Here is a 123,734-nt window from a genome sequence, read left to right on the forward strand (position 1 = left end):
CCATTTGGGGCAAGTCAGCTTGAGCATGTCCCAAATTATACATCATTATGAGACTCTTTTTACATTAAAAGAATCAAAAAGCTATTTGGTGAACAGAAGACTTAAACTTTCTAAATATCCACATGATTCATATTATATAGCCCCTATGGCACTAAGTAGCTCAACTGGACAATCTTGACTTCCAGTAGAAACATCCAAAGATCATATGCCTATCTCTAACAAGACTGTTGAGAAATTACTTTCATGCTTTCCATAATCTCTCATTTTAAGCTGCACAAATGAAACCAATATATTCTGCCTAGGTGAAATTATAAGATAGAAGCATCATTGGTCTTAAAGTAGCATACTATAGTAAGATGCACTACACTGAACATGAAAATCAAATAAACTCTGTGTGTGTGTAAATTTGGCTACAACTGTGAGTTTTTGGTCATTTTAAATAAAATAGGTTTAATTTATAATGGATGTTAAAATAGCTTTTTGTGGGGCAGAGCCAAGATGGTGGAATAGTGAGGGCATGCACAAATAGTCCGGGAAAAGATAGTTTAATAAAAGTGGAGTTACTGTAGTCTCAGGGAAAGGCTTGGGAAAAAAAAAATTGCAGAGGAAACTCTTCTGGATCTAGTGGATGTGACATGGAGGACCTATGGGGAGAGCAAGGACACCCATGGCTCGGAAGCCTAGCCGTGGAGTCTGCGCACCAGCGGTGGAAGGGGAGGTGAGACAAAAAACTTGGTAGCCCAAGACATTGGTGGGGAAAGGCAGAAAGAGCCTAGAGGAAATGAGGCTTGAAGCCCTGCTAGGGAAAGTTCACCAGGCTGACGGGAGGAGAGAAAAAAATGAATAAATAAGGGGAACTGGCATGGACGCGAGCCTCTCTCTCCACTCACCTTACAAAGCTGAGCAAGACAAAGAGCAGGCGCCATTTCGGACACACATAAAGCAGCACCCACCATCAGCCAAGCAGAAAAACTTTGACTCTGGTGGAGAGAAATAACAGGAGGTTAGGACCAAGTGAAGGTGTGGAGCTAATGAACTGAGACTGTGAAAATCTGAGGGTGGGCGAGAGAACTCACAGAGTACACAAACTCAGTAACCTTGGCAACCCAGTGGGAGACTGCAGAGAAATTTGAGACCACATTGAGGGCTGCATAGGCCCTTTGTGTGGTCCTTGGGGTAGAGCAGACGAATACCCACAGGGGCCAGATTTCATACATCTACTACCCTCCATTCCACTCAGCGATATGGAATTACTTCCCTTCTGAGTCAAAGACAGAGAGAGAGAGAGAGAGAGAGAGAGAGAATAACCTGGGTTAGTCACCTTTGGCACACCCTTAACCTTGAAGAACCAAACAGAACTCTTTGGCCACACCCATCACAGCCTCTAAGGATCCATCAAAAGCAGATAGTCCACTTAATCTAGAGTCATAGTATAATGAGAAAAACCACCACAGTGAAGAAAGCAAAGAATATCTCCACAATGCCAAGCAACAACCGTAGAAACCAAGGAAACAAGAACAAGGAAGACACTATGACACCCCCAAATGAACAAGACACTCCAATTCAGGATTATGAAGATGATGATAGAAGAAATGCAAGAAGCAGATCTCAAAAAATTGATAAGAACATTAAGAAGTTCTCAAAAACAAATTATTGAACTACAGAAATCCTTACTGGACAGGATAGAAAATCTCTCTTGCAAAAATGAAATATTAAGGAGGAATCAAAATGAAATGAAGCAATTAGCAGAACATGAAACTGTGACAGTGAAGAGAAATCATAATGAAATGAACAATTCAATAGATCAAATGACAAATGCACTTGAGAGCCTTAAAAATAGAATTAGTGAAGCAGAAGAGAGAATATTGGACTTAGAAGACAGAGAACAGGAAAGCAGACAGTGAAACCAAAGAAAAGAAGAGGAAATTAGAAATCTAAAAAATATTGTTGGGAATCTATAGGATACTATTAAAAAACACAACATTTGGGTTCTAGGAGTTCCTGAAAGCATGGAGAGGGAGAAAGGATTAGATGGCCTTTTTAGTGAGATACTAGCAGAAAACTTCCCGGGTTTGGAGGACAGAGACATCCTAGTACAGGAAGCTCATAGAACCTCTAATAAACATGACCAAAAGAGATCCTCACCACGACCCATTGTAATTAAACTCACCACAGTGAAACATAAAGAAAAGATTCTATAATGTGCAAGAGAGAAACCTCAGATTACTCACAGAGGATCTCCAATTAGACTCACAGAAGACTTCTCATCAGAAACCCTACAGGCTAGGAGGGAATGTTAAGATATAGCCCAGGTACTAAGAGAGAAAAACTGCCAGCCCAGAATATTATATCCTGCAAAGCTCTCATTTGTGAATGAAGGTGAAATAAAGACCTTCCATAGAAAACAGAAATTGAAAGAACTTGTCGCCACTCGTTCAGCCCTGCAAAAAATGCTTAAAGATGTGCTACACACAGAAACACAGAAACATGGTCATCAATATGAAAGAAGATAAAGGAAGAAAACATACCAGTAAAAGATATAGGAAGCTCAAAGCATATACTAGAAAATATCTTTGGGAAAATGGCAGGGCAAAGTTACTATTTATCAATAGTCATATTTAACATTAATGGACTCAACTCTCCAGTTAAAAGGCACAGACTGGCTGAATGGATTAAGAAATAAAACCCATTTGCTGCCTACAAGAAACACATCTTTCCAACAAAGATGCATGCCAACTGAAAGTGAAAGGTTGGAAAAAGATATTCCATGCCAACAGAAACCAAAATAAAGCAGGTGTAGCCATATAAATATCAGACAAAATAAACATTAACACAAAAACTGTTAAGAGAGACAAAGAGGGGCACTATATAATGATTAAGGGATCAATTCAACAGGAAGATGTAACTATTACAAATGTATATGCACCTAATTACAGAGTACGGTTTATTTAAAAGATATGTTAAGGCACTTAAAAGGGATGTGGGGAACTACAGGCTGGCCATCTATGGGAACTTCCTCACTCTTGCTGGCACACGGCCTATGTGGCAACCATATTGGACATAACAGTTCGGGAAGTGCTAACCACATTGAATGACCGTTGCAGCACAAGCATTCCAAAATAACCTGTTGAGATAGCACAAGTGAGCTGCCCCAGTGACTACATGCCCTGCTACTTGATTGGACTTGAATGGCATGTTCTTCACGTGAACTAAGTACTGATTGGACCAGCGGAGCGTGGACAGTGGCTGGGCATGAACTGTTACTGGGGATGGAGAGGCTCAGGGGATATATACCATGAGGACTGCTGTGGGGGGCGGCTTCTTCTTCTGCTTTTCTAGCTTTCTCCTTTCACTGCTGTAACCCTGCTTTTACAATAAAGAAGTCTATAAGACAGATCAACCGGCGAGTCTCGTCGTTCTTCCGCGGGCGGTGGAGTGACAGGTGGTGCCGTGACTCAGATCGCTGGAGTCGCCGGGAAAGGTAAGGTTATTTTACCATAAGAGCATGCATACACTGGAGTCTAGGTGGTGTAAGACCTAGGACTAGACCGCGGTGCCGTCCTAGAGACGGGAGATTAAAAAGGTAACTTGAAGCCATGGGAAATACTCAGTCAACAACTAGGTTGCGTTTACTATTGAGCCGCTTGTTAAAGACTACGGGGACACCCATCAAAGCGGCCACTGTTTGTGCATTCACCAGAGCAGTTGCAAGGGTTTCACCCTGGTTTGTGGAAAAGGGTAATCTCGATGAGGACCAGTGGAAGCGGGTAGGGAGACAGTTACGCACCGCTGGGAAGCCGGCAGAAATGCTTCGCCTGTGGCAGCTCATCGAGCAGGCGCTCAATGACCCCTCAGAAAGAATAGGAGCCTTGCTAGATGAGGGTACTGAAATCTTAGAGAACTTACTGAGGGAGTCACTTTCTGGAAGTCAGGTAGGGAATCAGGAAGAGCTGGAGGGCTCACAAGATGCAGACGGAGGGAGGCCACCGCCAACTGTGCCTCCCTGTGGGGAGGAGCCAAGTACACAGAGAATGGCCAATCTATCCCTTGCAGATCGGCCCGGGTGGTGGCCGCTCACTCTGTCTAAAGGGGAATCCTTTGGGAGCCCTCCCGACGACCCAACTCTGGGAGATGGAAGTCAGGAACCCCGGTCACTGCTAAGGAGTAAAGGGCATAACACTCCAGACTGGACAAAATTCCACCAGCCAGGACAGGTGTTTCCTGTGATCTTGGATGCACAGGGCAACAGGGGATGGTCTCCTCTGGATCATAAATTGCTAAAAGAATTGCAACAGGCCATGCAGTTATATGGCCCACACGCTAATTTCACAAAGGCAGTGCTGGAAAATATAGGGACGCAGGGATTAATCCCAGATGACTGGAGAAATCTATCAAAGGCTGTGCTAGGCAGTGGGGATTTCCTGTTTTATGGCAGCCTACAGAGAACTAGCCATAGAACAAGCTAAATACAATGCCCAAAATGGTCAACCTGCATGGACTGAGGATATGCATACCAGTCAGGGTGCCTTTAATGACGAAAACAGGCAGCCAAGGTGCCCCAACAAGGTGCTGATGCAAGTCAGGGAGCTAGCCCGTAGGGCCTGGAAAGTTACTCCAAAAAAGGGGGAAATCAGGCACAGTCTATCAAAAATTGTACAGGGACCCAGTGAACCCTACGCAGACTTTGTGAACAGGTTCATGGAGGCGGCAGGAAATATTTTTGAGACAGTGGATGAAGCTATGCCTCTGGTCCGCAGGCTAGCCTATGAACAAGCCAATAAGACTTGTTGAGAAGCCCTGAGACAGTGGCAGCACAAGGACATCCCCACATTCCTAAAAATTTGTAGAGATGTTATGGATGATGTTGCCTCGGGGTCGCACGCAGCTGTAGTCATGGCAAAGATGCTGCAGAGCGATATGTCAGGACATAAATGTTTGAAATGCGGGAAGGAAGGACATCTCAAAAGGGAGTGTAAGGACCCCAAACCCCCAGGCCATCAGCCAGGGCTGTGTCCTCTCTGTGGAAAAGGCAATCATTGGGCCAATGAGTGTTATTCTAAACAGGATAAGGCTGGCAACCCCCTTGTCCAGACATCAGTGCGGGGGGTAGCAGGACAGTGGCAGCCAAGAACAAAAAATGGAAATCGGGCCCCAGCACCCAGGGGCCCACAAACTCAATGGGTGCAGGCATCACAGACAGCCCTAGGAAGGGGACAAGCTCAAGGGACAGCCCAAACATTCGGTGTATAGAGTTACGAGCCACCGACTATACAGTGCTAACACCACAGATGGGGGTTCAAGCAGTCAGCGTAGAGTCCCAGGACTCTCTATTAGAATGGGAAGGTATTGGAATCACCATAGGAAAAGCCACAAATGCCCTTAAGGGTTTAATGGTAGTGACAGGAATTATTCAATTACCCTGTAAAAAGCTCAAGGTCTTACTTCATTCTACCAAGGGGATTACACAGTTATTGCCATCACAGCCGGTAGCCCAACTAATAATTATGACACCTGCAATTGATAAATGGGGCATTCAGGGCAGAAATTTTGCAGCCCTGTCCTTGTCACTCAGCAACCACCCCATATGGACCATCACCATAAAGGGAAAAGCCATCCGTGGCTTATTAGACACGGGTGCTGATGTGTCTGTTATCTCTGAGCAGGACTGGTCTAAGTCATGGCCCCTACAGGAGGGGGACAATACATTGGTGGGTCTAGGCACCACATGTGCCCCTCCCAGGAGTGCCCAGGTTTTGGACTGGCAGGACCAAGAAGGCAATAGAGGCAAGGTGCAACCATATGTGTGCACCATTCCTATTACTCTATGGGGTAGGGACATACTAGAACAATTACAAGTTCAATTAACTAATGATCCTACTGCGGCCCATTCCCTGGGGTTGGAAGATGATGAAAAGAATGGGCTATTCATGCGGAGGATTGGGAATAGAAGGACAAGGGAGGATGGAGCCCATCTCCCCAAGGCCCAATGAGGGAAGGCAGGGTCTGGGTTTTTCGTAGGGGTCACTGAGAGGCAGCCCCTGCCACTTACTTGGCTAGATAATAAGCCAGTGTGGATAACACAGTGGCCCCTTTCTTGAGAAAAATTGGCTGCCATACATAAATTAGTCCAACAACAATTGGAGGCAGGTCACCTTCAACCCTCCATCTCCCCCTGGAATACACCTATTTTTGTTATAAAGAAAAAATCAGGCAAGTACCGATTATTGCATGATCTCAGAGCTATTAATCAACAGATGCAACCTATGGGAGCTTTACAGCCAGGGCTCCCTGTTCCAACCATGATTCCTAAGCATTGGCCTATTATTGTAGTAGATCTTAAAGATTGTTTCTTTAGCATTCCTTTGCATGAAAATGATACCCAAAGATTTGCATTTACAGTTCCTTCAATAAACCATGCAGAGCCCAACAAAAGGTATGAATGGAAAGTTCTCCCCCAAGGCATGACTAATAGCCCCACCTTGTGTCAGCTGTATGTACCATGGGCTGTAGAACCTGTTCGCCAACTGTACCCTCAAATATATCTTTTGCATTATATGGATGATCTATTGTTAGCAGCCGCTGTTGAGGAACAACTGCAGGCAGCATTTACCATGCTGAGCAAGTGTTTACAGGCAGCAGAATTACAAATAGCACCAGAAAAGGTTCAATAGGACATGGTAATTCAATATTTGGGACTTAAGCTAACGCCAATAAATTTGGAGTCTACCATTGCAACTACAGGACTAAAAACCTTAAACGATTTTCAAAAATTATGTGGAAATCTAAAATGGATATGACCCTATTGTAAATTGACTACTGAGGAAATGCTTCCACTGTTCAAAATTTTGGAAGGGGATTCACAGCTCACTTCACCATGAGAGCTGACTCCAGAAGCAACTGCAGTCTTGCATGAAGTCGAGACTCGCTTAAAAAACACCCAAATGCAAAGATGTGACCCTTCCGAACCTTTAGAAATCCTGGTGTTTATGGAACAGTTATATCCCTTTGCAGTAATTTGGCAAGGAGATCCTCTATTGTTTGTGTATCCACATGCACATTTACCTCGAATCTTATATACCCATGGCCAGGCCGTGGCAGATTTGATATTAACCGCAGTGAAAAGAACAGTTGAAATTTCTGGAAAGCTTCCAATACGTTGTGTTACGCCATTTAGCAAGGAGGCTGTTGAGGCCTGGACAAGAGAAAATTGGGCATGGGTTTATATTGTTTTAATATTACACATAACTGTAGATAATCATTACCCAAATCACCCCTTTGTTTCCTTTTGTACTTATATTCCAATCAGACAGATTCAAAAGGTGCATAAACAAACTATAGAGGGAGCCCCCACTGTGTTCACTGATGGAGCCAAAGGAGGAACTGGAGTTGCAGTAATTGGCAATCAACGATATTTTGTTTTGGCTGCCTCTCCCTCTCCCCAACATGCAGAATTAGCCATTATTGCTTTGGTTTTAACAAAGAAACAAGGTCCACTAAATATACTTTCAGATAGTGCTTATGTAGTAAATGTAGTAAAATTGCTTGACCAGGCATGCAATGTTTCCAAATTATCCACTGTTTATCCCTATTTAGAAAAACTTCAAACTTTGCTAACACTGTGAAATTACCCCATTTTTATAGACCATATTCGAGCTCATTCAAATTTACCTGGGTCACTTAGTCGGGGCAATGCTTTGGCCGATCATTATTCACGTTTTTTGCTTGTCTGTACAAGTGTTGAACAGGCCAAACAATATCATTCCAATTGGCATGTAAATAGTACCACTTTAAGCATGAAGTACCATATTCCCTGCAAAGAGGCAGAAAATATTGTTAAGGCTTGTGAAAAATGCGTAGTTAATATAGTTCCCAAAATACCCGCTGGGGCCAACCCACGTGGCCTTAAACCCTGTCACATCTGGCAGATGGATGTCACACACATTCCCTCTTTTGGCCGTCAGAGCTGCGTTACAGTGGACACGTACTCGGACGTGGTTATGGCCACGGCCCTTCACAAGGAAGGCACTCAACAAGTTATTCAACATTGCCTACAGTCTTTTGCAGCTTGGGGTGTCCCCCAAATTTTAAAAACTGACAATGGGCCAGCATACACTTCGGCTCAGTTTGCCACCTTTGTAAAAGAATTTGGCATCATCCACATTACGGGCATACCTTATAACCCTCAAGGTCAAGCTATTATAGAACGCACCCACTTGTATTTGAAAAATTTTATTAATAAACAAAAAGGGGGAATAGGGGAATATGCAGTGTCCAATAAGGATGCTTTGGCCTTAGCCCTTTATACTATAAATTTTTTAAACAAAAAGAAAAATGGAAAGATGCCTGCAGAACTGCATGACTCTTTAAATGACAAGGGGCAGACACAATGGATCATGTGGAAGGATTTACAGGATAACAAATGGAAAGGCCCATTCCCTCTGTTACAGAGGGTATGAGGTGTTGCTTGTTTTTTTCCACAGGGAGCTACACAACCCATTTGGACCCCAGAGAGACGAATCCGACTCCTAGCAGGAAACCACAATGAACACCACACAACAGAGGACACCGAAAACAGCCATACGCAACAACCCCTGGGAGAAACAGCGAAGGAGGCCCAAGACCCAGTTATAGCAGAGACCGAGTGAAGACTACGAAAAGATTGTTACTTGTGCTTTTGTTAGTTTTGTTTTTGGCTTGTGTTAGTGGCTTATTGGGAGTATTGATTGATTACTCATTGTTGATAATTGTGATTTATAAAAATAGGACTAGTCATGCTGTTTAGAATTTTTTGCATTATAACATTTAGCAGTGTTGTAAAATGCCAGGAGGAGGGTACGTATTGGGGTCTGCTTCGCACGTTACCATGGCCTTTACCTGTAAGCAATACTTTCAAGTTGCTTCCTGTATTTTTTGCTAACAATGAGTCCGTGTTGCAATTCGGGGTACCCAACTTAACTAAATTTTCTTCAAAGATGGAACAGCTGAATTTAACCATTTCCCTTGATGGATCCCTTTGCTTTCAAGTTACAAGGGGTATTGATGAGGAAAATTGTACTACACCCTGTATCGTTTTAACCAATCAAACCCTGACAGAGTTGCTTTGGCCGTCAGGACCAAACAGTACCTTTGTGGCCTACTCATCTGGCTCCATTCTGACTCGCAGGTCCTGGACTGCTCGCACTCCCCTGATCCGCACGTTGCCACAGTGCAGACCAAGAATAGAAAGCTCGCGGCCCAAATTCACATCCTATCAGAGTGGTTATAATCATCATTGGTTAGCAGAAGGATTTTTTTTTTTTTTTGACAGGCAGAGTGGACAGTGAGAGAGAGAGACAGAGAGGTCTTCCTTTGCCGTTGGTTCACCCTCCAATGGTCGCCGCGGCCGGCGCGCTGCGGCCGGCGCACCGCGCTGATCTGATGGCAGGAGCCAGGAGCCAGGTGCTTTTCCTGGTTTCCCATGGGGTGCAGGGCCCAAGCACTTGGGCCATCCTCCACTGTACTCCCTGGCCACAGCAGAGAGCTGGCCTGGAAGAGGGGCAACCGGGACAGAATTCGGCGCCCCGACCGGGACTAGAACCCGGTGTGCCGGCGCCGCTAGGCAGAGGATTAGCCTAGTGAGCCACGGCGCCGGCCAGCAGGATTTTTTACAACCCACGAGATGGGCTATCAGGGCTGGTGGCATAATTTCTATACCGGCACCTATTCTTATCTTTCCTCTCCTCATTCTAATGCTACCACATATAAAAGCTTGTACCACAAGGGTAGTGTATGGGACCCTTTTGTTGTCTGCAATAGTGCAGGTGCATGTTTTGATGCTACACCGCTGCTGTTTTTAAGATATTTCTCTTGGTCCAATGGCACCTGGGGATACAATAACGGTCGGACCTTTAAGCCCATGAATCTCAGCCACTCCCATGTATCCCCTAATTACACGGCGGAAACGTGTGTTGAGCCCCCTTTTCTGTGGTATGTTTGTTTTTCCACCAATAACAACTCTTGCTCCTCCGGCAATATCACTCAGTGCTGGAATGGCAATGGTGTTGGCGTGGTCATACGAGTCCCCACCTGGTTTCCCGTTCCAGTCAGAGTTAGCCCCAAGGATTTTGCTGCAATGTTACGCTCCCGACGAGATTTTGGAATCACAGCAGCATTGGTAACCACCAGCACTGCGGCGGTGGTGGCTAGCGCTGCTGCAGTCACCCTTGCTGTAACACAAGTCAGGTCTGTTAGCCAGTTAAACAATATAACAGGACAAGCTGCACAGGCGCTAATGGCTCAAGAAGCCGTGGATCAAAGCCTTAGAACAGGACTTTTATTGGTAAATCAGAGGGTAATGAGTTACAAGAAGAATTCAATCCTGTTGATTTCTTCTCTGATTTTAATTATTTCCTTTCTCCTTCTTGAACCATGAAACATAGAAAACCTAAATAGACCCATCACTGAGACAGAAATTGAACAGTAATAAAGGCCCTCCAACAAAGAAAAGCCCAGGACCAGATGGATTCACTGCTGAATTCTATCAGACATTAAAAGAAGAATTAACTCAGTTTCTTCTCAAACTATTCAGACCAATCAAAAAAGGTGGAATCCTCCCAAATTCTTTCTATGAAGCCAGCATCACTTTAATCCATAAGCCAGAGAAAGATGCAGCATTGAAAGAAAATTACAGACCAATATCCCTGATGAATATAGATGCAAAAATCCTCAATAAAATTCTCGCCAATAGAATACAACAACACATCAGAAAAATCAGCCACCCAGACCAAGCGGGATTTATCTCTGATATGCAGGGAAGGTTCAATGTTCGCAAATCAATCAATGTGATACACCACATTAAACTGCAGAAGAAAAACCATATGATTATCTCAATAGATGCAGAGAAAGCATTCGATAAAATTCAACACCTTTTCATGATGAAAACTCTAAGCAAACTGGATATAGAAGAAACATTCCTTAATACAATCAAAGCAATTTATGAAAAACCCACAGCCAACATCCTATTGAATGGGGAAAAGTTGGAAGCATTTCCACTGAGATCTGGTAACAGACAGGGATGCCCACTCTCACCACTGCTCTTCAACATAGTTCTGGAAGTTTTAGCCAGACCTATTAGGCAAGAAAAAGAAATTAAAGGGATACAAATTGGGAAGGAAGAACTCAAACTATCCCTCTTTGCAGATGATATGATTCTTTATTTAGGGGATCCAAAGAACTCCACTAAGAGACTATTGGAACTCATAGAAGATTTTGGCAAAGTAGCAGGGTATAAAATCAATGCACAAAAATCAACAGCCTTTGTACACTCAGGCAATAAAAAAGAATTGCTAAGATCAATCCCATTCACAACAGCTACAAAAACAATCAAATACCTTGGAATAAACTTAACCAAGGACATTAAGGATCTCTACGATGAAAATTACAAAACCTTAAAGAAAGAAATAGAAGAGGATACCAAAAAATGGAAAAATTTTCCATGTTCATGGATTGGAAGAATCAATATCATCAAAATGTCCATTCTCCCAAAAGCAATTTATAGATTCAATGCAATCCCAATCAAGATACCAAAGACATTCTTCTCAGATCTGGAAAAAATGATGCTGAAATTCATATGGAGATGTAGGAGACCTCAAATAGCTAAAGCAATCTTGTACAACAAAAACAAAGCTGGAGGCATCACAATACCAGATTTCAGGACATACTACAGGGCAGTTGTAATCAAAACAGCATGGTACTGGTACAGAAACAGATGGATAGACCAATGGAACAAAATTAAAACACCAGAAATCAACCCAAACATCTACAGCCAACTTATATTTGATCAAGGATCTAAAACCAATCCCTGGAGCAAGGACAATCTATTCAATAAATGGTGCTGGGAAAATTGGATTTCCACGTGCAGAATCATGAAGCAAGACCCCTACTTTACACCTTACACAAAAATCCACTCAACGTGGATTAAAGACCTAAATCTATGACCCAACACCATCAAATTATTAGAGAACATTGGAGAAACCCTTCAAGATATTGGCACTGGCAAAGGCTTCTTGGAAAAGACCCCAGAGACACAAACAATCAAAGCCAAAATTAACTATTGGGATTGCATCAAATTGAGAAGTTTATGTACTGCAAAAGAAACAGTCAGGAAAGTGAACAGGCAACTGACAGAATGGGAAAAATATTTACAAACTATGCTACAGATAAAGCGTTGATAACCAGAATCTACAAAGAAATCAAGAAACTCCACAACATCAAAACAAACAACCCACTTAAGAGATGGGCCAAGGACCTCAATAGACATTTTTCAAAAGAGGAAATCCAAATGGCAAACAGACACATGAAAAAAATGTTCAAGATCACTAGCAATCAGGGAAATGCAAATCAAAATCACAATGAGGTTTCACCTCACCCCGGTTAGAATGGCTCACATACAGAAATCTACCAACAACAGATGCTGGAGAGGATGTGGGGAAAAAGGGACACTAACCCACTGTTGGTGGGAATGCAAACTGGTTAAGCCACTATGGAAGTCAGTCTGGAGATTCCTCAGAAACCTGAATATAACCCTACCATTCAACCCAGCCATCCCACTCCTTGGAATTCACCCAAAGGAAATTAAATTGGCAAACGAAAAAGCTGTCTGCACATTAATGTTTATTGCAGCTCAATTCACAATAGCTAAGACCTGGAACCAACCCAAATGCCCATCAACAGTAGACTGGATATACTATACAGTAGACTGTATAGTATAGAATACTATACCGCAGTAAGAAACAACGAAATGCAGTCATTTGCAACAAAATGGAGGAATCTGGAAAACATCATGCTGAGTGAAATAAGCCAGTCCCAATGGAGCAAATATCATAGGTTCTCCCTGATTGGTGACAACTAACTGAGCACCAAAAAGGAAACCTGTTGAAGTGAAATGGACACTATGAGAAACAGTGACTTGATCGGTCCTTGCCTGACTGTTGATGTACAATTTAATACTTTATCCCTTTTAGTATTTTTGGTTGTTCTACTTAATACTATTGGTTGAATTCTGTAATTAATACACAGTTATTCTTAAGTGTTGAAACTTAACTGAAAATTGAACCCTGTTAAAAATAAGAGTGAGAATAAGAGATGGAGGAGATGTACAATTTGGGACATGCTGAATCAGACTTTCCCTAAATGGTGGAGTTAGAAATGTGCCAGGGGATTCCAGTTCAATCTCATCAAGGTGGCATATACCAATGCCATCTCACTAGTCCAAGTGATCAATTTCTGTTCACAATTGAGCATAATGATAGGACTACAAGTCAAAGGGATCACATAAACAAGACTAGTGTCTGCAAATACTAACCGATAGAATAAAAAAAAAAAAGTGAGAGAACGATCCAACATGGGAAGCAAGATACACAGCAGACTCATAGAATGGCGGATGTCCTAAACAGCACTCTGGCCTCAGAATCAACCCTTAAGGCATTCGGTTCCAGCTGAAAAGCCCATGAGAGTATTTCAGGCATGGAAAGCCAAGACACTCTGGCAAAAAAAAAAAAAAAAAAAAGAAACCCTAAATGAAAGATCTCTGTGAGTGAGATCCCAGTGGAAAGAACGGGTCATCAAAGAAGGAGGTACCTTTCTCTGAAGGGAGGAGAGAACTTCCACTTTGACTACGACCTTGTCTAAATAAGATCAGAGTCGGAAAACTCAAAAGGCTTCCATAGCCTTGGCAACTCATGACAAGAGCCTAGGGTGATTACTGACACCATAAACAAGAGTGTCAATTTGTTAAGTCAACAACAGGAGTCACTGTGCACTTACTCCTCATGTAGGATCTCTGTCCTTAATGTGCTGTACATTGTGATTTAATGCTATAACTAGTACTCAAACAGTATTTTTCACTTTGTGTTTCTGTGTGGGTGCAAACTCTTGAAATCTTTACTTAATATATACTAAATTGATCTTCTGTATATAATGGCAATTGAAAATGAATCTTGATGTGAATGGAAAGGGAGAGTTAGTGGGAGAGGGGAGGGTTGTGGGTGGGGGAAATTATGGGGGGAGAAGCCATTGTAATCTATAAGCTGTACTTTGGGGAATTTATATTCATTAAATTAAAGTTTAAAAAAATCAAGAGTGCGACTAGGAGGAGGAGGAGGAAGAAGGGCGGGAGCATGGGTGGGAGGGACATAGATTGGGAAGCATCACTGTGTTCCTGAATCTGTTTATATGAAAAACATGAAATTTATATACCTTAAATAGAAATTTTAAAAAGAAAAAAATTGGTTTTTTGTTTTAATGACATAATTTGTCTGTTTAGTGTTTGCAAATTCTAATGATTTATGTTTTCTCTTAGAAACATGACCACAGAAGTGTTAATAGGAAGCATTTATGCACAATATGAATCATTTCCTTATTTCTTTAATATTAGCTGATTTGCAAAATCAAATGTGCAATGTAATCTCATTTAGAGCAGAAATGTTTATATTCTTTATTGCTAAGCACTCTCTCAGTTTTAGTAAAGCTTGAGAGTAATATGTTCTAGTGAATGAAAAAACATAATTAATAATTATATTATTATTAATAATAATATATTATATTAATAATATAATATATTATTATTATAATTATTATTAATTATTATTATAATTATTATATTATAATTATTATAATTATTATTAATATATTATTATATATAATATAATATATTATTATATTAATAATAATTAATATAATTAATAATTATATTAATATATTAATAATATATTAATAATAATATTAATAATAATATCATGCAATTCTGAAAAGTGGGAGAAGCCTTGACTGGATAATAGAAGCTTTGATGGTAATTACTAAGGTTTCATCTGAATGAACTGAATTACAAAATTGTCAACTGTATTTTTCTTTTTTTACTTTTTTTTTTTTTTGACAGGCAGAGTGGACAGTGAGAGAGAGAGACAGAGAGAAAGGTCTTCCTTTGCCGTTGGTTCACCCTCCAATGGCCGCCGCGGCTGGCGTGCTGCGGCCGGCGCACCGCACTGATCCGATGGCAGGAGCCAGGAGCCAGGTGCTTTTCCTGGTCTCCCATGGGGTGCAGGGCCCAAGGACCTGGGCCATCCTCCACTGTACTCCCTGGCCACAGCAGAGAGCTGGCCTGGAAGAGGGGCAACAGGGACAGAATCCGGCGCCCCAACCGGGACTAGAACCCGGTGTGCCGGCGCTGCTAGGCAGAGGATTAGCCTAGTGAGCCGCGGCGCCGGCCCTTTTATTTAGTAAATATAAATTTCCTGGCTTGCGCCATGGCTCACCTGCAGAACCGGCACACCGGGTTCTAATCCCAGGCGGGGTGCCAGATTCTGTCCCAGTTGTTCCTCTTCCAGTCCAACTCTCTGCTGTGGCCCGGGAGTGCAGTAGAGGATGGCCCAATCCTTGGGGGCCCTGCACCCGCATGTGAGACCAGGAGAAGCACCTGGCTCCTGGCTTCAGACTGGCGTGGTGCACCAGTCACAGTGGCCACTGGAGGGTGAACCAATGATAAAGGAAGACCTTTCTGTCTCTCTCACTGTCCACTCTGTCAAAAAATAAATAAAATTTTCCAAAGTACAGATTATGGATTATAATGGCTTTTCCCCCCATAACTTCCCTCCCACCAGAAACCCTCCCATCTCCCACTCCCTCTCCCATTCCATTCGCATCAAGATTCATTTTCAATTACCTTTGTATACAGAAGAAACTATTTTATTACATGCATATAATAAACAATTTTCAGTACCACCACAATTCTTTACTTGAAAAACTCCATAGTGATATCACCTGATATCTCCTAGCTCACTTATTTGTTGTATTCCTTTTTTTAACTTTTATTTAATATAAATTGCCAAAGTACAGCTTTTGGATTACAGTGACTTTTTCTCCCCCATAACTTCCCTCCCATCCTCAACCCTCCCATCTCCTGAGATGCAATGACTTTGAACAGCCCTGTCTTGACTGTAGAGAAAGTTTCTTTATTCACTTTTCTTTGACTTTTCTGTTTTATCATACAAATTGGCGAACTCTTGACTTACTATAGACTTAATCTTCTTTGTATAAAGTTAATTGAAAATAGATCTTAGGATAAATAAAACTGATAATAGAGAGGAAGAAGAGGGGTGGGAGTGGGGGTGGGAGGTTAGACATGGTGGGAAGATTCTCTGTATTCTTAAAATTGTACTTGATAAATACACGAAGTTTCTATTCATTCAATAAGAGGTTAAAAAAAGAAAATGACTAAGTAAATGTTGCTTATAGCTATAGATATCCTGAGAATGAGAGAAGCATAACATGCAATTTCAATGATGTTTTTAAATGAAAAAGCTGACAGCATGACACTCTAGTCCAGAGTCACTCTGGGCTCAATTTACCACAAGAAGCTGAGGAGATGTGCAGAATCAAGATGTTGCAGGCCTGCCTGGGAGACTGCTTTCTTGCAGAAAGAAGAAAAACATTAAACATCAGAATCTCATACAGAGTTCAAAAGTTCCTGCGGGGTTGAAACAATGCCTGAGTGAGCCTTCCACATCTGAAAATCATTTCCAATATGTTAGAATACAGTGTTCTAAAAAGAGAATGTGGCATTTCCAAAGACAAGGAGGTTGAAGGGGCTTCTCTAGGAAAATATTGGTTTAGGACCAGAAATGCAACCCTTATTCAGAGTAGAGGACAGGAATGAAGTCTTCCCATTTATGGAGAAATATATATAGTTTGGACACTATCAATATCTGGATAATTTTCAAGTAGGCAGAGACCAAAACAAAAACTGAAACAAAAAGCAGGGTAAGAAAATGAGGCTCATGAGGTCCCCATTGGAATTCCCTTCATTTCCCAGAAAGACATACACATCAACTTTACAGCTCAAAGTTCACTATTACCCCACTCTGTTCTCAAGGAAATCATTTACACTTGCAGAGGACTGACTACATTAGCTTGGACCTGGCAAGAAATGACACCTGTGAAAAGACCAATGCCTGCATCTGAAAAAAACCCACACACAGTTGTCAGATTTTAAGTTTGTAAGGTGAGACCTGACAGGATTCTAATCAGAAAGGAGGGAATGGATCAGGAGAGGCTGAGATAGTCAAGCCTGACCTCATATACAAAAACAAGAATTAAAAGAAGGTGCTTTATTAAAGCAAAAATGATCATCATTGAGCAAAGGAAAGGGAGAGACAGAGCATCATGGAGAGAAAATGACCAGTAATAAAAAGGAAGAACACGTGAATCACCATGAGATGTGGACTATTATCAAGTATAAGAGAATTTCAATTTCTTAGCTGCCCATCAAAAGTATCAGAAAAGGGTCTCAAATTTAATTACGAGCCATGGTGTGTTGGTTATTTCTGGCTCCCTGGAAGGGAGTGAGACTTTCCTTATTTTGTAGTACCTCAGTATGGTCTGAGAAGTACCTAGATCAGAATCAGGTGGATCTTGTTAAGCTCCAGGTAGGCACAGGAGTCTGCACTTACACAGCTCCCAAGGTATTTCTTCCAAGTACAAAGTCTTAAAACTTTGCTTGTTGGGAGCAAGTATGCTTGAGCAGGAGGTAGAGCAATAACTTACCAATGCATACCAAAGGAGAGCTCTCAAGGAAACAGAGATTTTATCACTGATGTACTTCCAAATGGGTCTTCCAAATGACAAGAACACTGCAATAAGAATTCATCATATCTGGTACTGGACCTGCAGGCATATCAGATTTCTTAGGAAGCTCAGATTCTAGAATCTTTTACCTACCTGGCGATATAGAGGATCAAGATCATCATCAGTGAACCAGAGAAAGGAATATAGTGATAGGAAGATCTATGATGAGTCTTATCACAAGTGAGCTACCCCCACCGCATCCTCATTGGGTCTGGGATGTTTCTGTCGGGAGGGAGGCTCCCTGGGCCCAAAGGCACGTCGCCCAGTATCCCCTAGACCTGCCGCTGTGGGGAGGCCTGCAGCAGCTCCAGACGAGCCTGGTATTTGTCCTCACTGAGAGGCGGCTCTGGGGCTGCCTGAGGACCCACCTCACAGCCGGCTGCAGCTACCCCGGGAAGACCTGGGCAGGGGAGGGTGAGGCGTCTGCCTGTGGCGCGGGTGCCCAGCACCACATCTGACCCTGGGGCCCGGGGTTGGCCCCGCTGCCAGGGACCCAGAGCCGGCCTGGGCTGCTGGCAGGCAGGTCGCAGGTGCGGGCCCTGCGGGGTCTCCAGAGGGCAGCAGCAGGAAGAAGAGGGCCCACATTGCCCCTGGGCATCCCGCACCTTCCTTGGTGTGGGGACCACCACGGGGCCTGCGTAGGGGAGAGCCCCACCGCTCCCCTGGGCCATGGCGCCCCAGGGACCGGAAGGCTCAGAGGGGGAGCCCAGGGCTGCCACCCAGGCATGGCCTGGCTGGGCGTGACGCCCCCGGGCATGGCTGCCAGGCTCCCGCGACCAACAGGGGGCCTGCAGGGACGGGGGGTGGGGTGGGGGGGTGGGAGTGGGGATGGCGGGCCCGGGGTGCGGGAGGGGCCGGCGGTAACACCCCGCTGCAGCTGCAGGGGCCGCAGCCTGGAACAGGAGCAGCCCTGGGGCCTCGTTCAAGGCAAGGCAAGGCTCCGCCTGAGCTTCGGCTCTACTGCTGCGGGTGGCAGGCCCTGCGGTTCTGGAACCACACCTGGATTCGGCCCTCGGGGAGGCCCGTGCGTCTGGCCAGCTCTTCCCTGGTCACCATGCCGGGGAAGCGATTCCGCTCGAAGGCCCGCAGGAGGATCTCGGCTGTGGCCCCGAAATGGGCGTGCGCTGGCGCCGGTCGCCCGGTCCCACCAGCTCTCCTGCCGCAGGGGGCCCAAGTCCAGCACGCCTTCGCTGCTTCCTCTCATTTTGAAACCACACCTGCACCCGGCCCAGCTCTTCTCTTAGCCCGACGCCAGGATAAGGGTTGCCGTCAAAGGAAGCGCGCAGCAGGTCCCTCTAACCCGCGGTCAACACGGTCCCGGGTCGTCGAGGTTCTCGGGAGGAGGATGCTTTGTCTATGCCACGCAGGCCATCCATGCTGGCAGGCACGCTGCTGAGTGCTGGCCTGGCTGGCCGCCCCGCCCCTTACATACCGGCGCTCGGCCCACCCCCTCATGAATATCCATCAGCCGCTCGGCGCTCCCACTCACTTCTTCCCCACAGCCTGGGTAGGGGGTGGGGAGATCCTTGGATGGCGCCCCCAAGGCCACCAACCTGCCCAGCTGCACGTCACGGTCAGGCAACAGGTCCCTTCCATCGTCGGGACCGCTGACCCTGCTGGGAGAGGGGTAGGCCCTCGGGCCTGGTCTGTTCTCCCCTCTCCCCCGTCCTTTCGTCCTCTCCCATTCCACCTGTGGTTCAGGCTGGCCGCGGGATGCCTCCCTGGCTCGCTGTCTTCAGGATCTTTGGGCGGCTGCAGAGCTGGTGTGGGGGCGGGGGCGCGTAGAGGCATGGCGTTGGGCTGGGTTGGGGTCAGCTGTGGGTGGGGCGCTGTGGGAGAGAATCCAGAGCCCAGGTACAGCAACTGCCTCCTTGATTAGCGGGCATGATGAGCGGGAGAGTAGCCATCCTGTCCTGGAGGAGGCTTTTGGTGTGGGATGGGGAGGTGGGGGGAGGTGAGACGCAGGAGCCAGTGGTGGCTCCTGTGTTGGTTCCCGAGGGACGGGACGCTTCTCCTCTATCTCAGACAAGCCTTGTGGCCGGGCCTCGGTCAGGGTAGGGAATGAGGTCCCAGGTCCACCTTCTGGTGGAAGGCTGGAGATGAGCGCTGGGGATTCCCTGCTGTGAGCCAGGCCAGGACGCCACCCCTGCGGCCAGCTTCAGAGCTCTGCAGGGGGCCACCAAGTGGCGCCAAGAGACAATGCCCCAGCCTGCCCAGAAGCTGCCCTGGCCCAGGACTGGGACAGGAAAAGGGTTGAGGGCAATGTGGAGATCCCTCTCTGCGTCTTTGGGTGTGTGCTCGTGTGTGTGTGTGTGTGTGTGTGTGTGTGACAGAGAAACAGAGACAGAGAGAGGTGTTTGTGAGAGACAGAGAGAGAGAGGGACAGAGGTCACAGGGAGAGAGAGAGAGAGAGAGAGGTGTGGGAAAGAGAGTTGTTTGTGTGGCAGAAAGAGAGACAAAACAGAGAGGGTGACGGAAAGAAAGAGAGCAAGAGAGAAGGAGGGAGAGAGAGAGAACCCAAACCCAAGCAAACAGCCACCCTTCACCTCCCACCCCGCGACGGGTTTCCCCGGCTTCCATCCCAGGGGCTTCCTGGGCCCAGGAAGGTATGTCTTGCCACAGGCATTCCAGGATTGGTGGTAGTGTGCTTGTGCGCCTACCGGGCCCCGGACCTGGAGTGTGGCAGCGTCTGGTTGTGTCCTCTCCTCCAGGCTCAGAACGCCCTCTCCTGCCTCATGCACCCCCCCCCCCCGCCACCGTCACTGGGTCTGGGCCATTTCTGTCGGGAGGGAGGCTCCCTGGGCCCAAAGGCACGTCGCCCAGCATCCCCTAGACCTCCCACCCTGGGGAGGCCTGCAGCAGCTCCAGACGAGCCTGGTATTTGTCCTCACTGAGAGGCGGCTCTGGGGCTGCCTGAGGGCCCACCTCACAGCTTTCAAGAGGGCCAATGGCTTGGGCCATGTTGAGAAACTCTGGGCTTGGCTGGCGCTGTGGCTCACTAGGCTAATCCTCCGCCTTGCGGCGCCGGCACACCGGGTTCTAGTCCCGGTCGGGGCGCCGAATTCTGTCCCGGTTGCCCCTCTTCCAGGCCAGCCCTCTGCTGTGGCCAGGGAGTGCAGTGGAGGATGGCCCAGGTGCTTGGGCCCTGCACCCCATGGGAGACCAGGAAAAGCACCTGGCTCCTGGCTCCTGCCATCGGATCAGCGCGGTGCGCCGGCCGTGGCGGCCATTGGAGGGAGAAACTCTGGGTTGGACACCAGCTCATCCAGCAGGTTGTGGGCCTTCACCTGGGGCCCAGGCTGAGAGCCCGGCTGTCTGCTGTCCTGGGAAGACCTGGGCTGGGGCAGGTGAGGTGTTCTCCTGCAGTGCAGGTGCCCAACACCATGTCAGGCTCCACGAACAAATGGCCCACCAGGGCTGGGGGGCCCACGAGGTGTGAGATTGTCCAGAGGCAATACACCTTGCAGCTTCAGGGGCTTGACCTGCCGCCCCATGGTGACCTTGTGGCATGAGAGCCTGGTATTAGTCCTCACTGAGGAGAGGCCCTGGACTGCCTTTGGGCCTGCCTCACAGCCTTACAGATCACCAAGGGCTGGGCCATGTCAAGAATCTCTGGCTCTGCGGGTGACCGCTGGGTTGCACCAAGGGGCAATGCCCCATCCTGCCCAGAAGCTACACAGACCCAGGACTGGTTCAGGAAAAGTCTTGAAGGCAATGTGGAGATCCCTGTTTGAGTGTGCATCTTTTTGTGTGTGCTTGTGTGTGTTTGTGTGTGAGAGAGATAAAGAGAGACAGAGATGGAGGGGGCTTGAGAGAGGTGTTTGTGAGAGACAGAATACAGAGAAAGAGAGAAAGAAAGAAGAAAGTGAAGACACACAACACCTAAACAAAGATAACCTAGATGGAGTTAGAATCAGTAATAAAGACCATCCCAACAAAGGAAACCCCACCTTCACTGCTGAATTTTCCCAGACATTTAAAGAACTAATTCCAAATCTTCTCAATCTATTCAAAATAATTTGAAAGAAGGAAGTCTCCCAAACTCCTTCTTTGAAGTCTGCACATCTATTTAATACCAAATGCAGTCTGCATCTATTTAATACCAACTCCTGGAAAAGATGAAACAGAGAAAGAGAACTATAGACCAATATCCCTTGAAACATAAAAGCAAAAATCCTAAACAAAATATTAACCAATAGAGGGGTTGGTGCAGTGGTGCCGTAGGTTAATCCTCCGCGTGCAATGCCAGCATCCCATATGGGCCCCAGTTCTAATCCTGGCTGCTCCTCTTCTTTCTAGATATCTGCTGTGGCTTGAGAAAGCCACAGAAGATGGCCTAAGTGCTTGGCCCCATGCACCCACATGGGAGACTGGGAAGAAGCACCTGGCTCAGATGCTGGCTTCAGATCAACACAGTTCTGGCTGTTGTGGCGATTTGGGGAGTGAACCAATGGAAAGAAGACCTTTCTCTCTGCCTCTCCCTCTGTTTGTAACTCTACCTCTCAAATAAATAAATAAAAACTTATAAAAAGATTTAGAGCTGTTGAATTTTTAAAAAATATATTAACCAATCAAATCTAAAAACACAACAGAAAAATCATTCACCCTGACCAAGTGGGATTTATCCCCAGATACAGAGATGGTTCAACATTCACAAATCAGTGTGATACATCACATTAAAAGATAGAAGCACAAAAACCATATGATTATCTCAATAGATGCAGAGAAAACATTTGAATAATTCAACACTCATGATGAAAATTTTGAGCAAATTGTAAATAAAAGGAACATTTCTCAATATAATCAAGGCTATTTATCACCATCCCATGGCCAGTGTCCTATTGAATGGGGGAAAGTTAGAAGCATTCCCATTGAAATCTGGAACCAGACAAGGATGCCCATTCTCACCATTGCTATTTAATATAGTTCTAGAAGTTTTAGCCACAGCCATTAGGCAAGAAAAGAATGAAAGGGATACAAATCAGAAAGGAGGAAAGTGAAATTATCCCTATTTGAAGATGGCATGATCCAATATAGAGGATCCAAAAGACTCTACTAAGAGACTATTGGAACTCATAGGAGAGTTTGGTAAAGTAGCAGGATATAAAATAACACACATCAACAGCCTTTGTATACATAGACAATACCATAACTGAGAAAGAACTTCTAAAATGAATCTCATTCACAATAGCAACAAAAATTCAAGTTACCTTGAAATAAATTTATCGGCCGGCGCCGCAGCTCACTAGGCTAATCCTCTGCCTTGCGGCACCAGCACACCGGGTTCTAGTCCCGGTCGGGGCGCCAGATTCTGTCCCGGTTGCCCCTCTTCCAGGCCAGCTCTCTGCTGTGGCCAGGGAATGCAGTGGAGGATGGCCCAAGTGCTTGGGCCCTGCACCCCATGGGAGACCAGGACAAGTACCTGGCTCCTGCCATCAGATCAGCGTGGTGCGCCAGCTGCGGCGGACATTGGAGGGTGATCCAATGGCAAAGGAAGACCTTTCTCTCTGTCTCTCTCTCTCACTGTCCACTCTTCCTGTCAAAAAAAAAAAAAGAAAGAAAGAAATTTATCCAAGGCTGTCAAAAATCTCTATGATGAAAATTGCACATTAAATAAAGAACTAGAAGAAGAAACAAAAAATGGAAAAATCTTCCATGTTCATGGACTGGAAGAATCAATATCATCAAAATGTCCATACTACTGAAAGCAAATTAGACTTTCAATGTAATGCCAATCAAAATACCATGGACATTCTTCTAAGATATAGAAAAATGATGCTGAAATTCATATAGAAACACAGGAGACCCTGAATAGCTAAAGAAATATACAACAAAAAAAGCTGGAGCATCACAATACCAGATTTCAAGATATACTACAGGACAGCTATGATCAAAACAGCCTGGTACTGGTACCAAAACAGTGGAACAGAATATAAATGTGAGAAATCAGCCCACACATCTTATTTTTAACAAAGGTGCTAAAACCAAACCCTGGAACAAGGGCTGTCTCTTCAACAAATGATGTTGATTTCCACATGCAAAAGTATGACCCAAGACCTACATCTTACGTCTTTCACTAAAATCCACTCAAAATGGACTAAAGACTGAAATCTATGACCTGACACCATCAAACTATTAGATAACATTGGGGAAATTCTACAAGACATCAGCACATTGGCCGGCGCTGTGGCTCACTTGGCTAATCCTCCATGTGCAGCACCGGCACCCCGGGTTTTAGTCCTGGTTGGGGCACCGGGTACTAGTCCTGGTTGCTCCTCTTTCAGTCCAGCTCTCTGCTGTGGCCCATGAAGGTAGCGAAGGATGACCCAAGTGCTTGGGTCCCTGCACCTGCATGGGAGACCAGGAGAAGGCAGCCAGCTCCTGGCTTCAGATTGGCACAGCACCGGCCATGGCGGCCATTAAGTGAGTGAACCAACAGAAGGAAGACCTTTCTCTCTGTCTCTCTATAGCTCTCTCTTTGTCTCTCTCTCTCTCACTGTCTAACCTGTCAAAAAACAAACCAAGAAAAAAAAGACATCAGCACATAAAAAAGAGTTTTGGAAAAGACCCCAGAGGCACAGGCAATCAAAGCAAAAAACTGACAAATGAGATTATATCAAATCCAGAAGCTTCTGTACTGCAAAAGAAACAATCAGCAAAGTGAAGAGGCAACTGTCTGAATTGGAGAAACTATTTGCAACTATACCTCTGATAATCAATAACCAGAATATATAAAGAGAGAAAAAACTCAACAACAACAAAACAAACAATCCAGTTAAAAAATAGGCAAAGGACTTAAACAGATATTTTTCAAAAGAGGAAATCCAAGCAGCCAACAGACACATGAAAAAATACTCTGGATCACTAGCTGTTAGAAAAATGCAAATCAAAATACAATCAGGTTTTACCTCACCCCAGCTTAGAATGGCTTTCATACAGAAATCAACAAATAAATGCTGGAGAGGATGTGGAGGAAAAGGTACTCTAATCCACTGTTGATGGGAATGTAAACTGGTAAAGCCACTATGGAAGACAGTATGGAGATGACTCAGAAATCCGAATGTAGACTTACCATATGACCCAGCCATTCCACTCCTGTGAATCTACCAAATGGAAATGAAAACAGCATATGAAAGTCCTATCTGTACCTCTATGATTATCTTTGTTCAATTCACAAAAGCAAAGAAATCAAATCAATCCAAATGCCCAAAAACTGAAGCCTGGATAAAGAAATTATGTCCTCTCAACAAGAAAAAGCTCGGGACCAAATGGCTTCACTGATGAATTCTACCAAACATTTAAAAAACTGACTCCAATTCTTCCCAAGCTATTTAAAACAATTGAAAGGGGTGGAATCCTCCCAAATTTCTTCTATGAAGCCAGCATCACCTTACTTCCTAAATCTGAAAAAGATGCGACAAAGAAAACTATTGACCAACTTCCTGATGTACGAAGATGCAAAAATCCTCAACAAAATTCTGGCCAATTGAATTCAATGATGCATCAGGAAGATAATTCACCCAGACCAAGTGGGATTTATCCCTGGTAGGCAGGGATGGTTCAACATTCACAAATGAATCAATGTGATACATCAGATTAACAAATCAAAAAAAATATATATGATTATCTCAAGAGCAGCAGAAAAAGCATTTGATAAAATACAACACCTTTTCATGATGAAAACTCTAAGCAAATTTGATCTAGAAGGAACATTCCTCAACATAAAGAAGGCAAGTTATGACAAACCCATGGCCAGCATCCTATTGAATGGAAGCGCTCCCACTGAGATCTGAAATGAGATGAGGATGCTTACTCTCTGCAATGCTATTCAATATAGTCCTGGAAGTTTTAGCCAGATCCATCAGGCAAGAAAAATAAATCAAAGGGATTTAGGTCGGTAAGGATGAAGTCACACTATCTTTATTTGCTGATGATATGATTTTATATATATATATATATATATATATATATATGTATATATATATGTTTGAGTTCCAGTAGTCTAGTGGAATCTTTTGGTTCCTAGACTACTGGAACTCAAAAAAGTTTTGTAAAATAGCAGGATATAAAATCAACACACAAAAAAACAATAGCCTTTGTATACACAGACAATGCCATGGCTGAGAAAGAACTTCTGAGATCAATCCCATTCAAAATAGCAACAAAAAATTAAATAACTTGGAATAAATTTAACCAAGGAGGTCAAAGATATCTATGATGAGAATTACAAAACTCTAAAGAAAGAAATAGAAGACATAAAAAATGCAGTTTTTTCCCCCTAACTCTTCCCTGAAACTACAGTATCTCCACTTTTATTAAACTATCTTTTCCTGGACTATCAGTGTGCTCCCTCCCTATTCCACCATCTTGGAGGACTCCTGCCCCCTGTATTCTAATAGTCCTTCCTGGTAGCTCAAGGAAGTTTTGCCAGGATCTCTGTAAAAAAGATGAAACAAATTGTATTTCAGGAGAAAAGTGCTTTGTGTAGTGTCACATGATTTGTATATACCCAGCACCTTAACTTCTGTCTAATGTTCTCTATCTTGCCGCACTTAATTAAAAAACATTTATTTTTTCAGATCCATTTCAGAAATTGTCACCAGTTCAAATAGTACTGCTTTAGAAAACTTTCATGAGCATGTCTTCCCTTTTGCTACTAATGCTATGTTTGGAGTGTATGACTTCAAAAAGCATATCATGAGGCTGGTGCTGTGGCACAGCAGGTTAATGCCCTGGCCTGAAATGCCCACATCTCATATTGGCATGGGTTCAAGACTCGGCTGCTCCACTTCCGATCCAGCTTTCTGCTATGACCTGGGAAAGCAGTAGAAGATGGCTCAAGTCCTTGGATCCCTGCACCCATGTGGGAGACCTGGAAGAAGCTCCTGGGTCCTGGCTTTGGTTGGTGCAGCTCCAGCCATTGCAGCCATTTGCAGAGTAAGCCATCGGATGGAAGATCTCTCTCTCTCTCTCTCTTTCTCTCTCTCTCTCTCTGAGTAAATTTGACTTTCACATAAATAAATACATCTTTAAAAAAAAAAAACAAAAAGCATATCATAAAAATTTTCCCCCTTTCAGTAATTTCTTCTTGAACAATATGCAGTATACATGCAGCTACAGAAAATTACTGTGAACCTTTATCCTGCCTTCTGAGATAGTAAAATGATATTAAATTAGATTTCATATGATAATAAGCTTCTTAAAATATAAACCAAAAGAACACAATGGCCATATATAAGCCAAAATGTGAAGAACAACCTTATGGTCTCCAGATAATTTATTTTTATGAATCCCAGGACTTTTTTTTTTAGCATCAGCAGCTTTTCTAAGATCTAATTGATAGGCAAAGATTGTGTTTATAGGAGCTTTTTTCTAAGTTTTTAAAAAATTTATTTGAAAATATTGTATATAGAGGAGAGACCCAGAGAGATCTTCCTTCTGCTTGTTCACATCACAGATGGCTGCATTGAGCAGAGCCAGGAAAGATTGAGGCCAGGAACCAAGATCTTCATCTGGATCTCCCACATTGGTAGCATTTGCCCAAGTATTTAGATCATCTTCCGTTGCTTTTCTCAGGCCATCAGCAGGAAGCTAGATCAAAAGCAGAACAGCCAGAACATGAACCAGTGCTCATATGAGGTGCTTGTATTGCAGACGGCAGGTTTACTTGCTATGTGACAATGCTGGCCCTTTTTTATGGGAACTTCTAAATGAAACTTTGAAGTTGTATGCATTGTAGTTTGCATGTAATTCAACTTTCTGCCATACTTACTGATATATATCAGCATTTGATGTAGGACAAATCAGAAAACACAATGGCTTAACAAATAGCCATTTGATTTGCAGTTCTGACTCTGTGTTGTGGGCTGTGCTCAGCTGAGCAGTTCCTATGATCAGTCCAGGAGCAGAAATGAGAGTTCATTCATTTGGGGAACTGATTGAGGCTTCACTTAAGTGTCTGGGGTTTGTGGTGAATCTTAGCTACATATTATCTCTTTTTTTTCTTTTTTTGACAGGCAGAGTTAGTGAGAGAGAGAGACAGAGAGAAATGTCTTCCTTCCATTGGTTCACCCCCCAAATGGCCACTATGGCCAGCATGCTGTGCTGATCCAAAGCTAGGAGACAGGCACTTCCTCCTGGTCTCCCATGTGGGTGCAGGACCCAAGCACTTGGGCCATCCTCCACTGCCTTCCCAGGCCACAGCCGAGAGTTGGACTGGAATAGGAGCAACTGGGTCAGAACCGGCACCCCAACTGGGACTAGCACCTGGAGTACCAGTGCCGCGGGCAGAGGATTAGCCTAGTGAGCCACGGCACCAGCCTACATACTATCTCTTCAACAGGCAGGCCCCAGGGTTTTTCAGAAGATAACTGTCAGAAAAAGAAAATCTGAGAAGGCAAATACTTTACAAATTGTCTATTTCTGGGGCTGGTTCTGTGACATAGCAGGTAAAGACACTGCCTGCAGTGCCAGCATCCCATATGGGTGTCAGTTCGTGACTCGGCTACTCCACTTCTGATCCAGCTCTTTGCTACAGCCTGGGAAAATAGTAGAAGATGGCCCAAGTCCTTTGGCCCCTGCTCCCTTGTGGGAGACCTGAAAGAAGCTCCTGGTTCATATCTTTGGATCTACACAGCTCCAGCCATTGCAGCCATCTGGAGAGTGAACCTGCAGTTCGAAGACCTCTCTTTCTCCCTCCTTCTCTCCCTCCCTCCGCCCCCCCCCTCTTCTCTGCCTCTCCTTCTCTCTTTGTGTAACTCTTTCATATAAATAAATATTTTAACAAATTGTCTATTTCTATCACATTTCCTGGTATCTCATGGGGTAAATCAAGTGAAATGGTGAAATTCAGGGTCTTTTTTAAAAAGATTTATTTATTTATCTGAAAGAGTTACACACAGAGAGAGGGAGAGGCAGAGAGAGAGAGAGCTCTCCCATCTGCTGGTTCACTCCCCAGTTGGCTGCAATGGCCAGAGTTGTGCCAATCCAAAGCCAGGATCCAGGAGCTTTTTCTGGGTCTCCCACATGGGTACAGGGGCCCAAGGACTTGGGCCATCTTCTACTGCTTTCCCAGGCCACAGCAGAAAGTTGGATCAGAAGTGGAGTAGCTGGGAATCAAACCAGTGCCTATATGGGATGCCAGTCTGCAGGTGGCAGTTTTACCTGCTAGGCCACAGTGCCAGCCCCAATCCAGGGTTTTGTGAAAGGATGAATACAGGGAAAGGTGCTACTTGGAATCATTACTGGTAAAGTGCACTGCATTAAATAAACATTATGTGTATTTGTTAACTTTCTTTAGTAAAGCTTTAATAACAACATAATGTTTATCTCTGATAACATCATTGATTTGAACACTCAACATTTCTTTTTACTTTTACATTATTATTTTACAAAATTTGTAGATAATGCTTTCATTAAACCAATGATAACTTCTGTTTAATCTCTGCTACTTAATATAGGTGGGTGCATTTTTCCAAGTATTTCTATTTTTACAGGTTTATTCCTCCACAGTGAAGCTGATGTTTTCTTGGTTAATGTATTTATTATTCTTTATTCATCCTATTATATCCTTTTTTCCCACTTTTCAGTGCAGAAGGAAACCAGAGGGTTTTTTTTAAGATTTCATTTATTTATTGAAAGAGTTGCAGAGAGAGAAAGTCTTCTATCTGCTGGCTCACCCTCCAAATTATTGCAAAGGCTGGAGCTCAGCCAATCCAAAGCCAAGACCCAAGAGCTTCTGGGTCTCCCACGCAGGTGCAGTGGCCCAAGGACTTGGACCATGTTCCACTGCTTTCTCAGGACATAGCAGAAAGCTAGATTGTATGTTGAGCAGGCAGGACTCGAACCAGAACCCATATGGAATGCTGGCACTGAAGGCAGAAACTTTACCCATTATGCCACAGTGTTGGCCTCTAGAGTTTTCTTTGAACTCCTGCCATTCACCTTCTCTCCCAGGTATGATTCTGGGTCCTCCACATGTTTCTAAGAGGAAAGAAAATTAATATATCACCTGTAAGTGTTTTTTTTAATTATTCCCCAGCTTGTCAGTACTCTTTTTAGGTGTTTAATGCTAGTTTATTTATTTATTTTTTTAGATTTTTTTAATTTATTTGAAAGTCAGAGTTACAGAGAGGCAGAAGGAGAGAGAGAGAGTCTTCCATCTACTGGTTCACTCCTCAGTTTGCCACAATGGCCAGAGTTACACTGATACAAAGCTAGAAGTGAAGAGCTTCTTCTGGGTCTCCCACATGGGTTCAGGGGCCCAAGGACTTAGGCCATCTTCTACTGAATTCCCAGGCCATAGCAGAGAGCTGGATTGGAAGTGAAGCCACTGGGACTTGAACTGGCACCAATATGGGATGCCAGCACTGAAGGCAGTGTCTTTACCTGCTATGCCACAGTGCCAGTCCCAGTATACTAGTTAGTTAAAATGGAAAATATGGGGCCGACTCTGTGGCTCAGTGGGTTAATGCCCTGGTCTAAAGCATCGGCATCCCATATGGGCACCAGTTTGAGACCCAGCTGCTCCACTTCTGCTCCAGATCTCTACTATGGCCTGGGAAAGCAGTGGAAGATGGCCCAGGTCCTTGGGCCCCTGAAACCATGTGGGAGACCCAGAAGAAGCTCCTGGTTCCTGGCTTCAGATTGGTGCAGTTCCAGCCATTGCAGCCAACTGGGGAGTGAACCAGCAGATGGAAGACCTCTCTCTCTCTGCCTCTCCTCTCTCTGTGTAACTCTGACTTTCAAATAAATAAATAAATATTTAAAAATTTTAAAATAGAAAAATAAACATAAAATTTGTTATCACAGAATATACAGAAATGAATTATGAATTTGGCATGATTATGAAACATTATTGTCATCTATAATAATGCAGTTTGGTCTCTTGTCTTTCTGTTGCTATAGCAAAATATATATTTGTTACATGAATTGAGTTGAAACTAAGCACAATATGCTACATTTTTGGGGTCATGTCTGAAACAGTCTACACATAGGTGATGTACTGAGCAGTGTTTTAGTGCTACATATGAAGTAAACACTTAGCATTCTGCAAGAGGAAGAGTTACCTAGTGCTAGAACACAAATCAGTTAAGTTTGTTTTCAAATTGTTACAGTAATGGAGTTCTTAATACCTTTGAGAAGCTGAATTGGATTCTGGAATAGGATAAGGAATGTGTGGAGAAAAGAATCTACTGGAGGCTCATTTATTTTTGAAGATCATTTATTTGAAAGGTGGACTTGCAGAGATTGGGAGAGACAGGGAAACAAAAGGCGATATCTTCTATCTACCGTTTCATTCCCCAAATGCCCACAATGGCTGGGACTGGGCCAGGCCAAAGCCAGGAGCCTGGGACTCCATGGGTCTCCCACATTGGTGGAAGGGTCCAAATACTCAGGCCATTTTCACTGCTCTTTCAATCAGATTAGCAGGGAACTAGATTGGAAGTGGAGCAGCAAGGACTCAAGTCCTCTGTTTACATGGGATGCCAGCATTGATGGTGGAGGCTTAGCCTGCTGGATCACAATTCTGGTGACTATTGCAGGTTCTGAAACAAATCTCTAAGCATTTTTCTCAGTGGGTCACAAATGCAGATTGTAGTGCAGACATTCCCAGGTTCTCTTTTTGGGCAAATAATTCCATTGCTTTCACTTTAACTATGTATAATGTTATTTCAAATGTTTATCATTTGAATGTTTTGGGCAAGTATTTCCATTGCTTTCACTTTAATTAGGTATAATGTTATTTAAATTGTTTATCAGTAGAATAATCATAGCCATGGGCAAAAGCTAAATTGTATTCTTTGCCTTACCTTACTTAAAAATATTTATTAGCTTGATAGAGAAAGAAGTTGATGGACTGAGAGATAGAGAGCTTTGACACATTAATTCACTTCCTAGATAACCATACCAAACAGAGGTGGGGCAGAACTGAAGCCAGGATTGAGGAATGGAATCTAGGCCTCCTTCATTGGTGACATCACCATTGCTTCCCCAGGTTTGCATTATCTGGGAGCTAGAAACTAGAGCTGGCATTGGAAATCATAGACACTCTGAGGTGGCATCATAAACAACACTACACTAAATGTCTGCCCTGTCTTTTAATATATTTTTTCTCTGACATATTGGAAATGATATGCATGGTGTTTCCCTGGAAATTGTTTTCTGTTCATTCCCATCATAGTTTCACTGATGGTTTCTTGCCTTTTTTTTTTCTCAATGCTTCTACATACTTCTCCTTAACATTGCCCCTCTTTTAGCCTGCTGTGCAATTCCCCTTGACAGATGTGGCCTTTGTGATTTGAACCTCCTGTTTCCCTCCAACTTGGGCATTTCTCACAGCCTGTAGGTCATGGGTTTGACTCTGTTGAATGCTCTGTGTGGCTTTCTGAACACTCAACAAGTCTAATGTGAAACCATATCCTTCCTTTTTTCCTTCATATCCCTACACAACTGTCAGTGTTTGTTTTGTGACAGAGTTAATATGTTGACTGGAAGTGTATTATTATAGGTGATGACAGCATTTGAAGACCTGGCTGTGTACTTTATGTGGGAGGAATGGCAAAACATGAACAATGCTCAGAAAATCCTGTACAGAGATGTGATGCTGGAGACCTACAGCAACGTGTTCTCCTTGGGTGAGTGACACCCATCACATGCCCAGTGATAACATTTTCTTGCTTTTTGACAAATAATGGAAGATTTTATAATGTTTAATATTGGGCAGGATTAGAATTTGAGTCCATGAATAATCTGAATATCTACCATCTAATGAAAGATTCAAATTGGAACATTTGTTGCATAGCTCCTGAACCAAGCTGTAGTCCTTTAAATAACCCAAGATAGTGATTTCACAAAGTCTTACTTTGTTTCCATTAATAGGGCACTGCATTACCAAACCTGACTTGATCTTCAAGTTGGAGCGAGGAGCAGAGACATGGATGGTGGACGAATGCTTGAATCAGAGCCTTCCAGGTCAGTCTGCACATAACAGACAGGGAGGCCAAGGCAGAGTGTGCAGATGTTGACTGGTGTTCTTTCCATGAATTTTTCTCAAGCCTTACTCCTGATGACAGCTGGTTTTGTGCATCAGACACAGGCATTTAGAGATACCAGTATCTTTCTAACTTTTGTTCTTAGTAAAGATGTTCTTTGATTTAAAAAAATCCAATCATTTTCTGATGTTACAAAGGCTTTTATCTAGGTTTGATACATTCCCCCAATTCTAACTTGTCCTTCTCCACACTTTCATACCTTTTCCTTCATGCACTTATTAGTTCCTTCAGTGCTTATTAATTAGGCAACATACAGAAACTTATTTTTTTAATCTTAATGTTTCTGTTTTTTGTTTGTTTGTTTGTTTGTTTGTTTTTTTGACAGGCAGAGTGGACAGTGAGAGAGAGAGACAGAGAGAAAGGTCTTCCTTTACTGTTGGTTCACCCTCCAATGGCCACCATGGCCAGTGCGCTGTGGCTGGCACACTGCGCTAATCTGAAGCCAAGAGCCAGGTATTTCTCCTGGTCTCCCATGCAGGTGCATGGCCCAAGGACCTGGGCCATCCTCCACTGCACTCCCAGGCCACAGCAGAGAGCTGGCCTGGAAGAGGGGCAACCGGGACAGAATCCGTCGCCCCAACCGGGACTAGAACCAGGTAGGTGCCACAGGCAGACAATTAGCCTATTGAGCCATGGCACCAGCCTGTTTCTGGTTGTTGTTGTTGGTTTTTTTTTGTTTGTTTGTTTGTTTTTGCAGGCAGGGTGGACAGTGAGAACGAGAGAGAGAGAGAGAGAGAGAGGTCTTCCTTTTGCCATTGGTTCACCCTCCAATGGCCGCTGCAGCCAGTGTGCTGTGGCCTGCGCACCATGCTGATCAGATGGCAGGAGCCAGGTGCTTCTCCTGGTCTCCCATGGGGTGCAGGGCCCAAGCACTTGGGCCATCCTCCACTGCACTCCCTGGCCACAACAGAGAGATGGCCTGGAAGAGGGGCAACTGGGACAGAATCCGGAGCCCTGGCCGGGACTAGAACCTGGTGTGCTGGTGCTGCAAGGTGGAGGATTAGCCTAGTGAGCCACGGCACTGGCCCTGTTTCAGTTTTTTTAAAGATTTATTTATTTGAAAGTCAGAGAGAGAGAAGAAGGAGAGGCAGAGAGAGAAAGAGAGAGAGGTCTTCCGTCCACTGGTTCACTTCCCAATCGGCTGTCATGGCTGGAGCTGTACTGATCTGAAGCTAGGAGCCAGGAGCTTCTTCCAGGTCTCCCACATGGGTAAAGGGGTCCAAGGACTTGGGCCATCTTCTACTGCTTTCCCAGGCCATAGTACAGAGCTGGGTCAGAAGTGGAGCAGCTAGGACTTAAACTGGTGCCCAACTGATGTTGGCAACTGCAGGTGGTGGCTTTACCTGCTATGCCACAACACCAGTCCCTGGAAACTTATTTCTAACTCATTGCTCAGATTGAGTTCCTACTCATGATTTTGCCCAGGCATAGAACTTGCTCAGGACTGAATCAATAAATGTGAACTCTCTCTTTCTTAGTCTCTTTCTTTTTTTTCCTCTGTGCCTCTCAAGTAAATAAGAAAATTATAGTCTGTTGGAAACATTTGAGGAGTGAGCCTAGAGTTGGCAAACCTCTGTTTCAGTCTGTCTCTATCTCTCATTCTGTCTCTCTGACTCTCAAGTAAGTAAATAAGTAAATGCTAAAAGATGGTCATGTGGCCAGCGTTGTGGCACAGTGAATTAACACCCTAGCCTGAAGCACCAGCATCCCATATGGGCACCAGTTCGAGACCCAGTTGCTCCACTTCCGATCCAGCTCTTAGCAATGGCCTGGGAAAGCAGTAGAAGATGATCCAAGTCCTTGGACCCCTGTACCCACATGGGAAGCCCAGAAGAAGCTCTTGGCTCCTGGCTTCGGATTGGTGCAGTTCCAGCCGTTGAAGCCGATTGGGGAGTGAACCATTGGATGGAAGACCTCTCTCTCTGCCTCTCCTCTCTCTGTGTAACTCTGACTTTCAATAAATAAATAAATCTTTAAAAATAAAATATGGTCATGAGTAAGCCTCTGTGCTGTGACATCAGAAATTATGAAGCTAGGAATGACACTGTGGTGCAGTGTGTTAAAGCTCCAGCCTGCAGCACTAGCATTGCATATGGGTGCCAGTTCAAGTCCCAGCTGGTCCTCTTCTAATCCAGCTTTCTGCTAATACACCTGAGACAGGAGCAGAAGTTGGCCCAAGTCCTTGGCCCCCTGTACCCATGTGGGAGACAAGAAAGACACTCCTGGCTCCTAACTTCATCTTGGCCCAGTATTGGTTGTTGTGCCCATATGGGGAGTGAACCAGCAGATGGAAGACTTCTCTCTGTCTCTATCTCTCTCTATAATTCTAGCTTTCAAATAAATAAAGTAAATCTTTGAAAAAAATCATAAACTAATCATGAACTTATATAAAACATGAAAATAAGTGATCCTAGACTCACCAAGAAAGTAATGAGATTTTGAGACCCAAAGTCAAGTAGCCTCATGGGTTTATGTTGAGTGGCTCAGATTTCTTGAAGGGTGGAGTTTGAAGTATGATTTCTCTCTTATTTTTCAACATCACTGAAAAATAAGCAAATAAAAAGATAAGAAAAGCATAGGAAATGAAGCTTTTAGTGAAAATAGGAGGCAACTGATCAAAAGCCTCCAGAAATTCAAATTATCACACACGAATGCTTCTAGAAAGAATTTAGAGGAGGTAACCAGCACTGATGATTTCAGAATGAGTTAGAAAACACTTTTCAAAGAAGATGAGCACATCCCGGTTTGCAGAAACAAATTCTTCAAACTGATTGGGAGTGTTTAACTAAAGTCGTATATTGGGAATTTTCCATACCTGTTGTACTTCTGAGAAGCTGAAGGTGTTGGGTGTCCTTAGGAATTTGGGGAAGCTGTCATAGAGTAGAGACAAAGTAGTTTTTCATTTGAAAAATCCCACAAATGATGTTTACCTAGGAAGAATGAACATGAGACAATCATAGATTCAAATCCTACTCCTTAAATGTTGTACTGCTTAAAGTACAGGCACATTTCACTCTTCTCCACCTGCAAGTAAATGATCAGTGAAACTTTTTCATGTTTATGGTTGAGATATCAGAGAAGCAAAAAACACACAATTTTTCTAAAAATAAACTGGAGAAAAAGCACAGGGAAAAAATGGTTGCTAGGTAGTGGGTGAATATTTTTATTAAACATTTGTCCATTCTTCAAAATATTTTATAGTTATTTCATCTTTGTGAAAGGCAGAGTGATAGTGAGAGAAGAGAGAGAGAGAAAGAGGTCCTCTATTAACTCACTTCCCAGATGCCTGCAACACTTAGGTCTAACTAGTCTGAAGCCAAAACTTTAGAATCCCTCTAGTCTTCCCTGGTTTCTCACAGGTTCCCAGGCACATGAACCATTATCTGCTTCCTTCCAGTTTACATAGGCAGAGAGCTGTACTGAAGCAGAGTAGCCAGGGCTCAAACTGACACTGTTTTGAGATGCAGGCATCCCACACTTCATAGCACAAATGTCATTCTACCATCCTTGACAAATTCCCGTAGTAAAATGGATCATGATTGAACATTGGGAAACCTCATGGTATATTAATGTATTAAAGAGAAAAACCATATAATGGTCACAAGTAAGTACCTCATACTGATTTTGTGAAAATCTTATACCACTTGGATAACAAGTAACTTCATTCCCTTTACATGAGTATGCCAGGAGAAACAGTTACATGTGATTCAGTGACATGATTGCTTTTTTCTCATTTCACTCAGGAGAGAAACCTCATGAATGTAGTGACTGTGGAAAAGTCTTTAGACAAAAGTCATACCTGATAAACCATCAGCGAATTCACACAGAAAAGAAACTTTATAAATGCCTTCATTGCGGAAAAGGCTTTCTGTGGAAGTCAGTCCTCATAGTACACCAGAGAATTCACACAGGGGAGAGACCCTATGAATGTAATGACTGTGGAAAAGCCTTTGGAAACAAGTCAATCCTCAGGAAACATCAGTGAATTCACACAAGGGAGAACCCTTATAAATGTAATGACTGTGGAAAAGCCTTTGGACAAAAGTCACACCTCATGGTACACCAGAGAATTCACATGGGGAAGAAACCTCATGAATGTAATAACTGGAAAAGCCTTTGGCCATAAGTTAGGTCTCATGATACATCAGCAAAATCACACAGGGCAGAAATCTCATGAATGTAATGACTGTGGAAAAGTCTTTGTATGAAAATCACACCTCATATCACACTGGAGAATTCACACAGGGCAGAAACCCCATGAATGTAATGACTGAGGGAAAGCCTCTGGATAAAAGTCAATCCTTTGCAAACATCAGAATTCACACAGGGAAGAAACCTCATAAATGTAATGGCTTTGTAAAAACCTTTGGACAAAAGACAAACCTCATATCACAGCAGAGAATTCACACAGGGTAGAAAACTCATGATTGTAATAACTGTGGAAATCACTTAGCCATAAGTCAACCTTCATCATGCATCAGAGAATTCACACAGGGCAGAAACCTTATGAATGTAATGACTGGAAAAGCCTTTGGACACAAGTCAAACCTCATAATGCACCAGAGAATGCACACAGTGTTGAACTTCATGAGAGTAATGACTGTGGAAAAACTTGATTTTAAGTTCCAACTCCAAATGCATCAGAGGATTCACACAGGGAAATAACCTTATAAATGTAATGACTGCAGAAAAGCCTTTTTCTATAAGTTATATTCATATCAAAACAGAATTAACACAGGGCAGAAACCTTATAAATCTAATGAGTGTGGAAAAGCCTTTATAAATCATATGTTATAAATCATAGCTCATATCACACCAGAGAATTCACACTGGGGAGAAGTGTCGCTCCCCCTCTTCGTGGAGGAACAACACAGGACCCTGCGCTGTTCTTTCGTCTGCTCGGCCCTCCCCGGGTTTGCTGCTGGTTCTTCCCGGGTTGGCTACCGACCCTTCCACCTCCGTGGAAGGGCAGTTCCCCCTGGCCACATTCCCCACTTCCACAGGGGAGCGGCACACCGCCGGCCGGCTTTCTTGGGGGCTGCACAGGTGTTCCTTCAGCTAGATGTTCCCCTTAGATGTTCCTGGTGCATGCCATCTCTCTCCTCCTTTATAGTCCTCCTCCGCCAATCCTAACTCGGCTGCCCACACGCCGAGTACGCTGCTCTCCTCCAATCAGGAGCAAGTCCTACAGTTTATTGGTTGAACTGGAGGCAGCTGTGCGGAAGCTGTTTACTTCTCTCCCAGCGCCATATTGTGGGAGAGCAGATGCATAGAATAAGTCTTAATTCCAGTAACTTAATCTAGTCCGGATTGCTCCCCACAGATCCCCCTTTCTTTTTATTTTTGGCGTTGATACGCGCCTGTCTTCGGTGTCCTGCGGCACACACTCTGCTCTACTTGCTAGAGTTGCCACAGGTGCTTACAAGTCCTATCAATCAGGCAAACCGAATCCGGGTCCTCTCTTCGCCATGTTGTGAGGAGGTTTTTAGGCGCTGATGCGTGCCTGTGTTCGGTGACCTGCGGCTCACACTCTGGTCGAGCCGCTTGCTGGTGCTTACCGCCTTAATCAGGCAGACCGAATCCAAGCCTCCTAATTGTTGTATTGTGGGGAGGCCTTTCTGATGTTAATTCGTGCCTGTCTTCGGTGACCTGCGGCGCATAAGCTGCTAGCCGCCCGCAGGTGCTCATTGCCTCACTTAATCAGGCAGACCGAATCCAAGCTTTCTCATTGCCATGTTGAGGGGAGGCCTTTCTATTTCTCTATTTCTCTATCTCCGGGCATTCCTATTTCTCCCATTTTACTTCTATCTTCCAGCATTGCTATTTCTCTCCTTTTACTTCTAAACTTCTGTTTCTCTTATCCCCGCGGCCTCCCGGCGCCTCGCCCTGCCGGCGCTTCACGGCTCCGCGCGGCTTCCCAGCGCCTCGCCCCGCCGGCGGGCTCCGCCCCGAGGCTGCTTCTCGGCGCCTCGCTGGCTCTGAGCCGCTTCAACCCGCGCCTCTCTCATCTGCGCGGCTCGGCTTCGCGCGCACACTCCGCGGTCTCCGCGCTAGCCCCGCGTTCCCTATGTACTTGAGCCCCGCACGCTCTGTCTGCGCGCGGCAGCCTCTGCGAGTCACACAGCGTAGCTTGCGTCTCCACCACTAGCATTCAATCCAAGTTCCCCTGGCTAACCTGGCGAATTCAACTTTTCGCCCCTTATTCCCAGGCTAACTTGAGAATCCCAAAGTGGCTTTCATTTCCGCCTCGGCCTGCCCCCCGTGGCTTCAATTTCCCTAACATTTTTCTCTACCCGGTATGTTTCCCCAAGCTTCCCTCCAACAATATTCCTCCCTCATTTCTCCTGGCCTCTCCCCACAGTCCGCATCTGAGTCTGTTTGTTCTAGCTTTCACTTTCGCTTTCGACCTTAGAGATTTCTCTCAGCTTCCCCCCGTAGTCCGTATCCGAGTCTATGCCTAGGCTTTCAATAGCTTCTTCCGGCACCTTTTTCGTCCGGCTTTTCCCTAGGCTGTTTGCTAGTCTCTCTCTCCGAAATTTCCCTAGGCTGTTTGCTAGTCTCTCTCTCCGATATTTTCCCAGTTCTTCCCGTTTCTTCCCTCCTAAGTTTGCTATCCGTCCTAGGTTTCCTATCCGAGTCACGGCACCATTATGTCGCGCCCCCTCTTCATGGAGGAACGACACTAAACCCTGCCTAGGCTTCATATCCGAGTCACGGCACCATTATGTCGCTCCCCCTCTTCGTGGAGGAACGACACAGGACCCTGCGCTGTTCTTTCGTCTGCTCGGCCCTCCCCGGGTTTGCTGCTGGTTCTTCCCGGGTTGGCTACTATCCCTTCCACCTCCGTGGAAGGGCAGTTCCCCCTGGCCACATTCCCCACTTCCGCAGGGGAGCGGCACACCGCCGGCCGGTTCTCTTGGGGGCTGCACAGGTGTTCCTTCAGCTAGATGTTCCCCTTAGATGTTCCTGGTGCATGCCGTCTCTCTCCTCCTTTATAGTCCTCCTCCTCCAATCCTAACTTGGCTGCCCACACGCCGAGTACGCTGCTCTCCTCCAATCAGGAGCAAGTCCTACAGTTTATTGGTTGAACTGGAGGCAGCTGTGCGGAAGCTGTTTACTTCTCTCCCAGCGCCATATTGTTGGAGAGCAGATGCATAGAATAAGTCTTAATTCCAGTAACTTAATCTAGTCCGGATTGCTCCCCACAAGAAGCTTCATGAATGCAATGACTGTAGAAAAGCCCTTGGCAATAAGTCACATCTCAGAATGCATCAGAAAATTCACATGAAGAGAAGCCTTTTGGACATAATGACTTGGAAAGCTTTTTCCCATAATTCAGCCCTCATTGCACATCATCTAATTCATATGGGGAAAACACTTTGGATATAATGTATATGGAAAAGCCTTTATATATAAGTAACACCTCATAAAACATCAGAATTCACATGGGGGAGAAACCTTATGAATGGAATGAGTGTTGGAAAACTCTGCCAAAATCACACAATATAACATCAGAAAATTTATTACATGGTGGAAATCTTGTAATAAATGTGGGAAAGCCTTTTGTCAGAAGGAATACCTCATAACACATGTAGTTCAAACAAGGGAGAGAACTTAAGAATATAGTGAATGTGAAGGACTTTTTCCAAAATCAACATAACCATGTGACAGAGCCTTTTGCTGGAAATTACATCCCATACAATAGGCACTCCCATAAGGAAGAAAGGTTGGGACCAGCGCTGTGGCACAGTAGGTTAAAGCCCTGGCCTGAAATGCTGGCATACCATTTGGGCACCGGTTCTAGTCCTGGTTACTCCTCTTCTGATCCAGCTCTCTGCTATGGCCTGGGAAAGCAGTAGAAGATGGCCCCGCACCCACGTGGGAGACCCAGAAGAAGCTCCTGACTCCTGGCTTTGGATTGCTGCAGCTCCAGCCATTGCATCCATCTGGGGAGTGAACCAGTGGATGGAAGACCTCTTTCTGCTTCTCTGTCTCTCTGTAACTCTGTCTTTCAAATGAATAAAGTAAATTGTTAAAAAATGAAGAAGTTCAGAAATATTATTAGTGTGACAAAAAGTCATTTGTCAGAAATTGATCATTATACATCAGAAAATTCACACAAGGGATTTCTTAGGAGTGTAATGAATGTGGAAGTATATATTCATGGAATTCAGGCTTGCACAAATATGCAAATCAAAAAAGGTGATATCCTTCAAGTGCAATAGACCTCAAAAAACCATAGCCAGAAGTTAAACATCAGGCCAGTGCCATGTAGCAATAGGTTAATTCTCCACCTGCTATGCTGGCATCCCATATGGGTGCCAATTCTAGTCCCAGCTGCCCCTCTTCAATCCAGCTCTCTACTGTGGCCTGGGAAAGCAGTATAAGACAGCCCAAGTGCTTGAGCCTCTGCACCCACATGGAAGACCAAGAAGAAGCACCTGGCTCCTGGCTTCAGATCAGTGCAGCTCTGGCCATTGTGGCCATTTGAGGAGTGAACCAACAGAAGGAAGACCTTTATCTCTGACTCTCTCACTGTCTGTAACTCTACATGTCAAATAAATAAAAATCTTAAAAAAAAAAAAAAAAAAAAACAAGAAATTAAACATCAACTAACACCAGAGAATTCATACAGTAAAATGTCAATTTAATGAATGTGAAAAGTTCTTCTGCCATTAATCAATTCACATGAAGAGACTCAGAAATGAAAAAACATACATGCATAGAAAAGTCATGTACCATATGTCACCTCTCAATGGTTACCTGACAACTCACAGAAAGAAAAAATCCTGTGACTGTATTGTAATGGGAAATACCTTTATTATTAGGCAAACTTCCACAAAACATAGCAAGATTACAGAGAGAAGTCCCTGAAATATAATTTGTCTGGAAGAATTCTTTGGTGGAATCACACCTTAGTGAGTATTGGGCAGTTTTCATGATGAATTGTGACAGAGAGTGGTTAACCATTCTTCAGAAATTTTTCTCTGATAGAACCTGAACTTTTGGTTTCTCATTATTGTGAGTGGGATCAAGTATATGAACTGAACTGTGCTCTCTTGTGTAAATTGTGTTAATAAATATTTAAAAGTTGAGTAACAGCTATTTCAACAGTTATTTGGAATACCATCTTCATCAATTACAAAGTTATTTGTTTTATAGCTGCTTTGTTGGCCACCCAGGATTCTTTCCCCTCATTATTGCAGTGCAAACAAGTGATGTGACCATAAGCATATCAAGTGACACATATTCCAGTCATAATAGTGTACCCTGGCCCTGGATAATAAGTGTTGTGTGCAACACAAGGGAATGAGTTTGTGGTGACCTATATACCCATGAGAAATTTCAACTTATTTGTGTGCACATCTGGATTAGACACCACTACCCAAGGTCTATTTGAAGATGCAAGTAGATGTTGTCACACACATTACCCTCATTCTTTAAAGGGACAACCTCAAACCCTATAAGCTGCAACACTCATCTGAATTTTCCTGTATTACTGAGTGCATCATGCCTTTTTCATTCATGATGCCACTTTTCTATGCTTTTTCATTCTATTCCTAATTGCCTTGAGACAAGAACATGGAATGAAGTCTATCCATGTGGTACCCATTGCAACAGAGAAGCAGGAGCATAAATGTAGTATACTTTTTTAAAAAAGATTTATTTATTTGAAAGTCAGAGTTACACAGAAAGAGCAGAGGCAGAGAGAATCTTCCATCCAATGGTTCACTCCCCAATTGGCCACAATGGCCAGAACTGTGCTGATCCAAAGCCAGGAGCTTCCTCCAGATCTCCCATGTAGGTGCAGGGACCTAAGCACTTGGGCCTTCTACTATTTCTCAGGCCATAGCAGAGAGCTAGATTGGAAATGGAGCAGCTGGGTCTTGAACCGGCACCCATATGGGATGCCGGCACTTCAGGTCAGGGCATTAACCTGCTGTGACACAGTGCTGGCCCCTGTAGTACACTTTTGTATTAATTTAACTTACAATTTTTATAACCTTTTTTTGTTGCATTATTCCCTGCTCCTGCAGGTGACCCTCATTTTTATTGAAAATGTGTGTTTTTATTCCTTCTGATTTACAAAGTCCTTTCTGGATTTATATAAATCTGATTTACATTCAGTTAATTCCTCAGGATACCCTCAGGAGGAACACTTTTCCTAGGTTGCATGGCTATCCCATGATAACAGGGCTACAAATGCTATGATGCATCTAGCTGCAGTAGCTCTTTTATTTCCCATTTAGATAATAGCTGTGCAAGTAATCCATTCCACCTCCATTACTACCCATGAGAAATAGATCTTCATCCCTGTTTAAGTCCTCACAGCTTCTTACATGTGTTCATCAAATTAAATCTTATTATAAACAGATTTAATAGAAAATGAATGATGTAGCTGCTGGTAGTTTCAGTGAGGTTGAATGATTTTCTGGACTGCTGTTTTGTCTGGGTTACCTTTCATATTACTTAGAACTATTTTTTCACAATATCACTTGCCTGAGCACTTTTTCCTAGGCTCCCAGCTAAACAAGTGTATGAAGACTAGATTTACTGTTAATTCTCACTAAGGACAGAGGTCCCACATGGAGAGCACAGATCCTTATGTGGTTCTTGGGACATAGCGAATATTATACCCACTTGATTTAGTACTCAGGCACTGGTCTCCATTGAAGAGAAGAACTCAGCTGAACAGAATATAACTCCCTTCTGATTAAAAAAAGAGAGATTTACCATGCCAAACCTGGGTGCGTCACCTTAGGCATACCCTTTACCCTTGAAAACCGAACAGAGCTCTCCTGCCACACCCACTACAAGCCTCTAGAGATTCACTGAAAGCAGAAAGTCCATTTATCTACAGTCATAATACAATGATAAAAACTGCCAGAAAAAAAAAAATGAGTATCTCCACAAATGCCAAACAAATGCAAGAATCCAAAAAGCAAGAATAAAGAAAACATCATCATGCTCCCAAAAGAACGTGATACTTCAATACTAGATCATGATGATGATGAGATAGAAAAAAATGCAAGCAATAGAACTCAAAAACTTGGTCATAACATTACATAGAAGTAATCAAAAGTAAATGCACAAACTACTGAAATCCATGAAGAACATGAAAGAAAATCTTTCCCATGAAATTAAAATTATCAGGAGGAATCAAGATGAAATGAAGAATTCAACAGAACATGAAACTGAGATATTAAAAAGAAATCAAGCCGGCACCATGGCTCAATAGGCTAATCCTCTGCCTTGCAGTGCCAGCACACTGGGTTCTAGTCCCAGTCAGGGCGCCGGATTCTGTCCCGGTTGCCCCTCTTCCAGGCCAGCTCTCTGCTGTGGCCAGGGTGTGCAGTGGAGGATGGCCCAAGTGCTTGGGCCCTGCACCCACATGGGAGACCAGGAAAAGCACCTGGCTCCTGGATTTGGATCAGTGCAGTGTGCCAGCTGCAGTGCCCTGGCCGCGGCAGCCATTGGAGGGTGAACCAATGGCAAAAGGAAGACCTTTTTCTCTGTCTCTCTCTCTCTCACTGTCCACTCTGCCTGTCAAAAATTTAAAAAAAAAGAAATCAAAATGAAATGAAGAATTCAATAGAACAAATAAAAAATGCAGTGGAGAGCCTTAAAAATAGAATCAGTGAGGCAGAAGAGAGAATATCAGACTTAGTAGACAGAGTACAGGAAAGTATACAGTCAAACCAAACCCAAGAACAGGAGATTGGAAATCTAAAAAAGACTGTTGGGAATCTACAGGATACTATAAAAATAAAACATTCTGGTTCTAGGAGTTCCTGCAGGCATGGCAAGAGAGAAAGGATTAGAAGGCATTTTTAGTGAAATACTAGCAGAAAACTTTCTGGGTTTGGAAAAAGAAAGAGACATCCAAGTACAGGAAGCACACAGAACTTTGAATAGGCATGATCAGAAAACATCCTTGCCATGACACATTGTAATCAAACTGCCACAGTGAAACAAAAAGAGAAGATTCTAAAATGCGCAAGAGAGAAACGCCAGATTACTTTCAGAGGATCTCCAATTAGACTCACAGCAGACTTCTCATCAGAAACCCTGCAGGCTAAGAGAAAATGGCAAAATCTAGCCCAAGTCCTAAGAGAATAAAACTGTCATCCCAGATTATTATACCCTGCAAAGCTCTCATTTGTGAATGAAGGTGAAATAAAGACCTTTCATAACAAACAGAAATTGAAAGAATTTGCCACCACTTGTCCAGACCAGCAAGATTTCTTCTTTTTTATTTTTTTTTCCACTGTGGAGGATTTTATCTTTGTACTATGACTCTATAGATAAGTGGACTTTCTGCTTTCACTGAATCTCTGGAGGCTTGTAGTGGGTGTGGCCAGAGAGCTCTGTTCAGTCTCCAGGGTTAAGGGTGTGCCTCAGGTGACACACCCAAGTTTGGCATGTTAAGTCTTATTTCTCCTTTTTTTAATCACAAGGGAAGTATATTCTGCTCAGTTGGGCTCTTCTCCTCAATGGAGACCAGTGCCTGAGTACTAGCCCCAGCGGGTATAATATTTGTCTGCTCTGTCCAAAGAACCACACAAAGAATCTGTGTGGTCCTCAATATAAGTTCAGATTCTCCAGAAATGTCTCTCATCAGGTAACCAGGAACCCCCAAGCTTGTGGCCTCTCCCACTGAGAGTGCTCAAAGTCCCAGCCACACCGTGAGTCTTCCCACACACCCTCAGTTTTTTATTTTTTCACAGTCTTGCTTCAGAAGTTTCACACAGTCACAAGATCCTGGCTTCCTGTTATTTCTCCCTACCAGCATCAGGAGTCTCCAGTCAGCTGCTTGCCTTGTGCAGACACAAGCTGGCACAGCTGTTATGTATGTCCAAAATGGCTCCTGCTCTATCAGCTTGCATGCCTTTGTGAGGTGATTGGAGAGAGAGAAACATGTCTGTACTGTCCCTTTTTTTCTCTCTCCTCTAGTTTGTCTGGCACACTTTCCCCCAGGGAGATTTAAGCCTCATTCCCTCTAGGTTCCTGCCACATTTTTGCTGGTGGCTCAGGCTATTGTGGTCTTGTCTCACCTCACTTTCCAGTTCTGGTGCATAGGCTCTCAGCTGTTGGAGTCATGAGCTGTGGGCACCACACCCTCCATGTGGGTCCACCATGTCCCTCTCATGTCAGTAGAATTTCCTCTGTCATTTTTTTCCCTAACTCTTCCCTGAGACTACTCTATTTCCACTTTTTTAAAACTATCTTCTCCTGGGCTAGAGCAGTAAGCTCCCTCCCTACTCCACCATCCAATTATTAGCCCATCTCTATATGATTATGACTCTGTTTCTGCCAAATTACTAATTTATACACTGTATAATCAAAATTAAATGTCATTTACTACTGTCACCTGCATGTGTAATGAATAACCCAATTTGTGACATTCCTAACACAGGGAAATGATGGATATCATGGTTTGATTTATAATTGTGTGGTCATCAACTCACTCTAATTGCTGGAAGTTGTCCCAGCAACTGTCATGTGTATAGGATTTGAGTACATTGCAGTGTCAGCACTATCATGATCATCAGCATAGGATACATTCTTAATGTTTCTAGATGGTCCTAGAACTTAAATTATTTTCTCATTGTGGAAATTTTCCAAACTACAAATCTGTATCATACTGTAATTTTTCCAGTTTATTCTTGACTGTTTTTTCACCAAATATTCATCCACCTATTTGTTTTTTAATTATGGCTCACATTAAAATACACATTGTTACTAAGGGCAAGCAAAGTTTTAACTTCCATGTGCATCAGGTTTCTATATTTTGTCTTTCATTTTATTAATTTCATCTGAGTATGTCAATATCCACATGGAAAGCAATCTTAGCACTGCCAAGGTATGAAGCTTCTTTTGGGCACTTATATTTTCATGTCATGAATGCACTAAATAATGTTCAAGTTGTCTTAGCAACCTCCATCTTTATGGCCTATCAAACAATTTTAGAACATTACATTCTTTTACACATTCAAGGACACTTTTTCATAGCTTCTTTATATTTTGAGAATCAAAATTGTCATTCTCTTTAAAATTTCCATGCATTAGATCAAGACAATTTTATCTTGGTTTTAAAATTACTGAATTCAATGGCATAAGCTTTCTTTGATTTAAGACAGCACACATTTTCTGTATTTAAATGTGTTTTTAGGGCTATTTTTATTAATATCTCTTACATCTCCTTGTAAACATTCCTGCTTCTAGTAAATTTACCATTTGTACACACAACTGTCAATATACAACATATACTGAAATGAATACATTTCTCTATTTTTCATGTTGATTCAAATTTATTATTAACACCTCAATAAATAATAACCTAATTTGTGCCAATTCTAGTGCAGAGAAGTTCAGGCTACCATGATTTACTTTAACATTGTAAGGTCATCAAATTCTGGAAGATGTCCAAATTTTATTTTCATAGTACATGAGAACAATTTAGGGCCAGTTCCATCACTCATTAGCAGGAGATTTCATTCTTAGCCTGACAGACATTCATGGAACTTGAAATTAACCTTTAATTATGAAAATTTAAGTTAATTCTTAAATTCACTGGAGTCACTCTTTTGCACAAATATTTTAGTCTAGGCCAATCCTAGCTCTGTGAATCTGTGGTCATGGTGATTTCACTTTTATTGTAAGATCATCATCGCCCCCAACATCCTGTAAGTTGCCCTGGAAACTGTCAGGTACACAGTGTCTCAGGGCCATTTTAGCCAAGGGTAATAATTCTTTCTCCTCAATGTAATATATATATGAATATATGTAACATATATAACATACATATATTTTCTACATAGATAAATTTGCCTCTGTGTGTCTAGATACTAGTATATTTCCTGAAAAATATGTGGGAAAATAGTGGGATCTTAATGTTATTTTTATCCCAGAATTATGTATGTTTATTTAATTTTAGAGGTTGGTAGACTTGGAGACACAGAGAAACAGAGATTATGAGCTACAACTTGGTGGATAACTCTTCATTCTTGTAATGATCAAAAACAGGATTATTACAGAAATCTGAGCTATTCTTTTCTGATGATAAATACATTACAAAAAATTTCAAAATGTTGCTCTCTATTATTTATATTACAAATTATAAATATGTACATTTATATTGTAATGTCATAAATTAAACACACATATATATATTATATATAAACACCTTTAAAATTCTGGTTATTGGTATAAATTTTTTTTTCATTGAATATTAGGTTTCTTTTTTTTTAACTTTTATTTAATGAATATAAATTTCCAAAGTACAATTTATGGATTACAATGGCTTCCCCCACATACCGTCCCTCCCACCCACAACCCTCCCCTTTCCCACTCCCTCTCCCCTTCCATTCACATCAAGATTCATTTTCGATTATCTTAATATACAGAAGATCAGCTTAGTATACATTAAGTAAGGATTTCAACAGTTTGCTCCCACACAGAAACATAAAGTGAAAAATAATAGATGATTTTTTTAAATGATGATGAAATCAGATCAGACCTATTGTCATGTTTAATCCCAGTGAGAGTCAAGTTGGGAGTTGATAATTTCTTTTTTTTTTTTTTTACAGAGGATCAGTTTAGTATGCATTAAGTAAAGATTTCAACAGTTTGCACCCCCATAGAAACACAAAGTGAAATATATTGTTTGAGTACTCGTTATAGCATTAAATCTCAATGCACAGCACATTAAGGACAGAGATCCTACATGAGGAGTAAGTGCACAGTGACTCCTGTTGTTGACTTTACCAATTGACACTCCTGTCTATGGCATCAGTAATCTCCCTATGCTCCAGTCATGAGTTTCCAAGGCTATGGAAGCCCTCTGAGTTCTCCGACTCTTATCTTGTTTAGACAAGGTCATAGTCAAAGTGGAGGTTCTCTCCTCCCTTCAGAGAAAGGTACCTCCTTCTTTGAAGACCTGTTCTTTCCACTGAGATCTCACTCACAGAGATCTTTTGCCAGAGTGTCTTGGCTTTCCATGCCTGAAATACTCTCATGGGCTTTTCAGCCAGATCCAAATGCCTTTAGGGCTGATTCTGAGGCCAGAGTGCTATTTAGGACATCTGCCATTCTATGAGTCTGCTGAGTATCTCACTTCCCATGTTGGATCACTCTCCCCTTTATTTATTCTATCGGTTAGTGTTAGCAGGTACTAGACTTGTTTATGTGCTCCCTTTGACTCGTAGTCCTTTCATTATGATCAATTGTGAACAGAAATTGATCACTTGGACTGGTGAGATGGCATTGGTACATGCCACCTTGATGGGATTAAATTGGAGTCCCCTGGTATGTTTCTAACTCTACCATTTGGGGCAAGTCAGCTTGAGCATGTCCCAAATTATATATCTCTTCCCTCTCTTATTCCTACTCTTATGTTTAACAGGGATCACATTTCAGTTAAATTTCAACACTTAAGAATAACTGTGTATTAATTACAGAATTAAACCAGTCGTATTAAGTAGAACAGACAAAAAAAGTACTAAGAGGGATAATGTATTAAGTTGTTCATTAACAGTCAGGGCTATGCTGATCAAGTCACCGTTTCCCATAGTGTCCATTCCACTTCAACAGATTTCCTTTTTGGTGTTCAGTCAGTTGTCACCGATCAGGGAGAACATATGGTATTTGTCCCTTTGGGACTGGGTTATTTCACTCAGCATGATGTGTTCCAGATTCCTCCATTTTGTTGCAAATGACTGGATTTCGTTGTTTCTTACTGCGGTATAGTATTCTAAAGAGTACATATCCCATAATTTCTTTATCCAGACTACCGTTGATGGGCATTTAGGTTGGATCCAGGTCTTAGCTATCGTGAATTGAGCTGCAATAAACATTAGGCTGCAGACCGCATTTTTGTTTGCCAATTGAAATTCCTTTGGGTAAATTCCAAGGAGTGGGATGGCTGGGTCGAACGGTAGGGTTATCTTCAGGTTTCTGAGGAATCTCCAGACTGACTTCCATAGTGGCTTGACCAGTTTGCATTCCCACCAACAGTGGGTTAGTGTCCCTTTTTCCCCACATCCTCACCAGCATCTGTTGTTGGTAGATTTCTGAATGTGAGCCATTCTAACCGGGATGAGGTGAAACCTCATTGTGGTTTTGATTTGCATTTCCCTGATTGCTAATGACCTTGAACATTTTTTCATGTGCCTGTTGGCCATTTGGATTTCCTCTTTTGAAAAATGTCTATTGAGGTCCTTGGCCCATCTCTTAATTGGGTTGTTGGTTTTGTTTTTGTGGAGTTTCTTGATCTCTTTGTAGATTCTGGTTATTAACCCTTTATCTGTTGCATAGTTTGCAAATATTTTTTCCCATTCTGTCAGTTGTCTCTTCACTCTCCTGTGTCGCTCCCCCTCTTCGTGGAGGAGCAACACAGGACCCTGCGCTGTTCTTTCGTCTGCTCGGCCCTCCCCGGGTTTGCTGCTGGTTCTTCCCGGGTTGGCTACTATCCCTTCCACCTCCGTGGAAGGGCAGTTCCCCCTGGCCGCATTCCCCACTTCCGCAGGGGAGCGGCACACCGCCGGCCGGCTTTCTCGGGGGCTGCACGGGTTCCCTTAGATGTTCCCCATAGATGTTCCCGGTGCATGCCGTCTCTCTCCTCCTTTATAGTCCTCCTCCACCAATCCTAACTCGGCTGCCCACACGCCGAGTACGCTGCTCTCCAATCAGGAGCAAGTCCTACAGTTTATTGGTTGAACTGGAGGCAGCTGTGCGGAAGCTGTTTACTTCTCTCCCAGCACCATATTGTGGGAGAGCAGATGCATAGAATAAGTCTTAATTTCAGTAACTTAGTCCAGTCCGGATTGCTCCCCACAGATCCCCCTTTCTTTTTATTTTTGGCGTTGATACACGCCTGTCTTCGGTGTCCCGCAGCACACACTCTGCTCTACTTGCTAGAGTTGCCACAGGTTCTTACAATCAGGCAAACCGAATCCGGGTCCTCTCTTTGCCATGTTGTGAGGAGGTTTTTAGGCGCTGATGCGTGCCTGTGTTCGGTGACCTGCGGCTCACACTCTGGTCGAGCCGCCTGCTGGCGCTTACCGCCTTAATTAGGCAGACCGAATCCAAGCCTTCTCATTGCCTTTTTGTGGGGAGGCCTTACTGATGTTAATTCGTGCCTGTCTTCGGTGACCTGCGGCGCATAAGCTGCTAGCCGCCCAGGTGCTCATCGCCTCACTAATCGGGCAGACCAAATCCAAGCTCTCACATTGCAGTGTTGTAGGGAGGCCTTTCTATTTCTCTATTTCTCTATCTCCGGGCATTCCTATTTCTCCCATTTTACTTCTATCTTCCAGCATTCCTATTTCTCTCACTTTGCTTCTAAACTTCTATTTCTCTTATCCCTGCAGCTTCCCGCTCTCATTCCATTTCTAAACTTCTGTTTCTCTTATCCCCGCGGCTTCCCGGCTGCGCTCGCCCCGAGGCTGCTTCTCGGCAGCTTTCCGGCGCCTCGCCCTGCCGGCAGCTTCACGGCTCCGCGCGGCTTCGCGGCTCTGCGCGGCTCGGCTTCGCGCGCTCCGCGGTCTCCACGCCCTTCGCGTCTGCACCACGGCCTCGCGCCAGCCCCGTTCCCTATCTATTCACGCCCCGTGCTCTCTGCACGCGGCGGCTTCCGCGAGTAACACAGCGTAGCTTACGTGTCCGCCACTAGCATTCAATCTAAGTTCCCCGGGCTAGCCTGGCGAATTCAACCCAGCATACGTCTCCGCCCCACGGTTTGGCTTCCCGTCCTTTGCTCCCCGGGCTAATCAGACGGATCCCAACCAGGCTCACGTTTCAGCGTCTGGTTTCAACCTTTCGCCCCCTATTCCCGGGCTAACTTGAGAATCCCAAAGTGGCTTTCATGTCCGCCTTGGCCTGCCCCCCGTGGCTTCAATTTCCCTAACATTTTTCTCTACCCGGTATGTTTCCCCAAACTTTCCTCCAACGATATTCCTCCCTCATTTCTCCTGGCCTCTCCCCACAGTTCGCGTCCGAGTCTGTTTGTTCTAGCTTTCACTTTCGCTTTCGACCTTAGAGATTTCTCCCAGCTTCCCCCCGTAGTCCATATCCGAGTCTATGCCTAGGCTTTCAATAGCTTCTTCCGGCACCTTTTTCGTCCGGCTTTTCCCTAGGCTGTTTGCTAGTCTCTCTCTCCGATATTTTCCCTAGGCTGTTTGCTAGTTTCTCTCTCCGATATTTTCCCTAGTTCTTCCCGTTTCTTCCCTCCTAAGTTTTTTATCCGTCCTAGGTTTCCTATCCAAGCTAGGTTTCCTATCCGAGTCACGGCACCATTATGTCGCTCCCCCTCTTCGTGGAGGAGCAACACAGGACCCTGCGCTGTTCTTTCGTCTGCTCGGCCCTCCCCGGGTTTGCTGCTGGTTCTTCCCGGGTTGGCTACTATCCCTTCCACCTCCATGGAAGGGCAGTTCCCCCTGGCCGCATTCCCCACTTCCGCAGGGGAGCGGCACACCGCCGGCCGGCTTTCTCGGGGGCTGCACGGGTTCCCTTAGATGTTCCCCATAGATGTTCCCGGTGCATGCCGTCTCTCTCCTCCTTTATAGTCCTCCTCCGCCAATCCTAACTCGGCTGCCCACACGCCGAGTACGCTGCTCTCCAATCAGGAGCAAGTCCTACAGTTTATTGGTTGAACTGGAGGCAGCTGTGCGGAAGCTGTTTACTTCTCTCCCAGCGCCATATTGTGGGAGAGCAGATGCATAGAATAAGTCTTAATTTCAGTAACTTAGTCCAGTCCGGATTGCTCCCCACACTCCTGACTGTTTCTTTTGCAGTACAGAAACTTCTCAATTTGATGCAATCCCAATAGTTAATTTTGGCTTTGACTGCCTGTGCCTCCTGGGTCTTTTCCAGAAACTCTTTGCCTGTGCCAATATCTTGAAGGGTTTCTCCAATGTTCTCTAGTAACTTGATGGTGTCGTTAGTAGATTTAGGTCTTTAATCTATGTTGAGTGGATTTTTGTGTAAGGTGTAAGGTAGGGGTCTTGCTTCATGATTCTGCATGTGGAAATCCAATTTTCCCAGCACCATTTATTGAATAGACTGTCCTTACTCCAGGGATTAGTTTTAGATCCTTGATCAAATATAAGTTGGCTGTAGATGTTTGGGTTGATTTCTGGTGTTTCAATTATGTTCCATTGGTCTATCCATCTGTTTCTGTACCAGTACCATGCTGTTTTGATTACAACTGCCCTGTAGTATGTCCTGAAATCTGGTATTGTGATGCCTCCAGCTTTGTTTTTGTTGTACAAGATTGCTTTAGCTATTCGAGGTCTCTTGTGCCTCCATATGAATTTCAGCACCAATTTTTCCAGATCTGAGAAGAAGGTCTTCGGTATCTTGATTGGGATTGCATTGAGTTTATAAATTGCTTTTGGGAGAATGGACATTTTGATGATATTGATTCTTCCAATCCATGAGCATGGAAGATTTTTCCATTTCTTGGTATCCTCTTCTATTTCTTTCTTTAAGGTTTTGTAATTTTCATCGTAGAGATCTTCAACGTCCTTAATTAAGTTTATTCCAAGGTATTTGATTGATAGCTATTGTGAATGGGATTGATCTTAGAAGTTCTTCCTCAGCCACGGCATTGCCTGTGTATACAAAGGCTGTTGATTTTTGTGCATTGATTTTATACCCTGCTACTTTGCCAAAATCTTCTATGAGTTCCAATAGTCTCTTAGTAGAGTTCTTTGGGTCCCCTAAATAAAGAATCATATCATCTGCAAAGAGGGATAGTTTGAGTTCTTCCTTCCCAATTTGTATCCCTTTAATTTCTTTTTCTTGCCTAATAGCTCTGGCTAGAACTTCCAGAACTATATTGAATAGCAGTGGTGAGAGTGGACATCCCTGTCTGGTCCCAGATCTCAGTGGAAATGCTTCCAACTTTTCCCCATTCAATAGGATGTTGGCTGTGGGTTTTTCATAGATTGCTTTGATTGTATTGAGGAATGTTCCTTCCAAACCCAGTTTGCTTAGAGTTTTCATCATGAACGGGTTTGTATTTTATCAAATGCTTTCTCAGCATCTATTGAGATAATCATATGGTTTTTCTTCTGCAGTCTGTTAATGTGGTGTATCACATTGATTGTCTTGAGCACATTAAACCATCCCTGCACACCAGGGATAAATCCCACTTGGTCTGGGTGGATGATCTTTCTGATGTGTTGTTGCATTCTATTGGCGAGAATTTTATTGAGGATTTTTGCATCTATGTTCATCAGGGATATTGGTCTATAATTCTCTTTCAGTGCTGCATCTTTTTCCGGCTTAGGAATTAAGGTGATGCTGGCTTCATAGAAAGAATTTGGGAGGATTCCCTCTTCTTCAATTGTTCTGAATAGTTTGAGAAGAATTGGAGTCAGTTCTTCTTTAAATGTCTGGTAGAATTCAGCAGTGAATCCATCTGGTCCTGGGCTTTTCTTTGTTGGGAGGGCCTTTATTACTGTTTCAATTTCTGTCTCAGTTATGGGTCTGTTCAGGTTTTTGATGTCTTCCTGGTTCAATTTAGGTAGGTTGCACGTGTCCAGAAATGTATCCATTTCTGATAGGTTTCCCTGTTTGCTGGCATACAAGTCCTTGTAGTAATTTCTGATGATTCTTTTTATTTCTGTGGTGTCTGTTGTTACGTTTCCTTTTTCATCTCTGATTTTATTGATTTGGGTCTTTTCTCTTCTTTTTTTAGTTAGTTGGGCCAATGGGGTGTCAATTTTGTTTATTTTTTCAAAAAACCAGCTCCTCGTTTGGCTGATTTTTTGTAATGTTTTTCTTGATTCAATCCTGTTGATTTCTTCTCTGATTTGAATGATTTCTCTTCTCCTACTAGATTTGGGTCTGGTTTGCTGTAGGTTTTCTAGATCCTTGAGGTGAATTGAAAGCTCATCTATTTGGTGCCTTTCCAATTTCTTGATGTAGGCACCTATTGATATAAACTTCCCTCTTAACACTGATTTTGCTGCGTCCCATAAGTTTTGGTATGTTGTGCTGTTATCCTCATTTACTTCCAGAAAGTTTTTGATTTCTCTTTTGATTTCTTCTATGACCCATTGTTCATTCAGGAGCATGTTGTTCAATCTCCATGTGTTTGCGTATGCTCTAGGGATTCCTGAGTTGCTAATTTCCAACTTCATTCCTTTATGGTCTGAGAAGCTGCATGGTATGATTCTAATTCTTTTGAATTTGCTGAGACTTGCTTTATGGCCTAGTATGTGGTCAATCCTAGAGAAGGTTCCATGTACTGCTGAGAAGAATGTAAAATCTTTAGCTGTAGGATTGAAAGTTCTGTATATATCTGTTAGATCCATTTGGGCTATAGTGTCGTTTAAATCTACTGTATCCTTGTTGATCTTCTGTCCTATTGATCTGTCTATTTCTGAGAGTGGAGTATTGAAATCCCCCAGTACTATTGTATTGGGGTCTAAGTCTCCCTTTAAGTCCGTTAACAAATCTTTTAGATAAACTGGTGCCCTGTAGTTAGGTGCATATACATTGATAATTGTTATATCTTCCTGTTGAATTGATCCCTTAATCATTATGTAGTGTCCCTCTTTGTCTCCCTTAACGGTTTTTGTGGTAAAGTTTATGGTGTCTGATATTAAGATGGCTACGCCCGCTCTTTTTTCATTTCTGTTGGCATGGTATATTTTTTTCCAGCCTTTCACTTTCAGTCTGTATGGATCTTTGTTGGAAAGATGTGTTTCTTGTAAGCAGCAAATAGATGGGTTTTGTTCCTTAACCCAATCAGCCAATCGGTGTCTTTTAACTGGACAGTTCAGGCCATTCACGTTCAATGTGACTATTGATAAGTGGTAACTTTGCCCTGCCATTTGCCAAAGATAAGTTCTAATATATGCTTTGAATTCCCTGTGATCTTTTGCTGTGAGGTTTCCTTCCTTGGTTTCCTTCCTTTACCTTCTTTCATATTGATGACCGTGTTTCTGTGTTTATGTGTGCAACACATCTTTAAGCATCTTTTGCAGGGCTGGACGAGTGGCAACAAATTCTTTCAATTTCTGTTTGTTATGAAAAGTCTTTATTTCACCTTCATTCGCAAATGATAGCTTTGCAGGATATAATATTCTGGGCTGGCAGTTGTTCTCTCTTAGTTCCTGGGCTATATCTCGCCATTCCCTCCTAGCTTATAGAGTTTCTGATGAGAAGTCAGCTGTGAGTCTGATTGGAGATCCTCTGAGAGTAATCTGACGTTTCTCTCTTGCACATTTTAGGATCTTTTCTTTATGTTTCACTGTGGAGAGTTTAATTACAACGTGTCGTGGTGAGGATCTCTTTTGGTCATGTTTATTAGGGGTTCTGTGAGCTTCTTGTACTAGTATTTCTCTGTCCTTCTCCAAACCTGGGAAATTTTCTGCTAATATCTCACTAAAAAGGCCTTCTAATCCTTTCTCCCTCTCCATGCCTTCAGGAACTCCTAGAACCCGAATGTTGGGTTTTTTAATAGTATCCTGAAGATTCCCGACAATATGTTTTAGATCCTAATTTCCTCTTCTTTTCTTTGGTTTGACTGTATCCTTTCCTGTTCTCTGTCTTCTAAGTCCGATATTCTCTCTTCTGCTTCTCCCAATCTGTTTGTAAGGCTCTCTATTGTGTTTTTCTTTTGATCTATTGAATTCTTCACTTCAGTCACTATCCCAGTTTCCTGTTGTACTAGTTGTTTCGTTTCATTTTGATTCCTCCTTAATATTTCATTTTCACGAGAGAGATTTTCTATCTTGTCCATTAAGGATTTCTGTAGTTCAAGAATTTGTTTTTGAGAACTTCTTAATGTTCTTATCAATTTTTTGAGATCTGCTTCTTGCATTTCTTCTATGTCATCATCCTCATAATCTTGAATTGGGGTGTCTTTTTCATTTGAGGGCTTCATGGTGACTTCCTTGTTTTTATTATGTTGGTTTTTGCATTTGTTATTTGGCATATTGGAGATATTTGGTTTCTTCACTGTGGTGCTTTTTCTTGTTATTCTATGACTCTAGATTAAGTGGACTATCTGTTTTTGATGGAGCCTTAGGGCTTGAGATGGGTGTGGCCTGAGAGCTCTGTTTGGTGTGCCAAAGGTGACACTCCCAGGTTAGGCATGGTAAACCTCTCTCTCTCTCTCTCTCTCTCTCTCTCTCTCATTTTTTTTGATTCAAAAGGGAAGTTATTCTGCACAGCTGAATGAAGTTGGATGTAGTTAGCAGGCAAATGATATACCCGCAGGAGCCAGAGATCGGAAGCTCTTTCACAAGGACCACACAGGGAATCTGTTCGGCCCTCAGTGTGGGCTCAGATTCTCCTTCAGTCTCCCACTGGGTTGCCAAAGTTACGGAATTGTAGCGTCTCTGGAGAGTGCTCACGTGAATTCCGTGAGTTCTCTCCCCCACCGTCTCTTTTTTCACAGTCTCAGTTCAGTAGCACCACAAATTTACTAGGTCCTAATCTCCTGTTAATTCGCCCCGCCCAGAGTCAGGTTTTTCTGCTAGGCTCAGGGCCGGTGCAGACCTGAGGTCACTCTGCTTATGATGTATGTCCAAGATGGCACCTGCTCTTTGTCTTGCTCGCCCTTGAGAGGTGAGCGGAGAGAGAGAAACCCGTGTCCGTACCAGTCACCTTTTTTTTTCCTCTCTCTCTCTTCCAGTTAGCTTGGTGAAGTTCCCCCCCCCCCGGGGGTCGTTCCCTCTAGTCTCCTCTCTCCACTTGCCTGCTGGTGTCTCGGGTTATTGAGGTTCGGCTCACCTCGCGTTCCAGCGCTGGTGTGTTGAGTCTGCCGCTGGTGTCCCGAACTGTGGGCTCCCACGCTCTCCACGCAGGTCCGCTCCCCTTCCAGTGCTGATGTGTGGACTCGGAGCCCTGGATGTCCCAAGTCTCCCTGCTGTTGTCTGTGTGGCACGCACTCCCCTTCGAGCACTGGCGCGCAGACCCTGCAGCTTGCGCAGCTCGGTCCCGCAGCTCGGCTTCCGCGGCTCGGTCCCGCGGCTCGGTCCCGCAGCTCGGCTTCCGCGCGGTGGGCAACCTTGTTCTCCCAGTAGATCCTCCGATTCACGGCCACTGGATCCAGAAGAGTTTCCTCTGCAATATTTTCCTGGTTCTTTTTTCTGAGGCTACCGTAACTCCCCTTTTATTAAACTAAATTTTCCCGGACTATCGGTGCGTGCCCTCACTATTCCGCCATCTTGGCTCTGCCCCGAATATTAGGTTTCTCGGTATAAATTTTTTTGAATTTTAAATATTTACTTCCTTTTAAAATTTTATTTAAGTAATATAAGTTTGATATATTTCATATATGCAGATTAAGGAATGTGACACTTCCCCCATACCCTCCCTCCCACACACACTCCAACCCTTTCTCCTCTTCCCTCTCACATTCCCACTTAACTTTTACAAAATCTGTTTTCAGTTTACTTAATGATTGTATAGTTAACCCTACACTAAGTAAGAGTTCAACAAGTCAGCAAATAATATGAAGAAAAATGAATTAAAAAAAAATCACTGTTCCTCAATGGAAGAGACAAGGGCTCTAAACAATCATCAAATCTCAAAATGTGTACCTAACTCCAATACATTACATTTTAGGTACTCTATTAGCTACCTCAGATCAAGGAAAACATATGGTATCTGTCTTTTGGGGACTGGTTTATTTCACTAAGTGTAATGGTTTCCAGTTTCATCTATCTTGTTGCAAAAGACAGGGTTTCTTTTTCTTTCTTTTTTTTTTTTTTATAACTGAGTAGTACACCATAGTGTGTATATACCATAATTTTCTTATGAAGTCAACAATTGATTGATATCTGGATTGTTCCCAGATCTCAGGTATTGTGAATTGTGCTGCAGTGAACATGGGGTTATAGATAACTCTTGCATATGCTAATTTCTTTTGGTTTGAGTAAATTCCAAGGAGTGGAATGGCTGGATCAAATGGTAGGTCTATAATCAGATTTGTAAGATAGCTCCATATGGTCTTTCACATTGGCTTGCACCAGTTTACATTCCCACCAACAGTGGACCAGGGTAACTTTTTTCCACATCCTCATCAGTTTTGTCATTTGCTGATTTCTTTCTTTCTTTCTTTCTTTTTTTTTCTTTTTTTTTTTCTTTTTTTGACAGGCAGAGTTAGGCAGTGAGAGAGAGACAGAGAGAAAGTCTTCCTTCCATTGATTCACCCCCCAAATGGCCACTACGGCTGGCGCACTGCAGCTAGTGCGCTGCGCTGATCTGAAGCCAGGTCTCCCATGGGGGTGCTATTCTTTCTTCCCTAGTTCTGACTCTTAACACTGTTCCAAATTATGGGATTTGATTCAGTGCACCAGGTCTTAAATTTAAGGTTTTATTTCTGACCTTTGAACAACCAAAGAGACAGATTTTGTGTTATTTTAAAGTAATCTATTATGTTCTCTTACTGCCTCTTAAGTTCTAATTGTTTAAAACAACTGAGTTTTAAAGGAGTTATGATTTGATCAAATCTGGTCTAGACTTTGTCATGATGTTAAGGGATCTTATTTCAACCAGATATTTTAAGCCTTCTTGTCATCTTTTACAGGCATTCAAAAAAATCAAAGTTCCAAAGAATTTGGACTTTGATATCTCCAGTTTGGTTCCTGGAAATGTCAAAGGATATATGTCACTCATCTTGGAGAGACACCAGCTAATCAATCAGGCTATTAGGGTTATATTACAGGTATTGTTAAAATAGAAAGTCGTGCTAAATTTTAAGTTTTGATAATGTAAAATGCCACTGATACAAATGTCTGAAAGTTAAAAAGTCTAATGATCTTGTGTTACTAGACATGATGGTTATCTTAATGAGAAAGGCTCAGAGGCCTAAAAGAATTAAATGTTTTGTAAAATCCTACAGGTGCTTTTGAAAATACCGTGTGAAGTAAGCAAATGCCTCTTGTTGGTTAATGAGTTTATCATTTTAAACATAGCTATTTAAAGTCTTTTCTCATCCACAGTTTTGTATATCAGATTTGCTGCTCTAAACTAAAACATTGTTGGTTCTGTGTTTAGCTGCCCTCCTATAGGTTCTGATGGACTTTTTCCAGCCACTTCTATTGAATTCAGTAGTTTTTAATTGTTCTGTAAATGGATGAAGTCCACAGTGCTCTACAGGTTCCAACTGGAAGAAAGTATGGTTAATCAAGGTTACCAAGAACAGAAAGTAATTTTAATTGGTTGGTAATAAAAAAAACAGCTAAAGATTTTAGGAAACTATTACTAAAACTGCTTTATTGTTCTATCTTGTATGTTGTGTTATGTGTGTGTTCATATTGTATGTCTACATGGAAAATTTATTTTGAGTTCTGTCTTAATTGGTTTATCAAGGAAAGATTGCTCATAAATTTAATAGCTAAAATTAATTGAAGATACATTTGATTCATGTGACCTGAATCTCTTTGTCAGATGTTTTAAATTTGTTGATAGAAAGGAACTAAAAAATGTTTTATGTTTCTGTTTGCTGTTTAAACAAGCCACATCATGTTAGATATTTAAGATATATTTAAATACATGTATTCTTAAAATTTATAGAAGGCATTGGACCTACAGTAAATATTTTATAAGCTATTATTTAATGGTTAAAACCACTTGCTAAGATTCCATTTGACATTGTCAGTGGGCATTCTGGCAAGCCTGACTTGCTCCCACATTTCTCTATTCTCTTTAAGATGGGACACTGACTCTGTCCTGAGGGATTCCTCAAGATGTAGTTTGATTTTTAGATCTTATGAAAGGAATGACTAACATATTCTGTGTAACAGCATAGCCAAAATGAGAGCTTAAATCATAATTTCACAGCTGGACTTACTTCACCATGGGATCCCAAATCCCCTTGGGCTAGATGGTAAAAGCGGCATCCTAAGTTTTAACATATATATATATATATATGATTAAGTTTAAAAGTGACTGTATTTGATTGCATTAAGTCTTAAGTTGGTCATATAGAAGGCACTAATTGTTAAAGTGATCATATCAATACAGTTAATAGAATTAAAGAGGAGTAAATGCTTCAACATGGGAAGCAGTCCATACAGCAGACTCATAGAATGGCAATTGCTCTAAGTAACACTCAGTGACCTCAGAGTCATCCCTAAAGGATTCTGGTCTGGCTAAAAAGCCCACAAAAGCATTTCACGCATGAAAGTCAGGACACTTGTGCAAAAAGGTATGCCTACATGGAGATTCTCCCTGGGTGAGACTCCTGTGGAAAGAAGTGGTCACCAAAGAAGGATGTACTCTCTTCAAAGGGAGAACCTTGACTTTGCTTACATCCTTCTCTAAATATTGATGGAGTTTGTGGATTCAGAAGGCTTCCATAGCCTAGACAGCTCATGTCAAGAGCCTTGGGTGATCACTGACATCACACAAAAGAGTGTGAATTGTTAAATTAACCATAGGAGTCACTGTGCACTAACTTCTCATGCAGGACCTTAAGACTATGCTTAAAAAACAGAGGGGAGAGTACAGTACCCCCACTATGAGTGTATTAACTTTGCTCCTTTCACCGTAAAGTTCTTACAGGTCTCACCCCCTAGAGAGCCACCAGCAGTGAAACACTGGAGACCTCTCACAGGTGCAACCCAATTGCCTCTGGTTTGATGGAGGGACCCAATCACCCAACAATGGAAGGGGCCTGATCACCTCATAATGATGGGCAAAGGTTTTGCTTGTGTTTTCCAGAGATCACTCTGCAGCCTATGTGGATAGCAGCCTGAAATACCAAACCCTGCACCCAGTCTCTGAAAGCTGACCCTCTACAAACCAACTTCAGCACCTTTCCCTGAACAAGCCATTCATAGAAAGATCCTCTTCAGATGGGCTACAGCTTAAATGGAAGGGACCTTACCAGGTGCTACTGAACATGACTACCTCAGTAAAATTAGGATTAAACATCTACCTCTCAAGTCTTCACAGGTGTACTCAAAAGACATGCCTGTGGAAAGCCAAGACACTCTGGCAAAAAGATCTCTGTGAGTGAGATCCCAGTGGAAAGAACAGGTCTTCAAAGAGGGAGGTGCCTTTCTCTGAAGGGAGGAGAGAACCTCCACTTTGACTATGACTGTGTCCAAACAAGATAAGAGTCGGAGAACTCAGGGGGCTTCCATAGCCTTGGAAACTCATAACTGGTGCATAGGGAGATTACTGATGCCATAAACAGGAGTGTCAATTTGTGAAGTCAACGGCAGGAGTCACTGTGCACTTACTCCTCATGTAGGATCTCTGTCCTTAACGTGCTGTACACTGAGGCTTAATGCTATAACGAGTACTCAAACAGTATATTTCACTTTGTGTTTCTATGGGGGTGCAAACGATTGAAATCTTTACTTAATGTACACTAAACTGATCTTCTGTAAAAAAAAAAAAATTATCAATTCCCAACTTGACTCTCACTGGGATTAAACATGACAATAGGTCTGATCTGATTTCATCATCATTTAAAAAAAAATCATCTATTATTTTTCACTTTATGTTTCTGTGTGGGAGCAAACTGTTGAAATACTTACTTAAGGTATGCTAGGCTGATCTTCTGTATATTAAGATAATCGAAAATGAATCTTGACGTGAATGGAGGGGGAGAGGGAGTGGGAAGGGGGGGTTGTGGGTGGGAGGGACGGTATGGGGGGGGAAGCCATTGTAACACATGAGTCGTACTTTGGAAATTTATATTCATTAAATAAAAGATAAAAAAAAAAAACATGCCTGATTATTCCTGTAAGCCAGAGATTTTAAGCAAAAAGAAAAGTAAAGCCTTTGCTTTCCTCACATCAAGAGTGCTGTGCCTGAAGGCAGGCATGGTGTACCTGCCTCTTTTGATTCTCTCAGTTATTAATAATAAAACTCCTAATGTGTTCTTCTATTATAATTCTCTATACTCAAGCTAAATGGTTTTATAATGTATCACCACCCACTATCTGGGAGTCTGTAGGATGTGGTCTTTTCATCTTAAAGGGGCACTCCACTTACAATTGGTCATGTTCCAGTTTTGCTCATACTACTTAACATACTTATATGTTCCAGAACTCAACAACTTCTGGGAGTAACTGACCATGCAGCAGACACAGACATTGGTGGTGACCAAGATTGCTCCAGCTCATAAAGAGAATTTGTTAGATGAGATAGGCATAGCCTTCCAGACCCAGGACAGGCAGGGCCTGCACTACATCCCTCATAAACAGGAAGCAGCTATAGAAGATGTGATGATTCTACATCCTTCAACATCCCTAGGATTAAGGGAATGGAGTCTCTGAAGGGGGAATGATGCAGGCAGTCATACATCATTGGACTTGAGAACTGGAAGGCTATGCCTTGATCACACTTTCCCCAGTCCCTGTGTGATCTCATGCCCCTGCTTTCCCATACCTGTGCACCCGCTTGCCAATTACAAAGGCCTGAAACATGGTGGGCCTGGCCTTTTTCCCTTTGCCCTTCTTTTCCTCCCTGCCCTTAATCCCCATGCTAGGCATTCTTCAATTTAATTTAAAGCTTATTGTGGGTTGTGGCTTGTTGCCATGCCATGCTAAGCAGAGTCACACTTGCTCTAAAACAAAGGGGGGAGATGTGGGTGATCCTGTGAGACTTTCTGCCTAGCCCATGTGGCTAGCCTGACTGATGGTGGGAGGTGGAGCCTCAGGCACATTTCCCCCCACCCCCACCTTCTGCCAATTAGGTAAACTGTTGCTGGGGGTGGTCCAGGCCCACCTGGAAAGCTACCCTAACTATGAGACCTTCAAGCTAATTGGAGACGCATATTGGTGCCAGTGTTGGTTCTATCCTATAGAGTTAGGGTTGCCCTGAATTAGTTACGCCCCTTCTGCCTGCCCTTTAAAAGTGTACGTGGTCATTAATAAAGGTGGACATGTTCACTGAAGCCTGTCCCCAGTGCTTCCTGTGGAAGAACACCATTGCCTTACTCTCCTCGATGGTGTGGGCCTCACAGGACAAGTCCACAGCTCTTGGCCTGCTCCCTGCTTGGTATGGCCCCTCCTTAATTTCCAGACTTTCCTTTCTCCTTTAGATAGAGCCCTCACTCTCCTATGCATTCCTCTCACTGAATAAAAGCTTAAAAACTCAGCTTATCATCTGGTCTATTTGAGCCAGTATTCAGAATTTGTCTCTGAATTCATGGCAAGAACCCACACAGATTATTAATTTCAGAAATATTAATAAGTGCTGAAGTCTCAGGGCCAAATTATGGAGTCTTTTATTTCTAAAAGCCTGCGGCTGCACAGGGGCATATGCTCTCCAAATCATACTGCCCTGATAGAACTCAAGGGTAAGCTTCTAAAGGCCAAAAGCATATCTTGTTGAAGTTAATTACAAAGCCAAGCATTTGTTACAGGAGCTAGAGCAAGCAACATTATGCTTATCTCAGGGGCATTAACCAGTTTCCCAGTACTTAATGTAAATAAACTTACAGATAACCTCTCACAAGATTAATTTTTGAGTAGCTAGCAGTTGTGGGACTGGTTAGAAACAAATAGAGGACAATCAGGGACAAAATGGAGTGACTCTGGTCAGGCCATAGCTCATTTGCACTTGAAAATCAGTAAAACTTAGCCTGAGGATCTGCAGCACCTCCTGCATGGACCCAGAGGCTCCTCTGACTTTGACCACCTTGACCTCAGCATGACCCCAGCATGGCTCCCCATTCTCTGTTACAGGAAACTGGGTTGCCAGCATCACTGCAGAGAACAAGGACAGTCCCACAGTGACAGAGGCGGAGCCTGGAGCTGGAGTCTCTACAAGGGGCAAGGACCCATGCCAGTGTGGCCAGGAGTTCCCCATGTCTCACAGAGGACAGTGAGTGTGCCTCTGGTGGATTCTTGTTGCAGGCAGAGGATTGCTCACCTGCAATCCCCTCCTGAGGACTGGTTACTATGTGAATCATGCTAGCTGTGAGGCCTTAGCCCATGCAAAACTTGGCTCATCCCTTGGCTGCCAAGAATTAATCTCAGACATGGCCAAGCAGGCCCCACAACACTGCTCAGTGCATGGCATGGCCTCTGTCAGCAAGGATAGTGTCAACATAAAGAAGCCACACCACTGCCCCTGAGCCAAGCACCCAAAAGCACTTGTCTGTCCCAATGTCTGAACACCAGCCTGTTTTCATAATCAATTTCATTGTGACAGGATGAAGAAGTCAATAAAACTGGAGAAATAGTGGGAAAAACCAATGTAATTCTACACACTTTTCAAAAGACAAAGAGGAAGAATACATCTGGACTAATCCATAATGCAAACATTATCCAACTGCAATGATTGAAGAAGTCAAATTTCCACATGAGCAATAATATAAAAATAAAACTAAATTTTGAAACAGGATATTCTTCAATAGGTGAATGTACGAGTAAACTGTGTTGTGTCTGAGAGACCTGAACCTGGATCAAGGCGCAGCTATTTTAGAATAGGCCTCCATCTTGTAACTCAGGCCTGAACAAGCCCTGAACCCTGAAGCTCATGAAAGAAAAAATAAATAAATAAATGAACTCCCCTTGCAATAAACCCCGCCTAGCAACAGCCAATTGGCAGATAGCAGGGAGATACCTAAAGTTTCAGGTGTCTTTTCAGGCACTTAAGGTAATTGATTATATCCTGAGACCCTGAAGTTTGGCATGTACACCCTAGTGGCTCAGACCCTATACTTTAGCCAATCATTTTAAAAGGCATCAACCCCAAAAGCCATCCTACCACCTTTACTAGGTCCATTCCTGCCGCTGGATGCACTAATCAATTTTAAGAGATGTTCTTTGAATTTCCCGTGGAATGAGATGATTTGCTGAATGGTGCTATAATGTATAGATTGTCTCTGAAAACCCTATAAAAACCTCATTAACTGAAGTTGGGGCTTTCAACCAGACCCGTGGTATCAATGATAGTTGAGCGCCCAAGCCCAGACCTGCAATAAAACTCTCGTGTGTTTTACAACAGTATAGGCTCCTTGGTGGTCTTTGGGGACAATCAAACTGGGCATAACATATCATACAAAAATTTTATTGCTAAAGGAAATGAGCTCACAAATCATGTGGGCCATTAGCATTTAATATCACATCCTATTTCAACAGCCTGAACATGCAGATGAATATCTGTGAGATGGGATAACTTGAAGTTTCAAGATAAAGTCTGGGACCTGGCACTGTGGTGCAGTGTCCTAAGCCTCTGCCTACAGTGCCGTAATTCCATATGGGCTCCAGTTCGAGTCCCTGCTGCTGCACTTCTCATCCAGCTCTCTCCTTTGGCCTGGGAAAGCAGTGGAAGATGGCCCAAGTCCTTGGGCCCCTGCACCCATGTGGGAGACCCAGAAGAAGCTCCTGGCTTTGGATTGGCCCAGCTCTGGCCATTTGGGGAGTGACTAGCAGATGGAAGATCTTTCTGTCTCACTTTTTCTCTGTCTGTAACTCTACCTGTCAAATAAAAAAAATCTTTAAAAAGAAAAGATAAAGTCTGCCTGATTTTTTTTTTTTTGGACAGGCAGAGTTAGACAGTTAGACAGTGAGAAAGAGAGAGAGAAAGGACTTCCTTCCATTGGTTCACCCCCGCAAATGACCACTATGGCTGGTGCACTGCTCCAATCCAAAGCCAGGAGCCAGGTGCTTCCTCTTGGTCTCCCATGCAGGTGCAGGGCCCAAGCACTTGGGCATCCTCCACTGCCTTCCCAGGCCACAGCAGAAAGCTGGACTGGAAGAAGAGCAACTGGGACAGAACCAGCACCCCACCTGGGACTAGAACCCAGTGTGCTGGTGCCACAGGCAGAGGATCAACCCAGTGAGCCACGGCACCAGCCTGAGTAGTAGTTTTACCATTAATTCACATAGTACAACACATTCAGGACAGAGATCCTACATGGGAAGCAGGTGCACAGTGATTCCCATTGTTAATTTAACAATTGACAGTCTTATTTATGATGTCAGTAATCACCCAAGGCTCTTATCTTGAGCTGCTGAGGCTATGGAAGCCTCTTGAGTTCACAAATTCTGACCTTATTTAGATAAGGCCTTAATCAAAGTGGATGTTCTCTCCTCCCTTCAGAGAAAGGTATCTCCTTTGATGGCCCATTCTTCCCACTGGGATCTCACTCACAGAGATCTTTCATTTAGCAACCTGGTTATTTTTAAAGTAACAAGCTGATATAAGTGCATACGAAAATGCAAAGAATCTAGGATAGCCAAAATAACTCTGAAAAAATAATAAAATCAAAGGGATGATTTTTAAGTGTTATAAATTTATACTAATCTAAAGTTTGCTGTTGTGATACAGAAAGCCAGACAGATGAATGGAACACAAAAGAGGATCCAGAGAAGATCCAAACACAAACAGTGAACAGGTTTTCTACAGAGACACTATCACAGTGCAGGGGAGAAAGTATAGCCTTTTCAACACATGGTGTTAGCACAATGAGATATTAATTTCCAATAAAATAGCTTCTATTTACAAAATTAAAAAGAAAATATGCCACAGATCTAACTGTAGTACTGAAAACTACAATACTTCCAGAAAAAAGATCATAGAAGAAATTTTTTTTTCACTTTAAGTTGGGCAAAGATTTCCTAGATACAAGAAAAAATTAAAATCTATAATTGAGTACACGGATAATTTACACTTAATCAAAGTCTAAAACTTCTTTTCTTCAAGACTTATTTATTTGAAAGGCAGAATTACAGAGTGGCAGATGCAGAGAGAGAGAGAGAGAGAGAGATTGCCCATCTGCTGGTTCACTCCCCAGATGGCCACAATGACCAGAGCTGGGCTGATCTGAAGTCAGGAGCTGATAGATTCTTCTGGATTTCCCATGTGGGTGCAGGAACCCAAGCACTTGGGCCATCTTCTACTGCTTTCCCTGGCTATAACAGTGAGCTTTATCAGCAGTGGAGCAGCCAGGACTCAAAGTCATACCCATATGGAATGCTAGCACTGCAGGCAGCAGCTTTACCCAGTATGCCATAGCATGGCCCCAAAAACTTCTTTTCAAAATACTGTTTAAAGAATGAAAGTCAAAACAAAACAAAAAAAAAACCTTGAAAAATATACTGAGACCAGCTCTGTGGCATAGTGAGTAAATCTTCTGGCTAGAATACCAGCATCCCATATGTGCACCAGCTTGAGTACCAGTTACCCAACTTCTGATTCAGCTCTCTGCTATGGCCTGGGAAAACAGTAGTAGATGGCCCAAATCCTTGGGCCCCTGCACCCTCATGGGAGATGTCGCTCCCCGTCTTCGTGGGGGAACGACACAGGACCCTGCGTTGTTCTGTCTGCTCGGCCCTCCCCAGGTTTGCTGCTGGTTCTTCCCGGGTTGGCTACTGTCCCTTCCACCTCCGTGGAAGGGCAGTTCCCCCTGCCACATTCCCCACTTCCACGGGGGAGCGGCACACCGCCGGCCGGCTCTCTCGGGGGCTGCACAGGTGTTCCTTCAGATAGATGTTCCCCTTAGATGTTCCCGGTGCATGCCGTCTCTCTCCTCCTTTATAGTCCTCCTCCACCAATCCCAACTCTGCTACCCACATGCCGAGTACGCTGCTCTCCTCCAATCAGGAGCAGGTCCCACAGTTTATTGGTTGAACTGGAGGCAGCTGTGTAGAAGCTTTTTCCCTTCTCAGCGCCATATTGTGGGAAAGCAGATGCATAGAATAAGTCTTAATTCCAGTAACTTAGTCTAGTCCGAGTTGCTCCCAGTTGCTCCCCACAGGAGATCCGGAGGAAATGCTTGGCTCCTGGCTTTGGATAGGCACAGTTCTGGCCATTGCAGCCAACTGGGGAGTGAATTAGCAGTTGGAAGACCTACCTCTCTCTGCCTCTCCTTCTCGCTCTGTGTAACTCTGATTTTCAAGTAAATAAATAAATCTTTTTAAAAAAAAGAAAAAGGAAAAATATACCTGATAAATTAAATTTTATAGTGCAATACATAAGATGCCAACAAAACAACCCTTAATTCTAAAATAGTAAGCATGTTAGAAATAGTTCACCACAGAAGACAGGAGAGGGAGCTGTTGTTTAATAATGGGTTGAGCCATCTCCTACAATACTGGGATTCTATATGAGTGCTGATTTGAATTCTGGCTGCTACACTTCCAAACCAATTCTGTTAATGCTCCTGGGAAAGCAGCAGTGGATTCCACACATATTCTGACCCCTGGCACGTATGTGGGAGATCGATATGCAGTGATCCTCACCAGGTAATCAGTGAGCCCTGAGTACATGCAACTTCCCACAGTGACTGCCCAAAGTCCCAGCCACACTCTGAGCCCTCCCACACAGCATCAGTGTTCTCACAGTCCCAGCACACAAGCCTCCCACAGTCATGAGCACCCAGCCCCCCATCAGTTCTCCCCATCAAATTCAAGTTATTCAAGTTTCTCTGCTCTGCTGTTTGCTGGGTGTGCAGACACTAGTGCATCTATTACATATGTCCAAAATGACACCTGCTCTCTATCAGCTTGTTACAGAATGCCAGTTTCAGGGTGGTCAGGGAGAGAGAAACAAGGCAGGTACACTGTCCTACCTAGGGCTCCTAGCTGGATTCCCACCAGGATCTTTCTGCAACTTTATCACCAGTGGCTTGGGTTGCTCCAGTCTGGTCTCACTTCCTGAGCTGCTGCTGAGGTTCTTGGCTGCTGGGTTTCTGAGTTGTGCATGTCCACACCCTGCACATGGTCCACAGTGTCCCTCTAATTTATGTGGAGTTTCCTCTGCCATATTTTCCCTAACTCTTCCTTGAGACTGTACTCTCTCCACTTTTTTCATACTATCTTCTACAACAGTAAGCTCCCTCTATTCCTCCATCTTAATCCAATCCTTGATTTATTTTTTCTCAAGAAATTCATCAATAGGCTTTTACTCATCTGTTCAATTGTTTATTATTGGGTTCAACAAATACTTATTGAACAACCAATGCATACCCATAATAGTCACAGTGGAAAGAAACATGGCTTTTAAATTTTAAAATTTTATAATAAAAATGATAATCTGTGATAGATTGCCAATATTTTATTTTCTAAAGTACATATACCAAGTCTTCTCATTTCCCCTAGAGTATAAACAACTATTATACAGCACCCTGAAAAATCATAGCCATTTATGATAACAGGGTCAATGACACTGTCATATATATAATGCTAAGGAATGGCTAAATTTCATCTTTCAAATTGCTTTTATTGGATGCATGCTTGTGAGAACACTGTTAGAAAGGCTTCACCCTTAGTTCATTTTCCTGACCACACCTCTCTCCCTACAAACTGCCCTCTCTAACTTGGATTCTGTATCATCTTCACTCTCTGAAAAAGAATGCACCTGCCAACTAATGTGAAGAGCAAGTCACTTCATCTCCTGTTTAGATGCTGCTTTTTGGCCACTTGTGTGCTTCTACCTCCAAAAACAGCCACTCTGTCATTCAATGGTCACTGTTACATCCTTCAACAAACAGGCACTAAAAAAAAGACAAGAGCAATCCCACGCTTCATGGGTTTTGTGTCTTCCCAGAGCCTGTAGATTAAAACTCTCATGGCTAAAGTCACCAAGGAGTTGGATCAAGACAGACAGCATAGAGTTCCCTATTAAAAAAAAAAAAGGGTCAGGTCTTCCTCTAACACATTTGTGTTAGCCAATTAAAATTTATTAGATTATTAGATCAGCTACTTACTACATTAGGACAAAGAGATAACATAGCATCATGGAATGAATAAGGAAATGAACCTAGGGTGCTGCTATTTTTCCTTTTTTCATGAAGGCAGCTTGTAGTTTGAGGAAGAAAAGAGTTTGGACAAGAGTGCAAGCTCTGAGCCAGCAAAAAGCCAACCCCAGCTGAAAGACTGATGGTCCACACCAAAAGTTATTGCTTTCCAAAATTCAGAAACAAGCTTTCCAGAAACTGAGATGCCCCAGGAAGAAAAGACAGCTAAAGAATCCAGTTAGGCTGACTCCAATGAGACAAGAAGAGAAACACATTTTTCAACATGATGCTTGAAGTATGTTCTCCACCTCGTGAAGCATCTGTCCAGGGTCTGGTGCCCTCTTGGTAATGTCAGCCATCAAACAGATGCCATACTTCCCCCCTAGCTGAACTGTAGCCATCATCATTCATTAGCTGGCCCCTACCCTGGTCAGCAGCACTGAAGCCTATACCCTATCCCCAAGCCCTACTTCAACATCCCCAGCTTCTGTAGCTGGATGGACCAGAGAGACTGGTAAGCCAAATTCGAGTGAAGAAAAGGCACAATAAAAAGAAATATGGAGAAGTGTATAATTCAGGTTTGAGTAGTAGAGACAACATGTGCTTAACTAACCAGTCTTGGTTCCAATCCAGGTCCTGCAACATGTTAGTCTGTCACAAGACTTTGAGCCAATTATCTTGCTCCTCAGCATCTGTCTCCTCATCTGCAGAGATAAAACACCTACTTTGCAGACCTACTATGAAATTTAAATATATATGAAGTTGGCCTTCAGAAAATAGTAATTAAAATTCTTATTTCTTTATTAAAAGACAATCCCAAATGCACGTGAGGCAAGAATTAGATTTTACTAGACACAAATCTTACAGTATAACTAAGAATATAAAAAAATCAAATCTGAATAACATATAGCAGCTACTTTGATGCAGCAAAATATACATGCACACACAACAGTTGTACAAATTCCCAGCTTGTGAAATCAGAATTATCTGAACAAAACAGATGTTAATAACCAAAGTGTATGATGAGTTCTGCTCATTTCTTCACCACAAGTAAAGACCTTCCAGGATGAAATCAATGTCCTCATTTGCTTTCTCTAAGTTTGGGGGTGGTTAGAATCACTTCATTGGCCTCCTGGGGTTTCCAAAGCAACTGTTAGGGTAATTCTCAAAAGGAAAAGAACACCAAGTCTGTGGCAACTATTCTAGAGACACTCTTCCAGTAATAGACATTATTACAAGAAATGCAGTGCTCTCAACAGCAGCTATCTCTTTTGGATAATTTGCTATATTCAAAGCTCTAAGTAGGTAAACTTACACTTCTGCATAAAAAGTAATGATTATTACTACAAGAAACCATCAGAACTCTAAATGGAAAATAAAATTAATTTCATGAAAGTGAATTACAAAACCTGGCACCGTGGCTCACTAGGCTAATCCTCCGCCTTGCGACGCCAGCACACCAGGTTCTAGTCCTGGTCAGGGCGCCGGATTCTGTCCCCGTTGCCCCTCTTCCAGGCCAGCTCTCTGCTGTGGCCAGGGAGTGCAGTGGAGGATGGCCCAAGTCCTTGGGCCCTGCACCCCATGGGAGACCAGGATAAGTACCTGGCTCCTGCCATCGCATCAGCGCAGTGCGCCGGCTGCAGTGCGCCAGCCACGGCGGCCATTGGAGGGTGAACCAATGGCAAAGGAAGACCTTTCTCTCTGTCTCTCTCTTTCACTGTCCACTCTGCCTGTGAAAAAAAAAAAAGTGAATTACAAAACCTAAAGCCCAAATTTGCAGCATAACCCAGTATTGTCTTTCTAATTAAAAAAAAAAAAGTTAATTCTCAAGTGTCTACACCTAAGAGATTCCCACAGCTGCCTCATGTCATTCTTTTCCAGGAGTCCTAGGGAGGGAAAGGACTGGCTAAATTATATTCAGCATGTCCTTAGTGTTTCTGTTTATTATCACATAAATTTATGATAGGTCAACTTTCAGTTCAGCATTTCAATGTTCAGTTGTGCTAGAATATTTCATTTGTGGAACAGGTATGTAACCTAGCAGTTAAGATGCCTGCATCCCATGTCAGAGTACCTGGGTTTCATTTCTGGCTCTAGAACCTAACTCAAGCTTCCTGATAATCCAGACCCTGGGAGACAGATAACTGCTCTTGCTACCCACCTAGGAGACCTTGATTGAGTGCCTTTTCTGCTGACCTAACCCCAAGTGTTTAGGCACTCATGGAGTGGACATGAAGAGTTTAGCTCTTTCATTACATTCCTATCTCTTTGTCTCTATGCCTTCCAAATTTAAAAAAATGAAAGTAATTCTATTTCTGAGCCATTTAATAAAGAATCACATCTAACCATGAACTATAAAGCAATTGAAGTTCTAAACAGAATTATTTTTTAATTTTTTATTTACATAAGGTGAACAAATTCCATGCATTTCATATGTACAGATTTAGGAGCATAGTAATACGTCCCACCAACCCTCTCTCTCACCCTTGCTCCCATCTTCCCTCTTCCTCCTCTTCTTAATTTTTCTTTTAATTTTTACAATGACATACTTTTAAAACTCCACTAAGTAAAGAATTCAATAGATATCAAGTAAGAAAACCACTTTTCTTCAAGAGTATACACAAGGGCACTAAACAATACTCACATTTTAAAAATCTCAATTTTGCTAGCATACATATATTTTGTCACAGTAAATTTATAAAATGTTTCAAGATTTGTACTGCCTACACATGCAAACAAAAGTATATAGAATAAACACAGCCTTCTCTACCAGATCACTTAAAGCATTGTAAAAACATATTGTAATTGGTTAATTTTTAAAAGAAAACTTCTTAGAATTCCACATTCCTCAATTATCACTAACTTATCTATTGCCTTCCTTAGTAAAAATGTTTTAAGTTCTCTGAACTTATCCATATCAGTCAAAATTCCATAGCAACCATCTATTGAAATGGTTCCTTAACAAATTCAATTATCAGCTACCTATAAAGCATTCAAGGTCATTGATATAGTGAAATATTTTCTTGCTATAACCCAGGGAAGATACAATCCTGTTTTATTCCCAGAAAAAGTTAACAATGCTAACATTTTTGCAAAAGAAAATGAAGGATTTAGTTTACCATTTTTTATCCTGATCACATAAACAGTTTTCATCATTCACTTGTAGCAGATTCCTGGATTAAAATCAATTAACTGAGTATTTCATTAAAAAAAAAAAAAGAAGAAAAGCAATTAGCCTACTAATATAGACTGCATCTTTTGGTGAACTAAAGGTAGATATGTCTAGCCTCTGGACACATTTTTGAGGTAAACTTGATAGGATTTGTTTACAGACAAGAGAGGAGTTGTGAAAGAGAGATTAATCAAGAATTGCACTGTGGGCCAGTGCTGTGGCTCACTAGGCTAATCCTCTGCCTGCAGTGCCGGCACCCCAGGTTCTAGTCCCAGTTGGGGTGCTGGATTTTGTCCTGGTTGCTCCTCTTCCAGTCCAGCTCTCTGCTGTGGCCCAGGAAGGCAGTGGAGGATGGCCCAAGTGCTTGGGCCCTGCATCCATGTGGGAGACCAGGAGAAAGCACCTGCTTCCTGGCTTCGGATCAGCGCAGCCCGCCAGCCGTAGTGGCCATTTGGGGGGTGAACCAACAGAAGGAAGACCTTTCTCTCTGTCTCTCTCACTGTCTATAACTCTCTCTCTCTGTTTCTCTCTCACTGTCTACTCTGCCTGGCAAAAATAAATAAATAAATAAATAAATGCACTGTGGATCTCAGCTCAGCAACTGCAGAAGCTGCCATTAACTCAAGTAGGGAAGACTACCTAAGGGACAGGTATGAGAAAGAATAACATTAGTAATATTTTTTACCTGTTGGGATTTAAATACACAATAGATAATCAGAGAGAGGTCTCAAGCAGGCAGTGTGATATACTGATCTGAAATTAAGGAGGGGTTCCTGAGCTGGAGATACAAATTAGGAAACAATTAGAAAAAAAAAATTGTACAAATCATTAGAAAGGATATCAAAGATTGAGCTCTACAGCACTTCTATGTTTAAAAAGGAGGAGATGAGAAATAAAAACAGACTATGATGGGTACACTAGAAAAGCAATAGGAAAACTAGGTGAGTGATAGTTTTCATGCTTATTTCAGAATATGTATGGTTGATAATGAGCAGCATTTGCCATTTTTGATTTTGGATGACAGCCATGCTAACTGGGGCGAGGGGACTCACACTGTAATTTGTATTTGCATTTCCCTGAGGGCAGTGATCCTGGAGTTTTTTCATCTGTCTGTTCCCCTCCCCCTTTTTTTAAGAATTTATTTGTTTATTTCAAAGTCAGAGTTACACAGAGAGACAAGGAGAGAAAGAGAGAGAGGGAGAGGGAGGTCTTCCATCCACTGTTTCACTCCCCAAATGGCTGCAATGGCTGGAGCTGAGCCAGTACGGAGAGAGGAGCCAGAAGCTTCTTCTGGGTCTCCCACATGGGTTCAGGGGCCCAACGACTTGTGCCATTTCTACTGCTTTCCCAGGCCACAGCAGAGAGCTGGGTCAGAAGTGGAGCAGTCAGGACTTGAACCAACACCCATATGGAATACATACTGGTACTGCAGGCGGTGGCTTTACCTGCTATGCCACAGTGCTGGCCCCATGTTGGCCCTTTTTATTTCATCATTTGAAAATGCTGTTCATGTCCTTGGCACATTTTTAACTGGATTATTTTGTTGTTGTTGAGTTTCTGCAACTCCTTGTATATTCTTGATATTAATCCTTTATAGGATGCATATTTTTCAAATATTTTCTCTCATTGTTCTGATTACCTCTTCACTTTGTTAAGTATTTCCTTTTTCATGAAACAATTTCTTAGATTGATGTAATCACATTAGTCTATTGGTGTTTGTTTTATTACTTGTGCTTCTGCTATCTTATTCAAGAATTCATTGCCTAGGCCAATAGCCTTTCCCCTATGTTGTTCACCAGTAATGTGATGGTTTCAGGTATGAGGTTTAGATCCTTGATCCATTATGAGTTGATTCTTGTATAGGGAGTAAGATATAGGTTTCATTTTTGAACTACAGCTGTGGAAATCCAACTTTCCAAACATCATTTATAGAAGAGACTGAATTAATTTCTAAAATATTTATTTATTTATTTATTTATTAACTTTTATTTAATGAATATAAATTTCCAAAGTACAGAATATTGATTACAATGGCTTCCCCCCCATAACGTCCCTCCAACCCGCAACCCTCCCCTTATCCACTCCCTCTCCCCTTCCATTCATATCAAGGTTCATTTTCGATTCTCTTTATATGCAGAAAATCAGTTGAGCATACATTGAGTAAAGATTTCAACAGTTTGCTCCCACACAGAAACATAAAGTGAAAAATACTGTTTGAGTACTAGTTATAGCATTAGATCTCAATGTACAGCACACTAAGGACAAAGATCCTACATGAGGAGTAAGTGCACAGTGACTCCTGTTGTTGACTTAACAATTTGACACTCTTGTTTATGGCATCAGTAATCACCCTAGGCTCTTGATCTAGAAAAAAATGATGCTGAAATTTATATGGAGACACAGGAGACCTCGAATAGCTAAAGCAATCTTGTACAACAAAAACAAAGCCGGAGGCATCACAATACCAGATTTCAGGACATACTACAGGGCAGTTGTAATCAAAACAGCATGATACTGGTACAGAAACAGATGGATAGACCAATGGAACAGAATTGAAACACCAGAAATCAACCCAAACATCTACAGCCAACTCATATTTGATCAAGGGTCCAAAACCAATCCCTGGAGTAAGGACAGTCTATTCAATAAATGGTGCTGGGAAAATTGGATTTCCACGTGCAGAATCATGAAGCAAGACCCCTACCTTTCACCTTACACGAAAGTCCACTCAACATGGATTAAAGACTTAAATCTACGACCTGACACCATCAAATTATTAGAGAGCATTGGAAAAACCCTGCAAGATATAGGTACCGGCAATGACTTCTTGGAAAACACCCCAGAAGCACAGGCAGTCAAAGCCAAAATTAACATTTGAGATTGCATCAAATTGAGAAGTTTCTGTACTGCAAAAGAAACAGTCAGGAAAGTGAAGAGACAACCGACAGAATGGGAAATTATATTTGCAAACTATGCAACTGATAAAGGGTTGATAACCAGAATCTACAAAGAAATCAAGAAACTCCACAACATCAAAACAAACAACCCACTTAAGAGATGGGCCAAGGACCTCAATAGACATTTTTCAAAAGAGGAAATCCAAATGGCCAACAGGCACATGAAAAAATGTTCAACATCACTAGCAATCAGGGAAATGCAAATCAAAACCACAATGAGGTTCCACCTCACCCCAGTTAGAATGGCTCACATTCAGAAATCTACCAGCAATAGATGCTGGAGAGGATGTGGGGAAAAAGGGACACTAACCCACTGTTGGTGGGAATGCAAACTGGTTAAGCCACTATGGAAGTCAGTCTGGAGATTCCTCAGAAACCTGAATATAACCCTACCATTCAACCCAGCCATCCCACTCCTTGGAATTTACCCAAAGGAAATTAAATTGGCAAACAAAAAAGCAGTCTGCACATTAATGTTTATTGCAGCTCAATTCACAATAGCTAAGACCTGGAACAAACCCAAATGCCCATCAACAGTAGACTGGATAAAGAAATTATTTATTTATTTAAAAGACAGAGATGGGGGAGAGGAAGAGAGACAGAGAAAGTGATTTTAAGTCTGCTGTTTCTCTCCCCAAATGGCTGGAATGGTCAGGGCTGGGCCAGCTCGAATTCAGGACCACAGAACTCCTTCTGGGTCTCTCACATGGGTGGAGGGGCCCAAGGTGCATTAGAACAAAGGTGGATTGGAAGTTGAGCACCTGAGTCTTGAACCAGCACCCATATGGGATGCAGAAACTGTAGGTGGAAGCTTGACATTCTATGCCCCAGTGCCAACCCAGAAGCAATTGAATTTTATCAAACTTTGAAGGAAGAACTGATCCCCATTCTTAAATTATTCAAAACAATTGAAAGGGATAAAATCAATCCAAATCTATTCTTTGAGACAAGAATTAGCTCAATTAAAAAAGCACAGAGATGCAATAAATAAGAAATATACACCAATATATGTAATGGACATAGACTCAAAAATCCTCAACAAAATGGTATGAAATACATCAATAAAATCATCAATAATACATCAATAAGACACAAAGTAGAATTTATTCAAGGGATGCAGGGGTAGTTCAACATATGAAAATAAATGTTATTTAAAATCAATAAAATGAAAGATAAATCCATTTGATTTTCTCCATAGATGCAGAGAACCATTTGATAAAATTACATCCTTTCAAGATAAAAACCTTTAAAATTCAGGATATAAGAAGCATACATTGACACAATCAAAGCAATATATGACTAAACCACAGGCAACATCATATTGAATGAGGAAAAGCTGTGAGGAATTTCATTAAGTCTGGAACCAAAGATGATCATTTTCATTATTCTTTTTCAATATACTTCTGGAAGTTTTAGTCAGGCATTAGGTAAAAAAAAAAAAAAAATCAAAGTGATACAAACTGGAAAGGAGAAATTCCAATTATCCCTGTTTGTAGGTAATATAATCCTTTATATACAGGAACCAGAAGACTTCACTAAGAGACTATTAGAACTCATAAGAGAATTAAGAAATTTTGTAGGATATAAGATCAACACACAAAAACCAGTGTCATCCTTATACATGAACAATTCTCTGCCTGAGAAAGAACTGTAAGATTAGGCCCATTCACAATAGAAAAAAAAAAAAAAAAAAAAAAACACCCTTGGGATAAATTTAATCAAGAATGTGAAAGATCTCTACAATGAAAATTACAAAACTTTAATTAAAGAAACAAACGACATAAAAATGGGAAAAATCATATTCATAGAATGGAAAAAGCAATATCATCAAAATGGCTATACTACCCCAAGTAATTGATAGTCAAAGCAATCCTAATGAAAATACCAAGGACATTCTTCACAATTATAGAAAAAACTGATTTTAAAGTTCATATGGAAAGAAAGAAGATCCCGATTACTCAATATTAAGCAGAAATGAAGCTGGAGGCATCAGAAAACCAGATTCCAAGACATAATAGAGGTCTGCTGTAATTAAAACAGCCTAGTACTGGAACAAAAATAGACATGTAAACAAATGGGACAGAATAGAAACCCCAGAAATGAACACACACATTGACAACCAACTAACATTTGACAAATGAGCTAAAATACTTTGCTAGATGCAAATATTTTGGAAGACAAATGAGGAAGCTATTTTGGAGGAGTGTTCTGTTGAGAACAATACTTCTGACAGGTTATATTAAATGACATTGAAGAAATGATCTCTAATTTTATAAAAATAACTGTCAACCTGGAGAGAACAAATTTTGAGTGGTCAGGGGAGTGGAAATTACTGGAATGAGTTCAGGAGTAAAGGAAAAGGCTATTTGAGACAATGCGTAAAGGCAGTCCTTTCACAGTCACCATTGCTGAGTGACATAATCATACACAATCTAATTTTACTTTACTTGTGTTTTCTAATCCTTAAATAATGGTTACAAATTGTATTGGCAATACTTCAAAGCTTTTAAACTATGAAATGAATATATAGCAGTAAAAGGCAGATCAAGGTACTAAATGATACACATCTAAAGCTAAAGAATAAAATGACTTCTTCAAAATTCCCAAATATGTATTATGTATACTATTTATCATCTTGCTTAGATTTGTAGATAGCATAAAATGTTTGAAAATCTTAAAGACTTGGTAATTCTACCCTAGTCAAGTATAAAATGTCTTAATCATATTTAAATTTTGAATTACTTAAAAATGAAAGAAAAAAGCAGAAAGAAACCTTATTTTGTAATTAAAGATTTGAAAGTTTTATTTGAATACCCCCTTGAAAAATGTGGTGTGGCACACAATGGTATCCATAAAGTGAGTAATAACATGCATGCAAGATATTCTGAAAAGGAAGATTCACCACATTAGCAGTTCGTGTAGGCCAAATACACCTCTTTTTGTAAATATTCATTGGAATCCAACCACATCTATTTACTTAAATCCCTTTAACTCAGGAACTTCATAGTACAAATGTTCTCATATTTTGTCACAGGCTTGTTCTGGCTTTACTTGCAGCTGTGTATAGAGAATTATAATTCTTTTTTAAAGATTTTATTTATTTGAGAGTTAGAGTTACAGACAGTGAGAAGGAGAAACAGAGAGAAAGGTCTTCCATCCACTGGTTCACTCCCCAGATGGCCGCTGCAGCTGGAGCTGTGCCAATCTGAAGCCAGGAGCCAGGAGCTTCCTCTGGTCTCCCAACAGGTGCAAGGGCCCAAGAACTTGCCCCATCTTCTACTGCTTTCCCAGGCCACAGCATAGAGCTGGATTGGAAGTAGAGCAACTGAGACCTGAATCGGAACCCATATGGGATACCAGCACTTCAGGCCAGGGCATTAACCCACTGCACCACAGTGCCAGCCCCAAGAATTATAATTCTTAAAAACATAGAGCTGCTGAAAATACAATGAGAGCATTTCAGGCATGGAAAACCAAGACACTGTGGCAAAAAAATGATCTACATGAAGGATCTCTGAGAGCCCAGTAGAAAGAAGGGGCCATCAAAGAAGGACATATTTTCTCTTAAGGGAGGAGAGAACTTCCACTTTGCTTATGGCCCTGTCTAAATACTGATAGAGTTTGTGGACTCAAAAGGCTTCCATAGCCTTGCCAGCTTATTACAAAAGCCTCAGGTGATCACTGACATCATAAATAAGAGTGTCTATTGTTAAATCAACAACAGGAGTCACTGTGCATTTGTTCCCCTTGTAGAACCTCTGTCCTTAATGAATTGTATGATGAGAATTAATGGTAAAACTTGTCTTCAAACAGTACTTTATACTTTGTGTGTCTGTGTGGGTGCAAACTGTTAAAATCTTTACTTAGTATAGAGTTGATCTTCTGTATATAAAGATAATTAAAAATTAATCTTAATGATGAATGGGATGGGAGAAGCAGTAGGAGGTGGGATGACCTGGGAGTGGGAGGGTGGGTATGAGGAGAATTGCTATATTCCAAAAGTTGTACCTATGAAATTTATATTTATTAAATAAAAGCTTTCTTAAAAAGTAAATATATAGGATATGTTCCCTAAGAAGCTAAAAGGGCCTGATATCATTCAGACTAACCTTAGCATTTAAAGCTCTGGCTTTGAAATTGAATGATGACTCCATGTGCTTGAAGATCCTCCCTCTTAGTTCCTTTTCAGTACATGTGGCTCAGGTAATCCTTGAGTGGGAAAAAAGAATTCTAAATTCTAACTTTTGCAAGTTGGATTGTGGAATTGAGGGTTGCCACTGATCTGAAAATAACTGCAGTGCAGCTGTCATCCTACCACGGATTGTTCTCTATCAGTCAAATCCTGCACTTGGAGACTACATGTATCCAACATTCTCCCTTTATGTATCTATTCCTTTGGGTATGTGCAGCCATATCTGTCCATCTTTTTTTAAAGATTGGTTTACTTATTTAATTGAAAGGCAGAGTTACAAAGAGGGAGGGAGAAGAAAAAGAGAGAGATCTTAAATTAAAAAAAAAGAAACATAGAGCCCCAATGAAATAGATCCGCTATGGCCTTTTTTATGAAATGCGTTTTTCATTCTCATAAACTCCATATTTTTGTTGGCAGGCAGAGTGGACAGTGAGAGAGAGAGAAACAGAGAGAAAGGTCTTCCTTTTGCCGTTGGTTCACCCTCCAATGGCCGCTGTGGCCAGCGTGCTGTGGCTGGCGCATCACGCTGATCCGAAGCCAGGAGCCTGGTGCTTTTCCTGGTCTCCCATGCGGGTGCAGGGCCCAAGGACTTGGGCCATCCTCCACTGCACTCCCGGGCCATAGCAGAGAGCAGGCCTGGAAGAGGGGCAACAGGGACAGAATCCGGCGCCCCGACAGGGACTAGAACCTGGTGTGCCGGTGCCGCAAGGCAGAGGATTAGCCTATTGAGCCACGGCGCCGGCCAATAAACTCCATATTTTTCAAGCTTTTTGCAACTGTTAACCTGTTTCTATTTTCATAGTATGAAAATCATTGGCATTCATTATTTTCTTTGCTTGAGTTCAGATCCAAATACTTGAAGAAAGAAACTATTATGGCAAATTAGGTGCAGTTTTTATGCTTGAGATATTTCAGTATGCTGTGTATATTCAAACTGCTACAGCTTCATGCCTCCTGCTTCTGAAGCAGTGTATGCTGAGCACTTGAGAGAGACTGTTATACAGTTGCATGTGCATTTTTAATATAATATGTAACTTCCTTTATACTCTATGTTGCTAAGTCATAATTCACATGTGTGCTTATCCCATTAATAATGGGCCTTGTAAGCTTTGAACCATTTGCAAATATGTACTGCTGCATATTAGTAATATTTACTTTTCTTATATTTACTTCTCTTTTGTAAAGACTAAACATTTTACATTCTTATGTAATATTTGATGCATACAAAAGAGTATAATTGATATGCTGAGATATAAAACACAACAAACTAGCACTCGAAATCACTTAAGATTGGCACTAAGTGATCAATTTCTGTTCACAATTGATCATAATGATAGGACTAAGAGCCAAAGGGAGCCAAAGTGTCTGCAAATACAAACTGATAGAATAAAAAAGGGAGAGAACGATCCAACATGGGAAGTGGGATACACAGCAGACTCATAGAATAGCAGATGTCCTAAACAGCACTCTGGCCTCAGAATCAGCCCTTAAGGCATTCAGATCCAGCTGAAAAGCCCATGAGACTATTTCAGGCATGGAAAGCCAAGACACTCTGGCAAAAAAAAAAAAAAAAAAAAAAACCTAAATGAAAAATCTCCGCGAGTGAGATCCCAGCGGAATGAATGGGTCATCAAAGAAGGAGGTACCTTTCTCTGAAGGGAGGAGAGAACTTCCACTTTGACTACGACCTTGTCTAAATATGATCAGAGTTGGCAAACTCAAAATGCTTCCATAGCCTTGGCAGCTCATGACAAGAGCCTAGGGTGATTAGTAATGCCATAAACAAGAGTGTCAATTTGTTAAGTCAACAGCAGGAGTCACTGTGCACTTACTCCTCATGTAGGATCTCTGTCCTTAATGTGCTGCACATTGTGATTTAATGCTGTAACTAGTACTCAAACAGTATTTTTCATTTTGTGTTTCTGTGTGGGTGCAAACTGTTGAAATCTGCACTTAATATATACTAAACTGATCTTCTGTATATAAAGAGAACTGAAAATGAATCTTGATGTGAATGGAAGGGGAGAGAGAGCAGGTGGTGGGAGGGAAGTTATGTGAGGGGAGCCATTGTAATCCATATTCTGTACTTTGGAAATTTATATTCATTAAATAAAAGTTTAAAAAAATTAAGCTTCAGGAAATAGGTTGAGATTTCTAGAGTATTTTAATAATGTAGCTCTCTGGGAATTTCTATAATTGATCTCACACCTTTTTTGCTAACTTTTTAATTCAAAGTAGATTATTTATAAAAAATAAAAATATATTTAAACTTGCAAAAAAAGATTTGCACTGTATTTGTTTTTGGCAAATGCTTGTTCTTTATTTTATATATACGTTAAAATAAATAAAATAAATATTATAGAGGAGGCAAGATGGCAGAATAGGAAGGGAGCACACTGATAGTCCGGGGAGAGACAGTTTAATAAAAGTGGAGATACTGCAGGTTCAAGGAAGAGTAGGGGAAGAAACAGCAGAAGAAACTCTTCCGGAATGAGTGATTCACAGTGGACCTGCGTGGAGAGCATGGGAGCCCACAGTTTGGGACACCAGCGGCAGACTCAACACACCAGCGCTGGAACGTGAAGTGAGCCAAACCTCAATAGCTCGAGACACCAGCAGACAAGCGGAAAGAAGAGACTAGAGGGAACAACCCCGGGGGGAAAGTTCACCAGGCTAACTAGGAGAGAGAGAGAAAATAAAAGTGACTGATACTGACACGGGTTTCTCTCTCTCCACTCACCTCTCAAAGGCGAGCAAGACAAAGAGTAGGCACCATCTTGGACATACAACATAAGCAGAGCGACCTCAGGTCTGCACCAGCCCTGAGCCTAGCAGAAAAACCTGACTCTGGGCGGGGCGAATTAACAAGAGATTAGGACCTAGTAAATTTGTGGTGCTACTGAACTGAGACTGTGAAAAAAGAGACAGTGGGGGAGAGAACTCACGGAATTCATGTGAGTACTCTCCAGAGATGCTACAATTCTGTAACTTTGGCAACCCAGTGGGAGACTGAAGGAGAATTTCAGCCCACTCTGAGGGCAGAACAGATTCCCTGTGTGGTCCTTGTGAAAGAGCTTCTGATCTCTGGCTCCTGTGGGTATATCATTTGCCTGCTAACTACCTCCAACTTCATTCAGCTGTGCAGAATTACTTCCTTTTGAATCAAAAAAAGAAAGAAAGAGAGAGAGAGAGATCTACCATGCCTAACCTGGGAGTGTCACCTTTGGCACACCAAACAGAGCTCTCAGGCCACACCCATCTCAAGCCTCTAAGACTCCATCAAAAACAGATAGTCCACTTAATCTAGAGCCATAGTATAACAAGAAAAAGCACCACAGTGAAGAAACCAAATATCTCCAATATGCCAAATAACAAATGCAAAAACCGAGGTAATAAAAACAAGGAAGTCACCATGAAGCCCCCAAATGAAAAAGACACCCCAATTCAAGATTATGAAGATGATGAGATAGAAGAAATGCAAGAAGCAGATCTCAAAAAATTGATAAGAACATTAAGAAGTTCTCAAAAACAAATTCTTGAACTACAGAAATCCTTAATGGACAAGATAGAAAATCTCTCTCATGAAAATGAAATATTAAGGAGGAATCAAAATGAAACGAAACAACTAGTACAACAGGAAACTGTGATAGTGATGAGAAATCATAATGAAGTGAAGAATTCAATAGATCAAATGACAAACACATTACAGAGCCTAAAAAACAGAATGGGTGAGGCAGAAGAGAGAATATTGGACTTAGAAGGCAGAGAACAGGAAAGGATACAGTCAGACCAAAGAAAAGAAGAGGAAATTGGAAATCTAAAACATATTGTCGGGAATCTTCAGGATACTATTAAAAAACCCAACATTCGGGTTCTAGGAGTTCCTGAAGGCATGGAGAGGGAGAAAAGATTAGAAGGCCTTTTTAGTGAGATATTAGCAGAAAATTTCCCAGGTTTGGAGGACAGAGACATCCTAGTACAGGAAGCTCACAGAACCCCTAATAAACATGACCAAAAGAAATCCTCACCATGACACGTTGTCATTAAACTCTCCACAGTGAAACATAAAGAAAAGATCCTAAAATGTGCAAGAGAGAAACGTCAGATTACTCTCAGAGGATCTCCAATCAGACTCACAGCTGACTTCTCATCAGAAACTCTATAAGCTAGGAGGGAATGGCGAGATATAGCCCAGGAACTAAGAGAGAACAACTGCCAGCCCAGAATATTATATCCTGCAAAGCTATCATTTGCGAATGAAGGTGAAATAAAGACTTTTCATAACAAACAGAAATTGAAAGAATTTGTCGCCACTCATCCAGCCTTGCAAAAGATGCTTAAAGATGTGTTGCACACATAAACACAGAAACACGGTCATCAATATGAAAGAAGGTAAAGGAAGGAAACCTCACAGCAAAAGATCACAGGGAATTCAAAGCATATATTAGAACTTATCTTTGGCAAATGGCAGAGCAAAGTTACCACTTATCAATAGTCTCATTGAACATTAATGACCTGAACTGTCCAGTTAAAAGATACCGATTGGCTGATTGGGTTAAGGAACAAAACCCATCTATTTGCTGCTTACAAGAAACACATCTTTGCAACAAAGATCCATACAGACTGAAAGTGAAAGGCTGGAAAAAAATATACCATGCCAACAGAAATGAAAAAAGAGCAGGCGTAGCCATCATAATATCGGACAACATAAACTTTACCACAAAAACTATTAAGAGAGACAAAGAGGGACACTATATAATGATTAAGGGATCAATTCAACAGGAAGATATAACAATTATCAATGTATATGCACCTAACTACAGGGCACCGGTTTATCTAAAAGATTTGTTAACGGACTTAAAGGGAGACTTAGACCCCAATACAATAGTACTGGGGGACTTCAATACTCCACTCTCAGAAATAGACAGATCAACAGGACAGAAGATCAACAAGGAGACAGTAGATTTAAATGACACTATAGCCCAAATGGATCTAACAGATATATACAGAACTTTCAATCCTACAGCTAAAGATTTTACATTCTTCTCAGCAGTACATGGAACCTTCTCTAGGATTGACCACATACTAGGCCATAAAGCAAGTCTCAGCAAATTCAAAAGAATTAGAATCATACCATGCAGCTTCTCAGACCATAAAGGAATGAAGTTGGAAATTAGCAACTCAGGAATCCCTAGAGCATATGCAAACACATGGAGATTGAACAACATGCTCCTGAATGAACAATGAGTCATAGAAGAAATTAAGAGAAATCAAAAATTTTCTGAAAGTAAATGAGGATAACAGCACAACATACCAAAACTTATGGGACGCAGCAAAATCAGTGTTAAGAGGGAACTTTATATCAATAGGTGCCTACATCAAGAAATTGGAAAGGCACCAAATAGATGAGCTTTCAATTCACCTCAAGGATCTAGAAAACCTACAGCAAACCAGACCCAAATCTAGTAGGAGAAGAGAAATCATTCAAATCAGAGAAGAAATCAACAGGATTGAATCAAGAAAAACATTACAAAAAATCAGCCAAACGAGGAGCTGGTTTTTTGAAAAAATAAACAAAATTGACACCCCATTGGCCCAACTAACTAAAAAAAGAAGAGAAAAGACCCAAATCAATAAAATCAGAGATGAAAAAGGAAACGTAACAACAGACACCACAGAAATAAAAAGAATCATCAGAAATTACTACAAGGACTTGTATGCCAGCAAACAGGGAAACCTATCAGAAATGGATACATTTCTGGACACGTGCAACCTACCTAAATTGAACCAGGAAGACATCAAAAACCTAAACAGACCCATAACTGAGACAGAAATTGAAACAGTAATAAAGGCCCTCCCAACAAAGAAAAGCCCAGGACCAGATGGATTCACTGCTGAATTCTACCAGACATTTAAAGAAGAACTGACTCCAATTCTTCTCAAACTATTCAGAACAATTGAAGAAGAGGGAGTCCTCCCAAATTCTTTCTATGAAGCCAGCATCACCTTAATTCCTAAGCCGGAAAAAGATGCAGCACTGAAAGAGAATTATAGACCAATATCCCTGATGAACATAGATGCAAAAATCCTCAATAAAATTCTCGCCAATAGAATGCAACAACACATCAGAAAGATCATCCACCCAGACCAAGTGGGATTTATCCCTGGTGTGCAGGGATGGTTTAATGTGCGCAAAACAATCAATGTGATACACCACATTAACAGACTGCAGAAGAAAAACCATATGATTATCTCAATAGATGCCGAGAAAGCATTTGATAAAATACAACACCCGTTCATGATGAAAACTCTAAGCAAACTGGGTTTGGAAGGAACATTCCTCAATACAATCAAAGCAATCTATGAAAAACCCACAGCCAACATCCTATTCAATGGGGAAAAGTTGGAAGCATTTCCACTGAGATCTGGTACCAGACAGGGATGTCCACTCTCACCACTGCTATTCAATATAGTTCTGGAAGTTCTAGCCAGAGCTGTTAGGCAAGAAAAAGAAATTAAAGGGATACAAATTGGGAAGGAAGAACTCAAACTATCCCTCTTTGCAGATGATATGATTCTTTATTTAGGGGACCCAAAGAACTCTACTAAGAGACTATTGGAACTCATAGAAGAGTTTGGCAAAGTAGCAGGGTATAAAATCAATGCACAAAAATCAACAGCCTTTGTATACACAGACAATGCCATGGCTGAGGAAGAACTTCTAAGATCAATCCCATTCACAATAGCTATAAAAACAATCAAATACCTTGGAATAAACTTAATTAAGGACGTTAAAGATCTCTACGATGAAAATTACAAAACCTTAAAGAAAGAAATACAAGAAGATACCAAGAAATGGAAAAATCTTCCATGCTCATGGATTGGAAGAATCAATATCATCAAAATGTCCATTCTCCCAAAAGCAATTTATAGATTCAATGCAATCCCAATCAAGATACCGAAGACCTTCTTCTCAGATCTGGAAAAAATGATGCTGAAATTCATATGGAGACACAGGAGACCTCGAATAGCTAAAGCAATCTTGTACAACAAAAACAAAGCCAGAGGCATCACAATACCAGATTTCAGGACATACTACAGGGCAGTTGTAATCAAAACAGCATGATACTGGTACAGAAACAGATGGATAGACCAATGGAACAGAATTGAAACACCAGAAATCAACCCAAACATCTACAGCCAACTCATATTTGATCAAGGGTCCAAAACCAATCCCTGGAGTAAGGACAGTCTATTCAATAAATGGTGCTGGGAAAATTGGATTTCCACGTGCAGAATCATGAAGCAAGACCCCTACCTTTCACCTTACACAAAAATCCACTCACCATGGATTAAAGACTTAAATCTACGACCTGACACCATCAAATTATTAGAGAGCATTGGAAAAACCCTGCAAGATATAGGTACCGGCAATGACTTCTTGGAAAACACCCCAGAAGCACAGGCAGTCAAAGCCAAAATTAACATTTGAGATTGCATCAAATTGAGAAGTTTCTGTACTGCAAAAGAAACAGTCAGGAAAGTGAAGAGACAACTGACAGAATGGGAAATTATATTTGCAAACTATGCAACTGATAAAGGGTTGATAACCAGAATCTACAAAGATCAAGAAACTCCACAACATCAAAACAAACAACCCACTTAAGAGATGGGCCAAGGACCTCAATAGACATTTTTCAAAAGAGGAAATCCAAATGGCCAACAGACATATGAAAAAATGTTCAAGATCACTAGCAATCAAGGAAATGCAAATCAAAACCACAATGAGGTTCCACCTCACCTCTGTTAGAATGGCTCACATGCAGAAATCTACCAACAACAGATGCTGGAGAGGATGTGGGGAAAAAAGGACACTAACCCACTGTTGGTGGGAATGCAAAGTGGTTAAGCTATGGAAATCAGTCTGGAGATTCCTCAGAAACCTGAATATAACCCTACCATTCAACCCAGCCATCCCACTCCTTGGAATTTACCCAAAGGAAATTAAATTGGCAAACAAACAAGCTGTCTGCACATTAATGTTTATTGCAGCTCAATTCACAATAGCTAAGACCTGGAACCAACCCAAATGCCCATCAACAGTAGACTGGATAAAGAAATTATGGGACATGTACTCTATAGAATACTATACAGCAGTCAAAAACAACGAAACCCAGTCATTTGCAACAAGATGGAGAAATTTGGAAAACATCATGCTGAGTGAATTAAGGCAGTCCCAAAGGGGCAAATATCATATGTTCTCCCTGATCGATGACAACTAACTGAGCACCAAAGGGGAAACTTGCTGAAGTGAAATTGACTCTATGAGAAACAGTGACTTGAGCAGCTCTTGTCCTGACGGTTGATGTACAATGTAATACTTTATCCATTTTAGTATTTTTTTTGTTCTACTACCATTGGTTGAACTCTGTAATTAACACACAATTATTCTTAGGTGTTTAAATTTTAACTGAAAAGTGATCCCTTTTAGGAATTTGGAAAACATTATGCTGAGTGAAATAAGCCAATCCCAAAGGGACAAATACCACTTGTTCTTCCTGATAGGTGACAACTAACTGAGCACCAAAAAGGAAACCTGTTAAAGTGAAGTGAACACTATGAAATACAGTGACTTGATCAGCCCTCACCCTGACTGTTGATGAGCAACTTGATATGTTATCCCTCTTAGTATTTTTTTTGTTTGTTCTACTTAATACTTTTGGTTGAATACTGTAATCAATACACAATTCTTCTTAAGTGCTGAAACTTAACTGAAAAGTGATCGCTGTTAAATATAAGAGTGGGAATAAGAGAGGGAAGAGATGTGCAATTCGAGACATGCTCAAGCTGACTTACCTCAAACGGTAGAGTTAGAAACATACCAGGGGATTCCAATTCAATCCCATCAAGGTGGCATGCACCAATGCCATCTCACTAGACCCAGTGATCAATTTCTGTTCACAATTGATCATAATGATAGGACTAAGAACCAAGGGGATCACATAAACAAGAATAGCATTTGCAAATACTAGCTGATAGAATAAAAAAGGGAGAGAATGATCCAACATGGGAAGTGAGATACATAGCAGACCCATAGAATGGCAGATGTCCTAAACAGCACTCTGGCTTCAGAATCAGCCCTTAAGGCACAAGGATTTGGCTGAAAAGCCCATGAGACTATTTCAGGCATGGAAAGCCAAGACACTCTGGGAAAAAAAAAAAAAAAAACCTAAATGAAAAATCTCCGCGAGTGAGATCCCAGCGGAATGAATGGGTCATCAAAGAAGGAGGTACCTTTCTCTGAAGGGAGGAGAGAACTTCCACTTTGACTACGACCTTGTCTAAATATGATCAGAGTTGGCAAACTCAAAATGCTTCCATAGCCTTGGCAGCTCATGACAAGAGCCTAGGGTGATTACTGATGCCATAAACAAGAGTGTCAAATTGTTAAGTCAACAACAGGAGTCACTGTGCATTTACTCCTCATGTAGGATCTTTGTCCTTAGTGTGCTGTACATTGAGATTTAATGCTATAACTAGTACTCAAACAGTATTTCTCACTTTATGTTTCTGTGTGGGAGCAAACCGTTGAAATTTTTAATGTATGCTAAACTGATGTTCTGTATATAAAGAGAAATGAAAATGAATCTTGATGTGAATGAAAGGGGAGAGGGAGTGGGAAAGGGGAGGGTTGTGGGTGGGAGGGATGTTATGGGGGGAAGCCATTTGTAATCCATATTCTGTACTTTGGAAATTTATATTCATTAAATAAAAGTTTAAAACAAACAAATAAATAAATAAATATTATATATTACTATAATATTATAGTGAATATTATATAATATATAATTATATAAATATAATAAAATATATTATATATATAAAACCTTGTACATTTGGGAAAAAATTCCTTAAATGACATCTGAATTCCTGTTTATTCTACTTTACTGAGCTGGCATTGAAAGGGATCTCAGTATTTCTTCAATCCTCCCATTACAGGCCCTTGCCTAGAGCATTGTGGTTGTAAAACGAAAGCAGCTTTCCCAGTTGAAAACATAAAATGTTGCAAAAAAGGAATCTTCTCTGTAATGGAAACAAGTCTGGGAGACATCTGCTTGGAAGGAATGAAAAGCACAAGTGAGCTCCACCTCTTACTGAACTGGGCAGGTTTTGCTATTGAGGTCCTCGGTTTTCATGAACTTACAGTGTCAGCAGGAAATGATAACATCAGTCACAACACCCATTTTATATTATATGAATTCATAGTTGGAAGAACTCTCTACAAATATTTTGTCAAGATATTGTGGTTGCTACTAAAATTAAGCATCTAAAAATGTAACCATCTAAACTTTGAATTATGTATTTAAAATAAATACTCAGGTGAATTTTTACAAACAGCATTTCAGTTACTCTGGGTAAATACAGTAAATCTTTATAATTCCATAGCATCTGGTTTCAGAGTCAACACAAAGTCAGAAAATTAAATTGCCATGTACACAATATTGAATCCATTCAAGAAACCAGCACTGCTTGCTATGAGGCAAGTGGTGGGAGCAGGCCAGGAGTGGGGGCAGGGAGGCATCAGGACCCTGTCCTGCAGCAGACTTTGGCACCTGGGGAAATCTGGCAGAGCCTGGCAAGATGAGGCACCCCCAGCCTCCAGGACCTGCTTGGAAGCTGAGATACCTCGGCCAGCTCCAGAGTTCTCGGGTCTAATCTCAGAGCTGGACCCCATTGCTGATCTTGGTGCCTTCAGTTCTAGCATCTAAGGCAGCCCACAAGGTGGCCAATGGTCCAGGTGACTTCTTGTGTCCCCATGCCAACCCACTTCCCAAAGCCAATGAACCACAAGAAGATAAAAAGATAAAGTTATTTTAAAATGGGCAGTTTTGAGAACAGGTGCAAAGTCACAGCACTATTAAATCACAAACAGATTTAGGTTTGCGCACTGTTTCTCAGTCCTCCCCTTCCTCTCTGCTCCCATGACTGCATATTTTGCTGCTACTCTGATGGGGGAAAAATGCAAAATGCCTGTTTTCTCTTTTGTGGTTTGAAGAGTTGTCTAGAGCTGGACTTGGGATCAAATCCAAGTTTTTTTTTTTTCCTGTGAAGTGTTTTAGCCATTACATCTACATGCTTGACTGTGAGCATCACTTTTCCAGGCCTTCCTGAGAGGGTGCAGCTTATTTTCACAAGCACTACTCAGATATTATCTTTCATCATAGAGCACAGCCACTGTTGGCACTCAGTTTATTTTCTTATTTGTAGACAATAAAATTCATTTGATCTGCCTTCTATATTGGATTTTTCCACTTAATATGTTTCAAATGATACATTTTCAGCATTTTGTCTGTTTTCCTCCTGTTACAAAGTTTACACTAGGACTGGAGGACCAATCCATGGCAGTTATTCATAAAGCCTCTATTAGACTTCAATCACTGACTGATGTTTTCTGAATTTTTTTTAGCAAGTTGCAGTTTTTTCTCATCCTAACCCACAAGCCTTCCCATAGGTATCACCACAGTGACACCTAGAAGTTTAACAACAATTTGCTTGAAAATGGGGTGTTTTCAGAATTGGTGACTAATGATGGCACCATTCAAACACAAATGGGCTTGGGCTCTCTTTCTGTTTCTCTGACCATTTCAGTTACTCAAGTGTATATAAACCCTGACAGCTCATGTGAATGCAAATTCTGCCATTTAGGGTTAGAAGTAAGTGTAGGGCTAGGTATAGGATGAGTGTTAGGGTTAGTATTAGGACTAGGATGAGAGCTAGGATTGGTGTTAAGGTTTAGATTGAGCATTATTATTAAGGCTATTGTTAGGGTTGGGGTTAGGGTAAGATTTAGAGCTAGGTTGACATACACTGTCAGCACCCAAGGCTCTTGACCTAAGCTGCCTAGGCTATGGAGCTTTTTGAATCCACAAACTCTGTCAGTATTTAGACAAGATCTACAGGTGAATTTGTAAAGAAATGAGATCTACACACAGTGAAATGTTATATACCCAATACAAAGTGGGAAATCCTGTGACTGAATGAACCTTGAGGACATCATAATAATAAGCCAAAGAAAAATATGATTCAATTCCACCCATATAAAGTATTTAAAGCAGTCAAAATCCTAGAAAGTAGAAAGGTGCTTAAGGATGACAGGAGTGGTTTTCTCTTCAGTGCGAAAAGGTTTTGCTAGACAAAGGTTCCCAAGATGTGTTGTAGATTAATGTGTTTGTATTTTCTGTCACTACTGAACTGTACTTGTAGAATGTTAAAGATAGTAAATTTAATATTATATGCCTGTGCCTCTAGAGTCTTTTCCAAGAGCTCTTTGTTCGTGCCAATGTTTTTCATGGTTTCCTCAATGCTCTGTAATAATTTAATGGTGTCAGGTGGTAGAATTATGTATTTAATCCATTTTTAGTGGATTTTAGTGAAAGGTGTCAGGAAGGGGTCTTGCTTCATGCTTCTGCATGTGACAATCCAGTTTTCTTAGCACTATTTGTAGAAGGGACTGTCCCTGCTCCAGGGATTGTTTCTACCTCTTTTGTCAAAGATCAGTTGGTTGTAAATGCCTGATTTCTGGCATTTCTGTTCTGTTCCATTGGTCTATCCATCTGTTTTTGTACCAGTACCAGGCTATTTTGAATATAACTTCCATTTAGTATGTCTTGAAATCTGGCATTGTTTTGCCTCCAGCTTTGTGTTTGTTGTGTAAGGTTGCTTTAGCTATCTGGGGTCTATCGTTTTTCCATATGTATTTCAGCATCATTTTTTCTGTATCTGAAAAGAATGTCCTTGGCATTGCATTGAGTTTGTACATTTCTTTCAGAACTGTGGACATTTTTATGATATTGATTCTGCCAATCTGACATGAAAGATTTTTACATTTTGTGTATCTTCTTCTGTTTTTTTTCTTTAATGTTTTGTAATTTTCATCATAGAGACCTTTGAAATCCTTGGTTAAATTTATTCCAGAGCCGGCGCCGTGGCTCAATAGGCTAATCCTCCACCTTGCGGCGCCGGCACACCGGGTTCTAGTCCCGGTTGGGGCGCCGGATTCTGTCCCGGTTGCCCCTCTTCCAGGCCAGCTCTCTGCTATGGCCAGGGAGTGCAGTGGAGGATGGCCCAGGTGCTTGGGCCCTGCACCCCATGGGAGACCAGGAAAAGCACCTGGCTCCTGGCTCCTGCCAGGATCAGCGCGGTGCGCCGGCTGCAGCGGCGGCCATTGGAGGGTGAACCAGCGGCAAAGGAAGACCTTTCTCTCTCTGTCTCTCTCTCTCACTGTCCACTCTGCCTGTCAAAAAAAAAAAAAAAAAAAAAAAAAAAAAAAAACAAAACAAAATTTATTCCAGGGAATTCTATTTCTTTGCAGCTATTGTGAATGGGATTGATCTTAGAAGTTCTTTCTCAGCTGTGGTATTGTCTGCATTTGCAAAGGATAATAATTTTTGTGTGTTGATTTTTATATACTGCTACTTTACCAAGCACATCTATGAGATCCAATAGACTCTTTTTTTTAAAGAAAGCTTTTATTGAATGAATACAAATTTAATAGTACAGCTTTAAGAATATAGTGGTTCTTCCTCCCCATATCCGCCCTCTCATCCCACTGGCTACTCCCTCTCCCATCCATTCTTCATTAAGATTCAGTATTACTTAACTTTATATACAGAAGACCAACTCTGTACAAAGTAAAGATTTAAACAATTTGTACACACATGCACACAGTATAGAGTACTGTTTGAAAACAAGTTTTGTAGTTAATTATCATAGTACAACTCATTAAAGACAGGGGTCCTGCATGGGGAGTAAGTGCACAGTGACTCCTGTTGTTGATTGAACAATTAACTCTTATTTATGGTGTCAATGATCACCTGAGTCTCTTGACATGAGCTGCAAAGGCTATGGAAGCCTTTTGAGTCCACAAACTCCAGCAATATTTAGACAGGGCCATAATCAAAATGGAAGTTCTCTCCTCCCTTAAGAGAAAAGTACATCCTTCCTTGATGGCCCCTTCTTTCCAATGGGATCTCACTCACAGAGATCCTTCATGTAGAACATTTTTTGCCACAATGTCTCTCCATGCCTGAAATGCTCTCATGAACTTTTGAGAAAGATCTGAATGCCTTAAGGGCTGATTCTGAGGTCAGAGTGCTGTTTAGGGTGTTTCTCATACTATGAGTCTGCTGTGTGGTCTACTTCCCATGTTGGAACATCTCTCCTTTTTAATTCTATCTATTGTTATTACCAGACACTTGGTCTTATTTATTTGATCCCTTTGACACTTAACCCTATCTATATGATCAATTATACACTTAATATAATCACTGTAACACATAAGATGGCATTAAAACCATCCAGCTTAATGAGATTGAGAGTCTCATGGCAAGTTTTTAGGTTTACTCTTAAGGTAAGTCTGTGGGAATGTGCTCCAAACTGTACAACTTGTATCTCTCTTATTTCCACCCTTATATTTTACTGGGATATATTTTCCGTTGAATTAATATACCTGTGATTAATTCTAAGTAAAGAGTACAACCAATGGTATTATGTAGAAAAAAAATGAGATAATAAGCTGTTCCTTGACATTCAAGACAAGGGCTGTTCAAGTCTTTGCTTCTCATAGTATCAGTTTTACTTCTACAGGTTTCCTTTTAGGTGCTCTGTTAGTTGTCACAGAATAGGGAGAACATATGGTATTTGTCCCTTTGGGACTGGCTTATTTCACTAAGTATGATTTTTCCAGATTCATCCATTTTGTTGCAAATGATCCATCTTCCACTGATGGGTGACTAGGTTGTTAATTCCATGTATTAGCTATTGTGAATTGAGGTGCAATACACATGAAAGTGAAGATAACTCTTTTGATGGCTGATTTCATTTCCCTTGGGTAAATTCTAAGGAATGGGATGGCTGGGTCATATGGTAGGACTTGTGGGGAGCAACTGGGAGCAACTGGGACTAGGCTAAGTTACTGGAATTAAGACTTATTCTATGCATCTGCTCTCCCACAATATAGCGCTGGGAGAGGAGGAAACAACTTCTACACAGCTGCCTCCAGTTCAACCGATAAACAGCAGGACCTGCTCCTGATTGGAGGAGAACAGCATACTCGGTGTGTGGGTAGCAGAGTTGGGATTGGTGGAAGAGGACTATAAAGGAGGAGAGAGACAACATGCACCAGGAACATCTAAGGGGAACATCTTTCTGAAGGAACACCTGTGCAGCCCCAGAGCGAGCCGGCCGGAGGTGTGCCGCTCCCCCGCGGAAGTGGGGAAAGTGGCAGGGGGAACCACCCTTCCACGGAGGTGGAAGGGTCGGTAGCCAACCCGGGAAGAACCAGCAGCAAACCTGGGGAGGGCCGAGCAGACAAAAGAACAGCGCAGTGTCCTGTGTCGTTCCTCCACGAAGAGGGGGAGCGACAGGACTATATTCAGATTTCTGAAGTATCTCCAAACTGTCTTCTACAGTGATTTTACCAGTTTGCAGTCCCACCAACAGTAGATTAGTGTATCTTTTTCCCCAAATCCTCACCATCATTTATTGTTTGTTTATTTCTGTATGAAAGCCATTCTAAATGGAGTGAGGTGAAGCCTCATTGTGGTTTTGATTTGCATTTCCCTGATAGTTAATGATCCTGAACCTTTTTTCATGTGTCTGTTGGTCAGTTGGATTTCCTCTTTTGAAAAATGTCTCTTTAAGTCCTTGGCCCATCGCTTAACTGGGTTGATTGTTTTGTTGTTGTGAAGTTTCTTGATCTCTTAGATTCTGGTTATTAATCCTTTATCAGTTGAATAATTTGTAAATAAGTTCTCCCATTCTGTTGGTTGCCTCTTCACTTTCTTGACCGTTTCTTTTGCCATACAAAAACTTGTCAATTTGAAGTAATCCTGTTTGCTAATTTTGGCTTTGACTACCTGTGCCTCCAGGGTCTTTTCCAAGAACTCTGCCTGGCCAATGTCTTGCAGGCTTTCCCCAATGTTTTCTGATAATTTGATGGCATCAGGCCATGGATTTATATCTTTAATCCATGTTGAGTGGATTTTTGTGTAAGGTGTAAGGTAGGAGTCTTGCCTCATACTTCTGCATTGGAAATCCAGTTTTTCCAGCACCATTTGTTGAAGAGGCTGTCCTTCCTCCAGGGATTGGTTAGCTCCTTGGTCAAATATAAGTAGGTTGTAGATGTTTGGATTGATTTCTGGTGTTTCTAGTCTGTTACACTGATCTGTCCATCTGTTTTTGTACCAGTGCCAGGCTGTTTAGATTATAATTGTCTTGTATTATGTCTTAAAGTATAGTATTGTGATGCCTCCAACTTTTTTTTTGTTGTATAAGATTGTTTTAATTATTCAAAGTCTCCTGTGGATCCATATGAATTTAAGCATCATTTTTTCTAGATCTGAGAAGAGTGACATTGGTATTTTGATTGGTATCACATTGAATTTGTAAATTACTTTCTGAAGAATGGACATTTTGATGTATTGATTCTTCCAATCCATGAACATGGAAGATTTTTCCATTTTTTGCGTCTTCTTTTATTTCTTTATTTAATGTTTTGTAATTCTCATTGTAGAGATCGTTGACATCCTTGGTTAAGTTTATTCCAAGGTATTTGTTTTTGTAGTTATTGTGAATGGGATTGATCTTAGAAGTTCTTTCTCAGCCATGGCATTGTCTGTGTATACACAGGCTGTTGGTTTTTGTGTATTGATTTTATATCCTGCTACTTTATCAAGCTCTTCTATGAGTTCCAGTAGCCTCTTAGTGGATTCTTTTGGGTCTTCTATATGTAGAATCATGTCATCTGCAAATAAGGATAGTTTGACTTCCTCTTTTCCGAGTTGTATCCCTTTGATTTCTTTTCTTGCCTTATGACTCTGGCTAAAATTTCCAGTGCTGTATTGAATAGCAATGGTGAGAGTGGGCATCCCTGACTGGTAGTGGATCTTAGTGGGAGTGCTTCCAATTTTTCCCCATTCAGTATGAGCTGCTCATGGGTTTGTTATGAATTGCCTTGATTATGTTGAAGAATGTTCCTCTAAACCCAATTTGCTTAGATTTTTCATCATGAAAGGGTATTGTATTTTGTCAAATGCTTTCTCTGCATCTACTGAAATAAGCATATGGTTTTTGTTCTTCAATTTGTTAATGTGATGTATCACATTGATTTGCAAATGTTGAACCATCCCTGCATACCAGGAGTGAATCACATTTGGTCCAGGTGAATGATCTTTCTGTTATATCATTGGATTCAATTGGCCAGAATTTTGTTGAGAATTTTTGTGTCTATGTTCATCAGGGAAATTGGTCTGTAATTCTCTGTTTCTGTTACATCTTTTTCAGCTTTAGCAATTAAGGTGATGCTGGTTTCATGGAAAGAATTTGGGAGGATTCTCTCCCTTTCAATTTATTAAATAATTTCAGAAGAATTGGTTAGCTCTTTGGTAGAATTCAGCAGTGAATCTATCCAGTCCAGGGCTTTTCTTTGTTGGGAGGGTCTTTATTACTAATTCAATTTCTGTCTTTGTTATGTGTCTGTTTAGGTTTTCTATGTCTTCGTGGCTCAACTTAAGTATGTTGTAAGTGTCCAAGAATTCATCTATTTCTTCTAGGATGAGTAAAAATAGAGGCATACTTGTGTGCCTCATAGTAGAAAATAAAGAAATTATATGTTTACATGTCTTTATATTTAAAAATGCAGTCAGAATGACAATGCTTATTGCACATCTTGGAGTACCAATGGTATTTTTATGTTTTTCATATACAAAATAAACATATGCTATTCAGCTTTAATATACTAGTATGCTCATGAGAAAGTTAGAATTGGAGTCAATACAGAAGATAACCAATTTTTAAATTAAAATATTTTAATTCTAAAATAATTTTAATTAAAATAAAGATGATGGAAGAAGGGCAGATGACATCAGGTAATAGCTATGAAAATCTAGTTATATAGGAATAATCAGTTCTTAGCTTTCCCAGTACAGCAAAGTAACTATAGGTCACAATAATGCATTACATACTATATGAACAATTAGCAGGGAGGAGCTGATGAGCTTAGAAAAAAACTATAAGGAAATGGAAACACTAATTACTTTATTGATCTACTTATACATGTTTTGAAATATTGGATTATACTCCATAAGTTTTACAAGTACCACATGTTAATACAAAAGACAAAATATTTGTTTTCTGGGATTAAAAAAAAAGCTTTATGGAAATGATGTATATGTGGGGCCAGTGCTGTGATGTAGTGGGTAAAGCTGCTGTCTGCAGTGCTGGCATCGCATATGGGCACTGGTTTGAGTCCTGGCTGCTCCTCTTCCAATCCAGCTCTCTGCTATGGCCTGGGAAAGCAGTAGAAGATGACCCAAGTCTTTGGGCCCCTGTGCCCATGTGGGAGAATAGAAAGAAGCTTCTGGCTCCTGGTTTCAGATCAGCCCAGTTCCAGCCATTATGGCCAATTGGGGAGTGAACCAGTGGATGGAAGACCTCTCTCTCTCTCTGCCTCTCTATCTCTCTCTGAGTAACTCTTTCAAATAAAGAAATAAATCTTTAAAATAAAAGAAAATTGAGAGTCACCAATTAAACAAAACTTTTAAAACATGGATGCATAAGTAATGAATATTTATAACATTTATTTTTATTTACTTATGTTTAGTATACATATTTTTGGAAGAAACAGATGACATTTATATCACAAGAGTGCATATATGTGAACACAAGCATCATTTTTACTGTAAGAGTTTAACACTAAGAGATTACCTGTCACTTCAGGATGGAATAAAATGTTTTCCCTGTACCTCTTTAAGAAAAAAACTTACACTATATTGACAATATTTTAAATTGTTTAGGGGTGGGGTGGCATGGTGGCACACTAGATTAATCCTCTGCCTATAGTGCTGGCACCCCATATGGGCACCAAGTTCTAGTCCCAGTTGCTCATCTTCCAGTTCAGCTCTCTGCTGTGGCCCAGGAAGGCAGTGGAGGATGGCCCAAGTGCTTGGGCCCCTGCACCCACATGAGACCAGGAAGAAGAACCTAGTTCCTAGCTTCAGATTGGTGTAGGTCTGGCCATAGAGGCCATTTGGTGAGTGAACCATCGGGAGGAAGACCTTTCTCTCTCTCTCTCTCTCTCTCCCTGTCTATAACTCTACCTGTCAAATAAATAAATAAATAAATAATCTTTAAAAAATTGTTTAGGGACATTTATTTTAATTTTATCAAAAATGTTAAAAATATTTGCTGACATTTTCTATGAAATTATTTTTGAAACTAATGAAAGTATTTGAAATGCTTTTAACACATTGACTATCATATTAATGTCTGTTGTTAAGGTAAATAAATTTAATATAAATTCAAGAATAACACTTCTTTTGTCATCTTTGTTTAAATGAAAAATGGTCTTAGAGAATAGCAGGGACTGACTTTTTAAGAAATAATTTTTACTTATTTATTTATACTTGGATTTTTAATGTTAGATCATTAAAATGTAGAAATAAATTTAATGTTGAGTCTAACATATTGACTTTTCATAAGATTTATAGGTTTTTCTTTGGTTATTTAAGTTTTTCTCTATTGGACTATCAGGTTGACATTGGTGGGGTTATGTTAATTTTGTTCACCACTATGTAACTTTACTACTTACCATAACATCTGATGCAAATATAATGTTTGGTAATTTTAAACCTGCAAATGTCTTACATTGCACTTAATTAGTGGTTGGGTCACTCATGAATATTAACATTTTAAATTAAGATTTTACATGCAAAATGGCTTAATGTGTTTTACATGTTAGATTTTTCAATTAAGCTTTTTATTTTAAAATACTGTCCCACTGCTGAAAATATTTGAGCCATTAGAGAGACAGATCAGATTAGAAAAAATTTTTCATTAACATTTTCTACTTTCTAATGTTCTTTATCAAAGATAATCATTCAAGAACTTGAACTTCATGGCTCCTACATGGGCATATCAGTAACGGGAGACCAATCACACCATGCAAAGTAAACATAGATTAAAACATTTCAACTAAACCACTAGTTTCCAAGCAATGATGTTTGAAGACGTTGATAGTTCCTCAAGAACTGCATGCAGTGCAGGTGTGGTGAGGTTAAGCTATTACATTTCTGAGGGCTCTCTTTGAATCAGTTGATATTATCTGCATGATCAATGAGAATTGGACATAGGGTTTTATTTTATACAAGTGTTTGGAGAAAATGAGCTTGAAGAAAAATGTTTGACAAACAGTGAAATAAGGATGTAAATCAAAAAATAGATCTTGTAACTACTGACATTTTAATTACATTTTGTTTTGTCTAAAAGAGTCTAGTGTTTAGTATCTGTAGGATATGTCATACTGGAAGAAACAGGGAAAACATCTTCATTTAGCCAACCAATTTGAAACATGTTCTGTTCTCACAACACTGACTCATCTAATGACTGAGGAATGTTCCCTTTTGAAAAATGATAAAGAAGTAATGTGGGGCCATCTTGCAGCCATTCCTGGCACATATCACGTGGCCCCCATGGGTGGAGGGGGTGTGGCATATCCCTCATGATGCCAGAGGCACTCCTTCTGGTAGAGCTGGATGGAGCTGCTGACTAGCTGCTCGTACTTCTTACTCAACCAGAAGATAGCATTTCTTCCCTAGAAACACCATTGTCTTTGGTGCCCTCTGACTTACAGAGGACTCCCTGAATGTGATGCAGCTGCTTGAAGATCTCATGTGCCCAATTTGTTACAATCTGTTTGATGATCCTCAAGTTTTGCCTTGCTCACATAACTTCTGCAAAAAGCGCCTGAAAGGTCTCATAGAGGGGACTGTGCAGAATTTATTGTGGAGACTATCATCATTCAAGTGTCCCTCCTGCCATAAGAAAATGTCAGCTGCTGGAGTTAGCAGGCTGCAGGTTAATTATTCCCTGATGGGTATTGTGGAAAAGTAGAACAAGATCAAGATTTCTCCCAAGATGCCAGTGTACAAAGGACTCTTGGGGCAGTCCTCATTGTTTTCTGCCTGACTGATATGCAGCTGATTTGTGGGATCTGTGCTATTCCTGCTGACCACACCAAGTATGTCTTCTGATCTATTGAAGATGCCTATGCTCAGGAAAGGAATGCCTTTGATTTCCTCTTCCAGAGCTTTGAGACAATGTGTAGGGGAGATGCTCTTTCTCACTTGGATACCTGGGACACTAGCAAGAGAAAATACTCACAGTTACTGACTAAAGATTAAGATGAAATTAAGAAAAAAGATGAAATTAAGAATTTTTTTGAAAGTTGAAGCACACATTGGATCAAAAGGATAATGAAATCCTATCTGACTTTGAGATCATGAAATTTGCAGTTCTGCAAGCTTATGACCCAGAGGTTAACCAACTCAACACCACCTTACAGGAACAATGATTGGCCTTTAACATGGCTGAGGCTTTCAAAGACTTGTCAGAACCCATGATATTTCTGCAACAGATGTAGGCGTTCTGGGAGAAAATCAAAGTCATCAAGGAAATCCCTTTACCTGACTCTTAATTTTACCAGAAGCCCTTTGATGAAGAACATTGACCAGTTAGTGTGAGAACATCAAATTAGTAGATGTGGATACTTTCTTTGCCTCAGGACACTGTCACATTCATTAGCAAGATTCCCTGGCACTTTTATCAGTTGTTTGCAGTAGTCTTTCTGCTTGACTTTCTCATTTTCTTCAGTCCCACTGCGTCGCTAAAGTGATCTTTACTTGATGAATATGCAGGCAATTCACTCTGTCAGCCTATGTTCTTTGGGTGTGTGCACCTTATTAGCTGTGGTCTCACCAATCCTTATCCACACTAACACAGAAGGCCTCTATGGCAATCCTGACAGCCAGAACAAGTACAATGGCTTACTGAACTCCTGGAGAAAGATTGATCTGCAAGGGCAGTTCATGACATCAAAGCCACAGATGTCAGGTTAGATAAATAAGATTTAATGCAGAGGTACATTTTGATGGATGAGTTGTTACAAGACTTTATCTGGAAGAACAAGATTTTTGACTAAGTGATATATGAAACTGAAGATGTGAAACATTAGAACTAGAGACCTTTGCACTTAAACTTAGAAAAAATATCATTGATGCCTTAGGAACTGAAGTCCATAGACTTGAGAATGAACTAAAAAAATGAAATCCTGAAGTTCCATGTGTAAATCTGGAGATATTATAAAATGATACAATGAATCACTTCGGAAGCATGTTTGCCCAGCCACTCTGAAAAGCCATTTCCTACCCTTTCATGCTGACTACAGAGCCATTCAGAAGACATTATTTCTAAGCAGAAGAAAATATTCTGTGTGAAGAGCTATTGAAGAGTCCACAGAACCAGAATAACTTCCTAAATTCTATGAGACATTACAAGTTGGATTAATCTGAAAATCCCATTTTTGTGATTCAGTGTGGAACATTTTGGTATTTGAATTGCTTATAGTTTCTCATTTCAGCCTGTCAATGTGTGTTGTACCTTGAAATAATGATTCTTCTCTTTACATTGGTAAAACTAAGTGGCATCCCCAGGATTATGACTTTCAGTTTTGTTTCCACTGAAGTTTTCATTCCATCCAAATCTGCCCATCTTGAATATGTTGGCTAAATCTCAGTATGTGATTTTTAAACAGTCCCTGTTTCAGTCGATCTTTCCTCATAAAATGTGTAAATTGTTACTACATACCTTGTGACTTTGACCTGAGTCCTAACAGAAGCACTATCCTAACCTAATTATCCACATTGTTCATTCCAGAAATGACTTAGTTGCTGAACTGCATGAAGGTATTCTAGGACACTCTTTTAGTCCATAGTTGTTGTACCTTTGTAAAATGTCTTCTTTATCTTTTTTAATATTTCATTTAATTTTCCTTCTTTTATAATCCTACCTTGACTTTTACATTGTTGTAGTAACATTCTACTGAAAGGAAAAGTTTTCCTCATCAGCTGGGTATTTTAATAATTCCCAAATTATGGTTCCTAATAAAAAAAAGGCAGGATCCATACTTCCATAACAAGAACTTCTATTTCACTTTTCTAAAATGTCACAGCCCAAGCACCATGACTCCTAAGAATAGAGTATCTTGTCTGATGAAAGAATAGAATGATTACTTTCTTTTACCCAATAATTTCATTTTTAGGAATTTATTCTAAGGAAATAAAAGGAATAGATCACAAAGACATAATGGGCACGTAATGTTCCTCTCAGTGTTTCTTAAAATAGTAACCCATCAACAAAGAAAAAGGAAAACAATAGGGGGAAAATTCAAATCTCTATCAGAAAATAATATATAAGTCATTGTTGGAGCACCCAACTGGACTAGTCTACACATTGGATCCTACAGTCCAGTGTCAACAAGAGAAGTAATCTCTTTTTTTTTTTTTTTTTTTTTTTTTGACAGGCAGAGTGGACAGTGAGAGAGAGAGACAGAGAAAAAGGTCTTCCTTTTGCCGCTGGTTCACCTTCTAATGGCCGCCGTGGCTGGCACTCTGTGGCCGGCGCACCGCACTGATCCGAAGCCAGGAACTGGTGCTTCTTCTGGTCTCCCATGGGGTGCAGTGCTCAAGCACTTGGGCCATCCTCCACTGCACTCCCAGGCCACAGCAGAGAGCTGACCTGGAAGAGGGGCAACCAGGACAGAATCCGGCACCCCGACCTGGACTAGAACCCGGTGTGCCGGCGCCGCAAGATGGAGGATTAGCCTAGTGAGCCACGGCGCCAGCCGAGAAGTGATCTCTTAAAATCACCAGAGACAAAGAAAGATCTCCATCCTTAAAATTCACTAATAGACTCTCATTTATGTTTCTTATTTATTTATTTGAAAAAATATATTTCAATTAAAAATAAAATATATACATCATACATTCATTTATTATGAACAATGTGTTTTTTTTTTATTTGACAGGTAGAGTTATAGACAGTGAGAGAGATAGAGACAGAGAAAGGTCTTCCTTCTGTTGGTTCACTCCCCAAATGGCCGCTACAGCTGGTGCTGCATCAGCCCGAAGCCAGGAGCCAGGTGCTCTTCCCAGTCTCCCATGCAGGTGCGGGAGCCCAAGGACTTGGGCCATCCTCCACTGCCCTCCCAGGTCATAGCAGAGAGCTGGACTGGAAGAGGAGCAACCAAGACTAGAGCCCGGTGTCCACATGGGATGCTGGCACCGCAGGCAGAGGATTAGCCAAGTGAACCACAGCGCTGGCCCCAACAATGTGTATTTTAAAAAATAAGATGGGAATGGGATTCAAAGGTAAGTTTCTTTTGGTGCATTAAAATTTGAAATTCATGAATCTGGGTGATTTTTAAAAACTCATTGAAAATGTCTATAGACACATTATAATCTATATGGATATAAGTGTTTTAGAATCAAAATAATCTCTCAATGCATTTTACATGAATTGCTTGAATGGCCATTGTACATACTGTTTTGAAATTTATACACATTGTAAAATGGTTTAATTAAGTGAATTACCATAAACATCATAATGCATATTTTTAAAAGTTAAAATTCTTTAAATTTTTCTCAAAAATTTTGGAGAAAACATTTTTAAGTGTAGTCACATTTCACTTTTTTCTTCATCTTCCAAATCTTTCCTCTTTTATCCATTCATTATACATCTATATTTTTCCCCTCATTAAAATCTTTAAATTTGCTTTTCACTTCTGCAGCTTAGATGCTCTTTTCCTAGCTTCTGCACTGAAAGTTACTCCCCATTGTTATGTTTTAAGATCATGTATTATCCATTAGTGAGGACTTTCAAACTCTTCTGGCTAAAGCAACCCTTCTCCCCTCCCCTGGGACCTATCACATTATTTTATTTTTTATCCAGAGCACTTCAAATATTTAAACTATTTTACACAAAGCTATAATTTATACCACTTTCTTCAAATATGCTCTACGAGGGCATAATTTTGACATTCAGGCCACTCCAGAATGTCAAATTAATTAATAGAAAAATCAGGTATGTGAATCTCACTAGCATCAACACAAGTTGGTAATTTGCTGGTAACTCCATAAAGAAAAAAACCTGACAATCAGAGCAGTTCTGTTTGCTATGAAAGATTGATTTAGAAGCAACAACTCAGATGTAGCCAGTAGTATATGTAGAAATGTCTAACTTGGGCTGTCTGGGAAATTTTACCTGCTTCTCTAAAAGAAATCAAGATGTGATATATTTTAAGGGACCGTAGCCCTTTTGCAGACATGGAAAGGGTAGCTGATGGGCTGTGATTACCTGGGCACATGAGTGTAAAAACTGGGTCTCTAATGGCTGAAGCACTAATTTTCCAGTCAGTACATGTGGGTTTCAGAACTGGAGACACACGCAGCCTGTGATGGAAACAGGTTGGGAACACATGAAGGAATAAAGAGGATGCAGTAAACCAGTGCTTAGAGATAGTTTATAACCTTAAATGGTTATGTTAGAATAAAACACTGAAAATCAATCATTACAGCTCCCTTGTTAATTATAAACAAAAAATATCAGAGTATTGAAGAAAAGGAAGAAAAAAGAATAGCAGACATGTATGAAATGCTATACAATGTACCACAAATAAACAAGGACACAATGACTTTTTTTAAGAAAAATATTAACAAAGTTAACCATTAGGAAAAAACGATTAAGGAACCAATGGGGAAAGTAACACAAATAACCAGTTTAGGAATTAAAACAGTATCATTCTTTTGTAGAGATTATAGCTTTGACCAAGATACTAGAGAAAGATATGAAATTCTTAGGAGTAAAATTTGACTACAGAGATCAATATCCACCCTATTTTGAAAATCAGGTTTCCAAAAAACAAATATAACATAAAATTGAAAAACTCCTATATAACCCAAGTAATTGAACCACATTTTGAAAACTCCAGAAAGTCACACAATGACAATTTCAGGTCCAGAATTAGAGAATACTTCAAAATTTTACCAAAGAAAAAACAAATTTACATTTCAAAGACCTGCCCAAAGTGAAAATAAGCAAAGCTATTTTTTAGTTTCTTTTGGAAAACCACCATTACAGTGAGGATGGTGCAAGCAGGCCAAGACTTGAAATTAAAAAAGGGGGCTGTCACTGTGGCACAGCACGTTAAAACCCTGGACTGAAGCGCCAGCTTCCTATATGGATGCCGGTTCCAGTCCTGGCTGCTCCTCTTCCAATCTTGCTCTCTGCTATGGCCTGGGAAAAGCAGTAGAAGATGGCCCAAGTCCTTTTGCCCTTGCACCCATGTGGTAGACCCAGAAGAAGCTCCTGGCTCCTGGCTTTGCATTGGTGTAACTCTGGCTGTTGCAGCCATCTGGGGAGTGAACCAGTGGATGGAAGACCTCTCTCTCTCTGTCTCTACCTCTCTCTGTAACTCTGTCTTTCACATACATAAAATAAACCTTTAAAAAAAGAAATTAAAAAATAAAGTTTTGTATCAGACTTGAAATAAAAATTGTTTTATTAAAAGCATCTCTTTTATAAACAGAGCTACTAGTATCCTCAGAAAAGTATTAATGTAATAAATGAAATCATCTAAGAAAATATATCAATAGGAAGCAGGGATATAATAAAAAATGCAAGGGTGGTTAACATTCCCAGACAAGCCATCCAGGCAGGTAAAAATCACAAGAAGAAAATCCCATGGTCATTTAGATTCCATGTTGGAAAGCATTTAGTAAAGTTCAGCAGCTAGGAAAGAGAAAACTGCTAGCAGAGCAACAACAAAAAAGCCAGCGACTTCTTTACTGTGACTGAGAGTGAAATGAACCTACAGCAAATGCTCATTGAAAGCTTTTTTGCTTACAGTAAGCCTAGGCCACGATTCCTGCACTCTCTCTCAGACTTTCTACTACAGGTGTAATAAAGGAAATAAAACAGCAAAAAGTAATTACATGGTATAAGGATCAATTTCTAAGTCATAAAATATGAATATACTGGGTGATGCTTATATATGCAGATAACCCATAAAAATCTAAAAACTTATAATGAGATTACTGGAAGGATTATATATACATGTGTGTGTGTTCTACTAATTACTAAGTACTAGCAAGAAACAGAAAATAATAATAAAGGACAACAGGCAGAGTAAAAAAAATTTAAATTGGAGAAGGATTCAATTTTGTGATATCCTTAAGTATTCTTTAAATCAATACTTTAAAAACTACAGATGATTCAACAGAAAAAAAGTGTCACATAGATGATGAAAAAGAAAGGCTCTGAAACCAGTAAACAGCCATTAAATGGTAACTGACCTGAGTTAGTTTACTGCAATCTCCAAGTAGGATCCTCTCAGGAAGATGCAGGTGGGAGCCCAGCAGTGAGCAGGACCAGAGAGGAGAAAAAAATCCCACCACTCGCTGCAGGGAGGGTGGCGCACAAGAGGACAAATTTCAGAAATGAACCCAAGACTTCTTGCTTCTGCCTCCAGCAAGACCTGGAGTTATGCAGCAGCGTTATGGAGGACACTGATTGGCTGCATCTTTTATGACATGTGCATCCTCACAGCTATGCAAGCTGTCCAATCAGGCGTGGTAGCATAAGCGCTACGTAATCCCACGGAATCTTGACGTCATAGTAGTCAACCAGTTCCGTGGTGGAGAGGCCCTAGGAGGGGCTCCAACTCTCAGAACTCTGAATGTAGCCCATGTCCATTGTTCTCGTACCTTCTTCCATCGCAGGAAGCTGCTCACCTAGGACCTCGGGACATGGTGCATGGGGCCGAGCTTGAGGAGAGAAGGCAGGGTGGGGAAGTTGTCAGAAAAGCCTGGCAGGATGTGGGCTTCCCAGAGGTTGTCTCTGGAGCCTATAGGCCCCCTGTCGTTGCTGATACACCCCTCCACTCAGCCCCTTCTGGTCTGCAGTACGGGGATTGGACTGGCACCCGGGACCCCGATGTCCTGTTCCTTTCCTGCTCACAGCCCAGGGGCCATCCCTGGGCAGTTGGTGGCATCCCCTTGTCTTCCCCGATTGTGCAGTGGGGACAGGATGGTCATTATGGAGCATATGGGTTGTGTGCTGGGTTCCTGCAGCGAAGAGCTGTCATTTACGGAATCCTCAGTTCCTCCCTTCTCCCCGGGGTGACCGGATTCCCCAAGTTTTCTGAATAGTTCAGAAGCTGAGTCTCAGCTCATGGCCCCTGACTTCTCAGCGTAGCTCTTTCTGGGAGTCTGACCACTTTTTCTGTTGGGAACAGCAGTGTCACAGACCAGGTAAGTTAATTAAACAGTTTTATTTTGATCAGGGCTTTGGTCGAGGTTTTAGGGGGGACAAGAGGACACTGTATTTTGGTCTTGGATGTCATCTGAGCCTTTACATTTCCCTTTACAGGCTGTCATCTGTCTCTGAACTTTCAAATAAGAAATTTTAGCTTGTTACATTTATCAATGTTTTTAAAACTGTTTCTGTTCCATGAAAACCTTCCCAACCCCAAAGATATAAACCTAGTTTTTTGAGTTTTAATTTTTATTTTGATGTAGGGTGATTGTTTTCAAAGTTATTGGAGTATAATTGACAAAATTCGTATATATTCAAGGCCTGCAACTTGATGTTTTGATATGTGAAGAGACTTTTTAAAAATTTATGGAAATTTCACTGTTTAATCCTGTTTTTCACAAACCTTTAGGAGTTCCCTTGTACATATACATTCTGAAATGATTAGGACAATCAAACTAATATATCCGTCACCTTACATAGTTTTTTTTTTTTGTTTTTTTTTTTTTTTTTCAACAGGCAGAGTGGACAGTGAGAGAGAGAGAGAGACAGAGAGAAAGGTCTTCCTTTGCTGTTGGTTCACCCTCCAATGGCCGCTGTGGCCGGTGCACTGCGCTGATCCGATGGCAGGAGCCAGGTGCTTCTCCTGGTCTCCCATGTGGGTGCAGGGCCCAAGCACTTGGGCCATCCTCCTCTGCACTCCCTGGCCATAGCAGAGAGCTGGCCTGGAAGAGAAGCAACCGGGACAGAATCCGGCGACCCGACCGGGACTAGAACCCGGTGTGCCGGCGCTGCTAGGTGGAGGATTAGCCACCTTACATAGTTTTTGAAAGAAAACCTAATGCCCTAACAAGTTGTGAGTATCTAATCATATATTTATAACATTTTGGGCTGTACATTATCTACTAACTGTAAATGTTATTAGTCATTCAACTAACATCATCCATTTCCTTCACTCTCAGCACCTAGCAACCACTGTTCTCTTCTTAAGTTTGACTTTCTGAGATTCCATAAATAAGGGAGACTGTGTGGTATTTATCTTTCTGTGACATTTCAATCAGCCTAATGGTATATTCATACTTTTCAATCCAGATTGTGACAAAATGTCAGAATTTCCTTGTTAAGGTTGAATGTGACTCCATTGTGTGTCTGGCATTTTCTCTACTCATCTGTTGATAGACAGTGTTTATTTATATATCTTATTCGTGTGAATAATGCTCACATGAACATGGTTGTGCCGATGTATCTTTGAGATAGTAATTTCATTTCTTTAGATGCACATCCAATAGTGGGAATGCTTTACCATTTGTTAGCTCCATTTTTAATTTTGTTTGAGACCCCTCCATAGTGGATGTACTAATTTACATTTCTATAAACAATTTATATGTTCCCTTTTCTCCAATGCTGGTTCAATATTTATGTTTTTTACTTTTTTATAATAGCTATCTTTACATATGTGAGATCATAACCATGTGGTCTTGATTAGCAGTGCTGAGTCCCTTTTAAATGCCTGTTAGCTGCTTATGGAAAAACTGATCTGATCCTTTGCCCATTTTTTATTACAATATTTCCTTTTGAATTGTGTCTGTTCTTTATATTAATCCTTTACTCAGCTATGATTTGCCAGTATTTTCTCTCATGCCTTGCTTTCACTTTTCAGCTTTTCCTTTAGTATGCAGAACTTTTATTTTTTTGCAGTCCTACTTCCTTATTTTTGCTTTCGTCACCTGTACATTTGCAGTCATACCTAAATCATTATAAGTCTGGCAAAGCCACAGTTTTAGATGTTGGTGATTTGAATCAGTGGATGAGAATGTCCTCTCTCTCTCCTTCTCCCTCTTCCTCTCTCTCTCTCTCTGTTTCTCTGTGTGTCTCTTTTTCTTTGAAACTAATTAATTGAAAAATTCTTTAAAAACTTCATGGAGTAATTGGTACCAAATCAGAGCTAGATGATAGTGAGTTCCTTGTGTTACATAGCATTGTGGGTGACTATAGTCCACAGTAATCTATCCCATATTTTAGGAACAAATAGAGGAAAGGTGCTCCAAGGCCCTGATTTTGAAGTATAATGTCAGAGAAGGGAAAATGTTGTTTACTCCAATTTATTCAGTACACATTGTATGCATGAATTAAAATCTCTCACTGCAGTCCATAGGTATGTATAATTATTGTCAACAAAATAAACTCAAAACATCGTTCTTGGTGTATAACATTAAGGGGTGTTAAAATACTTAAATTAGTATCACAACTAAAATTCTGATCTTTGGAAAAAGTTTATTCATACAAACATAATCTAGGAATATGTGAATTGGCATTTTTTTAAAGATTTATTTTATTTATTTGAAAGAGTTACAAAGAGAGGTAGAGACAGCGTGAGAGGTCTTCCATCCGCTGGTTCACTCCTCAAATGGTCGCAATGGACTGAGCTGAGCCGATCCGAAGCCAGGAGCTTCTTCTGGGTCTCCCACATGAGTGCAGGGGCCCAAGGACTTGGGCCATTTTCTACTGCTTTCCCAGGCCATAGCAGAGAGCTGGATCAGGAGAGGAGCAGCGGGACTAGAACTGGTGCCCATATGGGATGCCGGCATTCAGGCCAGGGCTTTGACCCACTGTGCCACAGCACTGGCCCCATGAATTGGCATATTGTCATTCTAAGTGGAGTGATTAGGAGGCAGTATTTTACCTTACAATGGTAATTAGTACAACTTTTAAGTTGTTTCATATAAGAAAAATGAAGTATTTCTTTAAGAGTATATGGAATTAATTTTAATTAGGACAATATCACAAGAAATATGGAATTAAATTGCAGGTTAATTTTGTTGCAAAATTTTATTGAAAAACATGCATAGTTCTTTTATACTAAACAGTGTCCATGAATTGTAAGGCCTCTGCATTTATGGGTTTAAATATATTTCAACCAAAATGAACATATTTTAATTTCATGTTCCAGAAAATATGTGAAACCCCCTCATATTTCTTCATTTTATTTTCTTCCATGAGGCCCAAATTCAGTCTGCCCAGTCCTGTCCCATATTTTCAGTGAATATCTTATGCTTTGTGCTGTGTTGCAAGTTATGTAATCATAAGCACATTCTAATATAAACACATTTCCATTAATCCCAAATGCTTCATATTATCTATAGCACTCCTCATTAACCATCAGCCCCAGCACAGGCATTAATCTAAACCTATCTTCAGAGATTGACCTTTCCTGGACATGTCATAATGGGAAACAGGATGTTAGAGTATATAGGGATGGCTTTGAGCTTCTTCTCTTTCTTTGTCTTTTGAATTGCATTATTTTGTGATCTATCATTTCTTAATTAAATTTGATTGTCAGATTGTATAGCATTATAAAAGATATACTAAACATTGCTTTCTTTGCATATCAGCGTTTGGGATGCTTTCACATTTGGTTTCATAAATATTGCTTCAGTATTCATGTGCCTGTGGATTGTGTCTCTCTTAGTGGCATACCTGGCAGAGAAACTGCAGAAGTGATAAATAATCCCATGTAGAAATTGCTTGGAAACTGCCAAATTCTTTTCATAGTGGCTGCAATATTTTACTGGAAATGTATGAGGGTTCCCTGTTCTCCACATCCATGTCAACATTTATCTATAGTGAATCAGAGTCATTTGACTTAATATGAAGTGCTATTTCCCTGAGGTTTTGATTTACATTTCCACAATGATTTATATTAAGTATATTTTTTTAAAGATTTATTTATTTGAAAGACAGAGTTACAGAGAGAGGTAGAGACAGAGAGAGAGGTTCTCCATCCATTGGTTCACTCCCTAGATGGCTGCAACAGCTGGAACTGTGCTGATCCAAAGCCAGGAGCCAGGAGCTTCTTCTGGGTCTCCCACATGGATGCAGGGGCCCAAGGACTTGAGCCATCTTGCACTGCTATCCCAGGCCATAACAGAGAGCTGGATAGGAAGTAGAGCAGCCGGGACTAGAACTGGCACCCATATGGGATGCTGGCACTTCAGGCCAGGGCTTTAACCTGCTGTACCACAGCACTGGCCCCAGAAGCATATACTTGTGCAGTATTAAAATTTCTTACTGAAATCAATGCTTCATTTAAAAATTGTATGGGTTCTTTTGTAATTTTTTAGTATAAAATTCAAGTTTTGTGGGGCCAGTGCCATGGCTCACTTGGTTAATCCTCCACCTGTGGCACTGGCATCCCATATGAGTGCCAGGTTTTAATCCCAGTTGCTCCTCTTCCAGTCCAGCTCTCTGCTGTGGCCTGGGAAGGCAGTGGAGGATGGCCCAAGAGCTTGGACCCTGCACCCACATGGGAGGCCTGGAGAAAGCACCTCTCTCCTGGATTCGGATCGGCATAGCTCTGGCCGTAGTAGCCATTTGGGGGCAGAACCAACATAAAGAAGACCCTTTTCTCTGTCTCTCTCTCTCTCTCTCTCACTGTCTAACTCTATCTGTCAAATATTTTTTTTAAAAAATCAAGGGTTTTTTTCTTAAATTTCTTGTATTTTCACTCTTTGATGCTACCTTGAATGTTATTGTTAATTATATTTTTAGAATGTTCATCGCTGTTAAACAGAAATATAATTGATACTTATATCTTTATATTCTGCAAAAATACTGAATTTTACTGTATTTTTGGAGTGGGATTTTAGTGACTTCCTCAGACTATATGTTACATACAAGACTATGTGTTCAATATTACAAGTCAACTTTGCTCTTTTGTTTGCAATCTGGAGTTTTATTCTTTTGCTTTGTTCATTTTTTTAGTAGAATCATCCACTACACTGTTGAATAGAAGTGTTAAAAGTAGCAGTCTTATTCCCATTTTATAAGAGTTTATTGTAAATTTCCCCTAGGTGCCCTTCCTCTGGTGGAAATTTGCCTCAGTAAACAGTTTATTTAGGGTTTTAATCAAAAATTGAATTTAGTCAATTTTTTTCTTTATTGATGAGGTTATCAAATCTTGATTTTCTGATTATTACATTAAATATTTACACTTAATATTTTTATTTTTTAATTTGAGAGGCAGAGAGAGCTAGAACTCCTGTCTTCTGGTTCACTCTGCATAGGTCTGCAATGACAGGTCTGGACTGGAAACAAAATCCTGGCCTCCAATGAAGGTGACAGGGTCCCAGTTACATGTTCCATCCCCACAGCCTCCCATATTTTCCATTGGCAGGAAGCTGGTTTCAGAAGCCAGAGGTGAGAGTTGAACATAAACACTGTAGTATGCAATGCAAATATCTTACCCAGACTCTCAACTGAGACCAAATCTGTGCCTGTATGTCTGGTTTTGTTCAAATATCACACTGTTTAGATTACATTTGCTTTTGAATTAAGAGAATGTGAGCCTTTAACTTTGATCTTATGTTCAAGAATATTTGGGTATTTAAATGCTTTGACATTCCATATTAATTTTCTGTATAGTTTTTTAAATTTTTGACTAAAAATAACTATTGGGATATTATGAAGAATGATTTGAATCTATAGATCACTAGGAACATTGATTTATTATATATCTATATTATAATCCATGAACAGAGTATATATATATACATTTATTTGTGTGATCTTTAATTCATTTCAGTAATCTTTTATAGTTTTCAATGTTTAGGTGTTTTATTTCCTTGGTTATGTTTATTCCTAAGTATTTTATTACCTTTGATGCTTTTGAAATTTAATTGTTCTCGGCCGGTGCAGTGGCTCAATAGGCTAATCCTCCGCCTTGCAGCAACAGCACACCAGGTTCTAATCCCGGTTGGGGTGCCGGATTCTGTCCCTGTTGCCCCTCTTTCAGGCCAGCTCTCCGCTGTGGCCCAGGAGTGCAGTGGAGGATGGCCCAAGTGCTTGGGCCCTGCACCCCATGGGAGACCAGGAAAAGCACCTGGCTCCTGGCTTCGGATCAGCGCGGTGCGCTGGCCACAGTGTGCCAGCCACAGCAGCCATTGGAGGGTGAACCAACGGCAAAGGAAGCCCTTTCTCTCTGTCTCTCTCTCACTGTCCACTCTGCCTGTCAAAAAAAAAAAAAAAAAGAAAAAAGAAAGAAAGAAAGAAATTGAATTGTTCTCTTGATTGCTTTAATTTATTTATTTTTAATTTTTTATTTATATAAGGTGAACAAATTTCATATGTGCCTTATATTCAGATTTAGGAACAAAGTGATAGTTCCTACCCTACCCTCTCTCCTGGTCAGGCTCCCAACCTTCTTCCCTCCATTATGATTTTACTTTTAATTTTTACAAGACATACTTTCAGTTTATGTTATAATCATGTTTGACCCTCCACAAAGTGAAAGATTCAAGAAATAGAAAGTAGAAGAAAACCACTGTTCCTCGAGAGTAAAGAAAATGTTACAAACAATAATCTCAAAATGCAAATTTTGCTCCTACACATTACATCTTTTATACTCTGTATATTAGTAACATATATCAAGGAAAACATACAATATTTGTATTTTTTGATACTCACTTATTTCACCAAGCATGATAGATTCCAGTTGCATCCATTTTATTGCAAAAGACAGAATTTCATACTTTTTTGTGGCTGAGTAGTATTCCATAGTGCATAGATACCATATTTTTTATCCAGTCATTACTTGATTGGCATCTGGGTTGATTCCATATCTTAGTTATTATGAATTGAGCTGTAATAAACATGGGCATACAGGTAGCTTTAATATGCCAATTTAACTTCTTTTGGGTACATTCACAGTGTGGGATGGCTAGGTCATGTTGTAGATATACTGTCAGATTTCAGAGGAATCGCTATACTGCCTCTAGTAATGGTTGCACTAGTTTACATTCCCACCAAAAGTGTACTAGGGAACTTTTCCTGTACATCCTCACTAGCAGTTATTGCTTCATATTTTTTTGTATGAGAGCCATTCTAACTCTGGTAAGGTGTACCCTCATTGTGGTTTGTATTTGCATTTCCTGGCCAACAGCCAGGAGCTTCTTCTGGGTCTCCCACATGGGTGCAGGGGCCCAAGGACTTGTGCCATTTCTTCTGTTATCCCAGGCCATAGCAGAGAGCTGGATCAGAAGTGGAGCAGCCAGGACTTGAACTGGCACTCATACGGGATGCCAACACTTCAAGTCAGAGCTTTAACCTGCTGCGCCACAGATCGGTGCAGCTTCGGCCATTGCAGCCATCTGGGGAGTGATCCATCAGATGGAAGATCTCTCTGTTTCTACCTCTCTCTAACTTTCTCTTTCAAATATATAAAATAAAGCTTAAAAAAAGAATAACTAAAAAAAGTATGGTTATCTCAATAGATGCAGGAACCATTTGATAAAATACAATACTCTCTCAGGATGAATAAATAAACAGTTTTCATTCTTCTATTTGTTATTGTGATGTGTCACATTTGCTAATTTGCATATGTTAACCATTCCTGCATACCAGGGATACCACTTGGTCCAAGTGAACAATCATATTTTGTTCATCTGTGATACTGGTTTATACTTCTCTTTGTTGTATGTTTTTCTGGTTTTCGAATTAAGGTTATGCTGGTCTCATAGAAGCAGTATGGGAGAATTTCCTCCATCTCAGTTTTTTTAAATAGATTGAGAGGAATTGGAATTCATTTTTCTGTAAAAGTTTGGTAGAACTCAGCATGTAACCATCCAGTCTTGGGCTTTTTCTATGTGTGGAGGGTCTTTATTTCTTATTCAGTCTCCATCTCGGTTATTGTTTTGTTTAGGTTTTCAGTGTCTTCATGCATCAATGTTTGGTAGTTTGTGCTTGTCTAGGAATCAATCCATTTCTTCTAAATTTCCCTATTTTTTGGAATATAGCTTTTTTCATAATTTCTGATGAATTTTATTTCTGTAGTATCTAACATTTCCTTTTTTATTTCTGAATTTATTAATATGTGTCTTCTCCACTCTTTTTTTTTTAATTAGTTAGGCCTGTGGTGTATCAATTCTAATTTTTTTCAAAAATAATTGCTCTTCAGTTCACTGATCTTTTGTTTCTTTTTTGTTTCAATTTTATTTCTTCTTTAATTTTAAGAATTTCTCGCTGGCACCGCGGCTCACTAGGCTAATCCTCTGCCTTGCGGCACCGGCACACCGGGTTCTAGTCCCGGTCAGGGCGCTGGATTCGGTCCCTGTTGCCCCTCTTCCAGGCCAGCTCTCTGCTGTGGCCCGGGAGTACAGTGGAGGATGGCCCAAGTGATTTTTTCTATGACCCACAGTTCATTCAGGAGCAGGCTGTTCAGACTCCATGTGCTTGCATGCTTTCTAGAGTTTTTTATGTTCTTAATTTTCAGATTCATTCCATTGTGGTCAGAAAAGATACATGGTATGATTTCATTTTCTTTTAATTTGCTGAGATTTGCTTTATGGCCTAACATATGATCTGTCCTAGAAGGAGTTCCATGCACTGGTGATAAGAATGTGTATTCTGCAACTATGGGATGAAATGTTCTGTATATGTCAATTCTGTCATTTTGGTCCATAGTGTAGATTAGTTGTCTTCTTTGAGTTTTCTTTGTCTAGTTGTCCTGTGTATTGATGAAACTGTGATATTGCTGTCACACATTACTATTGGATTGAAGTCAATGTCTCTGTTAAGATCCATTAACCTTTGTTTTAAATAATCAGGCACTGGGGCTGGAACTGTGGCAAAGCAGGTTAAGCATTCCATATGGGCACTGCTTTGAGACCTCACTGTTCCACTTCTGTTCCAGCTCTCTGCTGTGGCCTGGAAAAGCAGTAGGTGGCCAAAGTCCTTGAGCCCCTGCATCTGAAAAGTTAAAATTTTATATGTGTGGGTGTAAAAAGTTAAGCTTAAGCTTACAGGTTTAAACCTTCCTGGTACAGCTGTAAAAATAAGACAGAGTGAAGTAGCACCTTGACAGTAGGGACTCCATTTTGGAGCACTTGAGACTCCATTCTGAGAAAGCACCCCCCAACCGTGAGACTCTGGTCTGAAACTATGATCTCAAATAGTCGGACAATAGCAGCGCACTACATCACTCTTGGCAGAGCACAAAAACCCCCTAGCATGATTGCTCAAGCTTAAAAGTAGAAAGGTTGCACCTGGGTTACCTGGGCTAATAATAAAGATGTGATTTGTCTGTGTCTTACATTAATGTCAAGTCCTAATTGCTAATTGTAATATTGTAACTGGTATTGTCAAGATTATGATAAATAATTTCACTTAGGTTTTAGGTTATGTTGACCCCAGTAACCATATACTCTCTTTTGATTTTATGTACTCTCTTTTGATTTTAACAACTGTGTATAGCAACCGTGCATAGCAACCATGTATTCCCCCCCTCCCGGTTTTGCAGTTTTTGCCTTTATAAACCCTAACCTGTCGCTCCCCCTCTTCGTGGAGGAACGACACAGGACCCTGCGCTGTTCTTTTGTCTGCTCGGCCCTCCCCGGGTTTGCTGCTGGTTCTTCCTGGGTTGGCTACTATCCCTTCCACCTCCGTGGAAGGGCAGTTCCCCCTAGCCACTTTCCCCACTTCCACGGGGGAGCGGCACACCGCCGGCCGGCTCTCTCGGGGGCTGCACAGGTGTTCCCCTTAGATGTTCCTGGTGCATGTTGTCTCTCTCCTCCTTTATAGTCCTCTTCCACCAATCCCAACTCTGCTACCCACATGCCGAGTACGCTGCTCTCCTCCAATCAGGAGCAGGTCCTACAGTTTATTGGTTGAACTGGAGGCAGCTGCGTAGAAGCTGTTTCTCCCTTCTCAGCACCATATTGTGGGAGAGCAGATGCATAGAATAAGTCTTAATTCCAGTAACTTAGTCTAGTCCGGGTTGCTCCCCACAGATCCCCCTTTCTTTTTATTTTTTGGCGTTGATACGCGCCTGTCTTCGGTGTCCCACAGCACACACTCTGCTCTGCTTGCTAGAGTTGCCCACAGGTGCTTACAAGCCCTACCAATCAGGCAAACCGAATCCAAGCCTTCTCATTGCCGTATTGTGGGGAGACTTATTGATGTTAATTCATGCCTGTCTTCGGTGACCTGCGGCGCATAAGCTGCTAGCCGCCCGTAGGTGCTCACCACCTCCCTAATCAGGCAGACCGAATCCAAGCTCTCTTATTGCCATGTTGTGGGGAGGCCTTATTTTTCTCTATTTCTTTATCTCCGGGCATTCCTATTTCTCCTATTTTACTTCTTTCTGCCAGCATTCCTATTTCTCTCATTTTACTTCTAAACTTCCCGCGGCTTCCTGGCGCCCGCCCCGAGGCTGCTTCTCGGCGGCTTCCCGGCTCTGAGCCGCTTCAGCCCGCGCTTCTCTCATCTGCACGGCTTCCCGGCTTCGCGTGCCTGTACCACGGCCTCGCACTACCCCACGTTCCCTATCTATTCACGCCCCGTGCTCTCTCTGCACGCGGCAGCTTCCACGGGTCACACAGCACAGCTTACGTTTCCGCCACCACCGGTATTCAATCTAAGTTCCCCGGGCTAACCTGGCGAATTCAACCTAGCTTACGCGTCTCCGCCTTATGGTTTGACTTCCCGTCTTTTGCTCCCCGGGCTAATCTAACGGATTCCAACCTGGCCCACATTTCCGCCTCTGGTTTAACTTTTCGCCTTTTGCTCCCTGGGCTGACTTAAAGAATTCCAAGCTGGCTTACGTTTCCGCCTCAGCCTGCCCCCGCAACTTCATCCTCCCTAACATATTTTTCTCTACCCGGTATGTTTCCCTAAGTTTTCTTCCAACAATATTCCTCCCTCATTTCTCCTGGCTTCTCCCCATAGTCCGTATCCGAGTCTGTTTGTTCTAGCTTTCACTTTCGCTTTCGACCTTAGAGATTTCTCCCAGCTTCCCCCCGTAGTCCATATCTGAGTCTATGCCTAGGCTTTTGATAGCTTCTTCCGGCACCTTTTCCGTCCGGCTTTCCCCTAGGCTCTTTGCTAGTCTCTCTCTCCAGTATTTTCCCACTTCTTCCCGTTTCTTCCCTCCTAGGTTTCCTATCCCTCCTAGGTTTCCGATCCAAGTCACGGCACCATTATGTCGCTCCCCCTCTTTTTGGAGGAACGACACAGGACCCTGTGCTGTTCTTTTGTCTGCTCGGCCCTCCCCGGGTTTGCTGCTGGTTCTTCCTGGGTTGGCTACCAACCCTTCCACCTCCGTGGAAGGGCAGTTCCCCCTGGCCACTTTCCCCACTTCCGCAGGGGAGCGGCACACCGCCGGCCGGCTCTCTTGGGGGCTGCACAGGTGTTCCCCTTAGATGTTCCTGGTGCATGTTGTCTCTCTCCTCCTTTATAGTCCTCTTCCACCAATCCCAACTCTGCTACCCACATGCCGAGTACGCTGCTCTCCTCCAATCAGGAGCAGGTCCTACAGTTTATTGGTTGAACTGGAGGCAGCTGCGTAGAAGCTGTTTCTCCCTTCTCAGCGCCATATTGTGGGAGAGCAGATGAATAGAATAAGTCTTAATTCCAGTAACTTAGTCTAGTCCGGGTTGCTCCCCACACTAACCTTGGGTTATTTGGGGCTGCTCTGTTCATGTATGATCAGACAGCCCCAGCATGCTGGGTAATCAATAAATCTTTAACCCTTTGCTAGTTGCATGAGAGAAAAGTCTCTTGGAGTCGTTCCTCGGGCGGTGGGCTTTTTCAGACTCTAACACATCCATGTGGGAGACCCAGAAGAAGCTTCCGCCTCCTGGCTTCTGATTGGCTCAGCTCTGGCCATTGGCCATTTGAAGAGTGAACCAGCAAATGAAAGACCTCTCTCTCTCTCTCTCTCTCTCTCTATCTCTGTAGCTCTGCTTTTCAAATAAATAAATGAATCATAAAAAAATGAAAAGCAATCATGCACCTGGCATTGGGTACATATACATTTACCATAGTTTCATCTTTCTGTTGGATTGATCCCTTCATTAATACAATATGCCTTTCTTTGTCTTGTTTAATAGTTTTTTCTTTAAATTCTGTTTTGCATGATATTATCATGGCTAATATTTCTCTTTTTTACTTTTTGTTATCATGGAATATCATTTTCCATCCTTTAACTTTCGAAGTCTGTCTGTATCTTTGTAGCAGAGATGTGTTTATTACAGGCAGTAAAAAATGGATCTTGTGTTTTAATACATTCAGCTAGTCTGTATTTTTTTTTTTTTAGATTTATCCACCCATTTGAAAGTCAGAGTTACACAGAGAGAAGGAGAGGCAGAGAGAGAGAGAGAGAGAGAGAGAGAGAGAGAGAGGTCTTCCATCTGCTGGTTCACTCTCCAATTGGCCACAATGGCTGGAGCTGTGCCAATCCAAACCCAGGGGCCAGGAGCTTCTTCAGGTCTTCCTCATGAGGACAGGGGCCCAAGGACTTGGGCCATCTTCTACTGCTTTCTCAGGCCATAGCAGAGAGCTGGATTGGAAGTGGAGCAGCTGGGACTTGAACCAGTGCCCATATGGGATGTCAGCACTGCAGGCAGCAGTTTTACCTACTACACCACAGTGCCAGCCTCTTGATTTATTTTATTGTTTTTCTTTTGGGAACTTCATGGCTTTAAGATTGAGTTAATCTTACTCCTTATTGTGATGCATGCTCACCATTTATCTAGACTGTATATTTAATTACTAACAGTTTTCATTGGGCATAACTAGTTTACAAAAGTCTCACACACTAACATGGCATGCAAGAAGTTGTAGCTCATAATGATTATTAATACAGGACTGAGTTTCACCTGAATATCAAATGAAGCTAAGTTGGTTTCTCCAGACTCCTTCACTCTGTATTTTGCTGTCACTTGCTGCTATTCAGGGGTATTAGATTGTGGGCTGTATATTCCTGCTATTTTTCTGTGCAAGGGTATAGGAGTCAGCCCTGAATCATGAGAACATTACTCTTTATCTCTAAATGGATTTAAGCAAGCAACACTCACTCAGGCTGTGTGCTTCAGTGTGGAACTATATAATAACAGATGCATAATAATTGTATATAATATTTCTTTTTAAAAAAACATTTATTTGAAAGTCAAATTTACACTGAAAGAGGAGAGAAAGAGAAAGAGAGAGAGAGAGAGGTCTTCCATCCACTGGTTCACTCCCCAATTGGCCACAATGAACCAGAGCTGCACCAATCTGAACCCAGGAGCCAGGAGCTTCTTCCAGGTCTCCCATGTGGGTACAGTGGCCCAAGGACTTGGACCATCTTCCACTGCTTTCCCAGGCCACAGCAAAGAGCTGGATCAGAAGTGGAGCAGCTGGGTCTCAAATCAGTGCCCATATGGGATGCTGGCACTGCAGGCGGTGGCTTTACTCGCTATGCCACAGTGCCAGCCCCTATATTTTATAAGTTATTTCAAAAGGTCCATGGGCAATACACATTATCATTTAATTTTATAACCATGAAATTTTTAGTGCTTTTATATAAAGCTTAAAGAACTAAAAATCATTAGTATTATAGAATGTATGTATGTTAATTCCACAGAAGAGAAAAATCTACCCAACCTGGATCTCCATATCTGTTCAAACTGATGTACTAAGATTTTAAATTGGTATAATGATTGAAAATGTTAGAGATTCCCAAAACAAATGTACCTATTATTAATCTATTTGATTGTAAGTAGAATATGCAACTTATTTTGTATTATTTTTAAAATAACTGAGGGCCAGCACTGTGGAAATAGTAGGTAAAGCCAGAAACTATGGTGCTGGCATTCCATATGGCCACCAGTTCAAGTCCCATATGGTCCAAGTATTTGGGGTCCTGCACCTATGTGGGCAACCCAGAAGGAGCTCCTGGCTTCTGGATTTGGATCAGCCCAGCCCTGGCCATTGTGGCCATTTGGGATGTGAACCAACAAATGGAAGCTCTTTCACCTCTCTCTCTCCATTTCTGTGTCCCTCTCTATATTTCTCTATATCTCTGTCTCTATAGCTGTCTCTATAATTCAAATTTTAAATTTTAAAAATCTCTGTAAAATGGGTATAAATATTTTCGGCTATTTCTTACAATACAGAAGAATAAAGTACCTTTGAAGAAACATTAAAGAATTCATTTTAGCATTAGATAAAATCACCTATTTTTTCTCTTTTTAAAGATATATTGTACTCATTTGAAAGGCAGATTTGTAAGGATGGAGAAACAGAGTCAGAGACTTTCCATCTGCTGCTTCACTCCCCAGATGGCTGCAATGGCCAGAGCTGGGTAAAACCAAAGCCAGGAGAAAGAAGCTTCATCCTGGCCTTCCATGTGGATGGTGGGGACCCAATCATGTGGGTCATTTCAGCCACTTTCCCAGGCCATTGGCTGGGAGCTAGATAGGAAGTGGAGCATCAGGACCTGAACAGGTACCCATATGAGATGCCAGCATTGCAGATAGGACATAACCTCCTCAGCCATATTGATGAGCTCCTAAAATCACCTATTTCTAAAGAGTTTATTTTCATTTATATTCTTTTTATAAAAGACTTATTTGCTTATTTGAAAGTCAAAGTTACAGAAAAGAGGGAAAGATCTTCCATCATCTGGTTCACTCCCTAAATGGCTACAAAGGCAGGGGTTGGGTTAGGTCAAAGCCGGGAGCTTCTTCCAGGCCTCCCATGTGGATGAAGGAGCCCAAGCACTTGGCCAATTCTCTGATGTTTCCCCAGGCCATTATCAGGGAGCTGGATCAGAAGTGTAGCAGCCAGAACTTGAAATGGCACCCATATAGGATTTCATTCTCACAAATGTTGGCTTAAATGCTAGCCCCTCCTTGGCCAGCACCATGGCTCAATAAGCTAGTCCTCTGCCTGTGGCACTAGTCCTCCATCTGTGGGTTCCAGTCCTGTTCAGGGAGCCAGATTCTGCCCCGGTTGCCCCTCTTCCTGTCCAGCTCTCTGCTGTGGCCCGGGAGTGCAGTGGAGAAGGCCCAAG

The 123,734-nt window shown here is 41.5% G+C and overlaps 1 long non-coding RNA gene and 1 pseudogene across 4 annotated transcripts; one reads left to right on the forward strand and one right to left on the reverse strand.

Moving 5' to 3' along the window:
* Positions 1–2,327: 2,327 nt before the first annotated feature.
* LOC138843443 (uncharacterized) lies at positions 2,328–108,196 on the reverse strand. 4 transcript variants are annotated; one of them, XR_011378146.1, is made up of 6 exons: positions 107,950–108,196; positions 105,953–106,047; positions 35,527–35,641; positions 35,132–35,252; positions 7,669–7,810; positions 2,328–7,192 (listed from the first exon to the last, which is right to left on the reverse strand). It is a non-coding gene; the product is annotated as an uncharacterized lncRNA (long non-coding RNA). The 4 variants fall into 4 exon arrangements; XR_011378145.1 differs by lacking the exon at positions 105,953–106,047 and having other exon boundaries at positions 107,950–108,189; XR_011378148.1 differs by lacking the exons at positions 2,328–7,192; positions 7,669–7,810; positions 105,953–106,047 and adding an exon at positions 25,940–27,249 and having other exon boundaries at positions 107,950–108,184.
* Positions 101,408–102,536, forward strand: LOC138843458 (E3 ubiquitin-protein ligase TRIM13-like; annotated as a pseudogene).
* Positions 108,197–123,734: the final 15,538 nt, after the last annotated feature.

The sequence above is a fragment of the Oryctolagus cuniculus genome, chromosome 8 (assembly GCF_964237555.1).
Source record: "Oryctolagus cuniculus chromosome 8, mOryCun1.1, whole genome shotgun sequence".
NCBI lineage: Eukaryota > Metazoa > Chordata > Mammalia > Lagomorpha > Leporidae > Oryctolagus > Oryctolagus cuniculus.